This window comes from Cynocephalus volans, chromosome 11 (assembly GCF_027409185.1).
Source record: "Cynocephalus volans isolate mCynVol1 chromosome 11, mCynVol1.pri, whole genome shotgun sequence".
Classification (NCBI taxonomy): domain Eukaryota; kingdom Metazoa; phylum Chordata; class Mammalia; order Dermoptera; family Cynocephalidae; genus Cynocephalus; species Cynocephalus volans.
The window spans coordinates 97,302,664-97,446,842 of record NC_084470.1 but is presented as its reverse complement, the minus strand read 5'-3'; the positions used below and the strand labels follow the sequence as shown (position 1 = coordinate 97,446,842).

The window sequence follows — 144,179 nt, the reverse complement described above, 5'->3', positions numbered from 1 at the left end:
GGAGACAGAGGCTGCTGTGGCCATGATGGGACCGCAGGTGCTCTTGGGAGCGCTGTGGGCCTCAGCAGGTGGAGCGGGCAGGTGAGCGTGGGGCAGGTGAGCTCCTAGGATTTCCCTCAGCTCCAGGAGGCCTGAACAACCCTTCTGACCCCTGGGCTACTTCTAATTGTTCTGGGACTCCTACGGCTCTGGAAGCAGCTCCTCTGTGGCCCCTCGGCACACAGCATATCTGTATCCTGACATGTGTGTTCATGACCTGCCCCCTCGGACCAGGAGACCCTCTGAGGACAGTGGACACGTCTACGCCATTTCTATATCCCCAAGGTATCTGGCACAGGGCTTGGTCCGTGCAAAGTACTTAGAAATTGTTGTGGAATGGATAAATGAATGGCTCCGATTGCTTAAATATTTACTGCATGTTCTTTTAGGCTGCTGGTCAAGATGGTGGATTGAGATGCTGTGGGAGCTCCCTTTCCATCTACAAATACACGGAAATGCTGGATAAAATACAACCATGTAAAAGAATACAGAGTCAAGGTCAAATGCAAGAGGGGGAGACCTCCAGCTCACGTGGGGAGCAGGAGACGGAGCTGAAAGGCCCGTGGAGCGGTCAAGTACTGAAGGCCTTGCACGGTAGTTTGGTAGAAGGAGGCTCCACACATCAAGCCAGGGGCCATCATGCGGCCATCTCATCCAGAAACAAAGATAGGAACAATTCTACCTATTGGCCTTAGGATTTTGTTCCCAGGTATGGAACTCAATTTCTCATGACCTGCAAAGTTAGGGACCTCCAAGCTAAGAAACTAATATAAAAACTGATCCAGAAACAGTCCACATGGAGGCAGATGGGAACTGCTCTGAAGGGAACTCCACAAGCCTGGTTCTGTGGGGGCCTCTCAAGGTTCCTGGCTCTGCCGAAGATGGGCTCACAGTCAAGACTGACAAAGCACACCAGGGACTCAACATCACGACAGAGACAGCAGATGTAAAACACCTCAGCAAGCTCAGATATTATAGCAAACCCAAAGACTGTAAAATAGGTATGTTTAAATGTTAAAGAAATAAAGGGTTGGATAGAACACATAACACAAGGACTGAAGAGGATGAAAAAGAACTCAAAGAAGTCCTAGAAATGACATGTTGAGTTGTTGGGATCCCATGGTAGGGAAGCGGCAGAGTTTGATTCAGAGCTGGGAAGTGCAACTCAGAGTTCTAGTTCAGCTGAGTTTTGGGTATGTGATTTTAGCAAAACCACCCCCGCCCCAGAGGCTCTAGTTCCTCATTTGAAAAAATGGCGACAATATCAACCTTAGAGGATAATTAGAACATCAGAGTGAGCCAGTGTTTGTGAAAGTGCTTTGAAAACTGGAAGATGCTGAAAAAGTGAGTCAGGTCATTCATTCTAACCAAATGTCTTCAAGCTGTCTTTCCCAGGGGGAATTCAGTCATCGTACTTTCTTCCTCAAAGACACATCTGCGGAGCACCTGGAGGCATTCCAGAGCAATGTCACATAAGAGGACATGATGGGGTTCTAGCTTTTGGGGTGTGGGCCTCTTCCTCCCAGTAATTCCTCCTGACCACAGGCCCTCTGGTCCAGCCACAGACGGGGTGGTTCAGGTCACTTGAAATGCAAAAGAAGAGGTGGCCTCATAGCCTACAGGCCCTCTCAGCCTGTAAAGCATCTTACTGGTGTTTCCAGGGTGGGAGAATCCAGAAGGACTTGGTGCAGGTTCCCAACCTGCAGTATGTGGCTTTGGGCTCTTCAGGCTGGAGTTTAAATCCTGCCCTTGTCACTTCCTTGCTGTGCTATACTGACAAGTGGCTTCCTTTCTGGCTTCAGTTTTCTCATCTGTAAAATACAGGATAATACTTCTCTCTTAGGCAGGTTTAGAGGCTCCCATGAGCTGGCATGGGAAGAGCCTGGCATCGTGGGCTCAGCAAACGTCAGTGGCTGCTCTGTCTCCTCCCTTTCCTTTCTTCAGAGTGAGAGCTTTGCGGCAGGTCAGTCCACAAACCCACAAGCACTGGCCATAGAAAATGGGCAGAGGAGGGGCTGGCTGGTTAGAGCACAGTGCTGATAACCGCAAGGTCAAGGGTTTGGATCCACATACCGGCCAGCTACCAAAATAGAAAAGAAAAAAGAAAAGAAAATGGGTAGGGGACGTCTGCTTTCTGGGCTGGGCAAGGTTTAGGGGGTGTATTTTATAGGGGCAGAGAAACAAGTGACAGAGTCATCCACCTACTCACTGTGACCTTCACATGGTGTCACTCACTCTCTGGTCCTCAGTTTACCCATTCACTAGGAGTCTCCTTCAGAGCCTCCCCTATAACTGCTTCTCCTCTTCCTTCCTAACAGAACCCCAGCATTGTTTGGGACTGACCAACATGACCAGACTCCTTCTCAGGGGGAGCAGTCACGGGACACTGCTGTGGCCAGCGAGACGCAGGTGTGAGCTCTGGTGGGGAGGTGGAGGCACAGCCTCCTGGGAGAACATCCCCCTGGTGCTGCACTCCCTTCCTGTGCCTGAACAGCACACGCAAGGCCTGGGGTGCAGCCACAGGCTCGTATCCAGGAATCACCCTCAGAAAAGGTAGTGTGGAAAGCAAGAAAGAACGCAGGCTGCGGGGCAGGAGACTGCACTTTTCCCCTTTCTGGCTGTGTGGCCTCAGGTAGGTTACTAAACTTCTGAGAACCTCACTTCCCACAACCTATAAAACGGGGATAAAACTTTTACCTTGCCAAGTCTTATGACGATCAGATGGTGTGATGGATAGGAATCCACTCTTTCTACTATGACGGGCTGTCCCAGTGTTTGTAGTTGCTCTTACAATCATGCTGTAAATGATTAATTGTGACTTCGGGGCAAAACAAAGAAGAGACCCTTTGTTTTTCCTCTTGGAGAGAGTTCCAAGGCTGGACACAGGCCTCAAGCCAACCAGCCCTGCTCTTGGGCTGATCAGTTATGCAAACAGGAAGTGACCATCCAAACATTGGGAGCTGCAGGACGCTGGCTCAGAGTCAACAGGTCCCTCCTCTGAGGAGCCAAGTTCAAAGCCACCCCTTCTGGCTGACCCAGCCTGGCCAGACCACCTTCCTCTCAGGCTGGATGATGACAAGAGCCCCTCACTGGGCTCCCAGCTGTCCCCTACTCTCCCCACCCCGTCACAGCTGTAGCCAGGGTAATTTTTATTGAAATGCAAATCTGCTTCTGTCACCCCTTTCCTTAAAACTTTTCCATGGCTTCAAGGGAGAGACTAAAGTCCTTTCTGCCACCTTCCAGGCCCTAAATACCCTGGCTTTTGCTTCCTCTCCAACTTTACCCCTCCAGCCACTGTGGCCTCCTTTCAGTTTCTGGAACGTGCCAAAGTCCCTCCTTGGCCCATCTTTCCAGGTAACATCCCATCTTCAGCTCTCAGCTCGAGTCACTTCAGGGGCCGGCTGAGCCTGCAGCAGGCATTTGAGGGCCCCCTCCGCCCCCACCACTCATCCAGCCCCTGCTGCCATACATCTTTTCCTGTCTCACATGCTCACCGGTGGCTGCTCGGGGCAGGGATTTTGGCCGGTCTTGTTCATGGTCACAGCCTGGTGCCTGACACAGCCCTGGCACAGAGAAGGTGCTCAGTCAATGTGGTTGGCAGGCATGGTGATTTGAAAGGGACAGAAGCTCTGTTTTCCAAGCACCTACCATGTGCTAGGCAGGACCCCACGGCCTCTCCACAGCCACTCTGGCAGGTAGGGATCCAATCTGTGTCCACCCAAGAGGAAACAGGCTCTGAGAGGGGCAGTGACTAGCCCAAAGTCCCACATCTGTCAGAAGCCCTGCCAGGGCTTGAACCTTGGTCCTAAGTCCAGTTTCCTGCTCTGGTCAACCTTGCACAGGGGTTGTTATAGACCTGTTTCCTCACCTGTGGAATGGAGACATTACAGTCCCTACCTTACAGGGCAGTCACGAGGATTAGATGAGTTAAGCCATGTAGAGCACTGAGCTCAGAGCTGGCACACAGTCAGTGCTCCGTAACACTACTGTCATTATGATCAAATCAAAGAATGAATACGAATGAATACATGCAATTGCAATCTATGAATGAACAAACAGAGAGAACAGGAGGACGGATGGATAGATGGATGGATGGATGGATGGATGGATGGACAGAGAGCAAGCAGCAGAGTCGAAGAAAGGCTTTAGAGATGGAGGAACCGATGAATGAGAGGAGTACATGGATGAATGCGTGAACAAACAGGATGGCCACCACAGTGTGGGTGAGGGAGCCACACCTGAGGCTCGGGAGACCAGGAGCTGGCTGGGCCACCCAGCCCGCCTACCCCTGGGCCAGCCTGTGGTGCAGGCTGCGCTGCACAGCCTCCAGGCCTCCTGGGTGCCTGCCCGGCTCTTCCAGAGGCCGACCTGCGGGAACACGGCAGCTGGGGCAGGTAGTGACACCTTGTGCCAGATGCACGACAGGAACGCCGACCACGACCGCGGCCACCATTCCCACGCACCCAGAAGCGCCTTAGCAAAGCAATGGAGCATGTTTGTTGCACTCACTGCTCACCAGTGGCGGGTGTGGCTTTCAGGGCCCAGTGTGTCTGAACTCATTTAATGCTCAACATATCCCTGATCAGGCAGGAGCTCCATTTATCCCCACTTTCTATGGATGGGGAAATGGAGACACGAAGCCCGTATTGTGTTCTGTGCATGGTACCAATGATTCTCAAACTCTAGGGCTCTTCTTCTGGGCCCACCTCCTGTCTTGGTGGCATTCAACCCACACAGGCCCCTCATCCCCTAGACTCAAGCAACGCTCTAAGCACCTCCAGCTGGCATCTGCAGCCCACCCCAGGCTCTGCTCAGGAGGTGGTTCACTCTTTGAGGTGAGGTCTTTGTCTAGTTTACTGTTGTCTTCCCAAGCCTACCACAGGCCTAGCACACAGTAGGTGCTCAATAAATACCTGAAAATGTGATCCTGGATGATATTTTCAGCCCACGTCCCAGGACTCCCTGTTCACTCCTGGTGATTCCACATCATGCGAGCACTTTCCCGCCTCCACCGTTGGCTAGGCGGGTGCCCCTTGCCCATACACGGCCATTGAAAACCACACCCTGCCATTCTGCACTCTGCAGCACTTTCTCTCCTGCTGGGAGTGAAGTGACTGGACTGAATGTCAGCTTCCCTTGTGGTGGGGGCTCCTCCTTTCCTCCTCTAATCCCTGGCACCTGCTACTCAGCTGAGCAGTCTGAAATGTTTGTTGACTGACCCCAGATGCTGGAGCTGGGTCTGTAACTCACCCGTGGTTCCGTCCCAATAGTCCAGAGTAGGTCTGGCCCCTGCAGGAACATGGTGGCCAGTGACGGTCTGATCCACTCTATTTCTCCCTTGGGCTCTAGGTCTGGCCCTGAGAGAGCCCCGTAAGTAGTTGCTGAATGACTGAAGGAGCTGTCCCTCTACTCCACTAGGCAGTGAGCAGGAGGGTGGAGACAGGGTCGTCACACCTCCATCACCTAAACCTCCCAGAAGCCTGGCACGAAGGAGAACGAAACTACCCAGGCAGGTTTAATTCCTGAGTTAGAAGGGGCAAGACGAGATAGGGATGGGGGGGAGAGAACGGTTGTGTTGCGACTGGGGTTTTGGGGGGTGGAATGGGTGATAAGAGTAGAGGTGAGGGCTGGAGTGATGGCGTGGGAGAGGCACAGGATGCCAGCAGGCTGAAGGGTGGCGTGGGATAGGGCCGCCCTCTATCTCCCTTTCCTCTTCCTCTGCCCAGTCGGGCTCCACCGCCAGCCCGCTGTTCAGACGGCCCCTCTCAGGGTCGTCCACCAGGTGGCGCCGGCGGCCGCTCTCCTCCTCCAGCCGGGCCACGCGCCCGCCGTCAGCGCTGCAGTCTGGGCCGCGGTCGGGGCGGGGCTCGCGGCGCAGGCGGCACCGATGTGCTCGCTGGGAGCGCCCGGGGAAGCCGGGCCGCGCGGGTGCCGAAGTAGCCGACGAGGCACGCGGAGCTGGCGGGAGGGGAGCTCCGGGGGCTCTGCGCGCAGCGCCAGGCGCGCCTCCTCCTCGACATCCGCGTCCCGGTCAGTGGTCGCCCCAGCGGCCGCGTCCCGGGCAGTCACACCCCGTGAGTTCGTCTCTTCGTTGGCCGCATCCCCGGCGGCGACGGCCCCCTCGGCACAGCCCCAGCACATCTCAGAGCGCGCGGAAGTCGGCGCGGGGCCGGCGGCCGGCGCCCCGGCAGTCCAGGAGGTGGAAGACCTCCTGCAGGTGCTGGTCCAGGCCGGTGGCCGGCACCACGACCTCGTTCTCCACGCCGCGGTCCGGCCCGTAGTCGTGCCCCAGGGCGCTCAGGAGCCACCGGGCCCGCCGCGCCGGCAGCCGGTGCGGGTGCCCCCCAGCGCCCTCTCCGCGCGCCCCCGCGCCCTTGTCCCCGGCTCCATCGCTGCGCTCCGCGTCTCTCCTCCGGTCCCTCCGCCCCGCCACTTCCAGGGGCTGCCCCAGAGTTTCTGGAAAGGAGGAGCTTAGCGGCCGCCGTCTTCTTGGAGCGGCGCCGGGGCCCGTGTTCAGCGCTGCGCGGGCCGCGCAGGACGCCCGTGCTCAACCGAGTTGCTTTGGAGGGCGCAGGAGTCGGGGGCCCAGGAGCCCCCGAGACCTCCGCGGTGCGCCGCTATCCTGTCTCGCCTCCCGGTGATCCCCGCGCTCTCCGTCCTTCGTCACTCCTGGGGTGTCCCCTCGTGGCCTTATTCTCCCCCACTCCCGCCCGGCCGCTTTCACCTCCCCCCACCGCCCGCCTGGCGATGGCGAGGAGAGGGCACGGGACAGAGGCTGGGGAGGGACTGGGGTGTGCCCCCCACGCCCACGCGTCACTCCTCCCCTTCTCTCCGGGAAGCCTTTCGAGGGTGGCCCCCGAGCATGTCCTGGCTGCGCTCCACGGCCGGGAAAGGCCTCCTCTTGCGCTTAAAGCCCGGTGTGAGGACGAGAACAGGGGAGGGGATCAGGGTAGGGACATCCCGCTCTTGAGATGCCGTTTTGAGAGGGACCCTCTGCTCTCTAAGCTCTGCGTGTGTGTGCGAGAGTGTTGGGGGGTGGGGATAGGACTCCCCGGAAAGCGGTGGTCTTCCAGCCCCCCACCTTTGTGCCAGGGATCGTGAGTCTGCAATGGGACCTGACTTTCATGTCTGAGCTGGGATTAGGCTAGCAGGATGCTGTTTGGCCAACATTTTCTCTGGTGCCTTGGAACACATTTCTGGAAGGTGAAAGAAAAACCTGCTTCTCAGGGGAGTGCTAGACGATTTTCCCTTTCTTTTTCACAAGAGAGGCGTGGTGACGTGGCCCACCTGTTACCTGCGCTGGGAACAGTTATCCAGCTGCGTTGGAGCAAGAGGCAGACTGTTCCCCGGTCCTCTTGCTTCCTGCACGGCCGTGTGCATGCAGGCGCACAGAAGACTGCGGATTCACGGGTGGACTCAGTGGTGATGTCCGGGGAGGGGAGACCTTTAGCTTTCACTGCAGTGTTTCCCTTCTGAATAAAGGTGGTGTTTCCATTTATTTCTTTCTCTTTTCTTTCTTTTTTTAGGGGACAATGCATTTTATTTATAATTAATGTAACGTAAAGTTAACCTACTTAAGGTGTACAAATCAATGGTTTTTAGTATATTTATACAGTTGTAGAACCATCACCACAACCTAATTTTTGGACATTTTCATCACTCCCCCCCAAAGTAAAGCCTGTACTAATTAGCCCATCGCCCTCTACCTCACCCCCTCAGCCCTAGGTGACCACTATTTCTGTCTTAGGGATTTGCCTATTCTGGACATTTCATATAAATAGTATTGTGAAATAGGTGGCCTTTTTGTGACTCGCTTCTTTTTGAAAACATTAACATAATGTTTTCAAGGTTTATCCATGCTGTAGCATGTACCAATATTTCATTTCCTTTCAGTGCTGAATAATAGTCCATTGCATGGATAGGCTGCATTTTGCTTATTCATTGATCAGCTGGTGAGCATTTGGGTTGTTTCCACTGTTTGGCTATTGTGAATGATGCTGTTGAGGACATTTGTGTATAGGTTTTTGTGTGTTCATATAATTACATTTCTCTTGGGAGTGGGATGGCTGGGTCCTATGGTGGTTTTAACGTTTTGAGGAATGGCCAAACTGTTTTCTAAAGTGGCTGCACCATTTTTGTTCCCACTGGCAGTGTATTTCATGTGTTTCTCGGTGTGTGAAGTGACACAGAGGTTCTCAGTCCTGGAATCCTGCTCTTCCCACCCCCCCTTTCTCCACCCCAGTTCATGGTGCGTCCTGCCTTCCCCAGCAACACCCTGCTGCCTCTGTTTCTTCTCTCGCTTTTACTTCCACATCCACTGGTCAGGCTGTCCTGGCTGTCCCTTCAAAACATACCTGGACCTGACTCCTGCTCCCCGCTCCACTGTCACCACCCTGGACCAAGGCCCCCAAGTCTTTCACCTGTATCACTGCAACACCCTCCCCCCAAGAACTGCCGTTGAACTCCTGTGACCTGTTCTCAATAGCCAGAGGATCCTGTTAAAACTTAAGGCAGACTATGCCCCTCCTCTGCTCAGGACCCACCAATTATTCCCCTCTCATAGGGACTAAGGGCACAGTCCTCACTGTGGCCCCAAGGCCCGCCACGGTCAGCACCAACAGTCCCCTCATAACCTCTGCGACCTCCTCGACTACCACTCCCTCCCTCCCTGACCTCCTTGCTGGCTCCAGATATTTACAGCCCCCAATTCATCCCGCCTTTCACCTCCTGCGAGTCCTCCCATTTCATTTCCGTGGTGGCCTCCAGCACTCAGCACCTCGAACAGATGACCTCTTGCCTGCAGTGTATTGTCTGTCTCCCTGAATTAAACTGTCAGCCCATGAGCGTAGGGGTACTGGCTGTTTTGTTCACCAGGAGCAGCGTCTGGCACACTGAAGGAAGATCTCTGGTCCCATCTTAGCTGCTCCCCATGCGTACCAGGTTGCCTTCCATGTTTTCCTTACTTTTGAACAATACGTATCTTTTGGGGGACATATGAAACATATCTTTTTTTAAAAGCACCCATCGCACCACATTTATTTGTGGGCCTTCCATGAGGTCTGAGCTTGATACGGCCAGGGAGCTGGTGGCCTCCAGTGCCCAGCAGGGAGCCCGGCACAAAGTTGGTACTGCTAGTTGTGGTTTGTATGAAGGTGCCTTTGTAGAAGTGAACTCCAGCATCCAAAGGGCAAACTACCCCCAGGGGGCATCCGTGGGATTTGAGTGATGTTCTGAATGTTGGGAGTTGATCATACCCCCAACTGGGCAGTAGAATTTTCTAGCTGGGAGTCCCATGGCCTGTGGATTTGATGAAAGCACTTGGAACAGGGCTCTGGATGTCGGAGTCCCGTCTGCAGATGAATCAAATTTTATTTCATGTTAGTGCTGAGAGCTGGTGGCCCAGGCAAGAGGGTGACACTCACCCCACCCTGTCACTGCAGCTGGTAACCGCATTTGGTGATGGAACCCTTTGAACAGTAACTTCCCTGGCCTAGTCACTATGAAAAGAAAGCTTTGAAATCTCTTGCCTTGGGGCCAATGCCCGGCCTCCGCTCCTCTGAAGCTTGGGGCGGTGAGGGTGAATAATGGTGGCTGTCAGGCCTGTCTCTCTGCCCGGCGGTGTCACCAGATGCCTCTGGAATAATTTCAGTTAGACCCACAAGGTTTTGGTTTAAGGTTCAAAGTGAGGAAACTCCGAGGTCTCTTTGTGTTCTTTTGTAGGAGCTGGGGGGATTGGCGTGTGTCTGTGTGGTGGAGAGAGTCGAGGTCCCAGCAAAGAAATTATTTTCTGCAGTCAGTTCACTATTGTTTGGGCCATTTAAAATAGTATGTTTTTCAAAGTGTCTTTAAAAAGCCAAGATAAATGCTAAAAAGCAAAAATTATCCACCATCCAGCCACCAAGAGGGGACCACAGTGCACTTCTGATGTATTTATTTCCAGGCTTCTCCATGCACTTTGGAATGAAAGAACTTTCTGGGGTGATGGATATACTTTTGTCTTTCTGGGTTGGTGGTTCCATGACTGTTTACATCTGTTGAAATGCTTTAAAAGGGTGAATTTTACAGTATATACATTGTATCTCATTAACCCCACTTAAATACACAGAGGAAACGCTGCCATTGGGACCCTTCTCTGCTTGTGTGCAGTGTTTCATGGACGGCTTTGCCGTCATTAATGTTTCCTCAGGCACACTGCACCTGAGGCCACCTGCACCCTCTGCACACTGGACTGCGGTGCTTAGTTATCCCCCATAGACACACATTGGGGTGGTTTTCAGCTTTTCCCCATTAAAATAATACTGTGAACAGTGTGCTTTACATTCTGAGTGATTTATTACTAGGTCAAGGAGAATGAACTTTTTATAATTTTATATTGTCAAACTGTCTTTCAGAAAGCTGTGTCATTCTGTGCAGTCCCCAGAAGTGTCTGGGAATGTCCTTGAGCCATTATTTTCAGGGTCAGAAAGCTTTTGAGGCCCGGCCTGTGACTCACTCAGGAGAGTGCGGTGCTGGTAACACCAAGGCCACGGGTTCGGATCCTATATAGGGATGACCGGTTCGCTCACTGGCTGAGTGTGGTGCCGACAACACCAAGCCAAGGGTTAAGATCCCCTTACCGGTCATCTTTTTAAAAAAAAAAAAAAAAGAAAGCTTTTGAAATTTTAGGAGTTGTGGTTAATGGATTTGCTTAGTGTTCAGACACCAAGTTTTACTTCTTTCTATTAAAAATGTGCCTGCTAGTAGGCAAAGATTTCTTAGATATAATATCAAGTGCATGGTCCAAAAAAGAAAAAATTGTTAAATTGGACCTCATCAAAATTCAAAACTTTTGCACTTCAAAATACACTATTAAGAACATGAAAAAACAAACAAGAGACTGGGAGAAAATATTTGCAAGACATATGCTTGATAAAGGTTTGTATTCAGAGTTAACCAAGATGTATTACAACTCAATAATAAGACAAGCAGTTCAATCAAACATCAGGTGAAAGAACAGTCATTTCACCAAAGAAGTGTATGGATGGCCGCCAACAAGCACATGAAAAGAGCTCAATATCATTGGTCATTAGGGAAATACAAATTAAAACCACAGTGAGATTCTGTACCACTCCCATGAGAATGGCTGTGATAAAGAAGGCACGGTAAATCTCATCAAGGATGTGGAGAAGCAGGAGCCCTCACATGTTGCTATGGCAATGTAAAATGGTGCAGCCGCTTTGCAAAACAGTTTGGCAGTTCCTCAAACAGTTAATCCTAAAACTACCATATGATGTAGCAATTCCACTCCTAGGTATCTGCCCAGGATAAATGAAAACACGTGGCTAGACAAAAACTTCCATGTGAATGTTTATAGAAGTATTCCTTATAAATGTCTAAAAGTCCATTAAGTGATGAACAGATAGACAAACTGGATGTATCCCTACAATGAAATATTACTCAGCCATAAAAAGGAATGAAGCACTGACACAAACTACAACACGAATGAACCTCAAAATACATAATGCTGAGTGAAAGAAGCCAGTCACAAGGCCAGACCACATGTTGCATGACTCCACGGCTAGTTTTTAGAGACAGAAAGTAGACTAGTGATTGCCTGGGGCTGGGAGTGGAAACAGAAATTAATTGTAAATGTGCATGAAGGATGTTATTAGGGGGATAAAAATGTTCTAAAACTCACTTATGGTGATGATTGCACCACTTGATAAAGTTACTAAAAATAGTTGAATTCTACACTTGGATGGATTTTATGAAATAAAACATACTTCAATAAAGCTGTTAAAAACGGGGCGGGGGTGGCACTGCTTTGGCTAGAATAAGGTGTCAAGAAGAAGGTGGGTGTAGCTGTTTCCTGACATGCTTCCAATGCAGAGTCCTGGGATAACTTCAGGAAGCCCTGCGTGCCAGGGAGTGCAGGGGCTCCCCCTCCCGGGAAGAAGGGGGAAGAAAGAGCTCAGTGGTCTCAAGCCCCCCCATCCCTGGGTGCTGCCTCTTTGCAATGTGACTTTGACCTTCTTGCCATCCAGAGGTAAAGACTCATTCTTCATCACCTTGAATCTGGGCTGGCCATGTGACTTGCTTTGGTCAGTGAGTGCTGCAGAAGTGACGTTGTGCCAGTTCCAAGCCCGGCTCTCCAGCAACTTGGTGGCGCTCCTTTGCCCTCTTGGAGCTCTTCTCTGAGAACACTCTGAGGAAGCCGGTCCAGCCACAGGAAGATGAGGCGCCACATGGAGGGACCGAGGCCACCACCACATAAGGAAGCTGGTCTACCATCAGGGGTGGGGACCTGTGGAGGGGAACTGAGGTGCCCCAGCCCAGAGCCACCATCAGCTCCCAGACATGTGAGTGATGCTTTCTTGAAGCTTCCGGCATTCTTCCCCCCATCCAAGTACAGCCCAGTGAGCGCACCTAGGTGAGACCAGCGAAGAGCCACCCAGCTGATGCAGAGTGTGAGAAATAACCAGTGGTGGCTATCTCAGGCCCCCAGGTTGGGGACAGTTTGTCATGCAGCAATAGACAACTGCAATAGAAGCCCCTCCTTTTCTCCTGACCTTGCCAGTCCTGAAGCCATCTTTGCTGAGGTGAAGTCATGGACCCACCACTCACTCATGCATGAGTACCGGGTGGCACGTCTCCATCCACCCCATGGTGCCCCGGCTGCTGACCTGGACACCCTCTCTCTCAGGACAGCTGTTCTGTATTTTGGCTTTGCAACAGCATCTCAGAGGTGGTGAGAATGAAAACATGTGAGTCTGTTTCAGTTGTTTATTGTTGTGCAACGTCACCCCAAAACTTAGTGGCTTAAGAGAACAATAATTTACTTTGCTAATAAGTCTGCAACTTGGGGAGGGTTTTGGTGGAGACAGCGTGTTTTTGCTCCACACGGTGTCAGCCGGGGTGGTTCAAAGGCTGGGGGCTGGAATCGTTTGAAGTCTTGACTCTCACATGTCTGGGGGTTGAGGCTGGCAGTCATTTGGGAACTGTAAGCACAGCTACAGGGGGCCTTTCCATGCAGCTGCTGGGCTTCCTTACAACATGGCAGCTGGATTCCTAGAGTGAGTGCCCCAAGAGAACAAGGCAGAAGTACATGGAATTTGTATGACCCGGCCTCAGAAGTCACATGGTGTCACTTACTCTGTACTCTGTTGGCTGATGCAGCCACTGAGGTCTGCCCAGGTTTGAGGCGAAGGAACTAGACCTACCACTGGGTGGGAGTAGTGTTGGCATCACATTGTAAAAAGAGTAAGTGGGAGGGGATATATAGAGATGCCTGTCTGGAAAATACCACCTGCTACCGGACCTAAGCCTCATGCCTGGAGAATTGATTCTGCAAGCCTAGAGTGAAACCTCAGAATTTTATCTTGACACGTTCCTGGGTGAATCTGATGCACATCCAGGACCTGGCATTGACCCTTTGCCCAAGACCTATGGCCTGTCACCCCTGGGCCTGGGGTGGGGGATTGGCTGCTGCCCTTGCTCATTTGATCCAGGACGCTTTGGAGGGAAACCAGCCTCAGGACAGCCAGTGGGGCCTGAGAAGTAGGAGCCTGGTATCTGTCCGAGGCAGGTGGTGACCTGCCCTGCCCTCATTAAAGGGGCCTTTGGGGAGCTGGTGTATCCTAGTAGCCTTTTGTTCTTCCATCCCCGCGTGTCTGTTTAGCACTTTCTGCTTTTCAGGTAGCTGTCCCCAGGCTGCTGCAGGTGGGGTGTGAGCAGGGTGGTTATTGCTCTCTGTGGTGAGACTTTGAGCCCCTTCCCGGGGAGCTCACTGCCATTTGGTGTCTTCCCCTCACAGCTATTGTGAAGGCTCAGTTTTTTTGACTGACTGAACCGGAGGAGCACTGGAGGGCTCATTAGTGTGCCGTATTCTGGAAGGGGCTGCCCCACCCCCTGGGAGTGGTCTAGGGAGGCCTGCACTGGGAGGGGACAGCTCTGCCACAGTTTTGCTCTTTAACCCAAAGGTCACGTCTCAACTCAGAGCTTGTTTTCTCAGCAGTCAAGTGTGTGTGAAGCCTCAGCTCCTGTTCTCTTGAACAAGCTGAGTGGGGCTCCTCTCCCTTAACAGAAAACCTGCCATGGCTCCCCATTATCCTTGGTCTTAGCCTGCCTGCCCTTTGGGGCTGTGACCCGACCCCTGCTCCAGTGTCAGCATCCCTCGCCTGAACTTGCCACGCTCTCCCACCCTGTGGGCCTTTGGGCAAACCCTCAAATTTGGCTTTTGTCACCTCTTCCATGAAGCCTACCCCCGAACCTCCCAGCCAGTCTCCTCTGCATGTGGCCCTCTGCTCTGGCCCCTTTGGTGTATTGTGGTTCTCTTAGGAGCAGCAGCCAGGGCTCTCAGCTCAGGTGGCTCTTGCAGACAGCCCAGGCTTCGGAGTCAGTTTGGATTTCAACCCAGTGCTGCTGCTACATACCTGCTGTGTAACTTGGTAAATCGCTTCACCTCTCTAAGCCTGTTTCCTCATCTCTGAGTTGGGGCACAATCACTAAATAGAATTCACTTGATATTTTAAGGATGTCAGTGACAGAAGCAGGAAGTCTAATGAGAAATTGGGGGGAGGTCTGAGCTCACAGAGCCCAGTTTCCTTCATCTTCATTAAAGAACAGGAGGTGGGAGCTGATGCAGGTGTAGGGAGGAGCCAGCGACCCTCTCCCCCATGCCATAAGTAAGGGTCAGGTGCATAATAGGAGCTGACGTTAGAGTAGAAGCTCTTTGAAGACTGAACAAATGGATGAATGAATGAAGGCAACTGGTTTCTAAATTTCAATTCACCCAGGCGGCCGGTTAGCTCAGTTGGTTAGAGCGTGGTGCTAATAAATTTCAATTCACCCATGTGACAGGCCTTGTCTGTGCACAGCGGCTGAGGCTTCCTGCCCATCTGCTAGCAGCCGGCCAACACAGTGGCATTGCCAGTGTGGGGCTCTGTGCATGTGGTCAGAAAAGAAATAGCAATTTTAGAGGGCCCAACTGTGGGCCAGGCATGTAAGTGGTCACTTGGGTTTCACATTCTTAATCCTCTCAACAACCATAAGAAGCAGGTGATATTCTCTCTGCTTTGTACGGATGAAAACCATGGAGAGGTTAAGGCATTGGTTCCCATAAGCTGGTTGTGCATCACCTAATACCTTGCCTAAAATACATTTTCTCAGCTCTATTGAGCCAAAGTCTCTGAATGTAAAGGTGTATCGATTAGTTATTACCACAAAAATGCTGTGTAATAAACCTGACAACCTCCAAGCTCAGTGACTGCAAACAGGGATCAGTTGTTCTCTGGGATGTGCAGGTTGCTGACTGAGGATGGGCTCTGTGACAGCAGCTCTGCTCTGCCTCATGTGTCTTTCATCTTCCTCCCTGGCAAGTGGGCTCACCCAATGCTATGGATTGAATGTCCCCCCAAAACTCACTGAAGCTTGACCCTGGTTGTAACAGTGTTGAGAGTGGGAAATCAGATTATGGCAGTGATGGAAGGTTGGTCTTTAAGAGGTGATTGGATAGTGAAGACAGTACCCTTGTCAATGGATTAATCCATTCACAGAGTAATGGGCTGATGGTTTAATTGGCTGTCATGGGCGTAGACTGGTGGCTTTATAAGGAGAGCACATGATAGAGCTCACTTGCCATCCTCACCGTGTGATTCCCTGCATCACCACGGAACCCTGTAGAGTTCCCACCTGGAAGAAGACCCTCAACAGATGTGTCCCCTGGACTGTGGACTTCCCAGCCTCCAAACTGTAACAAATAAATTTCATTTCTTTACCCCGTTTCAGGTATTGTGTTATAAATGACAGAAAATGGACTAATACACACAGATACCTTCTTTCCAGAGAAAGGCAGATACATACAGAGGACATGTGTGGTCCCACAAGCACTCTGCAGGTCTCTGGGCACTGCCTACCTGCTAACACTTTATTGGCCAAAGCAAGTCACGTGGTTCAACTCCGACATGAGGAGCAGAATACTTCACCTCTTGACAGACTAGACTTTTTTTTTGTCTACTTGCTTGAACTATCCCACCGTGATGCTTGATTTCAGCTTCTCCTTGTTCTGTCCGTTGTTGCTTCAGATATTTTGGGAACTATCTGGTTAGATGTGTACCATGTTTAGAATTGCTCCATCTTCTTGGTGAGTTGAAGTTTTCATTATTATGTGGTGACCTCCTCTGTCTATAATGATGCTTTTTATCTTTGATCTATTAATATCAAGCAAAAGGGCCTGGAAAAAGACATTTGGCAAACACTAATCAAAAAGGAAATTGGTGCTGACTTGGCCACCTTTGGCCCTCATGTCTCTTGCAGCATCTCCTAGACTTGCTTTTCTTGTTTGGCATTTACAAAGTAGATCTCTGTGAAGCAAAGCTTCATGAGACCTTTGAATGACATACCCTTTGGCTGGATAAGTTCATTGTTTTTTCCTTCATTACTAGAGTATTTATGGAGTAAGTACATAAATGTTTATTTACACAAATTGTTTATTTAGGAGAAATAAGATCCTACACATTCTATCTACACTTTTTTAAAATTTTGACATCTTAGATACTTGTTTTTATTTTGTGTTTTAAACACTATATAGTATTCCATTGTTTGTCTCTAATTTATCCTACCCCTCTTGTGGACGTTTAAGTTGTTTCCAGTTTTGTCTGTTACCCTTTTGCAATAGATGTCATTGTACATGCATTTTTGTGCATACGTGTGCGCTTTTCTGTAGCCTGTATTCCAAGAAGTGGAATTACAGGCTTGTGTTTAAGATTTTTTGATGCATATTGTCAAACTGTCCTCCAAAAGTGTTATAACAATTTGTCCTCCGATCAACAGAAAATGAGGGCCTCTGCCTCTCTACTTACAGGCCCACCTTGGATTGAATCAGAACACAGATCCATGGACAGCAACAAGCTTCCTGGGCAGTTGTATCTTGATGAAAAGTTCTAACGCCTACCAAGGACTGGCAGGAGAAGCTTTATTCCAAACTGCACAAATGCTAACTCTTCTGGTAGCACAAAATTAATGCAACAGCAGCCTCCTGGGCGTTAAAAACTTGAACTTTAAAAACTATAGCTTTAAAGATAGTCATATTTTTATAGAATAAAATTTGGATTAAATACTTATGGAGCTCCTAAAGCATCTTATGGTATGAAAAGCCCCAACCTGGAGAGTTCAGTTTAGCTCTATGGCAGGCCCTGGAGGCTCGTCGGGCCCTGTGCTCTGGGCTCTGGCTGAAGCCCCATCTACCCCATTGGGCAGCTTCACTCAGCAGGGTTTTGCTGCGCTGTTCCCTCTGCCTGGAATGTCTGCCAGCTTGGCTCCTAGGAGACTCTGCTAAGGTGCCCCTGGGAGGCCACTCCCCACCATCCCCAGGAGAGTTTACTGCTGCCACCTCAGAACCTTGTTCATGCTGCTATTATTACATAAATCACATTGTGTTGTATTTTTTCTTTTGGTTTTGGGGGTTTTTTTTGCCTGATGTTTAGGGCCAGGACTAAGGTAAGGCAAGCAAGGCACCTAAGGTGAAAAATTTAAGGAGACACTCACTCTCAGAGCCATGCACTTAACTTTTGCACACTGGTGCCTAGTCCATGTCCTGCTACTCTGCTGGCTAGGAGGACTGGTCCTGCATCTCCTCTCTCAAGCTGGGCAAGTAATGAGGGGGGTACGCAGCCCCAGCATCTGCTCTTTCTCAGCTCCAGGGAACTGTGGAGAAAGGTTAAAACAAGACTTGTTAAATCTGCATCTTCTAGGTCATAAAGGAAAAAATATGGTTGATTGAAAAATACAGAAAACAGGGCCGGCCCATGGCTCACTTGGGAGAGTGTGGTGCTAATACCAAGGCCAGGGGTTCAGATCCCTATATAGGGATGTCCGGTTTGCTCACTTGGGAGAGCGTGGTGCTGACAACGCCAAGTCAAGGGTTAAGATCCCCTTAAAAAAAAAAAAAAATACAGGAAACACCCTAAAATGGACAACTCTTTGGCAAAGGCTCGTTTCTACCACGTTGAGTATTTCCTTCTGCCGGATGATGACGAACCTAAAAGAGTTGACTTGATATTTCCAAAGGTGGCCAAAGTGTTCCTGGATAAGGACTGAAGGTACGTGTGCATGCGTGAGGCCTTGTATACAGTCTAATACTCGCTACGCAAAGTGTGCTCCATAGACCTACATCAATAGCTTCACTTCGAGTTTGCTAGACGTGCAGGATCTTGGGCCCTACCACAGACCTCCTGAATGAGAATCTGCACTGACCTAATAATACCAATTATATGACTGTTTATTTAGATATATTTACCCAGTAATTTCCTGGGAGTTTCAAAGGTTTTTGCAGCTCTTGAGATTTCTTTCTCTCTGTGTGTGCATGCATATATATGTGTGTACATGCATGCACATGTGCTACCTGCACCCACACCCACACCCCTGCCAGTGCTTTGGCTGTGGGTCATTGCTTGGAAATAATCAGAGAGAGCACTAGTTTGCAGGCAATTGCTTTGATTTTGTTTTTTCCAAGGAACCCAGAGGTCTGACAGGGCACAGTTCATGAAGCCCTATTTCCCACTGTGCTACTGGAACTGGACAGATGGAGGGCGGAGCATGGGCTCCAGCGCTGAGGAGGCTGGCATGCAGGGGTTCAGCTCCGCACACCGCTGCCTCCTCCCATCTTCCCGCAGGTAAAGTCTCTCGATGCCGTTTTACACAGAACATGAGGCCATGGTGTGAAGGTAGTAAAATTTGGTTATCACCGACCCAAACTTTTAACATCGTGTGACAAAGGAATTATTAAAGAAAATAAATTTTCACAAAATATACTGTGGAACACTGAGGACAAGCTTCTAAAAAAAAAGTCAGGTGTTATTATTGATTAAAGACCACTGGTTACTTGGATAATGTAGGATCTTTTGGTAAGTCAGGTATTCTGATTTTACTTGAAATGTTTCTGGAGCCTTGTGGCTTCTCACTAGTAACAGAATAAAAGCCAGTGTCCCCTCATTACCTTCACCTGATTTTCATAGTGCAGACACTGGTTCCTGTGTGAGTGGCATGTCATCCTTCCAGGAGGTGCTCACAGTCGTAGGAGGTGCTGCAGGTGGAGCTATGGCCAGAGGCGGGTAGTGTCTGTGTGCCTCCACCGCCTTTCGGGACCTTCTGTCCCGGGGCAGTGCTGACAGGCGTGCCCACCGCAGGCCTGTTTCCCTGGACTAGTATTGTGTGTTCGCTGAAAAAAATTTAGAGGATACCGAGAAACAAAAGCGAAAATTTTAAAATCCTATCCCAGATAGACAAAAACTATGGGAATTCAGTGCCACACGACCAGCCCTATAAGAAACCCTCCAGGGAATCCTTCACCTGGAATCCAAAAAAAAAAAAAAAAAACCAAAAAACAAAACATCACCACCATGAATACATGAGAAAGAACAAACCCCACTGGTAGAGCACATAGGCAAATGAGAAAGAGAAAAAATGTTACTGTACCACCTCAAAAAACCAATAAACTCCAAAGTCAAACAACAACAGGGAAAGAAAGGAACAAAAAATATTTAAAACAACCACACAAAAGCAGTTAAATGACAGTAGTTAAGACAATACCTTTCAATAGCAACACTAAATGTTTATGGATTGAACTTCACACTCAAAAGACAGCAAGCGGCCGGATGGACTAAAAAATCAGACCCAACTATATGCTACCTACAAGAAACTCACCTCACCTCACACAGACTAATAGTGAAAGGATAGAAAAAGATGTACCATGCAAATGGAAACCAAAAATGAGCAGAAGTAGCTGTTCTTAAATCAGATAAAATAAATCTTAAACCAAAAACTATAGAAAGAGACAAGGCCATTATGTAATGATAAAGGAATCTATCACCAAGAAGACATAACAATTATAAATATACATGCTCCCAACATTGGTGCACCCAGATATGTAAAGCAAACATTATCACACCTAAAGAGAGGGACAGACCTCAATACAGTAATAGTTGGGAACCTGAACACCATCTTCTCGGCATTGGACAGATCATCTAGGCAACAAATCAACAGAGAAACACCAGATTTAAACTATACTTTAGACCAACTGGACTTGATGGATATATATAGAACATTTCACCCAACAACTAGAGAATATCCATTCTTCTCATCAGCACATGTAACATTCTCCAAGATAGACCATATGTTAAGTCACAAATCAAGTATCAACAAATTTTAAAAAATTGTAATCATCTCATGAATCTTCTCAGACCACAATGGTTAAAACTAGAAATCAATAACAAATGAAACTTTGGAAACCATATGAATACATGGAAATTAGACAACATGCTCCTGACTGACATATGGGTTAAAGAAGAAATTATAAACAGGAAAGTAAAAATTTCTTGAAACTAATGATAATAATGACACATCATACCAAAACCTGTGGGATACTGCAAAAGCAGTACTAAGAGGAAAGTTTATTGCAGCAAATGCTTACATCAAAAGAACAGAAAAACTTCAAACAACATAACATTACACCTCAAAGAACTAGAAAAACAAGAATAATCCAATCCCAAAGTTAACAGACAGAAAGATAATTAAAATCAGAACAGAACTAAATGAAGTAGAGACCAAAAAATACGATACAAAAGATCAATGAAGCAAAAAAATTGGTTTTATTTATTTATTTGTTTGTTTGTTCATTTATTTAAAAGATGACCAGTGGGCCGAGCCCGTGGCGCACTTGGTAGAGTGCTGCGCTGGCAGCGCGGCAACGCTCCCGCCGCGGGTTCGGATCCTATATAGGACTGACCGGTGTACTCACTGGCTGAGTGCCGGTCACGAAAAAACGACAAAAAAAAAAAAAAAAAAGATGACCAGTAAGGGGATCTTAACCTTTGACTTGGTATTGTCAGCACCATGCTCTCCGAAGTGAGCTAACTGGCCATCCCTATATAGGGATCTGAACCCATGGCCTTGGTGTTATCAGCACCACACTCTCCCAAGTGAGCCACAGGCCAGCCCTAAAAAGTTGGTTTTTTGAGAAGATAAACAAAATAGACAAACCATTAGCCAGACTAACTAAAAAAAGAAGAGAGAAGACCCAAATAACAAAAGTCAGAAATGAAAAAGGAGACATCACAACTGATATCATAGAAATACAAAGAATCATTACAGATTATTATGAACAACTATATGCCACAAATTTGATAACCTGGAGGAAATGGATAAATTTCTGGACATATACAAACTACCAAGACTCAACCAAGAAGACATAGAAAAACTGAACAAACCAATAATGAGCAATGAGACTGAAGCAGTAATCAGAAATCTTCCAACAAAGAAAAGCCTAGGATTGAATGACTTCACTGCTGAATGCTACCAAACCTTTAAAGAGGAATTAATACCAATTCTTTCCAAACTATTCAAAACTTGAAACAGAGGCCATTCTCCCAAACTCATTCTATGAGGCCAGCATCATCCTGATACCAAAGACAAAGACACAACAACAAAAAAGAAAACTATAGGCCAAAATCCTTGACGAATGAGGAATTGGCCAATGGACACAAAGAATGATTTTGTATTGTAATGATGAATAAGTTAACTATCCTGATCTAACCATCACACATTGTACACAATTAGTGAAGATCGACATTGTACCCCATATGTGTGTATAATAATTTATCTTTTAAAAAAAATCCTTAACAAAATACTAGTAAACAGAATACAGCAACACATCAAAAAGATGACACATCATGATCAAGTGGGATTCATCCCAGGGATGCAAGGATTGTTCAACATACGCAAGTCAATAAATGTGATACATCACATCAACAAAATCAAGAACAAAAACCATTTGATCTGAACATTGAGAGATGGCCAAGGTGAGCAGAGGCCCAGACAGGATAAGGGCAGCTGGCTAATCCAATGAGCTTTCCTCTCTGAGCACACCTGCCTGGAAGTCAGCAGGGCACTTCAGGTGTGCAGGGGAAGTTGACAAGGGATCCCCTGCTGGGAGGAGTGTTCTGTTCCACACTAAATGTGAATCCTTCACACATGAGTGTGAGCCAGAGATCCTCAATGTGCACCCAGGTATACATGGATGAAAATGACGGCAGGTCCTTACCTCCAGGGAGCACCTTGCTGCTGCTTAGGGAAGGCAGCTGGCACCCCAAGGGAAAAGGCTTAGTTTAGGCTTCTAGCACACATTAACTTTAGAAAACTGCTGCTTCTGTTGGACAGGGTGATAACATGGCCCTCACAGGGCCATTTTACAGTTCAGTTGGTCTGAACGCACCTCCAGCTGTTTCTGATACCTGCTTGGAAACCTGATAGCCACTCAAGCCTATCTAAGACTGCTACCAGCCCTTCTATCCAGATCTGTTTGCCCCCTCATTTCTAGGAGCCAAGAAAGAGATTCACATACTCACAGAATTAACTCTCAGCCACGGTGGAGCCACAAGACACAGAGGAGGAGGAGAAGAAAGCCCAGAAGAAACCCTGCCAGGCCTGGCTCACAGCCAGTAGATTCCAAGTGACAGGTCTTTGGAGCAGCACCGAAAGAAACTATCAGGATCTCAGGCTACCACCCATCCAAGAGGTGAATGAGGTCCACAGGGAGGCGCAGGGACTCAGGTGGGGTGTCTACAGAGACCCCTCCTCCTAACTTACTTCCTCCTCTGATTTAGGCACGGAAGGAAAAGCACTGTTTGCTGACATGCTGGAGACTGTGTTGGATCGAGAGAGGTGGAGCTGGGATAGGCGTTACCTGGACATGGATCTGTACAGGAAGCCACCACCTTTCTTTGAGCTGCCCCTTCTCCAGCACTGAAGCCCGTAACAGGTAACAGACAAGACCTTTGCCAAGCTGAGCCTCCTGTTGCCACTGGCAGATAGGAGCTCTGTGCCACTTTGCAGTATCCGTTGTGCTTTAGATATCTGTCCAAACTTCCTATGCTAGGAAATCAAGATTCAGAATGGGTCTCATATAACAGATTGAACACTGGGTTGGAACCCAGATTCTAGCCTGGATTCTAGCCTCATAGTGATGCTAGTTGTGAGACAGGGCAAATCCCTTCACTACTCTGGGCCTGGTTTCTTAGCTGTGAAGAGGGGGAGTTGGAAGACAGGTCACAGGGCCTCCTGAGCTTCCTCAGTTACCTGTGGCTGATCTCTGGACGCCTGGCCAACAGGTGGGGGCCAGAGGTTCTAGGCTTCACTGAGGCCTTCCAATCCCTCTGAATCCTCTTTCCTTCTTCTTCAGTCCTGTTTATGAAAACTGACCTCAAGATTATTTACAGATTGATCTAGAACCCAAATTTGTTAACAGAGACAGAACCTTCGTTCAGGGAGAGAGACCAGCTTATCTAGCAACAAGGTTTGCCTGAGAAACCTTTCCCAGAAAGCTAGGTGAGATAAACAAGATGGGTTTCTTTCCTCTCCCAGCTCCTGAGAGAGGCCACTAACAGCTCCATGAAGCCACCCAGCTTGCTGAAATGTCACTGTCTCCACTTGCCTGGACTCTTTTCCCAGTAGGCCCAAGGCCTTCTGGGGCTTCGTGAGGAAGAGAACCTGCTGCATGCTGGCAGTCCCAGGCTTAGAGTTACTGCTGGAGCTCTTGAGGAAGCTCCCATTGAAAGAACTGTCTAGCCCAGGAATGCAAGGGTCGCCTCCTTGGCAAGAATGCTTTCTAGTTGGTTCCACTTCCCAGCAAATGTTCCCTAGGGGTTTCACTGGTGAAAGCATATAAGAAATTGATGCTGGAGCCTCGCTTCCCCCCACCATATGTTTAAGAAAAACTAGAAACTGCAGGTGAGATGGGGAGACCTGGACCATTAAAACCTAGCTGGATGAAAGGAGAACCTACTGCTGACAGGAGCCTAACGTGCCACCAGGCCTAGAGTGAAGCCCCTCTCCAGAGGGCTACTCAGAGGGGATGGGGTCTGACGGCCCCTTCCCAAGCTCCACCTGTGCAAATGAACTCCATGCAGCCTCCCAATCCCAGCATTGTCCAGAGGAGGTATGTACTACTTACTTTATGCAAAATGCCTCCTTGCCATCATTAATCACCAGCCCACAAAGCAGGAACTTTGGGTTCATTGGAAAGTTACTCCAAAGTCACAATATTTGTAAATTTTCCCCTTTTTAAGATTAGTTACCAAAACTCTGGCAGAATGCTCCACCACACTAGCTCAGCTCTCAGTGATCCCAATCTCCTCTATGTCTACTTTCGGCACCACAGCAAATTAGGACTTATGTTTGAAGGAAAAAGAGAGCTGGCCATTTCCTCCCCACTCAGGGCAACATCTACAATAGGCTTTTTGGAGCCCCAAACCACCCAGGGACCAGAGCAAAGCCGGAAGCCTGCCACAGGGGGCACAATGGGACCCAGTGTGCTCACGAGCACCAGCAGAAAGAAGCCTGGAGAAATGCAAAGGCCTAGTAGCATGACCCAAGGATACCTTCTTGGCCTCTCTTCAAGAGGGGACGCCAGTCCTTGCAGAGAAACACAAAGAAGAGCCCTACGCAGGTACACAAAGACTGTGTGCTGTTGTGTACCAGGCAGCACAGTTCCCCATCTCCTGAGAAGGACCAGAGACAAGGGCTCACAACACCTGAGGCCCTGTGGCACCTGCCCCTCAGTGCTCAGGTCCCTCTTCCCGAGGGTGAGGACAAAGGGGACAGAAGCCATCACCCCAGGGTGGTTCTCAGGGTTGTGCTGTCATCTATTAAAGGCTGGTTCTGAGGAATAATGTGACTGGCAGAGCAAAGGCTAGAAGAATGCACACAAATTGTGACATTTTATTCTTTTTTGCTCAGTGGTTCCTGGTACATGTTTTCAGCGCATTTTGCTTCTGGATTAAATGAGTGACATGTACATGGCTTTCAAGCTGTTTCTTAGGGATGTGGTCTAGTAGAAATGACCATCCACACCTGAAACAGGTCTCTGCCAGCCTCATGCCACAGAGGCAGCAGCACAAGCCCCAGTCTCCACCACAGTGTCTCCTCAAGTGCCAGAATCCCTGCACATTCCAGGCACCAGCAATTCCACTCTGTCTCAGTGCCTGCAGGGCACACCCTAGAAAAGGCTCCCTCAGGCGAGGAGAAAGCCCTTGAGTACAGGCTGGGAAGAAATGGCTCAACTGATAACCCCAAGTTCTCCACCTCTGAAAGAAGAGTAAGAGTTGTGTACCAATGGGCTGTGGCCTGGGGGCAGGTGGCAGCAGAGAACACTGTCCCCTGCCTTAGGACGTCCTGTCCAGAGGGTGGGCACAGACGTAAGCTCGCTTCTCAAGGATCTGTTGGGACACTTTCTTAATCTGCTCATCTAGGTTTTCTGGAGCATCTGGGAGGAAAAAAAAGAGAGTAGACAAGCGATCTCTCTGCACTGTGATGATACAAATACAGCTAAAGCGGGCATTTTTCCACAAAGTCAGCCCCACCCACTGCGAAGCAGTCCTGAAGGTGACCCCCTCCCCCATCCCCCAGGAAGTGACTCTGGGCTGCAGGTAGAGACAGGGATATTCATTCTGAATAACAAAGGGCTCATCTTGTTTCTCTCTAAAAACCCCAGACCTTGTGGGGTAGCAGTGGGGAGAAGGCACTTGCTCAGTAAATGGCTTATTTGCGATTCCAGCCTCCTTGTGGAAAAACCATTTCATCACCCTGCTCAGCATATAATAGTCCTGTCAGCACCGCGGGGGGTGCCTGGACCAGCCCCCAGAACCAGCAGCCACACAAAATCAGATGCCACTCTCCTTGGCAAATGCCATGGGGCTATGGCCTCTTCACCACTGGTGGGTGACAGGACTGGGCTCTGCAGGGGACACTGAGCCAGAGCCTCCAGTCCAACAGGACTGAAGGGTCAGAAGAAGTAGACTCTGAGCTGGGAGTTCCAGGATGTGGTCACATAGCCATGGGAGAGGGAACACACTGGCCAGCTGAGCACACGAGCAAAGTGCCCATGTCCTCTAGGGCCCAGGACACCTGCAGAACACAGCACACCATTCTGGCTGGGTGCAGAGGCATGAGAGGTGGGTACAGGTATGATGTCACCCTCCTCGGTGAGCTCTCCCCAGGCAGCCTCAAGAACGTGGCCAGACACGGGGCAGACACCAGCAGGGCCTGGCATGAGGGGACGAGGGCTGTGCTTGCTCCACCTGCGGCGGCCGTGGCGGGTCTCTGCCTGCAAGTGTCCTGCCTGCCAGGCACGGCTGTGGGTAAGCCCAGGCCCTCACTCACAGTGGAGGTCTGTGAGCGGCCGCGGGCTCCGGGAGCCTGGGATTGGGCCATTCCCCTCCCCCAGCTGTCCCACTTACACTTGTCCAGCTGAGCTAGGCTGAAGAGGTTCTGGAAATAAGCTTCCACGCAGAACATGTTGGCCAACAGAACCTGCCAGACCCAAGGTCAGAAAGGAAAACTTGAGAGCCCTTGAGACTGACCTCTGAGCTTCAAGGATCGCTCTCTGTCAGCCAAGCTGGGTAGCCTGGCAAGGGTCAGAAGGCCTGGCTCAGAAGTCACACAGTCTTGGGTTCTAATTCCAGCCCTGACCCAAACAAGGTCTGTCCCCAAGGCCAAGGGCATCAGCATCTGAGCCTCAGTTTCCTGCCCTGTGAGGCGGACATCATAACCCTAGTGTCCACAGGTTACTTTGGGACAGTGCATGTGAAAAGCCAGCGCTCAGCAAGTGCTCATGACTGCACCCGCCTCCCTCCAGCAGGGTGAGTCATGTGTGAGGCCTCCCCTCAGTGGGGGAAGGCAGGCAGGGTGATGGCACTAGGTCAGGACCCCTGTCTCTCACCACCCCTTGTCCTCCTAGGAAAAAGACAAAAGGGAGTGGGCCCTGCCTCCTGAGCAGCACGGACACCCTTGCAGCCATGGCATGGGACCCCCACCAGCCTGTCCGGACAGTGGCTGCTTGCACCCCCGAGACCCAGCCTCTCAGTGACCACTGCAGACGTCGATTCACCCAGCCCCTCCCTTCTGGGACTCCTGACAGGGCAACACCAACCTGTCCCCAACCATCGGCTTCATCAAAGAGCCATGGGACAGAAGCAGGCAAGGCAGCTGTATGCGGCGGCAGGCTCACCTCGTGGTCGTGGTTCTGCAGCCCAGTGCGGATGGAGCGGCTGGCCCGTGAAAGCACGGCCGTCATGCCATACAGGTTGATGAGGATGTTGGCCACACGCTTCATCACCAGCTGCTCTTCCACGATGGTCTGGGGACACAGGCTCAGAGTGGAGACTGGCTACCTAGGGCCACCCCACTTCTCCCCTACCCTGGGCCATGTCGCCTGTCTCAGTCCCCCTTTGTTCCTCGGTAAAGTGGTGTCAAGAAGGCCCGTCCATCTGAGCTGAGAGGCCAGCTCAGCTGCTGGCGGCTTCCCTTCCCTCTATTCCCTACAGGCAGGCATTGAGACACCACCAGGTCCCAGAAACTCAGCCAAGGCCAGAGGCTGGTACTTAGCCACTTAAAGTCACCTTCAGCTAAAAGGGCCCTGCCCCACAGATCAGATCCCTAGATTCTAGCCCCAGTCAGGGACACCTCTCCTGATTCCAGGGAGCCTCTCTTCACCCAGAAGGTGCGTGGGAGAACATCGTAAGCAACTCACGCAGCAGGGCTCCCCACTCGAGTAACTGAGTGGCCCCAGGACAGGCAGACAGCCAGCCTGAACTCCCTGCCCCATCCCTCCATGGTGGTCAAGATTTCTGAAAGTTCTAGACCAAGTTCCAAAAATGGATGCTTGGAAGAAAATGGTCTCATGGATGTTATGGCCCCAGACCTGGCAGGGCCCGGTTACCTTGCCAAAGCGGAGCAGCAGCATCTCGACAGTCTGGCCAAAGGAATACACGTTTTCCTCGAGCTTGTTGGCACTGTCCTAGTTGGGCCAGAAAACAGGACTCACTCAGCACCTCACCCCTACAGTGCTTCGTCGTGTCCCACCTAGACAGTGCATCCCCTGAGGCTCGGGGCACAGATGAGGTGGGGGCGTCTGGGGTGCCTCAGACTAGCTAGTGCTCCCCAACTTTTCCTGGCGAAGCCTAGACCCCTAGTCCTATCCCTTCTGGGATGGGGATATCTGGCAGGAGGGCCCCCAAAAAGGGGGGTACACCTGCTGGGCCCACTCACCTTAAGACTGGGGTGTACAACTCCAAGATTGCCTGTCAGCCCTAGGTCCACAGTTCGGCCCAGGGAATCCCGAATCCTCTGGCTGACAGCCTCCATGACTGTGATCACTCTGCCCCGTTTAAGCTCACTGCAGGAAGTCCATGGTCCTGTGACCCAGGGCCCTGCTACTGGCTCCCACTGCCCAGCAGCATGGCCCCCTGAGCTCTGCACCCCTCCCTCAGTGTGGGCACCCTGGGCTCCTGGCTGCAGGCTGAGCCAGCCCTTAGTCACAGCCAGCTTCCCAGTGGCTGTCTCCTGTTAAGGAATCTGCAAAGAAATCTGTCCTTGGGCTCTAGCAATGATTTCTGACTGCTCTGCCCCAAGGTGGAGGGAGCAGGAAAGGAATGAAGGTAGAGAAGAGAGAAACTAGTCTTGTGGTGGCCTCAGAGCCTGGCTCAGAGCTTGAGGGTCATCACTCATTCCTCAGGTTCTGAAAATCCAGCCACCCGCAGTGTGGGAGCTCCCAGAGAAGGAGACAGAGTTCCGAGTCGAGGCAGGAGGGCAGCGTGACTGTGAGGCCAAGCAGTGAGGCCTTCCCCGGGCATCCGTCCCCTCCCGTGCCCCACAGGTGGGGTCCCGCCCCGATGCCTGGCCTTCCGTGCCCTGCGCTGGCCAGCCTGCCCTCACACTTGGGCCCCGGCCTGGACTGCCCTTTCCTCCTGCCGGAAAGGCCTCTGCTGGGGGGTGGGGGCCTCTGAGCAGATGGAGGGAAGGCACCTACCGGATCCTTTCAGTCAGGATGCGGCCGGCATGCTGCAGACCTGTCAGGGCGATGTACATGCGGAGGATCTCGTTTGTCCCCTGTGGCAGGCAGTGCAGTAGTCAGAGGCTGCCCCACTGGCAGCGCCAGCTGTGTGCTGGGCAGGCCGAGCCACAGCTCGCTCACACACCTGCATGGAGCAGGGCTGTAACTAGGGTCAGGGAATGTAGAGGGACAAGTGGGGGCTGAGCAGCCAGCTGTGGACCTCCTGCTGGGAACTCCCACTGGGACCACCCCAATGGGTGTCATTCCTTTCCCCAAGCCATGACTCCTGGCTCCTCTTTAAAATGGAAACCGGCTGGTGAGGGATCCTGATGCCCGAGGCACAGCAAGTGCCAGACAGACATCCACTGGCTCTGGGCTGAGGCCAGCTTCCTCAGGGAAGCTGCGCACAGCTCCTCACCACCCATGATTCTGCCCCATTGTTGAGAGGCCCAGTGGGCTTCTGCACCTGGTCAGCAAAGAGAGGAAGGGGGCGTGTGGAGGCCTCCTGGCAGAACCACCCCCAGCTCTGAGCACAGTCCCCACACAGGAGCATCTGCCGCACCCCCAAGGCTCTGTATCCTTCTGAGCACGCCCTTAAGGGCTTCCCAAACACCTGCTGACCACCCCACCCAGCCATAGAGGAGCCACCTCCTCTTCCCTGGCTGAAGGAAAGGCCTTTGGAGAAGCAGTCCTGGGCCAGCAGGGCAGTGAAAGGCTCTGTCCTCTCAAGCTGGCCCTCACCTGTCCATGCACCGAGGGAGAGGAGGACATGTGGAGCAGGCTTGAGGACAAAAGCAGCCACAGAGTCCTCCCACTGGGCAGGACAGCCCAGGAGCCAAGACCCAGCTGCCAGAGCCTGAGGGTGCCCCTGTGACTTGCACCAGCTGCTTAGTCTCAAGCCCTCCTCCATCTAGGGTCTGTCTCTTGCACACCCCATACCCATCGTCAAATACTGTCCATCTTCTCGCCACAGGCTCAAGTCTATCCCCTTGCTCCCACTGGGAGCGCCCTGGCCTCTGGTCTCGTCCCTGCAACCCACCCTTCCCAGAACACAAATACAGCCAAATCACTCTTGCTCAAAAACCCCATGGCTTACAAAATTCCTCTGCTTGTCCGGCAGGGCCCTCCAGAGTCTTGGCTACTTTTCTGGTCTTCCCATCCCACGCCACACCCCCTCCCCTCTTCTCCTTCATGACCTGCATGGCCCACCTAGCAGGACCGACTGCTGCTCCCCAAAGACTTACTCTCTGCACTCCTGTACTGCTGGCAGTTATGTCCCTGCCCCTCGGCCCAAACCGCCCTATCCTCACACAGATCAAAGTCTTTTCTGTCCCTGATGGCCAAGAACACGTGCTTCACGAGACTCCAGCTCTCTCCAGGAGGACACTCACCTCTTTGTCTTGCGTGTACTTGCGTGTCAGCGTCCTCCCGGGTCAGTCATGCCATACAATCGGAACACAGCATCCCAAAGTTGTCTCTGGGGCCCCAGCATCCCCATCCCCCAACCCCTTCTGGCATACGCTAACTGAACTGACCCTTTAGACTTATGAATTCACTGAGGGCAGCAGTTAGAGGATGAGAAACATCCCGGGCACAGATAGCCCCCAGAAATGACCCTGCTGAACTGCCTCAAGTTACTGAGAAGGAAAACAAGACCCAGAGGGTGTGCATTTGAAGCAGAGGCAGAGCTGGGACTGGAAGCTGGGTCTCCTACAAGACCGTGTATCCCACTACACCCAGCCATAAGCAAAGACAACTAGCAGTGGGTTACCAGGAGGCAGTGGGCCAGTGGAAAGGGTCCTCCAGAGTGGGACCCTGAGTGAGCTGCTTGGCCTCTCAGCCTCAATTTCTCCCTCTGCAAAATGGGCTCATGTAGGATTATGAAGAGGATCCAGGGAGGGAAACCATAAGCCAGCCCCAGGCCATGGTGGGCCTCCGCTGGGCCCTCAGCAGCACTTCCCAGGACCAGGAGGGTGAGAGGTGAGGACGGGGACACCAGCAGGGCCACAGCAGAAAGCAGCATGGCTGGCACAGGGCCACTCACCTCGAAGATGAGGAGGATGCGGCTGTCGCGCAGCATGCGTTCGTACGGGTAGTCCCTCATGTAGCCTGAGCCCCCGAGGATCTGCAGCGCCTCGCTCACGCACTGCCAGGCGCCCTCGGAGCTGAACACCTGCCATGGGCCCAGGGCAAGATCAGACAGAGCGTTGCTGCCAAATCCGTCCTGAAAGGAGGGCCTATGCCTGGGAGCTTGTGGCTGGGATGGAGCAGGGGCTCTGAGTAGGAGCCCAGGCCTTGGGATGGGACTGCCCCAGGGAGAGACCTGCCAGGCTGCCGCAGGCAAGGGCTTTGCCTTCCTCTACCACACCGCCCCGGCTCCCCCGCCCAGCCTCTAACCCCTGTGGGCCTTCCTCCACCCCTCCTCTACACAAGGGTCAATTCCTGTTCTTTGAATCCACTTAAGATCTCACCTTCTCCAAGAAGCCAACCCACTCCCAGCCAGCCCCCTTGGCCTGTGACTCCCTCTCTGTACTGAACAGACACCCGGACACCTGGCCCAGCATGACCATGACCCATCTCTGTCTGTCCACTCTACTGTCTTGGGGACAGAGACGCTGTCACATCTGAAAAAGGGTTGGCTCAGACACCAGTTAACGTCTGTGGTTACTGCTGAGGGGTGATGAGAGGACGAGATGATAAAGGGGTGCAGTTGCACCCAGGACACAAGCCACACCTAAAGACCTGCTCAAATGCTGCATGGCATTCCCAGCCCTCAAGGCAGGTTTCCTGCCAACACTAGAACGTCCACCTCTATAAGCTGTCACACCTCTCATCTTCTCTCTCAAGAGCTCCATTTCAGAGACCAGTTTAAAAACAACTGTAGGGAACCAAAGCGAGGTTGCCATCTTTTTTATCATAGCTAAAAAATGACAGCCCCCAAAACAAAACAAAAGCAAGAGAAAGCTCTACTATCTACCTCAAACAAACACCTGATAGGAGGTTTTGATACCAAAAAGTGGAGAGGCTGTAAACTCAGAAAGACACAGTCCTTCCCAAGAATGCCCAGCTGCTGTTTTATGCTGATAAGAGGTGATGATAATGGTCTATATTTTCTCCTTTTGCTATAAACCAGTGATCAACTGGTGGAAACTCAGCACAAACCCCACCGGGGAAGCACTGCACGGTCCTACAAGCCAACGCTCAGCCAGGCCCTGTTCTTTGCTGCTGCGTCCTGGGGCTGCCCAGCCAAAACACTGCACTCAGAGAGTGTGCCATGAACATAGGGTTGGTGACAAACTGACCCATAAACTACTGAGACAAGGAAAATAGCAGGTGACACTGTGGATCTGAAAGGAGCTTTTATGTCTCCCTCCAGTGCCAGCTCTCCGGTTATGCTGGGATTACCTTCACCATTGCCGCCTCGATGGAGCAGTCAGGAAACCCCGGTCGGTCCAGCATCCCTGCAGTAAGGTAGGCCATACTTTCCATTACATAAGCCTTCTGAGCCATCAGCGCAAACTTCTCCTGGAGGGTTCAGGAAAAACACAGTCAAAAAGCAATTTGCAGGTGGCCAGTTAGCTCAGTTGGTCAGAGCGTGGTGTTATAACACCAAGGTTAAGGGTTTGGATCCTCATACTGGCCAGCCACCAAAAAACCCCCCCAAAATAAAAAAACAATAAAGCAATTGGCATGGGCTGAGACCTGAACCTGCTAACTAGCAAAGAAGGTAATTAAGTCAGAAGCCTCATTGCCCAAGAGAACCAAGCCCAGGCTTTAATAAAAGGGACCTATGTCAATAAAGCTTTCCAAGTCTGCTTCCCAAATCTCCACGAGTCTCCAGCAGACACCAAACAAGCCCACGTTTCATGTCCACACAGCAAAATCAACACACACAGTGCTCATACCCGCTAGTACCTGAATTAATCCAAATTCACTGAGATTTTTGTTGAACTGTCTCCTTGTGCAGGCATATTCAGCGGTCATTTCTGAAGAAGAGCAGAGTTGTTAAAAAGAACCAGATGTTTCTGGCTGCCCAAAAATGATGTCTGAAGGCTGTCATCATCACCCTTCAAACGTTCAGGCAGGAACTAGGAGAAATGTGTCTGCTGAGACCAAATGCCCTGAAAGACAGAGCTCCACTTTCCGGGCTTATGTGGCTCAGAGACAGGACTGTCCACTCCTCGTGGTGCCTGCATGTGGAGTTCAGTCAGACGTGGATCTGAATCCTGGTGGCCCAGGTCAAGCACTTCACCTCCCTGAACACCACCGTCCGCCTCACAGAGTCGCTGTGAAGATGAAATCAGACAGAAGGTGGAGGTGCCGAGCACAAAGCCGGGTGCACAGAGCACCCAGACAAAGGTGGGGGCAGGCCCACACCTGTCACAGGTGTCCATGACCAAAGCAGGAGAGGCAGCCTGGTTTGAAAACTCAGGCCCAGGGCTTCAAGATGAATAGCTGTGAATATGGGCTGAGCTCTGAAAGCCCTGTGACAGGGCCTCCCGCTCAGGCATTAGCATCCCCAGCCCTGGCTATAGCCCATGATTTCCAAATGCTTAGAAGTCGACAGGCCCCCACGTGCATGTGTTTCTGCACTGTGGGATCTCATCAGGGGTCCTGCATCCTTTGGGGGCCAGGCTGACCCTAAGAGCCCCAGTGAAGCTCTTGCATGGGGGAGTCCTTCAGACAGGGAATCAGAGGCCTTGCAAGGAGCACGGCAAAGTGAGAGGAGCCCTGAGTTTAGAGCCTGACAGGGTGAGTTTCAGGTCCAGGTGCAGGGCCTTGGGCAAATCCCTCACCCTCTCTGAGCCTCAGTCTCCTCACCTAGAAAATGGAGAGAAGAACCCAAAACAAAGCCATCGTGTGCCCACCCTACCCTGAACTCTGAGAGGCCATGCCAGAGCCTGGTACCAAAGAGGGACTTCACCAAGCACTCAGGAGTGTGCTGTCCTTAGCACCCCCACTTCCCTGCCATCACTTCCACACAGCTAAGGTAGTTATAGGGCCAAGTTCACTGGCAAAGGAAAAGTTACATTTCAGGTGTCCTGACAGAAAAGAGCAAAGGGAAGATTCAGAGGCCGAGGGATGAGTTCCAAACCCGACCCCACTCCTCACTCGTGGTAGAGAGGCACCTAGAAGACGGGGACACTGTGAGGAGCAGAGCTGATGTCTCTTTGGTGCGGGGCTCATGGCCTGATGTCCACTAAGCAGCTCTGTTCTCACTGGTCAGGGCTGCAACCCCTTTCTACCTCTGACAGAAAGTGCTCCCCCTGCCCCCATCCTTTGTGTGCAGGTAAAACAGAGGAATGTTGAAATATAAAGCCTGATGCTGACCCTGAGCTGGACCATCTGTCCAGGGGGCCTAGTGTGGCCTGACCTGCCCTGGTGAAACAGCAGAGCATCCGGGCTGCAGTGGGGGTAGTGGGGGCAAGACTGCTGCGAAGGGCTCCGGTGCCCGACTCACCTACCAATCAATTTCTTGAGCATCCCAGCCACAGCACTGCCCATGCTGAATCGCCCGCTGTTGAGGATGTTCATGGCCACCTGCAGGGATGGGGAGAGCCCAGGGTGCTGAAGGATGCAGAGGCACAAACCACACAGCGCCAGTCTATGTTCTCCAGAGGCTTTCTCAAAAACAAAAGGCAAGTCTCTGGAAAATTCTATGCCAGCATCCTGGTCAGGTTAACCATCCTGCCTTCCTTTGGGCTGGGAGAAAGCACAGTCATCACACTTCAAAGCAAGGTGATTTGGTCACGGCTACAGCTCCCACAAACATCCTTGCAGCCACCTCCCTGCACCCACAAAAAGCCACCGCACACATCATTCCAAAGGAGCATGCAATTCTCTTGGTCCTCAGGGGAAGGAAGTAGAAATGAAGATATGTGGGGTACACGCTGCAAGCTACCTGCATTTTCCCAACAATGTTTCAGGGACAAAGAACCTGAGGCGTAGAGTGGAGAAGAGCCCCTCCCGAGAGCCCACACCGAGGGTCCACCTGCATCCACGCCCATGCGCTTGCCCCTGAACCAGCCCCTCAGGCTGAGAAGACCCCCATGAGCTGGCCACATTCCTTTAGTAATGCCACGATGGCTCTGTCGGCTTCTCTATCTTCCCACTTAACACCAGGAGTGAGCAGCTTGAATGAGGGGCAGACACACACCCCTGGCAGCCACACTGCACTAGATTTTCTAGATTCATGGACGCTTCCCCTGACAGGCCAGAAAGGGCTCAGAGACAAAGAGCCAGTTCAGCAGCAGGTGGTCAGTGGTGTGACAGGGGCTGAAGGGACGGTGTGGGTCCAGGGGCAACTTGTGATGTGGGGAAAGCAGATTCTGGGCAGCAAAGCCTTTGCCCAGGACACACCGAGTTGGGTTTGCCAGGCCAGCCAGGGAGGAAGTCACCCCAGGCAGAGGATGGACATGTGCAAAGCCCTGGGGCCACCTAAAGGGCAGTTCTGGCCCCAAACCCTAGATAGCCCATCAGGAGTCTCCAAAGGCAGGGTGGGGGCCCGTGGGCAGCGAAGAAGGCTGTGAACTCTACACCTAAAAGCTCGACTTCAATCGTATTTTTACTAAATGCTTGATTGTGTGTGACTTGGATTAATAAAACATGCAACAGAATTTGAATTGATGATTGTTAAATAACCCAAATGGGAGAATCTCAGAGCAGACCCTGTGGTGAAACAGCAAGTCCTTTGGGTTTAGAGCGGCTGGAAACAACTGCTCCAGATGACTGGGAGGGGCCAGCGCTGATACCCGCTCTCATCTGAGACAGCTGGGAAACTCAGAGACAAGGTCCCTAGTGTCGGCCTAGCCCCCAGCACTGGTTGGGGAAGGGGGCTTGGTTAAGTCCCGCCACAGTGTGAGACTCAAATCCCACCTCTAGAAATGGGTCCTTCCCTGCCTCCTCCTCAGGGCCTGAGGAGCAATGAGGGCCTCATTCCCTCTAACCTCTCCAGCTCCAGACTTCCTGGGTCTTGGGACACTCAATGACACTGGCCTCTTTCGACCTGCCAGAGGACCGAATTCTCCTACATTTATTCCCTCTCCCTCTTTCAAAAGCCAGCCCATAGTTTATGAATAAAACTCAGTTCATGGCCCCTTCATAGTTTGTTAACTTCATTTAAATAAAAAAAGGGTTTGACAGTAGGCTTATTACTCAAAGGATCAAAGACCTGATAGGTTTTGCCCTATCTGAAGAAGGTCTTGTGCCCAAACATTAGTCCTCTCCTTAGCCCTGGGGCCTCTCCCCCAGCCTGCTCGGCACCTGAGTGGTGTGTCACCTTCTCTACCACAACATGGTTTCTTTCTCCAGTACCCACAACTACATTCCAGATCTCAGTTTTCCCACCAGCAACATTCAACTCCCTACCTGTCAGCCTCTCCATCTTAAGAGGTCTGACTTTTCATGACATCTTTTGACCACCCCAAAGGGAAAAGTCCTTACTTTCATCCTTCATCAGCCCACTCAGTTTTCACTGGGCCTCTCACCGTTGTGTGATCTCTGGGATCACTCCAGTGTATTAGACTTTTTAGTATCCAGGCTACCTGGCAAACAATCCCACTAGAACCAAAAAAAAAAAAAAGAACTTTGGAAATCTATTTTCCTTTGCATGTTAAAACAACTATCATTTTTCACCCATCACAATGGCAAAAATTTTTTTAAAAAAACAGTGTTGAGAAGGATAGGGAAAGAGGCATTCTCAGCTCTGCTGGAGGGCGCAGACGCTGGCCCAACTTCCCAACAGGCAACTCGGCAGCATAGATTAAGAACCAAATGGTCACGCCCTCTGATCCAATAATTTTACCGGTGGTATTTAAACTCAGAAAATAGACAAATGTGCAAGGCTACATACATGGATACATGCCATGCAACATGGCTCTGAACAGGAAAGAAGTGAAGACATTTTAAATGCCCAGTACCAGTGATCTGATGACACTAAATACGGTACAAAGTGCAAAGAAATACTGTACCACATCAGACATCATTAATACGTATTTACTAGCACAAACAGATTGCCATGATTTACTGATGAGTGAAAAACGCAGGCTATAGGCTATAATAAATAGCACACACAAAATATTTAAGTGGTGTATATTTAAAAGATCGAGAAAAATAAGCACCAAAAATGTGAACCCTGGCAACTCTCTTGGGATGGGCTTCAGGTGATTTAATTTTTTCCTCTGTCTACATTTTCCAATTTGTATATAACAGCTGGGTTACACATATAATAAACAAACTGTGAATAGACACAGCTTGCTATGTGTCTGCCCTTCCGCCCCTCCAGCCCTCTGTTCTACTTCCACTGAGCAGTCTCAGGTGACAAGAGCTTTGGCCAATGTCTTTTCTGATTCTCTTAACACCCCAGGAGGGAAGGGAGAGATTACTCTGATCCCTGCTTCACAGCCAAGGGGGGTGGGGCTCCCCTGGGCGAAGATTCTTGTAAATTAGGGCAGGGCAACAATAAAAGGAAGAATAGCCCAATTTAAAAATGGGCAAAGGATATGAAAAGATACTTCTTCAAAGAAGATATACAAACAGCCAATAAGCACATGGAAAGACACTGAACATACGTCATTACAGAAATGCAAATTAAATCCACACAGTAAGATACCACTTCACACCCAGTAGGATGACTGTAATTTTAAAAATGGACAATAACAAGTGTTGTCAAGGATGTGGAGAAAATGGAACCTCACATGCTGCTGGTCGGAATATGAAACAGTGCAGCCATTGGCAGATTTTCTGAAAGATAAACATGCGGTCGCCACATGACCCAGCAATTCTAAGTATTTACCCAAGAACTGAGAATATTTGTCCATGCAAACCTTAAACATGAATGGTCATAGAAGCTTTACTGATGACAGCCAAAAAGTGGAAACCACCCAAATGTCCATCAACTGACGGATGGATAAACAAAATGTGGTCTCTGCATACAATGGAATATTATTTGGCCACAAAAAGGAATGAAGTACTCTACATGCTACAACGCCGATGAACCCTGAAAACGTTAAGTACATGAAAGAAGACAGCCAAAAAAGATTTCACACTGTCTACGACTGCATTTATGTGAAATATTCAGAACAGGCACATCCACAGAGACACAAAGTGAAACTGTGGCTACGAGGGGATGGGGCCAGTGGGAACTGGAAGGTACAACATGTCTTTTTAGGGTGATGGAAATGTTCTGGAATTAGACAGGTAATAGCTGCACAACATAGTGAACAGACTAAAAACCACTGATGTGCACATTTTAAAATGGTGAATTTTACACTATGAATTATAGAGCAGGGACTCAAGGCCATGGCTGTGCATTCACAGAACCTGAGCTTCTCCAGAGCCCACTGGCCCGCTTGCTTCCACCTGCTGGGGAGAGAACCTGTCTCTTATCAAGGCTTCGGAGATGAAGGAAGATTCCCAATCCTAACCATAAACTCCCTCTTCTAGGAGTGAGCCAATTTCCCAACCAAGAACTTCGCACAGTCACCAGCCAAGCACAGGCTGGTCTGCTACGTGCAGGGATGGGACAGAAAGCTGGGGTTAACCAGCCACACTGAAACTGCACACCACGCACAGGGGCTGTGGCTGGCAACTCACCTTAAACCCACCTCCGACTTCTCCAAGGACGTTCTCAATGGGCACCCTGGTGTTTTCAAAATGGACTTCACAAGCTGAAACAAATGACATTTAAGACCTTGTGTGACAAATGCAAACGACTCTACACTGACCCACTGGCATGCAACTCACTCATCCAACATGTGGTCAGATAGTTCAGAAAGACAAAGTTCCTATCTTTGTGGATCTTGTACTTTGGTTAGGGAGACCAACTATAAACAAGGTGAAACAATATTGTGGTCAGTGCTACAGATGACATAAATAGGGAACAGTGATGGAGAGAGATGGGTTGGAATGGACAGATAATAATATTTTTATTAAGGGCTAAGTCAGACTTTTTTTTTTTTTTAAAGCAGCTGGCTGGCACAGGGATCTGAACCTTTGACCTTGGTGTCATCAACACTGTGCTCTAAACAACTGAGCTAACCAGCCAGCCCCTAAGACAGACTTTTCTTTTTTTTTTTTTTGTGACCAGTAAGGGGATCGTAACCCTTGGCGTGGTGTTGCCCGCACCGCACTCAGCCAGTGAGCGCACCGGCCATCCCTATATAGGATCCGAACCTGCGGCTTCGGCGCTCCCAGCGCCGCTGCGCTCCCAGTGTCGCGCTCTCCCGAGTGAGCCATGGGTTCGGCCCAGTCAGACTTTTCTAATGTGACATTTGGTAGAAGTTTAAAGATGAGAAAGAGCCAGTCATATAAAATGCCAAAGACAGAACAATCAAGGTAGATGTACCAGCATTTCCTACGGTCTCAGGGCAGATGGGATTATTGGTTCCAATTCTTAACTCTAACACAACCACACCCCTGGAGCACCTGCTGCCCATCCTGTCCCTACCTGCGGATGCTGGGTATGACCATGTGACTTGCAGTGGCCAGTGGAATGCAGCTGGCCCTACCTGAGCAGAGGCCTTAAATTTGCTTATAGGGTCTGACTTGGCCCCTTGGTGCTTGTGATCTGCTACAAGGAGAATATGCCCCAGGATGGTAAAGAAAACACAGGGCAGACCCAAACCCCACCCACATCCTGGAGCAGACTGCTCGGGCCCCCACGGACTGAGAGAAAACAAGACGCTTGCTGCTGTGAGCCTCAGCATGCTGGAGGAACAGAGATGAGGTCGGTGTGAATGAGATGCAGCCAGGAAGCAGTAAGAGCGGCACGGTGACAGCAGAGGCTGGGAAGGAACAGGGGCTTCTGTACCGTATTTTCTGTAACAATGTGGCATACAATGTAACAATTTTCATACAATTTCTGTATGTTATGTTACATAAATTCACAACTCCTGGCAATTTACAGTAGAGCAAGGGGAGGCTCAGGATAGAGATGGTAATGGTTCCAGAATAGCCAAGCCAGGTGTGGGTGACCTGGGTCTGCCGATCTTTCACTCTACTATTACAGCCATGCTCCAACAGCTTGAAAGTGATGAAATCACTGTCTCTCTGGCTGCTGGGTTGTATTGAAGGCTCATAGCACATGGGCTGCAGGACCAGGCCCTCCTCCCAAAGGCTCCTGTTCCTTTACAGGCTGCTAGGCATGAGGAGGACCCTGCCTGCCTCTCTGGTCTCCCTTTGAGCTATCTGGCCCTCTCTCATGGGGCTGCTGCACGACACCAGTGGGTACCCCCCACCCAGGCTTCAGTGTGGACCAGACCCCTGCAGTGATGCTTGGTGGTGGCCACCCAGCTCCGTCCTTCCACCTCTCTCCCCATCAACTTGCCAAGCACTTCAGCATCTTAAAGATACAGCGCATGCTCTGTGCCCTCACTGCACAGCAGAGTCGCACTGGTGATACTAAGAGCAGCAGTTAATACTGCTGTGTTTTCACAATACTGCTGTTATCCCCTTTCCTTCAGCTGAAGAAACTGAAGTACAGAAAAGTAAACCAGCTCGTTCAAGGCCACACACTTCTAAGTGGTGGGGCTCAGGTTATAGCCCGGGCCCTTTGATCCCCTGGCCCGAGCAGTTGGCATGGCAAATGCCACCAACCAGAATGTGGGGTCCCCAAAGATGAGGTGGCACATAGAAGTCGGCCCGGAGGTGCCAACGGTGGCCTACAGTCCCAATATGGTCACTCTGAGATCTGAACCAGGAGACCTAAAAGGCAGAGCATTGTGGGGACTCATGGCAGCAGTGGGCAGGTTGAGGACAACATCTGACAGGACACCAGCCTCAAGTGAACTGAGCACCGACCAGGGACTACAGGTGGGCCTGGGCGGGTAGGCGGAGGTTCCAGGAAGGAAAGACATGGTGTCCTGTCACAGAATGTTCACCTAGGACACCCCACAACCCTCCCCTTCTTGGAGCCTCCCCACAAGGCTGAGCGTGCCAATGGTGTCCTCACCTTGAAATTACCAGCGCTCACTGCACTGAAAGGAGCACAGTCGCTGTCTGTGGAACTCATGAATTAATTTCAAGGCACTCAACTGCATCACCACAGAAGGGTCTTTTATGGCATTCTTAATTTGATTTTGCTTAAATGTTTAAGTGCAATCAAAACTATATAAATTTCATTTTATCTTGATATTTGGATGGAGCAGAGGGTCTAATCTCTCTCTCTCTCTCTCTCTCTCTCACACACACACACACACACACACACACACACACACACACGTGCTACTTACTGTTGGAGCCCCGAATGCCTAACTTATCTTCAGGTTTCCCATTAGTGACTCCACCAAAGTCTCTTTCTACTATGAATGCTGTGATTTTGTCTTTTACCGAGCCGTCGGAATCAACAACCTCAGTCTTTGCAAACACGGTAAAAATATTGGCCAGTCCTCCATTGGTGATCCAGACCTGAGGAGAACAAGAAAGGACTTTGCAGAAAATCAAACTCCTAAGCAACACCCCTCAGCTCTATCTTTGCCCGTCAAACTTCAGGCCAGACATACAAAGTACTTGGTTCTGCAGGAGCCCAGTCTGCACGAACAGAGGATGGGACTCAACCCAGTGTCCCCAGAGCAAGAATATTCCCAAGAGACACAGGGGGCTGGGCCCAGGGGGTGGAGGAGGAGAGCGGTCACCAGTGCCAGGACAGCACAGGCTCTACTGCCAGGTGACTGGGTTTCTTCAAGAAAGAAGGGATTTAATCATTTCACAAGGTATGCATCTATCAAAACATCACATTGTACACGTACATTAAATATGTACACTATTTTCTTTGTCAGTTAAAACAAGAAATAAAAAAAAAAGAAGGGGGAAGGAGGAAAGGAAAGAGGAAGAGGTGAGGGAAAATTAAAGGGACTGCTCAACAGACTGTAGGGAACTTATCTGCATTTTCAATCAAGCAAAAAAACTTAAAAAGGCAGGAGACAACCAGAGGAATCTGCTGACCAGATAGTAAGAAACTAAGGCATTATCAACTCATTCCATGCAATAATGGTATCATGGCTTTGTCTGTGTAAAAAATAGTCCTGTCTTTTAGAGACATGTGCTGAAACTGTTGTGGATGCAGTCCAGAGGTGGTGGCGCCGATGGAAGGCACATGGCCGCTGTGAGTGAGTGACCGTTGACGCTGGGTGCCAGGCCCAGGCAAGCTTCTGAATATGTCTGAAATTCTGGGTAACAAAAAAACCCTCAGAAACAAACACATAAAAGCAGCTCAAGGAGGTAGTTGGTACTACTTAAGGACACTGCCTGGGAGCTAGACACCTTGGTTCCAATCCTGGCTCTGCCACTGAAGGGATGCAGGACCCAGGCAAATCTCTGAACCTGAACAATTCTCTGAACCAGGCAAGTCTTTGAGCCTGTTTCTTCTTCTGAAAAAGAAGAGTGGCATCTACCCAGTGGGTGGAGAGAGATGACATGTGCCCCCTTTACAATTCCTGGTGTGTGGAAAGCCTCCCTCAGGGGGCTGAAGGCTGGGCAGGGAGGGCATGGCCATACCTTGGAGCCGCTGAGGACAAAGTGCTTCCCATCTGCACTCGGCGTGGCTCTGGTCCGGATGGAGGCTGCATCACTCCCACTGCAGACACAGAAAGATGTGATCAAGGGAGAATAACACTGTGAACAAACAAGACTGGTTTGGGGGCCTGAAAATGGAGGTGTTTAATACTTTGATTCAGTGGTTGGCAAACTTCTTAAATAAAGGGTCAGACAGTAAATATATCCAGCTTTCCAAGCTACAGGATGTCTGAGTCACCTTGTAACTTTGCTGCTGAAACATGGAAGCAGCCGTAGATAACCTGTAAAGACATGGGTATGTTCCAATAAAATTTCATTTACAAAAACAGATCGGGGGCCGGATTTGGCTGACCCCTGCTTCGATGCAGTAGGTAAAAAAGCGTCTGTGAAAACAACCTGAGCATGGTTTAAGCATGGAAATATGTATTCCAAATGGGCTCATCTGAGCTACTGTAGGGATTAGTTCGGGGCACCCCAGGAGGGATGACCGTTCCCAGGCTCCTGGACAATGGGAAGCAGGATGGAGCGTGGTCCAAGTGACAGACCTGCCATAAAAAGTTCCAAGTTCTACCCTAGCCCTACTCCATCCTAGCTGTGTGACCTCAGGCTAATCACACAACCTCACTGAACCTCAGTTCCTAATCTGTACCTGGGAATAGTACCACCCGCCCCACATACCCTGAAAGGTGCTTTGAAGCCTGAGTGCATTCTTGTTTGTCAAGGTGTGTTATAAACCACAAAATTTATTTAATAGGGGCTGTCAGGTACGTTATCTCATTTGTAAGTCTCACTGGGACAGAGAGATAAGGTCAAGGTAAGAGAACCTCCAAGAACAGCTGCTGAGTTGATTCTTTGGCAGATTTCAGGTAAGCTGAAAGATTACTAAGCTGAAATTTGAAAGGTTTCAGGTAATAAAAGTCATCTACTCAACAAAAACAACAGCCCTGTCCTAGTGAACCTTCAAAAATGCCACCTGGCACGGGGGCAGACCTGGCTGGCTCCGTAAGGCAGAAGGCTGCAATGTGCTCTCCCGACGCCAGCCTGGGCAAGTACTTGGCCTTCTGCTCCTCACTGCCGGCCAAGATGATCCCCTAAACCAAACACAGACCAATTTCAGCTGTGGGGGAAAAGAGAGTGTGAGATGCGCTTGTGCAACAGTCTCCTACTGAGGAAGACATTTACTCCACACAAGAGAAGACAGCACAAGCTCAGAGAGGGCAGCCTCAGGCAGTACATGGGAGCCAGGCTGCAGAGGGACCACCTTAGGGCACAACTGCCAGGACAGTAGCCTGCAGAGCTTTAGAGTCAGAGCTGAGATTTTCATCACAGCTCCTCTGTTTCCTGGCCTGGTGGTCTAGGGCAAGGAATGTCCCTTGTCCGAGCCTCCATCTTGTCATCTATGGGCTGGGGACACTCCCACCCACTGGCAGGGTGGTCTGGATGTGAAATGTGAAGACACAGGGGGGCAAGAGCCACACCTTGCACAAAGAAGATGCGCATCAATGTCAGAGCCATCCGCCCCCTCCTCAGTCAGTGCCAAGGGGATAAGCCTGTCTTTACTAAATGACTGCAGTGAATGCATGTGCTCTCTGGGAGTGGTGCTAAGCACGGCACTCACTCAGCTCTCTTTGATGTCTGTGTTGAGCAGAAATAAGCCAAGTATTGTCACTAATAGCTGTGTGACTGTGGACCTACTCTAAGATGCTCCAAGCCCAGTGGGTGAAGAAGGCAGGTGCACAAACAGCAGGGGACACGCTCGGGGCCAAGTGACATGGGAGCTCGGGAGGGAGGCTCACTTCCTGCCCGAGGGAAAGGCATCTGACCTGGGCCTTGAAGGATGAATCAAAGGTGATGGGGATAGGAGGATTCACAGGGAAGGAATAGCGTGACCCCAGGGCCACTGCATGTGTGGACCAAGTGGAGCCATCGTGTGCAAGGACTGAGCGCTGTAGGCGTGGCAGAGTGAGGGAACTGCAGGTAGGACTGCAAGTGCAGCCTGGGCTCGCTCTCCTCTAAGACCCTGAGATAGTGGGTCTGATTCACTTCTCATGAAAGTGAGCAAACCTCCTGCTTCCATGCCACCGTGTGACTCCAGAAGACCTTCAGAAGGCACCAAACAGAAACAGGAAACACTTGACCTTGAGGCCAATAGCCTGGTGTGCTGCCAGGGTCACAGCGATTGATGCGTCCAGGCCGATGATCTCCCCTAGTCGTGCGTACATGGTGTTGGAGAGGCCCAGGCCGCCTAGGAGAGACGGACCAGCATTAACCCCAGTCCAGCCTCAGATTCCTCCCACTAAGGCAAACAGCCTCATTGTTTTTGTTTTCTTTTTTATTATAAAGTAACACTAGATCACCTTTTAAAAAAAGAAATCACAGTATAGAAAGGTACAAAGAAAACAAATATCACCCATACTCTTACCAATCAGAGAGAGCATTTTGGGGTGCACCCTTTCAGACTTTTTCTAGGCATACAAGCATATATAGATATATATTTTTAAGATAAAGATACCTATAGACACATTGAATCATGTAATACGTTGCGAATATCTCCTATCACAGATGTAGATCTCTATAAACTCAACAGCTATAGATTTTCCCATTGCCCAGTAGCTACTGGACTCTAGGACAGGGCTTCTCTACCTCGGCACTCTTTAACATTTTGGGATGAATCATTCTCTGTCGTGGGGTCTGTCCTGTGCACTGTAGGATGTCTGGCAGCATCCTTGGCCTTTACCTACTACATGACAGTAGCAACCCCATCCCCACCATTTTGACAACCAAAAATGTCTCCACTGTCAAAGGTTCCCTTGTGGGAATCGATGCTCTAGGAATAAAAAGACAAAAGGATTAAAAAACCAAAAATCCCACTGAACTTATGTACAGCCCAACAAAGAGCAGAGCCGGGCCCTGAACTCAGAGGTGTAGGTGCACAGCCCGCCAGCAGAGGGCATCATTCACAGACACACAAAGAAAAGGCATTCCTGCCTGGCCATGCAGTCCCCTGAGCTTGGTGTAGGGGCCTCAGGGAAGGCCAGGGCTCTGCACCAAGCAACCCGTTACCCCCTTTTCACACCCAATCTGACTCTGTTTCTACCAAAACACTTTTGCTTTTACTCCTTTCTAACACTGAGGTCAGTTTTGCTTGTTTAAAAAAAAAAAAAAAATCAAACACCCCCCCCCCCCGCCCCCCAGTATCACTAACATGGCAGGGAAGGTGGCAATGACGTGAGGGCAGGGGACAGGTGGACAGAGACTGCAGGTGGGGGAGGAGTTGCGAGCCAGAGGGAACTGTGCACTGCAGGCCCTGGGTGGCAGGCTGGGCACTGGGGGAAGGAAGTGCAGCTTGATCAGCAGAGAGGCCCTGGTTTGCCAGCATAGGAGATTCTAACCAGTCTTCAGCATGCTCCAGACTGGGAAAATTTGGGGGGCATAAACCTAAGGTTGGTGTTGCCTTAATTTCCCAAGGCAACATGACCATTATTATCTCATGAAAGCAACATGACCATTATTATCTCATGAAAGAAAGAGCATTTTCAAATCAGAGTAAGATATAAAGCCAAAATCAGGGACAGAGAGTTGCAGTCTCACACCAGCACCCCCCACCACACACACACCCTGAGCCAGCTGCAAGAAATGCAAAAGCAGGAAGGAGGCTGTACCTCCATTTCTCCCAGAAACTGCTCAAGGGAACGAGGACTTTCCATCAATCAAGAAGGGATTTAAAAAAGTGATTTTAAAATGTTTTTGAAGGGGAAACATATACTACTCATATTACCAACCTGGCTATGTCTAGCAGCTTTCTTCTGCTATTTCTGTTTTCTCCAAACATTTATTTTTTCAACAAGCTGATGACAAACAGATCAGGCCATCCACTGCTCCAGGACCCACCTGCCTTCTTTCTACACTGTGGCCCACATGTGACAGTGACAGTGCCCTGCTGCCTGTCAGGTACAAGGAGGGCAAATCTCAGATGACTGGGACAAGCTCACATGCGGGCTGCAGATGGCCATTTGTGTAAAGAAGCACAGGAGGCATAACTCCCCCACAGAGGCCTGTGTGGCCGCTTCCCACTACTAGAGGTAGCAGCATCATGAATTATTTCAGGTCTTCTGCAGAGATAGGGAAATTCTTACATGCTTAGAAATGTGGTGGGAGTTTATTTCATAGGATGGCAATTGAGAGATATCATTTAACAGCTTACAACACTGCAAGAAACACACATATGAGACTCAATGGCTTAAAATATGCCTCAGAATCAAGGAAATCAGGCATCACTAATTTGTCCTTCATTTTCACAGGTTGTCTCAGACTGGACCAGCTGCAGGCAGAACACTGGCAGGAACTCATTCTACAGACTTCACGGCCACCCCCCTTTGCCAAGGGGATGGTAGGTCCAACTTTAGTCTCTGGAGACAAACCTGGCAGAGAGACAGAACACCAAGAGAAGCTCCTGGTTTCCATGGCTTGCTATGCAAAACCTAACTCATGGCATGGCTGGAAAAATGCCCAAAACACTGAATCTCCAAGAGACCAGCTCACAGCCACAAAATACAGCCAACCATTAAAGCACTACCAACTGCCATCTCCCCTAAACCTCAAGACCCTGAGCTGATCAAACATGCAGGCAGCACCAGCAGAGGCTCAGAGGACATGCAGGTTAAGAACTGTGGAGCCTAGAGTCACAATCAAATGTCAAAGTGCCCAAGAGTAAAATAATCAGCGTGCATGTGTATATGTGCATACACGACTGTCCAATCCCTGTGAAACATTTTCTACCCCACCCCCGCTCCCTTCCCCACCTTCTTGCCTGTCCCCATAAATCTCTACAGAATTTATTTATTTATTGGTGGCTGGCCAATAAGAAATCTCTACAGAATTTTTTTTTTTTTTTTTTTTTTGGCAGCTGGCCAGTAAGGAGACCAGAACTCTTGACCTTGCTGTTATCAACACCACGCTCTAACCAAGTGAGCTAACTGGCTGGCCCTCTACAAAATTTAGATGACCAACTCTAGATTAGGCAAAAGAGGAAAGCTGTAGTGACTGGCCAACTCCAACGAGGCGGAATGACACTGGGATCCTGAGGAGGCCTTTCACTGGGAGCTAAATACATCACTGCAATGCTCAAAGAATTAATTATGGGGGCTGTCCAAAGGACAAAGGACCCTGCTCGAAGGTTCCCACTGTCAAATCTCCAACCTCGGTGTGCCCTGTGCCCTCCAGCAGCCAGCCCGCCTGCCTTATCCCTTTGTGTGAGGACGAGAAGCCGGACCTGGTAGGCCCTGAAGCCTGAGCTCACCCCAGACTGTGGTCCTGCCAACATCAACTGCTCGCTGCTCTAGGAGCAGTTCCTTTGCCCAGGAGACTAAGGGCTTCCCAGGGAGATGACAGCATACTTGATCTGACTCTGATGATACCCTCCCCTCAACTGCCCATAGGAACCCGGAGAGCACACACACAGTGCAGTGGTCCTTTTCCATTTCAGGAAAGACAGCTCTTCCTCCCACAGTTCCCTCAGTCAGTCCACACCCCCACCCCATCCCAAACCAGCCACCCCATGTTTAGCCCACAATGGATGCCGTCACTCATTCCAGTGGTTTTTCAACTAAACCTTATATATACTGCATTTAAAGTTCACCCTTTTTATGCACAAATATAGAGTGCTTTCTTAAGAGCCAAACCAGGTGGGTGGTTGTTACCTCAACTTACCATATTCTTCTGGAACCTGCATACCAAAAAGCCCCAGGCTCTTCAACTTCTCTAAAGTTTCCTCTGGGATTTTTCCCTCCTGGTCAATTTTTCGAGAGTCCACTGTCAAGAAGAAATATTTTGATTAAACAAAATCTAAACTATGTTTGTATAATATAAGTAAACAGAAAAATTTTTGTATAGTATATAATCCCAGTGTCAGAAATTTTTCAACACTGAATGTCTACTCATGGTCATTCAGCATGTGTTTGATTTTATGTAATCAGTCCAGCAAGAATTGTATTTTCAAAGAAACCAGTGCTGGGTGGTATTCTGTTTCCTCATCCGGGTACCAGGCACACACATGCTTGTTGTGTAAAAAGACAGCAGATTACACACTGATGAGATATAAATTTTTCTGTAGGTACACTAAACTTGATTTTTTAAATTACCAGTGCTTTCCAGAAAATGAAAGCGTATGCATGCAATTCCCAGCATTGCAATGACATGTCAGGCTAGACAGCCACCTCTAGGCGGCACCTGAGCCTAGATCTCCCTCGCTTTCAGAAACTATGGCTTTCACCACAGCCCACAGGTTCTGATGACAACTGACACTATGTAACAGCAATTCATTCACTCACTCCACACTCGCATGTACTGGAGCAAGAGTCAATGATCACTGACGTCAGGTCTGCAATTGTGCACTTCATATGCATCAAGTCAAAGTTCTCTTCTGAAGTGCTGCAGAGTAAACGTTATCACTACGACAAACTGTTAAAATCACCGTAACCTGCACTTATAAATGTCTGCAAACACGGTTCACTCAGAAGAACTAGGAATTCCCCAAATGCAGTCCAAACCCCTCATTTTAATCTGTTTACATCTTTATTGATGTAATTTGTATTTCATAACCTGCACATATTTAAAGCGTGTAATTTGTTGAATTCTGACATGTGTTTATCCATGAAAATATCATGACAATCAATAAGAAAACATTTCCTTTTCTGCCAAAGGTCTCTTGGATCCCCTAAGTGATCAATCTTTCTATCCACCTCTATCTCTGGGCACCCACAAAGCTCCTTTTTAATTTAATTTTTTTAAAAAGATGACTGGTAAGGGGATCTTAACCCTTGACTTGGTGTTGTCACCACCACACTCTCCCAAGAGAGCTAACCAGCCATCCCTATATAGGGATCCAAACCCTTGGCCTTGGTGCCATCAGCACCACACTCTCGCAAGTGAGCCACGGACTGGCCCTAAGTCTCCTTTGTATCTATAGATTAGTTTGCATTTTTAAGTTTTATATAAATGTATTCATGCAGCATGTAGATTTTGGTCTGGCTTCTTTCACCCAGCATGATTTCCAGATTCATCTGTGTCGTTGCACGTATTAAACTCTTCATGAATTTCTGTTGTTCAATATTCTGTCGTATGGGGGCACAAATCTTTATCCAAATTCAATAAATAACATAAACACATAGAGTCAAGAAGCTCAAAGAACTCCAAGGAAAAGAAATTTGCAGAAAACTATACTGCATGATAATCAATTTCCCTGAAACCACTTAAGAACAGTCAGAGATGAAAGAAACACTGTGTGCTGAGGAACAAAGATAAAAAGGCAGCAGACGTCTTGTCACAAACGATGCAAAGTCAGGAGGAGCAGCCCATTGAAGGGCTGAAAGGAAGATATTGTCCACACAGAATCTTTTAGATGAAATGGACTTTCTCAGACAAGCAGACGGTGGGAATGTTCATCCCCTGTAGAGCTGCACGGCAGCAAATGTGGAATAAGTCTTTCCCACAGACCAGGGATGGCACAAAAAGGAAACCTGGTTCTAACCAAAAAGCGTGGAAATCATTAATGTCAGCAAGTAGATAGGTGACCGCAAAATCATTGTTCCTGTTTCTACTGTGACTAAATGATAAATCAACAGTCTAAAGAAAAATAATTGCATGATGAGCAAGTTCTGGAAACATCGGTGATGGCCACACAACACAATGAATGGATTCGATGCCATGAATTGTACACTTAGCAGGATTATAACGGTAAGTTCTATGTTATGCATATTTTACTACATTAAAGAAAAGAAAAATAACAAGGTACAGCAGGATTTATAATAAATGTAGAAATAAAATAGTACGAAACAGAAGCACACAGGACAGGAAAGCAAAAACATTGTAGGTTCTTATCCTATACATGACATGATATAGTATTACCTGAAGATAGACTTTGATAAGACATATATTGTAAACTCTAAAACAGCCACTTAAAAACAAAAGAGGTACAACTAATCAGTCAACAAATGAGATAAAATGGAATAATAAAAAATATTCCATTAATATAAAAGGAAAAAAAGAGAAAAAAGGAAATAAAGGATAGGACAAATAAAACAGCTAGAGGATAGATTTAAACCCAACTAAATCAACAATAATATTAAAATAATCATATATTGATAATTAATTAAAAGGCACAGATGGTGAGAATATATTTTTTTAAAAAATTCAATTACAAGAAACCCAGTTAGTTTTATACTTTTTATTTTGAAATAATCTTAGATTTAAAGAAAAGCTGCAAAAATAGTATAAAGTTCTTATAAACCCTTCACCTAAGAGAACATTATAGAACCATGGTAAGATTGCCAAAATTAGGAAATTGACATTCATACAATATTACTAACTAAATTACAGACTTTGACTGAATTTCACCTGTTCATTAATGTCCTTCTGCTGTTCCAGGATCCAATCCAGGGCCCCACATTACATTTAGCTATCACATCTCCATCTCCTCCACTCTGTGACTGTTCTTCAGCCATTTCTTGTCTTTCATGAACTTGGTCCTTTCAGAGCTCTGGCCAGCTACTTTGCAGAATGTCTCTCAATGCTGGCTCTCTGATGTTCTCTCATGTTGAGATTGAGGTTTTGCATTTTTGGCAAGAATATCACAGAGGTAACAAGCATCACATCAGGAGGTGCACAATGTCAGTAAGCCTGATTACTGGTGATGCCATCCTTGGATCACTTGTTTATGGTGGTGTTTGCCAGGACTCTCCACATAAAGTTACTATTTTCACCTTTGTAATTAATAAATATCATAGGAGAGCTACTCTAAGACTACCTAAATAACGATTTTTCCTCAGACTTTCACCCACTGATTTTAGCATCCATTAGTGTAATTTTCTTGCAACAAATTCTACTGTAGTGTTTGCTTAGTGGTAATTTTGTATTTCTATAATTCCATCTATATTTATTAAGTGGGAGAGAAATCCACTTTGAATATAAATAAAAGCACAAATTAGTCAAAAGAGAAAAAAAAACATGTTTCATTCTAATACTAATCAAAATATGCATATAGCAGGAGTGGCAATGTTAATATCAGGTAAAGTAGATTTCTGAGCAAAGACTACATTATCAGGGATAAAAAAGGTTATTTCATAATGAGAAAGGGATAGATTCATCATTAGCATGTAACAATCCTGAACATTTGTGCCCCTAATAACAAGCTTCAAAATACATGAAGAAAAAAACTGATAGAAATGAAAAGGTAAAATAAATATACAACTATGCTTGGAGAATTTCAATGTCCCTCTCTCAGTAATTGACAGAAAATGTAGACAGAAAATTTGTAAGGATACAGAAGATTTGAACCACACTATCGATTTCTCCTAATTGACATTTACAGAATGCTACACCAAACAACAAGAGAATATTCATTGGTTTCAAGTGCACATGGAAAACATTTTCAAGGGCCAGCCCGTGGCTCACTTGGGAGAGTGTGGTGCTGATAACACCAAGGCCAAGGGTTCGGATCCCTATGTAGGGATGGCTGGTTAGCTCACTTGGGAGAGAGAGGTGGAGACAACACCAAGTCAAGGGTTAAGATCCTCTTACCAATCATCTTTCAAAAAAAAAAAGAAAGAAAACATTTTCAAAGATATGCCAGGGTCTGAGCCACAAATCTCAATAAACTGAAAAGGATTCAAATTATACAAAGAGTGTTCTCTAACCATGATGGGATTCCTTCAGAAATTGACATGGGATGTCACTACAGATCCTACAGACTTTAAAAGGATAAGGAAATAATAAGGGAAGATTATAAACAACTTTAAGAAAATAAATTCAAGAACTTTGATAAGATGGACACATTCCTCGAAAGATAAGAACTATCAAAATTTACCTAAGACAAAATAGGTAACCTGAACAGCTCTATATCTATCAAACAAATTGAACTGCAATCATGTGCTGCAAAATGACCTGCACACATGATGATGACAGTCCCATTAAGATCACAATAGAGCTGAAAAATTTCTATTTCCTTGTGATGTCGTAGCCACTGTGATGTCATAATGCAAGGCGTTACTCACATAGGAGTAATAGGCTACACCATACAGCCCAGGTGTGTAGTAGGCTAAACCACTTGGGTTTGTATAAGTACACTCTATAATGTTTACACAACAATGAAATTGCCTAATGACATACTTTTCGGAACGCTAAGCAATACATGACTGTAGTTAAAACCTTCTTGCTACAAAACCTCCAGACTTAAATGCCTTCACTGGTGAAATTTACCAAACGTTTAAGGAAAAAATAGTACCAATTTTACACAAAGTCTTAAAGAAACTTGAAGAAGAAGAAATACTTCCCAACTCATACTATAAGGCCAGCATTATTGATTTAAATAAAAAAAGAAAAATAACACAGAAAATTAAACTACAGACCAATATACATCAGGAACACAGATACAAAAATTCTTAAAATTTTAACAAATCGAATCCAATAACATAAAAAAGAATACATCATGACCAAGTGGGAATTATCATGGGAATGTAAGGGTGGTTCAGCACTGGAAAACCAACCAATGTAATATACCATGTCAACAGACTAAAGAAACAGGTAATCCTCAATAGATGCAGAAAAAGCATTAGACAAATTTCAACACCATTTGTGATGAAAACTCTCAGCAAACTAGAAGTAAAAGGGAAATTCCTCAACCTGATAAAGGGCACCTACAAAAAACCTAGATCTAATGTACTTAATGGTAAAAGACTGAATCCTCTCCCTAAGATAAGAAATGAGGAGGGCTGGCCAGTTAGCTCAGCTTGTTAGAGGGTGGTGTTGAGAACAACAAGGTCCAGGATGTGAGTCCTGTACCAGCCAACTGCAAAAAAAAAAAAAAAAAAAAAAGGAATGAGGACAGGAAACCTGCTCTTACTACTGCTACTCAACAATTTAACATCATACTGGAGGGTTCAGCCAGTGCAATAAAGCAAAGAAAAGAAAGGGAAACCAGACTGAAAGGAAGGAAAAAAACTGTGCCTGTCACTGACAATGTGACTGTCTATGTGTAACACCCCTCAGGATATACAAAAAAAAAAAAGCTCCTAGAACTAATATATGAGTTTAATTAGGTTGCAGGATACGAGACCTATCTACAAACTCAATTGTATTCACTGAGGAGGACATAAAGAGGGCAACTGAACACATGAAAGTGTGTTCAACATCATTAGCTATTAGGGAAATTACCACAATGAGATATCCCTGCACAGCTGCCAGAATGGCTAGAATAAAAAGTGACAACATCAAATACTGGCATAACGGCAGAGAAACTAGTGGGAATGTAAAATGACACAGAACTTTGAAAACAGTCTGGCAGTTTCTTAAAAAACTAAACACGCAACTGTCATATGACCTAGCAACTGCTATTCTGGACATTTACCCAGAGAAATGAAAACACAGTAAAGGGAGATGAAAAAGGGAGATGTATTGTATACTGATAAACTTAAAAAAATAAAAAAATAAAAAAAGAAGAAAAGAAATGAAAACACAGGTTCATGCAAAAACCTGTACATGAATGTTTTTAAACAGCAGTTTTATTCATAAGAGCCTCCAAACTGGAAACAACTCAGATATACTTCAGCGCACAATCAGTCAACAAACTGGAACACCTGCACCACAGAAAACTACTGGGCATTAAGAAGGAACAAGCTACTGAGACATGCAGCAACTCATACAGAGAATTACAGAGTGAGAAGAGGCAACCCAATTTATCCGTGGTTCCATTAAGATGACATTCTGAAAATGACAAAAGTGTAAAAATTGAGAACAAATTAGTGATTGCCAGGAGTTGGGAAGGAGGGCAAGAGGTAGTTCTGGCTATAAAAGGACAGCATCAGGGATCCTATGGTGTGACTATTTTGTATCTTGCCTGTGGTGGTTTTCATGAGTCTACTCATGATATAACTGTGTAAGTACCTACATGTATGTATATACACACCCACATCACCCCACTACATGTAAAAACTGGTTGTTTTTCAGGTACCAGGTGCTGTACTCCCTTGAGAATTTCTCGTAAGGCTGGTGGTGTGGTGGTGAACTCCTGAAGTTTTTGTTTGTCTGGGAAATATACAATTTGTCCTTCATTTCCAAAGGACGGCCTTACTGGGTAATGTATTCTTGGCTGGCAATTTTTGTCTTTTAATAATTTGAATATATCATCCTATTCTCTTCTGGCTTTTAGGGTTTCTGATGAAAAGTCTTTTTTTTAAAGATGACCGGTAAGGGGATCTGAACCCTTGGCTTGATGTTGTCAGCACCAGGCTCACCCAGTGAGCTAACTGGCCATCCCTATATAGGATCTGAACCTGTGGCCTTGGTGTTATCAGCACCGAACTCTCCCCAGTGAGCCATGGGCCGGCCCGTGAAAAGTCTGCTGTTAGTCTGGTAGGGGCTCCCTTACAGGTGATTTGATGTTTTTCTCTTGCAGCTTTTAAGATTCTCTCTTTGTCTTTGAATTTGCCAATTTGACTATAACACGTCTTAGAGAGGACCTTTTTGGATTGAATTTCTTTGGGGATCTTTGAGCCTCCTGGATCTGACGATCTGTATCTCTCCCTATACCTGGGAAGTTTTCTGCTATGATTTCATTGAATATGTTTTCAGCAAAATTGCAGGATAAAAATCAACATGCAAAAATAAGTAGCATTTTAATACTCCAGCAATGAACTACCAGAAAAAGAAATCAAGAAAGCTAGTCCATTTACAATGGTCACCAAAAAAATAAAATACCTAGGAATAAAGTTAACCAAGGATGTGAAAAATCTCAACGATGAGAACTACAAATCACCATTCAGAGAAATTAAAGAGGACACAAGAAGTTGGAAAGATATCCCATGCTCTTGGAAGAATTAACATTGTGAAAATGTCCATACTACCCAAAGTGATCTACTGATTCAATGCAATCCCCATCAAAATACCAATGACATTCTGCACAGAAATGGAAAAAACAATATAGCATTCATATGGAACAAAACCCTGAGTAGTCAAAGTAATCCTGAGCAAAAAAAATAAAGCTGGAAGCATAACGCCATCTAACTTTAGAGAACCCAGAAATCAGCCCATACACCTACAGCCATCTGATTTTTGTCAAAGGCACTAAGACTACACACTGGGGAAGAGACTGCCTCTTCAATAAATGGTGCTGGGAAAATTGGACATACATATGTAGATGAATGAAACTAGACCTGTACCTCTCGCCATATACCAAAATCAACTCAAAATGGATTAAAGAATTAAATATACATCCTGAAACTATAAAACTCCTAAAAGAAAACATAGGGGAAACACTTCAGGAAGTAGGATTGGGCCTAGACTTTATGAATATGACCCCAAAAGCATAGGAAACCAAAGGAAAAATAAACAAATGGGATTATATAAAACTAAAAAGCTTCTGCAGAGCAAAAGAAACAATTAGCAAAGCAGAAAGACAACCAACGGAGTGGGAGAAAATATTTGCAAAATATGCACCTAACAAAGGATTAATATCCAGAATATACAGGGGACTCAAACAATTTAACAACAAAATACAAGTAACCTGATTAAAAAATTGGCAAAGGAGCTGAACAGGAATTTCTCGAAGGAAGATATACAAATGGCTAACAGACACATGAAAAATGCTCAACATCACTCAGCATCAGGGAAATGGAAATCAAAACCACACTGAGCATCATCTCACTCCAGTTAGGCTGGCTAATACCCAAAAGACTGAGAATAATAAATGCTGGCGAGGATGTGGAGAAAAAGGAACCCTCCTACACTGTTGGTGGGACTGCAAAATGGTGCAGCCATAGGGCCAACCCCTGGCTCACTTGGGAGAGTATGGTGCTGATAACACCAAGGCCACAGTTTTGGGTCCTATATAGGGATGGCCGGTTCTCTCACTTGGGAGAGTGTGATGCTGACAACACCAAATCAAGGGTTAAGATCCCCTTACCCGTCATCTTTAAAAAAAAAAAAAAATGGTGCAGCCTTTATGGAAAATGGTATGGAGGTTCCTCAAACAACTACAGATAAAACTGCTGTATGACCCAGTTATCCCACTGCTGGGTATATAACCAAAGGAATGGAAATCAATGGAAATCATCATATCAAAGGAATACCTTCACTCCTGTGTTTATTGCAGCACTATTTACAATACCCAAGAGCTGGAACCAGCCTAAATGCCCATCATCGGAAGAGTGGATAAGGAAAATGTGGTATATATATACAATGGAATATTAATCAGCTATAAAAAAGAGTGAAATATTGCCTTTCACAGCAACATGGATGAACGTAGAGAAAATCATATTAAGTGAAATAAGCCAGGCACAGAAAGAGAAATACCATACATTCTCACTCATAAGTGGGAGCTAAAATAATAAACATATAAATAAAATAAAGAAAAATACAACATTCTCAATAATACACTGATCTCTCAAAAGGACAACGGAGGTTACTAGAAGCAGGAAGGGAGGGGAGAAGGAGGAATGGGTAAAGGGCCATGAATAGCAGTGATAGTGTATATTAGTGGATATAATTATTCTGATGTGAGCATCACATATTGCACGAGTATTGATGTTCAACTCTGTACCCAACAGGAATGTACAATCAAGTTTGTTACAATAAAAATAAATAATAAGTTGAAAAAAAAACTAACCAAAAGGATAGCCAAAACAGATCTCTTGATTTTCCTTACAAACCTGTTTCAACGCTATCATTCCCGTCTTAATAAATGAAAGCACTGAGACTTCTGGTCAAGATGGCGGAATAGACAGTCCCTAGCGTCACTCTCTCCCACAAATCAACCGATTTAAACTATAACAACATAACATAAAGTGCATATGGAATGGGGAGACGTCCAGTGGGGGAGGCAGAAGCTCCGCAGAGACCACATGCCCTGCAGGGCCGCCGTCGCACGATCCGGCAGATAGGCTTCACTGCCGCCACCCGGCTCCATTCCCAGCCCAGGCCAGTGCACACAGAGTGGGGAGACGTCTGGCAGGGGAGGCGGAGGCTCTGCAGAAACCACAAACCCTGTAGGGCTGCCACTGCATGATCCAGCAGGTAGGCTTCACTGCAGGCACCCGGCTCCATTCCCAGCCTGGCATAGTGCACTCGGAACAGGGAGACATCTGGCAAGGGAGGTGGGAACTCCACGGGGACAACACTGCTGCCGCGCGATCCAGCAGCCTGGCCCAATGGGTACGGAGCACAGAGACATCCAGCAGGAGAGACAGAAGCTCCGTAGAGTCCACAACCCTGTGCGGGGGCCGCTGCGGTGTGATCCAGCAGCAGGTAGGGTTCACCACTGCCACCCGGCTCCATCCCAAGCCCGGCCTAGCGCACACGGAGCAGGGAGACATCCTGCAAGGGAAGGGGAAGCTCCGCAGAGACCACACGCTCTGCGGTGCCTCTGCGCATCAAAGCAGCCCGGCCCAGAGCGCACAGAAGAGGGAGAAGTCCAGCACAGGAGGTGGAATCTCAGCAGAGACCACACACCCTGCGGTACAACCCCATGATCCAGCAGACCGGCTGAGTCCAAGCTCCCCAGAGAGGTGGCTCCTTGTAGAGGCCCAAGACCCAAGGCAACCACACACGCAAGGCACTAGTGGCCAACTTAGCAGTCACTGAGGTAGCCATACCAAATTGGCAACCACAGCAACATCTTAGTCAGTCAATAGTGTCAAAGCGGTAGACTGTGAAACCCCCTGCCACAATGAATAAACATCAAAAAAAAGATACCAGAAATACGAAAAATAAAGAAAGTACACTACCAAACGATAATAACTCTCAAGCTCTAGATCCTATAGAACAAGAAGCCCTTGAAATGACTGATAAGGAATTTCGAGTGATAACGCTAAGGAAACTGAATGAGATACAAGAAAACTCAGCTAGACATCATGATGAAACAAGGAAAAGTATACAGGACCTGAAAGAAGAAATGTACAAGGAAATCAATGCCCTGGAAAAAAATGTAGCAGAACTTGCCAAACTGAAGAAGGTATTGAGTGAAATAAAAAACACAATGGAGAGTTTAACCAGCAGGCTTGCGGAAGTTGAAGAGAGAACCTCGGAACTTGAAGATGGGCTGTATGAAATAACACAGGCAGACAAATAAAAAGAAAAAAGAATCAAAGGCATTGAAGAAAATCTGAGAGAGATATCAGACAACCTTAAGCGCTCAAATATCCGAGTCACAGGTAATCCAGAAGGGGAGGAAAAAGGAGATTGCATTGAAAACATATTCAACAAAATAGTGGCAGAAAACTTTCCAGGTATAGGAAAAATCACAGATCTTCAGATCCAGGAAGCTCAACGATCTCCAAACGTATTCAACCCAAAAAGGTCTTCTCCAAGACATGTTATAGTCAAATTGGCAAAACTCAAAGACAAAGAGAGAATCTTAAAAGCTGCAAGAGAGAAGCATCAAATCACCTATAAGGGAGCCCCAATCAGACTAACATCAGACTTTTCATCACAAACCCTAAAAGCTAGAAAGGAATGGGATGATATATTCAAAATACTAAAAGACAGAGATTGTCAGCCAAGAATACTCTACCCTACAAGGCTATCCTTCCAAAATGAAGGGCAAACAGTATATTTCTCAGACAAACAAAAATTGCGGGAGTTCACCACCACAGGACCACCCTTACAAGAAATTCTCAAGGGAGTACTGGGTTTGGTTCCTGAAAAATAACTACCACTGCCAGAAAAACTCAAGAAAAATCTAAACCCACTAGTATAATAAAAATGGCATTCATGAAGAGAGAACAAGCAAACAAAAAGGTTATCTAAAACCTAAGGAACCAACAAACACAGAAAACAAACAGTAAATCAGAAAGCAAGGAACAAAAGACACCTAAGAAAACCAAACGATAATCAATAAAATGCTAGGAATAAATCAACACCTTTCAATAACAACTCTTAATGTAAAAGGCTTAAATTCCCCAATCAAAAGACACAGACTGGCTGACTGGATCAAAAAGGAGGACCCAACTATATACTGCCTTCAAGAGACCCACCTCACCCATAAAGACTCACATAAACTAAGAGTGAAAGGATGGAAAAAGATTTACCATGCAAACAGAAAAGAAAAACGAGCTGGAGTAGCTATTCTTATATCTGACAAAATAGACTTTAAACTAAAAACCATAAAAAGAGACAATGAGGGACACTACGTAATGATAAAAGGACTGATCCATCAAGAAGACATAACAATCATAAATATGTATGCACCTAATGTTGGAGCAGCCAGATTTATAAAACAAACTCTATTAGACCTAAAGAAGGAAATAGACACTAATACTATAATAGCAGGGGACCTGAACACCCCACTGTCAATATTGGACAGATCATCTAGGCAAAGAATCAGCAGAGAAACACAAGATCTAAACAATACTCTGGACCGATTGGACTTGGCAGATATCTACAGAACATTCCATCCAATAACCTCAGAATATTCATTCTTCTCATCAACACATGGATCATTCTCCAGGATAGATCACATATTAGGTCACAAATCAAGTCTCAATAAATTCAAAAAAACTGGAATTATCACATGTATTATCTCAGACCACAATGGATTAAAACTAGAAATCAATAACAAATGAAATTCTGGAAAGTATACAAACACATGGAAATTAAACAGCATCCTACTTAATGACATATAGGTCCAAGAAGAAATCAAGCAGGAAATCAAAAAATTTATTGAAACTAATGGAAATAATGATACATCATACCAAAACCTGTGGGATACTGCAAATGCAGTATTAAGGGGGAAATTTATTGCATTAAATGCTCACTTCAGAAGAATGGAAAGATGGCAAGTGAACAGCCTAACACTTCACCTTAAAGAACTAGAAAAACAAGAACAATCCAAACCTAAAGTTAGCAGATGGAAAGATATCATAAAGATCAGAGCAGAACTTAATGAAACTGAAACCCAAAAAACAATACAAAAGACCAATGAATCAAATGGTTGGTTTTTTGAAAAGATAAATAAAATTGACAAACCATTAGCATGGCTAACAAAAAAAGAAGAGAGAAGATTCAAATAACAAAAATTAGAAATGAAAAAGGCGATATTACAACTGATTCATCTGAAATACAAGGAATCATTCAAGACTACTGTAAACTATACGCCAACAAATTTGAAAATCTGGAGGAAATGGATAAATTTCTGGACACACACAAGCTCCCGAAACTGAGCCATGAAGATGTAGAAAATCTGAACAGACCAATAACAATAAAGGAGATTGAAGCTGTTATCAGAAAGCTCCCAACAAAGAAAAGCCCAGGACCAGACGGATTCACAGCAGAATTTTACCAGACATTCAAAGAGGAATTGACACCGATTCTTTACAAACTATTCCAAAAGATTGAAACAGACGCAAATCTCCCAAACTCTTTCTATGAAGCAAACATCATCCTGATTCCAAAACCAGGTAAAGATATAACCAAAAAAGAAAACTACAGGCCGATATCCTTGATGAATATAGATGCAAAAATCCTCACTAAAATACTAGTAAACAGAATACAGCAACACATACATAAAATTATTCACCACGATCAAGTAGGATTCATCCCAAGGATGCAAGGTTGGTTCAATATATGCAAATAAATAAATGTGATACACCATATTAATAAAGTCAAACACAAGGACCATATGATCATCTCTATAGATACTGAAAAAGCATTTGATAAAATTCAGCACTCATTCATGACAAAGACCCTCTATAAGTTAGGTATAGACGGAAAGTATCTCAACATAATTAAAGCCATATATGATAAACTCACTGCCAATATCATCCTGAATGGGGAAAAGCTGAAAGCTTTTCCTTTAAGAACAGGAACTAGACAAGGATGCCCACTCTCACCACTCCTATTCATCATAGTGTTGGAAGTACTAGCCAGAGCAATCAGAGAAGAGAAGGAAATAAAGGGCATCCAGATTGGAAAAGATGAAGTCAAACTGTCCCTGTTTGCCGATGACATGATCCTATACATTGAACAGCCTAAAACCTCTACAAAAAAACTCTTGGAATTGATAAATGATTTCAGCACAGTAGCAGGATACAAAATCAACACACAAAAATCAGTAGCATTTCTTTTCTCCAATAGTGAACATGCAGAAAGAGAAATCAAGAAAGCCTGCCCATTTACAATAGCCACCAAAAAAAATAAAATACTTAGGAATTGAGTTAACCAAGGATGTGAAAAATCTCTTTAATGAGAACTACAAGCCACTGCTGAGAGAAATTAGAGACGATACAAGAAGATGGAAAGATATCCCATGCTCTTGGATTGGAAGAATCAACATAGTGAAAATGTCCATACTACCCAAAGTGATATACAAATTCAATGCAATCCCCATCAAAACTCCAATGACATTTTTCTCAGAAATGGAAAGAACTATCCAGACATTTATATGGAATAACAAGGGCCGAGCCCGTGGCGCAGTTGGTAGAGTGCTGCGCTGGCAGCGCGGCGACGCTCCCGCCGCCGCGGGTTCGGATCCTATATAGGACTGACCGGTGCACTCACTGGCTGAGTACCGGTCACGAAAAAACGACAAAAAAAATAAAATAAAATATATGGAATAACAAAAGACCATGCATAGCCAAAGCAATGCTGAGCAAAAAAAAATAATAAAGCTGGAGGCATAACACTACCTGACTTTAAACTATACTACAAAGCTATAATAACCAAAACAGTATGGTACTGACATAAAAACAGACACACTGATCAATGGAATAGAATAGAGAATTCAGAAATCAACCCACTCACCTACAGCCATCTGATCTTTGACAAAGGCACCAAGCCTATACACTGGGGAAGAGAGTGCCTCTTTAGCAAATGGTGCTGGGAGAACTGGATATCAATATGCAGGAGAATGAAACTAGACCCATACCTTTCACCATACACTAAAGTCAACTCAAAATGGATTAGAGAATTAAATATACACCCTGAAACAATAAAACTTCTTAAAGAAAACATAGGAGAAACACTTCAGGAAGTAGGACTGGACACAGACTTCATGAATATGACCCCAAAAGGGCAACCAAAGGAAAAATAAACAAATGGGATTATATCAAACTACAGAGCTTCTGCACAGCAAAAGAAACAATTAACAGAGTTAAAAGACAACCAACAGAGTGGGAGAAAATATTTGCAAAATATACATCTGACAAAGGATTAATATCCAGAATATACAAGGAACTCAAACAACTTTACAAGAAAAACACAAGCAACCCAATTAAAAAATGGGCAAAAGAGCTAAGTAGGCATTTCTCTAAGGAAGATATACAAATGGCCAACAGACAAATGAAAAGATGCTCAACATCACTCAGCATCCAGGAAATGCAAATCAAAACTACACTGAGATACCATCTCACCCAGTTAGGATGGCTAAAATCCAAGACTCTGAATGATAAATGCTGGCGAGGTTGCAGAGAAAAAGGAACTCTCATACATTGTTGGTGGGACTGCAAAATGGTGCAGCCTCTACTGAAAATGGTATGGAGGTTCCTCAAACAATTATAGATAGGTCTACCATATGACCCAGCTATCCCACTGCGGGGAATATACTCAGAGAAATGGAATCATGAAATCGAAGGTATACCTATTCCCCAATGTTCATTGCAGCACTCTTTACAATAGCCAAGAGTTGGAACCACCCAAATGTCCATCATCGGATGAGTGGATATGGAAAATGTGGTATATCTACACAATGGAATACTACTCAGCTATAAAAAAGAATGAAATACTGCCATTTGCAACAACACGGATGGACCTTGAGAGAATTATATTAAGTGAAACAAGTCAGGCACAGAAAGAGAAATACCACATGTTCTCACTGATTGGTGGGAGATAAAAATACATAAATAAATTCTCACACACACACACACACACACACACACACACACACACACACACACACACACACACACAAAAGCCGGGGGGAGGAAAGAAGACCTAACAATTACAATTCCTTGAAGTTGACACGACAAACAAACAGAAAGGACATTGTTGGGTGGGAGTGGGGAGAGGGAGGAGGGAGGGAGGTTTCGGTAATGGGCCACAATAATCAACCACATTGTATATCAACAAAATAAAATTTTAAAAAAAAATAAATAATTGAAAGCACTATTCTCCCAGTTGATCAAGGTGCAGACCTAGATTCCTCCCTCTTCCTAGTCTGCCCATCCCCCAACACACCCCTCACACCCCCCTGGAATACACCTGCACCGCTGCTGCCTTTGCCCAGTGGCCGTCCCCTGAAATCATTCAGAAGCTTCTTAATCCTTCTCCTTCCCTTCTACTCTTTCCTGTTTCCAATCAATTCTTCACCCAACAGCTGTTGATTTTCTTAAAATACAAATCAGATTTGATCATCCCTATCTAAAATCATCAATGGCTTTTTCTTTATCTTAAGTAAAAGTAGCAAAAGTTTCAATAAAAGAACAGAAACAAAAGAACTAAAAAAGGATAAGAATAGGAAGATACCACCAGAACAAAACCAGAAACAAGTATTTCTTTTTTTTTTTTTAAAAGATGACCGGCAAGGGGATCTTAACCCTTGACTTGGTGTTGTCAGCACCACGCTCACCCAGTGAGCCAACCGGCCATCCCTACTTGGGATCCGAACCCGTGGCCTTGCTGTTATCAGCACCGCACTCTCCCGAGTGAGCCACAGGCCGGTCCAGAAACAAGTATTTCTAAATAACAAATGATATTTATACACAACTAAGCAACTTTTAAAACTCGTCACATAATAACAGTTAGTGCTGTAGGGCAGTACTTCTCAAAGTGTGTCCTGGGGACCTGAGATGCTTCCACAGGGTCCATGGGGTCAAAACTATTTGAAAATTTGATTTGCCTTTTTAATCCTAATTCTCTCAAGAATGTACAGTGGACTTTCCCAGAGGCTATAAAATATACATCACAGATTAAACGCAGAAGCAGATACGAGAATTCAGCTGTTTTTTAATAAGCCAAACATTAAAGATTAACTTGTAAAACAATGCCACTCTTTCCATTAATTTTATTTTTGTTTTGTAAATACTGTTTATGTTAACATGTAATGGGCTTATCATTATATTTAAATGAACTCATAGGGCCGGCCTGTGGCTCACTCGGGAGAGTGTGGTGCTGATGACACCAAGGCCACGGGTTCGGATCCCACATAGGGCTGGCCGGTTGCTCACTGGCTGAGCGTGGTGCTGACAACACCAAGTCAAGGGTTAAGATCCCCTTACCGGTCATCTTTAAAAATAAATAAATAAATAAATAAATAAATAAATGAACTCATACATGAACACAGTATTTTTAAAATTTCTCAAGTTCATTTTCTAACAGGGCAAATATTGACAGATAGAACCCACATAAACAAAAGCTCTTGGGATGCTCAGTGTTGGGGAAGCTGCTGTCATTCTACCATCACTGACTGACCTCTCCAGAGGTCCCTCAGAAGGGGCAGCTGCCCCCACTAAGGGTTGACCAACCTCTCCGAGCAAGGGACCCTGTGGGCTACAGGCTGCAGCTGCTCCACAAACCACTACTGGTTCATGATAAGCTAAGTACAGAAATTGAGACTCAACCTTTAGAAATATTTACAGCAATCTTCTACTGCCACAACCACCAACATATGATCCATGTGCTTGTACTGGTGTACATCCTTGGCTTTGTTTCATCTCATTTTTCTGCTTATTCATTTTTACTGTATCTCGCACAGTGGTAATCTGCAACAGTTTGAAAATGTTTAAAAGTGGTCCTTCACCATGAATACAAAAAGCAGCACTGAACTACATGTCTTTTAATTAAATAGCAATTAGGGTGATCCCTAAAGGAAAATATTATGAGTAGCAACTATTTCTCCCTCATTAATGACACTCATGACAGCTTCCCCTACATATACCAACTCTAATACGAATATCAACACTATACCCCTTAAAATGGAAATCGGCAATGATTAATAAAACCATACATACCCTCTTCAGTGAAGAATTTTTCCACGGGTCCCACAAACTGATTGATTTCATTAAGTTCTTCCTGGCTAACTTCTGGAAATGGGAAAACTTCTTTCTAAAAATGATAAACATTTACTAAAAATTTAATTTGCAGCAATCCCCCAGGACAGAAATACCAGGTAAAAGAAAAGGAAAAAGATGTGCTAGATTCCACATCTGGCCAGCAGGACATCACTCACTGGTGGAATCAGAAACCAAACCTCAGGGGAATACTTATTCTATTCTATGGAATAAGATGTTGACTGATTCTAGAATTGCAGTAAAGCTAATTGACAGCTTTAAAAAACAACAACAAAAAAAAAAACATAAAACAAAGCAAGCAAGGAGGCAAACCTCAGAAGGTGCTTCTGACATAGGAACTGTGTGTTAGAATCCACGACCTAGGTTTGTCTTCATCCCGAGCTCGCCAAGTTCGTTCCTGATTTTGCTCAGCTTTCCTTGTCAATGACAAGCAATGACGACTGTTTCACAAAACAAGCAGCCATGGACTGACATTTAGAAGCCCTGGGTCTGGTGCTTCATTTCCTCTCACTAATTGTGTGGCCTTCGCCACCCCAAGCTTCCACTTTCTCACCCATCACATGGAGGTCATCCCTCACTTTCATGACTGTCAGCGACAGGCCTGAGTGATGGGGGTTCTAGATCCAGTAGAGAGTGAACAACTGATGGCGTTGAGGAGAAAGGAGAGAACTACCCCTGAACAGGCCTTGGGTCCAAGGACGTGGTTAGCCTTTGCTAGGAGTAGACAGTTCATCCACAGCAACAGAGAGTGTAGATGATCTGGGCATGCATGGGGAGAGGAGAGTAGATGTGGCAGTGGAAGTTCTCCTCTGACTGCAAGGATTTTCTCAGTGAAATGGGAAGCAAAGCTGAGAGTGAGGGCAGGGCGGGTGGTGCCAGAAATTTAGATTGAAAACAGTATGAAAGATTTGAGCTCTTTCTTCACCACACTGCGAGGAGGCATGAGGTCCCAGGACAGAGCACCACACAGCCCCAGGTTCCGGCAAAAATGGCTTCCCACACTCTAAGACCTAGCTCTGCACTTCCTAACAGGGCAAACTACGCTTACTCTGAGTCTCAGCTTCTGCATCTGTAATGCTGCTTAAAGGGTCAGATGACAACCTAAAAAGAGTGTTCTAAAGAGAAGCCAGGGAATAACTCCTTCTGTGATATAGAATCAGCCAACATTTCTGCGAAGTTCAAAGCACAGAACCTCTAGGAGGAGGTGAGTACAGGGAGGTGAAGTGACTACCCAAGGTCACAAGGCTACGAAGTGTTCTACTGCATAGTATTTTAGTTTAAAAAGAATTCGCGCACACTATGTATCTCATTGGGGCTCTACATCACTAGCTCCATATTAAAGCTGAAAAAACTGAGAGTCAAAGTCACAGAGCCAAGGTCAAATCCAAGTCTTCCAACTCAAAGAAGGTGATGAGTACTTAACAATCTGGCTGTAAGACGCCCAGAAGGAATGAGGTAGGGAAGGCACCTTGGAGCCAGATTCCTGAGGAGCCTGAATGGCAGGGCGAGGCGCTAGGGCTCAGCTGCGGAAAGAAGAAGGTGACAGAAGAGCGGCACGGTGTGAGTTGCGTTTAGGAATCACAGAGGAAGCCCCGTACATTTCGGGGCCAGGATCGCTGCGGGTTGCTTAGGGATCACCTCGCATAGGCTTTCCTAAACTGCCCTGACAAGAATGACCTGCAACACCACATTTCCCAGGGCCCCGTGCCCTGGAAAGGCTCCAGTGGGACTCAGGAATCTGCAGTTTTAGCATGCACCAGACCTCGGGAGTTTGGGGCCTCTGACAAAGCTCGACCTCGGCCTTGCCTGCTAAGGACGAAAAGCCGGAGGCAGAAAGCAAGGGTCGGCGCAGGGCTCGCGTTACCGTCTCTATTTTGCCCAGGAAGAGTTCCTTGGCGAAAGCTCGGCTCCGCGGACTGGTGCGCAGCGGGCGCCGGCTCGCGGGAAAAGCCACCAGGGACCGGAGGGCACGCGCCCCCACCGCCATGCGCAGGAAGAGTCCGACGCCGTTCATGCTGCCGGAGCGGCTCAAGAGACTGCCACCACCTCCGACTCGGCGCCTCAGTGCGCCTGCTCGACGCCTCCAGATGACACCACCGGCCGACACCGTCCGCCGGCCCCATTGCGCTTGCGCGGCCTCCGGCCATGCCAAAGCCGGACTAATGGGGTAGCCGCCCCCACCTCCTGCTCGGCGCCTCAGCACGTGTAACAGTGCGCGCCGCCTGATGACGCCACGGGCCTTTACCGGCCCCATTGCGCTCGCGCGGCCTCCCGCCCGGGAGGTTGGTGGGATTGGGCCGCTGATGTTTTGGGTCGTTGGTGCTGCTGTAAAAGAGGTGTTTTTTTGTTGTTGCTTTTTTCCCTCCAAATACCAGCGGTTGTTTCCATAAATGCTAGCTCTAAAGAGTTTCCTAGATGCATGGGGACGTAAAGCGGCGACCCAGCTGCCTCCACTCGGCTCCCTCCTGACACATGCAACAACGAGAAAGTGAGAAAACTAAAGAAAAGCAAAGGAATGGGGGGAAATTCACGGTGTTGGTTATCTCCGGAGGGCAGCTCACAGTAATGTTCCATTTAGTAAATGGACGGTGGGTCTCGTAGCTTACATGCACATTGCATATTTTTTTTTTGGAAGAGGAAAAGAAAAGGGATGTTCTACCAGGGAGAGGGCTGGATAAAACTCCGTCACCGCTATTTCTGGGAAACACAACATTAGAAGGCAGGTGGAGGAAGAGAAGCTGCTCAGGGAGCTGAGGTGTGGGGACTGTTAGGTGGGATGAGTCGGGAGAGGCGATAGTGGCCCGGGGAGGAGGGCCCTGCATCCCCTGGCACCACACAGCCCAGCCATGCCCTGAACGTAACAGGTCGGGGTTCTCTAACGGTCTTCAGCCAGCCTCCTCCAGGAAGAATGCTCTCCTATCCTTACCCCCTCGTTGTCCTTTTACCCTGTCTATAGTATTTACCGCAGCGTTGGAAAATGTTCCCTGTCTCCATCGTGTGAACTCTTTGAAAACAATAAGAGATCGCATTCATTTCAGCATGCTAAGCCTAGCCCTATAAAGAGTTGAATTGCTGACACAACATTAGGAAAAAAAGAGCTCAAAAGCTTTCTTGGGGGGCCGACCCTTGGCTCACTCGGGAGAGTGTGGTGCTGATAACACCAAGGCCACGGGTTTGGATCCCATATAGGGATGGCCGGTTAGCTCATTGGGTGAGCATGGTGCTGACAACACCAAGTCAAGGTTTAAGATCCCCTTACCGGTCATCTTTAAAAAAAAAAAAAAGTTTTCTTGGTTGCAAAATATTTGCAATCATCTTCTGCAGTTCATGCTATCTATTTTAATCTTGTCCTCACTATTAAAGGTTTGTCACCTGGTTTCTTCATCAGTGTTTAATATGTGCCTATTTCAGCGCTCTGCTTCGCAAGAAGGCATTTGGAAATAACTGCCTTTGTGAATTAACCCCACTGGTGAAACAAAGAAAAAGTGGTGTTGCAAAATCAATGTTTCTAGTTTGAGCTGCTGTACGTTGTTGCTGAAACAAATGTAGTCACATCAGTCAAGTAATCTGATAACATGTCAGATCCTGTTTGGTGTACAGAGGTCTCCCTAAATCAAGCAAGTGAGAAATCCAGTGGCACATATTTTCAAAACAAAAATTAGTAAAAGTTTAATGCATAATTTCAAAGTACTCCAACAGAGTATAGTGGAAAAAGCGTTTTGGAGTTCCACTACTTTGCCAGTTTCTAAATTCAGTTTTCTCATCTGTAATCATGAGTACAATGTCATTTATCTCACAGGACTTTTTCGAGTATTACAAAATAATCCATATGAAAGCATCTAGCACAGTAAATGGTCAATGCTTTTTTCTGCAATACTATAAAAATGAAAAATATTTACATTCAAGTGAGAGAAATATGCTATTTTAAAGTTTGTTTTTTTTTTAACAGTTTGCTTTAAACATAGTTTCGCATATTTAGTGTTTAAAGCATCCTCACGGTATTTCTGACTGTCCTTCCTGTATGATCACATCAAATACAACTGACTCCCACAATAACTTAACAAATAGATTAATTTTCGTCCTTGACCATAATATTAGGATACCAGAATGGCTTGACTTTGTTTCTCAGGCACATTGATTGAGGAGAAAACTACTCCTTGATCACTAACTGTTAAAGCTGAGATGGAGACTGGAGTAATGCTTCCACAAGCCAAGGGATGCCAGAGACTGCCAGCACACCACCACCAGAAGGTAGGGAGAGGCATGGAACAGATCTCACATCCCTCAGAAGGAACCAGTTCTGCTGACACTTGATCTTGACTTCTAGCCTCCAGACCTGTGAGACAAGAAACTTGTTGAAGCCACCCAGTCTGTGGTACTTTGTTACAGCAGTGCTAGCAAACTAATACATGAGATCTTAAAGATATTATGATTCTTGGCACATAGTGTTTTCAGAGATAAACAGGGCCTGATAGTGACCACAGAATTAGAGCTGTCTTCGAACCCATAAACTCACTGCTCTTGCTATGATTTGGATTCAATAGTCTTCCTGATGATGGAACCCTGGCACAGTTAAACATTTTGGGAAAGCCCCTTAGACATGACAGCACAGACTGTAGCATAAATAGGAGAGAAGCAAGACAGAGGAATGAAGCCAGGGCTAGGAGTCATGAGAAGAGAGATTTAGTCCCAATTCTGCCACCTGTCAGGTGTGTGACTGGGCCAGTGCCCTCACCTCTGAGCCTCAACTTTATTTTCTATGACTTGGAGGCAGTGCTAGTAGCCAATGAATCCATGTCACCACTTCCATAGTGTGTAGTTGTTAGCACAAGCTGTCAGACAGGAGTTGCCTTCCCAGATCCCTGCATCCGGATGCCGTTCTCACCAATGGAATGTGAGAAGTAATACATGACTTCTGTCCAGTTCTTAAAAGATGAGGATCATTCTTTGATGCTTCTTCTTCCACCACCTGGAAGCAGAGGACCCCTCGGGGTGGAAGCACAAGGTGGAAGGAGTCTAGGTGTTTGCATCAATCATCTGGAGGAAAATCAGCTTCCAAATAGGGACACCCACGTTGAACTGTTACATGAGCAAGAAATATGTATTAAGTCACTGACATTTTGGGGTTTAATTGTTCCAGCAGTCAGTGTTTTTTTTGTTTTTGTTTTTTTAAAGATGACCGGTAAGGGGATCTTAACCCTTAACTTGGTGTTGTCAGCACCATGCTCACCCAATGAGCTAACCGGCCATCCCTATATGGGATCCGAACCCGGGGCCTTGGTGTTATCAGCACCTCACTCTCCCGAGTGAGCCACGGGCCGGCCCCAGTCAGTGTTAACTAATGAAAAACCTTCAAGTTTCAATGAAAACACTAGGTAACATACAGTAAAAATATAATCATTACTAGTCATAATTCATATCTATCAGGCAGATAATAATTAATAATTGAGTTTCAAGCTCCCACATTTTTATTACTGAGTCCTATCTATTATTGAGTCCATTCTATTGGAGATAGTGACCTTAAAGTGTGACAATAGCAGCTAATATTTGACAAGTGCTTTCTATGCCAGGCACTGTTTTATGTAGTTAAATGTGTTGAATCTTTTAATTCTCCAAACAGGCCTTTGCTTCAGTGTTGTTGCTTTATGCTCATTTTACTAGTGAGAAAACCGAGGTACCAAGAGGTCACACTGCCATAAATGGCAAATCCAGGCTCTGAACCCCCCACCCCCACCCAGGCCTGTCTCCTGAGCCCAAGTGTTCTTATTTCCCACACTGTACTGCTTTCCTGAAAGCAGAAGACAAGACTATGGTGAATAAAGACTTGGACACCTAGCCTCTCTTTCTCTGTTCTCATCTCTCTTATTGTCTGACCTGAAACATGGCCAAATGGCTATGAAAAAAGTCAGAAGCCCCATCAGACCTTGCTTTCACTTGCCACCTTTCCCAACTCATTTGCAAAACAGGGATGATAATACCTTGTCGGTAAGGGTTACATTAAGCACCAAGCGAAGCACTTAGCACACAGGCACTGATCTCATGTTTGTTGTGTCCCTACTTTGGAAAGTGTGTCAGTCTGGATGTTTTGAAGAAGTCTAACCAGTTTTCCTACCTAGCCTTGTATTTTCAGATAAGACACGTTAATCTTGTCTACCTACTCCACTCCACCACCACCACCCCTTGGGTGATCCCTGAGTCTGTTTCCTCACCTATAAAATGATGAAATCAATATAAAATATGGGTTTATTATGAGGATGAAGTGAACTAACATTGAATTCTCCCACTTGACCCACCCAAAGTATCAGAGTCTAGCCATCTAAATATATAGCAGGAAAAATGTCTAAAAATAGGGATTTTCTAGCTTAGACTTGGTCCTGACGATGACAGTCTTTCAAAACCTCAGGAGAGCTGATATATTAACATTTACAACAGCAAAGATGAAATAACTTTGATTTCTTCCTATGTTTCTGTGGCAACATTTTGCCTTAGAGTCCTTTTTATCTAATATTCTCATAGCCACAAGAAACTTTGTATGCTCACTCTGGTTTCTTTCTTTAACTCCATGTTTAAAGTGTTCCATTTAAGGCAACAAACAGTAGGGTCATGGTCTTATATCCACTTTGTTAATTTTGCCTTTTAATTGTTTATGCAATTAACATTTATGTAAATATTGACATGGTTGGATTGAAATCTACCATTTTATTGTTTGTTTTCTTGTTTGTACCCTGTTTCTGTGTTCCTCTCCTGCCTTCTTTGGAGTTATTCCAGTGCTATATTTTAATTTATCAATTGGTAATTTGACAATATCTCTTTGAACTATTCTTTGTGTTTGTCATATGGATTACAATGTACATAGCTAATTTTTCTCAATCTACTTAGAATTAATACAGTACTACTTTTTTTTTTTTTTTAAGTTGACCGGTGAGGGGGTCTTAACCCTTGACTTGGTGTTGTCTGCACCACACTCTCCCAAGTGAGCTAACCGGCCATCCCTATATGGGATCCGAACCCGTGGCCTTAGTGTTATCAGCACCACACTCTCCTGAGTAAGCCACGGGCCAGCCTTTAGTACTACTTTTAAAGAAATACCATGATTTATAAAAATGAATGTGTTAGTAACAAAAAAATAAAAATATGGTACCACTTTGTGTAAATTGTTGCCACAGTGGTGGCAGTGGTGGCCCTGCAGGGTGGCTGAGGGACTCACCAGGGACCCCTCTGAACATGAATTATTACCTGTGGGAGCACTGCCAGGAGGCAAAGAGAAGCACAGGCGAATTGGTTCCTTCAATTATGAGCAACTTATGGAATCCAGATGTCATTTTCTCAAAAAGTAAAATGAGCCTGGCAGACATTCATTCAACTCTATGGCTTTATTATGATCATATCTTGGTGTTTTATTCAAAGCACCAATCATACACTGGTATTTAATGTGGCGTGGGACCTTCCTGTCAATGAACACTGGGTAATGTCGCAGGGACATTTCAGTCTTCCTCTTCTTTTCCCCTTAGATATCTGTAATGGATTGAATTATGTCCCCCACAAACTCACTGAAGCTTGAATTATGTCTCACAAGTGTTATGTACTAGAAGTTTAGCCCCCACTGTGACTGTTAAGAGGGTGGGAAATCCTATTATGGCTATTGAAAGGTGGAGCCTTGAAGAGGTGATTGGATTGTAGGACCATGCATTAGTGAATAGATTAAAAATGGTGGTCAAGGTGTGGTTCTGAGGGCTTTAAAAGAAGAGGAGAGTCTGTCTGTCTGTCTCTCTCTCTGCTTCCACCATCTTGCAATGTGAGACCCCTGGGTCACTGTTGCCACCACCAAATGGACTTCAGACCTCCCAGCATCAGAAACTGTAAGCCAACAAGTTTCATTTTCTTTATAAATCACCCTGTTCTGTGTATTCTGTTATAAGCAACATAAATGGACTAATACATCTGAAGGACAGCTGTGAGCTGATGTGGCCCATGACTGGCACACAGAAGTCATTTAGTAAACTGTTGAATGAGTGAGTAGACTTTATTCTATTTCAAAGGACTCTACATGGAATATGCTGTTGTGGATTGAATGATGTGTCCCCCACAAATTCATATGTTGAACCCTAACCCCCAATGTTATAGTATAAGGAGGTGAGGCCTTTGAGAGGCAATTAGGTTTAGATGAGGTCATGAGGGTGGGGTGGCCAAAATGAGATTAGTGTCCTTATAAGAAGAGAAAGAGTCCACAGTGCTCCTCTCTCCCCTTCCCCCACCGTGTGAAGATACAACAAGAAGGCAGCTGTCTACAAACCAGGAGGACCTTCGCCAGAAACCGAATCTGCCGGCACCTTGATCTATATCTTTCCAGTCTCTAGAAATGTGAGAAATAAATGCTTCTTGTTTAAGCCACCCAGTCTATGGTATTTTGTTATAGTAACCCAAACTATGTTTTTTGTTTTTGTTTTTGTTTTTACTCTTTAGATGTCCCTTTGATAAAAGGCTGCCCAAGTTATGCATTAGTGGAGATTCAACTACAGAAGTTTGGGCTCTCATTTCTCAGAGCAGTGATAGTTTCTCCCACAGCCTGATGAAGTGAGTCTGTTGAGCTCTGTGCTTTAGCCTCAGCACTAATTTTAATTGCTTTATTATATAAGGAATATTTTAATATCTTCTGATGCATAGGATTGTTGAGAGGTTATAATGAGAAAAGAAAAAAACACCCAACACCTAACATTCTTTTTTCTTTTTTTTTTGTTTAAAGGGTAAGGGGATCTTAACCCTTGACTTGGTGTTGTCAGCACCACACTCTCCCAAGTGAGTCACGGGCCGGCCCTCTAACATTCTTTTACTAGTTTGAGCCCACATTTTAGGAGTCAGGAGGAGAAGCACCCTCATAGATCATCTGAACTACTGCCCTTTGGAATCCACCACAGTAATAGAACAGTAAAATTGCAATTTAGTATTTTTCCAAGAAGCTAATGTAAAAGTTCCAGCACTTTTGTAATTACCATTTTCATACAAAGACAAATATTTACAAAAATAGATACAAAAAATATAAGGTCAGACAAACTTATTCATCAATAAATAATTAAACCTTTACTGTCCTTCCTCCTACGGATGGTAAAAACTTGATCATTAGTTTTTCGGTACTGATGAGCACCAAAGGACTGATGGTGATGTAGATATTGCCCACAAGCATCTGGACACACAGGCGAACTGGATCTTTGTTCCACAACATTCCTGAGTAGGAGGAGACAACACAGTCCAAAAAGTACATGACCACAAAGAAACTCATGAGCAGCAGAATGGTCTGGGTGTCTCTTTTTCCTGGGAATGCTTTTGGAGAAAGGATGGTGCTGTGGAGATGCTGGAACTGCCGCTTGTGCCTGTTCAGGAGAACCACCATGTATCCACTGGAGAGGGCCATGAGCCCCACAAAGGAAATATCCCGGAAGGTCACCAGTGTGGAAAATACTTACCTGAGCAAGTAACTTAGGGGCCAAAAAGAGCAGGATTCAGTGACAAGCATTAGATAGCCTGAGGTCACATTGGGAGTAGAAATAGTGGAAATTATGAAGCGACCACTAATGGACATATTGAAGACCCACAGGAAGAAAAAGACACAAAGGTTGTGATGTGAGGATTTATGTTTGAACTTTGCCAAACAGGAGTTCCTGGGGCTGAGGGCGATGGCCTGGAGGACACTCAGCAGGCAGGTGGTGCAGATGGAGGGCCCCGCATCAACCTGTACAAGTACAGAACTGCCTTACAGCATCTCAGTGCTCTCATTATTGTGGCTTATTTAATGCCAGACCAAATATTCAGAATGTATTAACAGACAAAGTTCTGATAAGTGGGAGCTCTGAAGTCAGACTGCTTGAACTTAAATCAATGTTCTGCTATTTACAAGTGTGAGCTGGAGAAGTCACTTATGCAGTGAGCCCCAGTTACCTCTTATGTAAAATATGGTCATCTTACCTACATCATAGAGATTTATGAGTGCAAAATATTAAGTCTACATATCAGACATGGAAGTGTTTCTGGAACGTAATAAGCTCTATAATAACATTAGCTATAATTTTTAATATTATATAATTCCTGATACATGGAACTTTGGAAAATTAATAAATTCTCTTAATAATCTCCTAGGATATCCCTGCCTAAAATATAGAAGAGAAATGACTGCCAAAATAGTAGGCTCTTTTTAACGACCTCTATTCATAGGACAGTTTGTATTTTTTGCTGGTATGGTTAGCATAGTCAGTATTGTTAGTATTCTTAGTCAGCATTTCTAGTTAGGATTTGTAGTTAGTGTAGCTAGGAGGTCACCATGCAGCAAGGCCTCGCGGCCACCTCTGCTGATGAGGAGGCCTCTCATGAGAGTTACAGGCTCCTCAAGACCACTGGCCAGGGCAGCTTTGCCAAGGTGAAGTTGGCCCAGCATGTTTTGAGTGGGACAGTGGTGGTCGTGAAGGTCATCCCCACAGGTCAGCAGAGCAACTCCAGCCTCAAGATTGTTCTACGAGGTGAACGCAATGAAGGCCCTGAAACACCGAAACATCGTACAACTGTACGACGTCGTCAGCACCCCATAGAGACTCTACTCAATAGTGGAATGTGCCAGCCGGGGAGACCTGTGTGCCCACTTACAAGAGCACAGCCACATGGAGGAGGAAGAGGCCTGGGGAAAGTTCTGCCAAATTCTGTCCGCCATTCAGTACTGTCACTAGAGGGGCCTGGTCCACAGGGACCTGAAGCCATGAAACATCCTCGTAGATGGTGCCTTTAACTTAAAAATAGCAGACTTTGGCATCAGCAGATGGGTCCCCATGGGCGAGAAGCTGGGCAACTTCTGTCACACTCCCCAGTACACTGCCCCGGAGCGCTTCCGGGGCCTGAAGTACAGTGGCCTCGCCGCAGACGTGTGGAGCCTGGGGGTTACTCTGTACACCATGGTCACCGGGGCTGAGCCATTTGTTGGGAACAAGTTTGGGGAGGTGAAGAAGGAGGTCCTTCGAGGAAGAATCAAAGTGCCGTTGTACTTTTCGTCATCTGTGGGAAACTTCCTGAAGAGGTTCTTGACCCTCGACCCCAGGAAGAGGCCCACCCTTGAGCACCTCATGGGCCACCCATGGGTCACCTTGGGCTGGGAGAAGAGACTAAGGTGGTACGTGGAGCCACTCCCGGCTCCCCAGGACCCGCAGCGAGCGGAGGTCATGGGGAGTGAGAAAGACTGAATCCCAGAATCGGTGTTAGCAGAGGAGAAGCCCGGGGTGAAGGGCTCCTGCGACCCTGGGAAGCCCCTGCCCCCGACACATGCCCCCGACACCGTGCACTCCAGTCCCGGCACAGCCCCCCAGCATGGCCCTGTGGCCTCCTCCTGCACGCCCAGCACTGGCAGCAGGGTGGGGACCCAGATGGAGCCCTTGGACCCCAGGGACCATCCTCCTCGGGACACTTCCTCCACACTTGGCAGCCCCATGGTGCAACCTCAGCATCTCCCCATGGCAGGGGCCAGGGACTGCAGGGGCCACAAGGACATTTGTCAACCTTCTCCTGAGAACCTTCTGCTTCTTGCCAGCCCAGAAGACCTGCTGTGGAGCGAGACAGCAAATGATTCACTGAGACCTGTGGACAACTGAGGCAGGGACTTACACCAGGTATGTGGGACAGTCAAGCAGCACTCCCTGCCTTTTATTTTATTATTACTATTATTATTATTATATATTTTTTTAAAGATGACTGGTAAGGGGATCTTAATCCTTGACTTGGTGTTGTCAGCACCACGCTCATCTGGTGAGCTAACCGGTCATCCCTATATGGGATCCGAACCCATGGCCTTGGTATTATCAGCACCACACTCTCCCAAGTGAGCCACGGGCCGGCCCCCTTATTACTATTATTTTTAACTGGCACATCATAACTGTACACATGTAGGGTACAGTGTGATGTTTCAGTGCGTGTATATGATGTGGGATGGTTAAATCAGCTAATTGATACGTCCATCACCTCAGAAAGACAAACACCAGGTGGCCTCATTTATCTGTGGAATCTGATTAAGCTGAACTCTTGGAAGCAGAGAGTAAGAGATGGTCACTGAAGCTGGGGGTGGAGGTGTGAGGCAGGGATGGGGAACTGTTGGTCAGAGCACCGCAAGTGATGACAGTCAATGATGATGGATTGCATATTTCGAAACTAAGACAGTCAATTCCAGATGTCTTCCTGCATTTTCATGGAGAGCAAGAAGACGCTGAGCTCCACGGGTCCTGACTCTGTGGTGTGGGACATCGGCCAGGGTGTGGGCTCCACCGGCCACAGTGGGAGCCAGGCAGGAAGTCCACACTGCAGGGTGCCTGGCACACCCGGCCCAGAGGCCTTTGTCCCGTGCCAGGAAGGTGCGCAAACTGCTGAGGTCCTCTGCACAGGACTCAGGTCCAGAGCGGATCCAGCACCAACGTGGAGTCCTATGCAGAGTAAGAGGCGAGGTGAAGGGATGGCCTGCAGCTGCCTGGAGACAGGAGGGGCCCTCTGCCCCTGCCTGGGGAGATGTCAGAGACTGGACTGGGGTCCTGGGCACTTCTCCCCTCCCCCACTCTTCTCTGCCTTTTCTTCCTAGTGAGGGGGGTGGGGGAGGGGAGAGAGTTCTTAGTAAGTTACTCTTTCTTCCAAATTTCATAATAAAACTGATGCTCCAGGAAGATGGATCTGAGATATTTTGCTGTTTTGCATTCTGCCTGAATGGAATTGGGGCTCTGTATAGTTTGAGCAGCTTGTGGCAATGTAGCACTTGGAGTTAATCAGAAACACTAAATGGAAAAGTGACTTCAGAGAATAACAAGGTAACCTCCAACAGCAAGAAATTAAAGTGGTTTCTAAGGGGTGCTGGCTGGTTAGCTTGATTAGAGTGCAGTGTGGTTAACACCAAAGTCAAGGGTTTGGATCCCTCTACCAGCCAGCCACCAAAAAAAAAAGAAAGAAAGAAAAAAAAGTGTTTCTTAAGAGCGAAGGCTCTGAGTCGTGTGCTGGGCAGAAACACAGGCATCGCATCCGCCCTCACCACACTGACATTCCCTGGCTAACATGTTCACAAGGAGCAATGGGAATATTAGGTTCTGCTGGCCTGTGTTAATTGTCGCCAAGAGGTCCCCAATGGGATAATGAAGTCCTGTGAATCAGGCTGTGTTGGGAGTCAGAGAAGTAGCATGGATGATGTCCCCAAAGTGGGTTACGGGTCACTGGAGTTCTGCTGAGTTTCCTGACTGTACAATGCAGGAATGTGGACTTTCTGCTGTGACGTTTCTCCTGTTTATAACAGTGGTGTGGAGCCATCCCTTTGGGAAGCTCGACCGAGCTGTGGGCCCTTCAGCCAGCCCAAATTTCCAAGGGGTGCTCCTGGGCAAGCCAGATGTCCTGGGGGTCAGGGGAGGATTTATGGCAAAAGACAGCCTGGAGGAATGGAGGGGTGACAGGAAAGTGGCTTTCATGGGGCAAGTCCCAGTCTCCAAGTACCCAGCATTTCCATGTTAGGCAGTGAATTTGTCTTTCAGAAACTCACCAGGGACCTTCCTTGTGGGCTCCTAAGGAGCCTAAGGAACATCCAGAAGGTCCCCTGGCCCTTATGTGTGGCCCAGCCGCACCATGTGCTCAGTCTTTAACCTGCGGTGACCCTGCACTGATAGTTGTGACCAGGGATCGTCCTGGATTCTGAGCAGTCAGATAAGTTTGTCCTTCTCTCCATGACAGCAGGGACAGAGGAAGCAAGAATAGGACTGGGGACATGGTGGGAGGCTTGTCATCCCCCTTCATTCCCCAGTGTTGATTTCTTTATGCTCAACAGCCCAACATGTGGTCACCCAGTGTTGCTCTCCTTAAAATGCATCCCTGGCTCTGTTCCCCTTCAGGGCAAGGCCCAGTTCCTCAGTCAACTTTCAGGACCTTCCGTAACCTGTCCCCTGCAGACCTGTTCACCACCCACACACCTTGCCCTTTAGACAACACATACTGAACTGCTCAGTCTGCCACAGACACTATTGCACCTCCGTGCCTGTGCATGTGCTGTTTCCTCTCTGGGAAGCCCACGTGCTGAGGACCCGGCCAAGCTCCACTGGGCTCCCCGAGAGGGATCAGACAAAGATCCCAACATGTAGACCTCATGGGAAGATGAGACAGGGACCTGGCTATCTATAGAAGTGTTCCCAGCTCACAGGTACAAAAGGACAGGCACTGCTGGAGGTATTGAGGCAGCTTCTGAAGGAGGTGGCTCCAGTGGGGTGCATGCGTGGGTGTGACCACAGGAGACAGAAAGGAGGCATCCCAGGATGAAGGAGGCTGGAGTCACAGGAGCACACTGGACAGAGGTGAGGCATGAGGCTGGGGAGTGGGGAGTGCATCAGCCCCCTTGTCCCAGGACAAGCCCCACTGGTGCCTTTTGCTCTGAGTCCAAACTTAAATGCTCACAGCTCAGTTCCCATGACTGAACATAGTGCTAATGAGACTTTCTCTTTCACTTATTTAGGCTCTGCCAACTGGGCATGTCACTGCCTTTTATCTCTCTCACTGTCCAAGCTCAGTTCCATGGACAGCACATGTTTGCAATGAGCATTGCTAATTTATTAGATGATTTGGCTTCTGGGCCTTGTGCGTAAAAAGTCCAGAGAGAACACCCTCTCTGGAGGCATTTAGGGTGGGACTTGGAGAGGCACTACCTGTGCAGGTCCACGCACTGAATGAAGGGATTTGGAATGTTGGCTTCACCAAGCGTGTCAGAGACGTCAGAGCTCCAGTCCAAATGGTCAGGTTTCCCCTCAGACCCTGAGATATTCCCAAGGTCACCAAAATCAAGATGCTTTTCCATGTTCCTGAGTAATAATTAACCAGTGTGCAGATGCAGTGTGTCAGAGCAGGGTACTGGATGGGCGTATCCCTGCTCCCAGGGCTCACTCTGCCCTTGGGGACATCGACATGCTTCTTCAGCTCCCCTTGTTTCGCTGGGAGCTCTGGCTCTGCCAGTTGCTGGCTGTGTGTCCTCAGGGCAGTCTCTTCACCTCTCTGTGCCTCACTTTCCAAATCTGCAAAATGATGGTAGTAATAGATATAACAGTGCCTGGCATCTAGTGTTTTTTCAATAAATACTAGCTGTTACTAGTATTCCTACCACCCATCCAGAGATCTAAGCCTCTTCTCAGATCTTTCCTGGTGGCTCTTAAGATATACTCATATATACATTTTCCAGTTATGAAAGTGATGCACGCGTATCATGAAAGCTTGAAGAGAGACAGTAATAACAAGAGCCACTACTCACCGAGTGCTGTGTGCAGCCTGGGGCTTCTGCACATATCGATTCTCACAACAATCCCAGCAGCCAGGCACGATTGCTATTCCCACTCTACAGAGGTGGAAACCAAGGCACAGAGAGGTAAGTCGTGTGCCTAAGGTAACACAGCTGGCACACAGCAGGGCTGGGGCTTGCACATATGGTCTGGTTTCAGAGCCCACGTCCTTCACCCCTGTGTTACCCCACAGTCCGCATCACACAATTGCTGTTCACATTTTCACATTTCTTTATCGCCATTTTCCTGTTGTGCGCATATAACACACAAATAGAAAAAGACATGTGTATTAGTCCATTTCTGTTGCTTATAACCAAATACCTGGAACTGGGTATTTGTAAAGAAACAATGTTTATTGCGTACTGTTAGGTCCCTGGAACTGAGAACCTGACTTTTAGAAAGCCCCCATCCTTGGGTTTTGTTTCTCTAAGTTTTGTTCCTCTAAGTTTCTATATTCCTAAGTTTCTGTTCCCATAAGCAGGCTGTACCCAGAATGGAACCATTGTAAACATCTTCCTAGGCTAGGCCAGATGCCAATCTTAACTCTATAAAAGAAGACACCCAACTGCCTCTTGGCACCAATGCCATTTTTCGGCTCAGCCTGGCAGGTCCACTTGCCACTTGCTAATAAAATCTTCTTTTCTTTCTTTACCTGGCTAGAATCTCCTTCCTCGGCGACCTTACACGTACTGTTTCAGAGGCTGGAAATCGAAGTCCAGGGGACACATCTGGTGAGGACCTTCTTTGATGGTGGCTTTACAGCAATTCAGGGTGTCACGTGGCAAGAATGGAGGAACAGAGAGAGACTGTCACGTGCTCTCCTTTTAAAGCCAAGAGAACCATGCCCATGACCACCATTAAACTATCAATGGGTGAATCCATTTACCTGGGCACAGTCCTCACAATCTAATCACCTCTTCATGGCCCCACCTTTCACTTACCACTATAGAATTTCCCTCTTAACATGTCACAGTGGGGACCGAGCCTCAGTGAGTTTGGGGGGACGTCCAATCCACAGCATCACATATGTGTGCATAAACATACATGTTACTTTACATTATATACATAAGCAATGTGTGTATAGGTTCAGTTTATCTACTGCTGAGTAGCAGAGTGTCCCAAAATGCAGCAGCCCTAACTATGCAGAGACCACTTGCCACTTGCTCCTGGTCCTGCAGTGTGTCAGCATGTGGGAACTTGCAGCGATGCAGCAGCCCACGCTCCCAGGTGTGCGCTTTGGGTGCCTTCCAGTTAGGGACTCTGATCCACTGTGCTGCTAGAAGCATCTGTGAGCCTTGCTTTTGCTGGGCATACTTCAGCATTTCTGTTGGGTGTGTCCCTAGGAGTGGGGTTGCTGGGCTGCAGGGCATGCATCTGTTCAGATTTAGTCATTATTGCCAAATATCTCTCCCCAAACGGTTGTGGCAATTTACACTGTTACCGGTAGATGCTCTACATCTCTGCCCATACGTCCTTGGGAGTTTCCTTCTTTTCTAGAAGAGCCATTCTGGTGGGCATGCAGTGGCATCACGTTTGCTTTCATCACATTTTATTATGAAAGTCCTCAAACACACAGGAAAGTTGGAACAACTGTATGGTGAGAACCACTTACCCATCACCTGGATGCCACAGTGACCCTTTGCTTGTTTCTCTCATTGCACACCATCCTCTATGCTCCACCAACCGATTTTATTTTCTATGCAATTACAAGTGAGATGTAGACATTGGGTCCCTTCATTCTAAATGCTTTAGTATTCATGTGATCGCCTACAGTTCAAGGTCCAGTTTACACCCCCTGAAACGCACACGTCTCAGAGAACCCCTCCCCATGCTCTGACACACATACACCCCTGCCGAGTCGCAGAACACGCCTTTACCCCGATGTGTCCTCCTGCTCCCTCTGGGTCTCAGTGGAGCTAAGACTTCCCTCAGCACCTTCCCAAACATCCCCCCAACCAGCTGAGCCACCCGTCTTCTGGGTATCTCTCCTGGGGAACTTGCTGAGGCACTTCTGTCAGGTGATGCCTAGGAGTGGGATGGCGCTCATGGCCCCTGTGCTTACTTGCCCACGCGTGCATTTATCACAGGCGCTGAACAGCCGGGTAAACTCTGTCTGGCCAGCCCAGAAGCACCATGAAGGGAGTATCCATGTCCATCTGTCTATCTCCCTCTCTAGTTTTCCAGGGAACCCCCAGAGCAAGGCACTTAGTAGGTGCTCAGTAAACAGGGAGCTCAAAAGCAGCCAATGAAGTCAGCGAGCAGAGAAAGGACCGGGACGGAGCAAGAGCAGAGGTAGTCTGCCCCCCTGGGGTTGGGGCTCCATGGAGAGGTTCACAGTGGTGCCCACAGCCAAGGGGCTTTCAAGGAGATGTCAACCATGAGGACAAGGCAGAAATGGGATCCCCGAGTACAAATCCAGTAGGAAAGGAATAGAAAATTTTTTCCACAAAAATTGCATTTTACACACTGGAAAAAGCAAACTGCCCTCAGAGAGATTTGAAATCTAAATATAAGAACATAAGACACAGGGAAAGTAACATGAAAAAGAAAGTCTGAAACTGGTTACATTCAGAGATGCCACATTGTGTAAGAGGAAGAAAAGCTGTGTGGGCAGATTAGGGAAAAACAAACCAAACGTGGGGTAAAAAGCATCAAATAGAAATCTGGGCCCTCATTTTGAAAAGTCACTACCAGGAGCTCTTAGCGCTGATGGTGAAGGCTGGGGGGCCATCAGGATGAAGGTAACACAGTTACGATGCCCCTCACTACCCTGACTGAGGAAGCGATAGCTTTAGATGTTGTGTCCTCCTGCCATACTGAATCATGGACACTCCTGTGATACATGCTGTCATCAAATGGGCCACAAACTAGTGAAGAATGCTCAGGTCATTGCACCCGAGCCAGTGGTCAGGAGAGCAGTGGAGACTGGAACAGAAGGAGGAGACCCCTCAGCAGTCCCCAGGGCAAGTCTGGGTGCCTATGTTCTTGTGGTGGACAGGTTCCAGGGTGAAGGAAGGAAAGGAGGACACGTGTTCCCTAATCCATGTGAGCATCGTTGTGCATACAGGGTTGAGGTGATGTGTCAATAGTATGGTTGGTGTCCAGCACTCAGCCACGTGCCTGAGGAACATGAAAAGTTCCTCTGGTTTGTCATCACCGTGCAGAGCAACTCAGCATTACTGCCATCACTAGCATCTTCTACAAGTTACGGTGAAAAGAAGTAAACGGGATCTGCGCAGTGAGACTGACAGTGCACAGGTGACTCCCAGCACAATTGTATCTGGAAAACTAGGAAGAGCATGATGGGAAACACGTGGCTGTGTCAGGGAAGACAAAATCATCCCCCTCTAGAGCGTGTCACTAGTCAGGGCTTGGCACACAGTGCTGAGAATATTGGGACGCAAGTGAACAACAGGATGACAAAGGAGAAACTGTGAGGAACATTTGGGTAAATGAATGGCAAGTAGGTCCGAGAAACAAAGGTGAGACTTTTCACTGTGTCATGTTTTCAGATTGAAGGGATTGTAAAGTACAGATGAGGGCACCCTGGCAGCTACGCTACTTACAGTGTTTTTAAATCTCTCTTGAGAAAAGTCAGGGGAAAAGAAAGTTTTACTCCAAGGCAGAGAATCAGAAGCACCAGAGATGCTTCACCATGAACACTAAGTGTCACCACTGGGCAACCCAACAGTCCTGCAGGAGAACGGGTTTCCACCATAAATCCAAAAATGCAATAAGAGGCATGCCTGGCTTTCTTGCTAAACAGCTTTGCTTTCTTTTATCAGCACTTTCTTGTATCTCAGTAACAAGCACAGGAGATCAGTTCACATTACCTGTTCACAGTAAGTGCAGGAAAAGACACAGTTTGGGGGGTGAAAACAAACAGCTAAAACCCAAGCACAGAGATCAAGGCTAGAGGGGTTCATCTTGTCCTCAACTTTCCTTGAAACTAGATGGGTTTGGGTATGTCCATTGTCGGTGTGAGAGGAAGTGGTGTTTCCAAATGAATGATGTCGGGCCTTAAAAACTAACGCCACCTTAAGTGACATTACAAGTGGCGCCATTATGGGCCCACAAGGGCATATTAACGTGGCAGCCTAAGACAGCGCCGGGAGGAAGTAGGGTGGGAGTGTCTGCGGGAACCTTGCCTTAGCCCTTATTGGCCAAATGCGTGCTTCTGCACTCGTGAACACTGCGTGGTTGCAATAGCTAGGCATTGAGACAGGATGCATGCCCTTGACCTTTAAGCTGATAGGATTATGTAAAAAACCTCCCTTCCCCATTTGCCTTTAAAAGCAAGTGCTTGTGTGATAATAAACGGAACTGCTCAACAGAACCCCTGCCGCGCCTGAGTGTCCTTTATTTTTTATTTATTTATTTATTTTTTTTTGTCTTTTTCGTGACCAGCACTCAGCCAGTGAGCGAACTGGCCGTTCTTATATGGGATCCGAACCCACGGCGGGAGAGTCGCCATGCTCCCAGCACAGCACTCTACCAAGTGCGCCACGGGCTCGGCCCCTGAGTGTCCTTTAAATGGGCTGGTTGGGGCCGGCGGCTGTGCTCACCTCTCTTCATGGCTCTCTTCCCCCATCTCCTTCCAAAGGGGACCGGAAGGAAAGAGTAATCCAGGCCATTTGCTCGCCCACCAAAAGGAACGAGGCTAGGGCTGTTCGGGTCGGAGGACCCGACAGAATGACACACGGAGAAAAGGCAATGAACGGAAATCCTCTTGCTCCTCCTTGAGTTCCAGAAGATTCCATTCCTAGGTCTTTTGTAGCCAGGCAGGGAAACCACCATCTATCTCTCTGTTTCATTATTTTAATGTCATTGCATCCTCCTTGTCATCATCCTCTAGTTTGAAATTTCCTACCTGCTACAGCTCAGGCTTAGATGCTGACACTATTAACTTGAAATATGTGAAATAAAAACTGGCAAGAAAGGTCTTTATGAGAAAACCATGATAGATGCTTTATAGGAATGAGAAGTTAACGCTATAGTATGAAGTTTTGAGCAAAGAACTCATTTCCTTCCTAAAATTAAAATTACTAAATTATCAAAAGCATCAGAAGGCTCTCATTAAATAATAGCTCTAAATGATGAATGAAAATGATAGGAGATAAACTATGTATATTTAATGAAAATCTAGACTTAAAACTTATCCCTTCCCTGATGAATATGAATCAGTAAAGTTTTAGTAAATGACTAGATGAACTTGAGAACTGATATACCAAGTACATGAAAGTTATTTCATCAGAGAAAAGAGAGGCAACCTAAAATGAGTTAATTATTTCATGTAATAGACTAGTTCTCACAAGTCACCAAATAAATGTCTAAATATGAGAAGTTATCTGCGTTGCGTTATATCCTCTGAGCTGTGCAGGGTTGTCAGGGCTAACGTCTACTCTGAGCCTCCCCAAGCCTCACTATTAGGCCCAATCTGGCCCTGTCCATGACCTGCCTAAGGCCTGCCCATGGCCTGATTCTACATCTGTGGGATAAAGAGGCTTTACCCAGAGGAACGTGCAGGGTACCCAGTGCACCTAAGAAGAACCTGCACAGTGTTAAGGAGAGGATGGTGTTGGCTTGTCTCTGTGCAGGCCTGTAATTCTGGTGTCTGTAGAAAGTGACGAGCTCCCGCTGGGGAGCACAGAACCATGGAGTCCCCAGTGGAACACTGTACCTGCCTCTTAATTTCACTTTATTCTCTCCTGGATAATAACGATTGGGGAGGGCTCTGCTCAAAACTTGTCTCTAAGTTCCCTTGCTACATCTGCGTGAGGGATCAAGAGTGTCACAGTCATGAGACAGCACCAAGTCTAAGACTGCTACTCCCTGCCAAGTGCTTCCTGGGTGGATGTGAAGGTCGGCAGAAGCAACACCGGGGTCTTGGCCCCCAGTGGCCAGCCAGGCCTCGGGTGTAGCGCTTGCTTCTGGGTGAGGCACTAGACTTGTCGGAAGTCCACAGTGCACGAACGGGGAGTATGGAGCCCAGAAGGGCAGAGGGATGAGCCAGGATGCCAGAGCGAGTCGGGCAGAGGCCAACCTGATCTGACTCCTACTGCCCAGCCTGCGGGTGAGCACCTTCTGGGTCTATAAGCCTGGCCACCAGCATCCCCTGGAAACTTGGCAGGAACGCACTCTCTTGGGCCCCACCCCCACCCCACATGGCCTGAATCTGAAGCTGGGGGTGGGCAGCCCTCTGAGTGTTCACCGGTCCTCCCCCAGGGGACTCTGACACCAGCAAACCCCAAAGTCCACACACAGACGCACACACGGCAGTTATTTGGTGTCAAACAGTCTTAACCTCGACTACGATAGGAAATCCCATTCACCTGATGGCCCCTCTGCGGACTCACAAACCACGAGAGTGCACAGGCCCTTGGAAGTCACAAACTTGAGGAATGCGCAGTCTCCTATAAGGGGGACAGCTGCGTGTGCGCTACTCTCCCCACACAAAGTGGTGCTTTAGCTGATTTTTATCATACCGTTGCTTTCATATGTACTGTCATAAAACTAAGTGGTTCTTATGCTATTCTAAAATCAGCAAGCGCCAGGTTAAATGTAACTACCATCCACACCGCAAAACCTAACTTTTCATGCATGATAGTGACGCATGTCAGAGAATGCTGATTTGCTTGAAGCCAAACCACACAAGCCCTTCAAGGTCGGCCCCATGTGTCCCCCTGTGTGGAGAAGGGAGTCAGCCTCCCACCCCTCTCCTCTAGTCCGGCCTCTCCACCCCCTTCCTTCCCACAGTGCCCGCAGGGCTCCGATGCTTTACTCACATGTCATCAACCTCTGCTTGCTTCTCGCCAGCTCCACATCGTGAACGTGGTTTAGCTGGCAACCCCATGGCTGTCAGCACCAATGCAAACTAAAGCAGAGAAATAAACTAGAGGAGAGTTCTCAGTTATAAAGTTGTCATCCTGGTGGTTCAAAATATGTGGATGTTGGAGTCATGTTAAAATGGAAACAAGATGATTTAAAAATCCTCTCTCTTGGAGCCTTGAGCACACCTCTCTGGGGGCCTAGGGATCCACAGACCCTTCTGCGAGAGGCAGACTTAGAGCCAGCATGCCTGGCCCCATTTCTGAGCTGGAGACATAGAGGCCCAGAGAACAGCAGGGAACTGCTCCTCCCTGCTTTGGTCCCTCTGACCTCCATCCACTGATTTCCCACTGGCATGAGAAAGAACTGTGTCCCAGCCACAGTTGTCAAGTGCAAGGGGTTCCCCTGGAGTGAAGGGAGCTGCCCTCCCTGAGCAGTTTGAGCACAAGTGGTCACCACTGTGGGGGACAGCACAGAGGTGGGGGCCACAGCAGAGCCCAAAGGCCCGTGCTCCTCGACTGCACCTGAGGGGCTGGTTACAAGTACAGAAGCGATGCCCACCTGTGCCAGAAGTCCAGCTTTAAGATTCAGTCTCCCCGTGTGCAGAATGGGGAGTGGACAGTCTCTGTGCCCCTGCTCCACAGTCTCTGTCCCCCAATTCACAGAGAGGGCTGACGGGCAGCAGGGCAGTCGACAGGACTTTGGCGGCAGGTGGAGTGAGGTGCCACTTTTCCAGCCCTGACGCTGTGTCCAGCTCCTCCCAGGCAGCATGCTTCGGTCATGCCCGGTCCGGCCCCCATGGTGGGCACCGAATCACCAGCCTGGGTGAGGCTCGCCTCATGCACAGAGTGGGGCGCTGGGATGGAGATGGATCCATGCAGGTGGAACAGGTGCTGAGGCCCCCTTCTTGCAGGGGCGGGACACGTGGGGGAAGACAAGAAGGGAGGGGTGACAGTTAACTTACGCTCAGCACCCACTGTGCACCCCACACTCAGCTAGATGCCGGGCACACAGCTTAACCCCACAGCCTCTCAGTTTTCCCCTCTGGAAAACGCGGTTGTTAAGAGAAGTAAATGAGATTCAGTTGATTATTCATTCATCTAACAATTACCCATTGTGGGCTGCCCATGTGCCAGGCGTCGTGCCAGGAAATGCAGCGAGGAGTGACAAATATTCCCACTTTGTGAGGACACAGTGCAGTGGGAAGACACACAAAAAGAAGTCAGCAAATAAGTGTACAATGTGAAGTGGGGGGTGGTGACACATTCTAGGAAAATAAATGAAACCAGGCAAGAGGTGATCTAGAGAGTGCCGTGAAAGGCCGAGCCCATGGCGCACTCGGTAGAGTGCTGCGCTGGGAGCGTGGCGACGCTCCCGCCGCGGGTTCGGATCCTATATAGGAATGACCGGTGCACTCACTGGCTGAGTGCCGGTCACGAAAAAATGACAAAAAAAAAAAAAAAAAAAAAGAGAGTGCCGTGAAGGGGTTGGTGCTCAGGGCCACCTCCCTGGAGGTGGCGATGTGGGAGGTGATACTCTGCTTGACTGATGTGTGGGTGACCCTATAGCTATTTGGGAAAGAGTGTCACAGTCAGCAAGGAAGTATACAGGGTCCCTCAGGGAGGCCGGCACACAGTAGGTGCTCAATAAATCGTGCATGCCATTGGAGTTCAGAGGGGCCTTTTCCTTGATTAACCAGATGAACGGTCTCTGTGTTCTGCTGCTCCCCAGCTGGGGAATGGGGTCTGCAGACCCCACCTTCTTGTCCCATCTGACCCTGTCCTGACAGTTCCAAGGCAGGAGGAGCTTCCTTTGGAGAGGCTGCACAACCTCCCACCAGCCTGGCCCACAGTGGGAGCTCCCCAAGCAGACTGCAGTGCCAATCACAAGGGGGTTGATTACTGGGCAGCCCCCAAATAACAGAAGCTTAACTCCATTGTGAAAGCCCACAAGGGATGGGGTCACAACCCTGCTCAAATGCCTCAGGGGCCTTCCACCTCTGCAGAAGGAAGAGTCTACAGGCCTCCACCATCGACGCCCATCTATGCCTCCTCTTTTTGACTCTTCTGCTCTCCACAGGCTGGTCTCCCAGGGTCCTCTGAGCATCACCTGGGTGTCACCACTGAGGGCCCTCTTCTTTCTTTCTTTCATCCATTCATTCAACAAAAACGATGTGCCCAGCACAGGGCTCCCAGCAGCTAAACATTCTTTAGTAACAACAGTTTTTTCTGTGGTTTGTGTTGCTGAAGTTTTCTTATGAGCACAAATAAAGAAAACAAAGGAACCAAATACGAGTGGAAAGACTCTACAACTCCATCCCCGGGACCCGTCAGTGGGGTCCTAAACACCGAGGTCCTTTCTCTGTTGCTGGTGGCACCAAGGGGTGGCTGTGGCTCCTCCTTAACTTCATTTCGCAAATGCGTGCGTGGTACTCACTGTGTCCTGGGCAGGGTTCTAAGTGCTTTACGAGTGGCAAAGTGCTCAAACCTCACAACAGCCCTAGAGGTAGAAACTGTTTATCCCCAGTCTACCAATAAACTGAGGCAAGGAGAGAGTTAAGTGACTCCCCCAAGGTCACAGAAAGAGTAAATGGTGGAGCTGGAAACAGCCCCTCTAGAGCCCTCATTCACAGCAGTGTCTGGGATATAGCACAGCATGACACCTTTCAGTGATGATTATTATTGCAGGCTCTGGGATCTAAGCAGCCTCTTCTTCTGTCTCCAGCAGGGGGCACCAAAGCACCTGGTCCACTGTGCACCTGCCCCAGGTATGCTTGATTTGGCTGAAAGTAGAACAGCACCTGCTGAAGAGAGATGCCCTGTCTTCCCTTGATCCAGGCAGAGGAAGCCAAAAGGGGAGGAAGATTCTGGGTTAGCATAATTCTGCCAAAGAAGAACATTCTGCAATAGATCCCACTGAATTACGAAACAGTCATTCACACCTGGTTCCAGGTCTTGCAATGAATCAGGCAATGTCCTCCCCTTGGGGGAGCTCCCAGTCAAGTGAAGAATTTAATGACCCGGGGAAAACCCAACGAGTTAGAAAAACTGTCCTGGATCATGTAGGTAGTAAGTGGCAGAGCTGGGATTCAGACCCAGGCTTAATTTGCCCCCCAAGTCTATGGTCTTTTTCCCAAGCCCTGGCCCTCAGCTGATGCAAGCCCTGTGCTGGGTGTTGGGGACAAGATGGAGGGGACAGAGTCTTCTCCACCAGAGGTTCTGTTATAATGGAGGAGAGAAGGGTGAGCCCAAATGTCATTTGTGGTGGAGAGGGCTCTGCCGAGCAGATAGGGAGGAATGCATTGAAATGTACTCTCTCCACAGCCGGGGCCACGTCGTTGTGTTCACCACTGACCCAGGGCCCTGCACACCTGAATCCTCAACCAGTGCTTGATGGTGAATGAATGAGGAAGAGACCAAGTGCCTAGGACGGAAGCAGCATTGACCAAGGAGGGCTCTTCGGATGAGCTGATATTTGGGTGGGCCTTGGAGGATGGGGTAGGAGCTTACCAGGTAGAGAAGAGGGCTGGCGGCGTTCCAGGCATGCACAGAGGACTGACAGGGTGCTGCAGTGGTCTCTCCACTTTTAAAAACATCACAACCCACACACACATACTCAATACACACACATACACAGATACGTAAACAACATACTCTTAATATATCTGTACGAGTACACGCACACACGCACACGCACCCACGCACACGCGCACACACACGCGCGCACACAGCTTTTTTTTTTTTTTTTTTCTTCTTAAAAGATGACCGGTAAGGGGATCTTAACCCTTGACTTGTCAGCACCACACTCACCCAGTGAGCAACCGGCCATTCCTATATGGGATCCGAACCCGTGGCCTTGGTGTTATCAGCACCACACTCTCCCGAGTGAGCCACGGGCTGGCCCCGACCTGCAGCTTTGGAAAATACAAGCCATAAGCCTTGGTGGAGTCCATGTGGCGTTAGGTCTGCAGGCTCACAGAACGCCAGAGACTGGAAGGCTTGGGAACCTCCACCCAGATTTCAAAGGATGTATGGAAAAGTCTCGGGGCCCAAGAAGCGATCTCTCACAGGGGTGGAGTCACCAAAGACAGCCTTCACTCGATTGATGCCAAGTGGAAATGTGGGGTCAGAGTTGCAGCAGAGAAACCCCATCAGCACCTTGTCTAGTGGAGCCATGAGAGCAGGACTGCCATGGAGACCCCAGACCTATGGAGCTACAGAGTGGAACAACAGCCTGAGAGAGCTGAAATGTAGCCTACAACCAGGAAAGCCATAGGAGCAGAGCTGCCTGAGGACTTGGGGACCCAACCCCCACACCAGCATGCAGAGGATGTGGAACATGGGCGCAAAGTACATGATTCACCACCTTTGAGATTTAATGCCTGCCCTGCTGGATTTCAGACTTGCTTAGGACCTGATTCCCCTTTCTTTTGGCCTATTTCTCCCTTTTGGAATGGGAATATGTACCCTATGTTTGTCCCACCACCGTGCCTTGGCAGTAAATAACTTGTATTGATTTCACAGATGCGACTTTGAACTTTGAACTCTCAAGTTGAAAGAAATTAAGACTATGGGGATGAAATGAATGTATTTGCATGTGGAAAGGACATGAGTTTTGGAGGCCAAGGGAAGAATGTAATGGATTGAATTATGTCCCCCCTAAAACTCACTGAAGGTTGAATTGTGTCCCCCACATTTTATATATTAGAATCTTAGCCCCCACTGTGACTGTTAAGAGGGTGGAAAATCCTATTATGGCAATTGGAAGATGGAGCCTTGAAGAGGTGATTGGATTGTAGGACCATGCAGGAGTGAACAGATTCAAAATGGTGGTCAGGGGTGTGGCTCTGAGGGCTTTAAAAAAAGAGCACATGAGAGTCACTCTCTCTCTGCCCTCTCTGCTCCCACCATCTTGCAATGTGAGATCTTTGGGTCACTATTGCCAACACCAGATGGACTTTGGACTTCATAGCCTCAGAAAGTGTAAACAATAAATTTTGTTTTCCTTTATAAATTACCCAGTTCCAAGCATTGTGTTATAGTAACACAAAATGGACAAAAACAGGGGCCCTGAAGCAGGCCCGGCCAGTGGGTCTCTTGTGTAGGCCTGGCCAGGCCTGCCCTTAGTGGCAGTGGGGCCCTTAGCAGCAGTCCTGGCCAGGGCAGCCCATAGTGGCAGGCCAGGAAAGGCCAGGGACACCATTAGTGCCAGGGAAGTTTAGGCCAAGGGGTTTCTGAGGGGCAGACCAGGCCAGGCAGGACGGCCCTTAGCACCAATCAGTCTGGGGGGGCCCTAGAGGAGGGCAGTCCAGGCAGAAGAAGCACTTGGGCCAGGTATTACAGCCCTGAATAGTAGATCTGGCCATGGAGGCCCTTAGTGCCAGGCCAGGGCAGCCTTGAGGCAAATCAGGCCAGTGGGTCTCTTTGTGTAGTCCAGGCCAGGCCAGCCCTTACTGGCAGTGGGGTCCTTAGCAGCAGATCTGGCCAGCACAGCATTAAGTGGCAGGCCAGGAAAGGCCAGGAGCACTCTTTGTGGGAGGGCAGGTCATTCAAGGGAGGACTTTAGTGACAGGGCAGTCCAAGCCAGGCCAGAGGGTCTCTTAGAGGCAGGCCAGGTCAGGCCATGGAGGCCCTTAACACCAATCAGGCCAAGGGGGCCATGGAGAGGGCCATACGAGGTGGGCCATTAGTGGCAGACCATGCTGGGGGGGGTGGGGCGCCTCAGCAATGTTTTATCATTTATACTTTGCCAAAATTTTTTTTCATTAAAATATCAATCTTATTTATGAAATGTGTATTTTAATAATTATCCTTATTTTTATAGTTTCTTCAGAATCTACATTTATTTATTTTTCCACTTCCACGTTTGTGTATTTTTATTTGAGTTAAATTTATTTAATTAAAATAAGCACTGTAAGTGAATACATGGTTTTTGTTGGGTTTTTATTATTCAAATAAACAGCTCTCAGATTAGTCTGTTAATTGTGTCATTTTCCCCTCTCCTGATAACTTGATTTCATTCTTTTGTGTTTAGTATATCCATTTTCCTGTGAATCTTAGGTTTGTTATTATTTTACCTTCTGATGGTGAATAAGTTGTTTTAGAAAATTTTGATATTTATTGTTTAATAATGACATATAAGGATGTGAATTTGCTTTAGGAAAGAAATTTGACTTTATCTGCTTCGTTTTAGCAATTTAACTATGATGGAGTGAACTATGACTTTCTCCCCTTTTCTTTTTTATTCCCAGTTGGGGTTTGCCAATCTATTTGAGGTTCTTTAATCTGTGGATTGATGTACTATACCCATTTTGGAAAATTACACTTTCAGTGACGGCTTCTGCCCCCTTCTCTCTCACTCTCTCTGTCCCCCTCTGAGTCCAATTACACACAGGCAGTTGCGATGAGGCTCATCCATCTCTGCTTCTTCCCTCTTCCTCAGGGAAGGCCCTTCAGGGATTTGGATGGAAATTCTAGTAGATCACTGGTCAACCACGAAAGACTGGCAAATCCACTTGTGACCTTTGGAGGTTTCAGCTTGCTGTTTTAGCACACACGTCCTGCAGCTTTCAAATGTGGCAAAAATCTTGAGGGACCAATCAGTAGCCATGTCCTTCTGGGGAAACATCATCTCCCAAGCACTTTAAGATTCAGGCAGGTTTCACTGTGATTTTTAGGAACCCTTGACCTGGCTCCTGAATCCTCCGTGTTCATCCCCAGAACACAGAAAATGTCCTGTGGAAAACACTGATTGTGTTGGTGCTTCTGGAGTTATGTGATCTCTCACACCAGCACCAGCCTTGAGTGGCCAACCAATACTTCCCCAGTTTCTCTGTCCCCCACGTGGGCCAATGGTGATCATCAGTACCTGCTGAGAATTAGCAAAAATCCTGCCCTAGAAGTCTCCTTCTCTGAAATTCCAGTTCATGTAATTATTGTTTCGACAGCTCTATTATGCCCTCCGGTTTATGCAACAATACATGCTCTGCTTTCTTGTTCAATTAGACATCAGTCCTGAAGCTCTTTTCCTTACCAATAGGTGACTTCCTTGATTTTTATAAAAGTTAGTAATACATCTTTATGTGACTGGTTATCTTTAAATAGACACTGGCTGGTTCTCAATCTTTTGATACCCAAGCCCATGCAAAGGAATACAGAGATAACTTTAAATGGACCCAGTACAAAAGGCTTTGAGAACTCCTTCCAATCTAAGACTGATAGAAAAACCAGGGAGGTAGTCAGATAATACGGTAAAATAAACATTTTATTTATTTATTTATTTATTTTTTAAGATGACTGGTAAGGGGGTCTTAACCCTTGACTTGGTGTTGTTAGCACCACACTCAGCCTGTGAGCGAACCGGCCATCCCTATATAGGAATCCGAACCCGTGGCCCTGGTGTTATCAGCACCGCACTCACCCGAGTGAGCCACAGGCCGGCCCTAAAATAAACATTTTAAAATTGTACATTTTTTCACATGTAAATAGTTCCATAAAATTTTTTACTGAGGGATATTGTTTTAGTCCATTTTGTGTTGCTATAACAGAAATACCCGAGACTGGGTAATTTATAAGTAAAGAGGTTTATTTGGCTTACCATTCTGGGACAGCTGCATCTGGCACAGATTTTTTTTTTACTTTTAATTTTTAATTTTTATTTTTAATCGACACATAAGAATTGTACATATTTATGTGCTTTTTATTTTGAAAATAATTTCAAATTTACAGAATATTTGCAAGAATAAGCCAGAGAACTCCTGTATACCCTTACCCAGAATCAACAATTCCTAACATGTTACCATGTTTTTAGTCATTTTTGCTCTCATTTTTTTTCATAACCATTTGAGAGTACATTGCATACATCATGCCTCTTTACCCTTCACAGTTCAGTGCATTTACTAAGAGCAGGGATTTTCTCTTACATAACAACAGTATGGTCATCTTATTCAGTAAGCTTACCACTGACAACAATACTTTTTAATCAACAGTCTATATTCCAATGCTGCCAATTGTCTCAGTGTCCCTATAACTTTTTCTTCCCTTCTAGTTCTGGGTCCAGTCCAGGAATAGGGGCTGCATTGAGTTTTCAAGTCTCTTTAGACTCCTTTAGTCTGAAAGAGTTCCTTGGCCTTTCTTTGTTGTGCATAACATTGTCATTACTGAAGAATATAGGCTCATTATTTATAGAAAGGCTCTCAATGTGGATTTGTCTGATGTTTCCTCATTATTAAATTTGAGCTATGCATTCCTAACCAGCATATTATATAAGTGTTGCTGTATCCTTTTAAGGGTATCACATATGGAGGCATGTGACATCTGACCAACTCTTACTGGTGAGGTTAATTTTCATCACACAATCAATGTGTTTGGCTTCTTCATTGATCAGTTCCTATTTTTCCCTTTGTATTAAGGAAAAAGTGAGGAGACACTTTAAAAACACATCAAGGTCCTGTTTCTCCCCAAACTTTGCTCCCTAGATTCAGCATCAATTGATGACACTTGACAAATCAGTGTTTGCTGTGATTGTTGGAGAATGATTGCTTTCCTACTCCACCTCTTCTTCCGCATTTATCACTTGACATTTTTAACATAAGGAATAGCTCTCTCACCTTCTCATTTACTTATTGTCTGTTTCTTATCAGTATGGATTTGTTGCTGATTTTATTCAATGGATGATAATAGATTACTGTTTTTTTATTATGGTAAAATATACATAACATAAAATTTACCATCTTAGCCATTTGCAAGTGTATATTTCAGTGGCATTAAGTGCATTCACAGTGTTGTTCAACCACCATCACCATTCACCTCTAGAACTTTTTCATCTTCTCAAACCAAAACTCTGTCCCCATTAAACAATAACACCCCATCCCCCTCCGCCCAGCCCCTGGCAGCCACCATTCTACTTTCTCTCTTTATGAATCTGACTACACTTGGGACCTCATATAAGTAGAGTCATACAGTTTTTGTCCTTTTGTGACTGGCTTATTTCACTAAGCATAACGTCCTCAGGGTTCATCCATATTGGAGCATGGGTCAGCACTTCCTTTTAAGGCTGAATAACATTCACTTGTGTGTATACTCCACATCTTATTTGTGCATTTATCCCTCGTTGGACACAAGGGTTGTTTCCATATACTGGCTATTGCAAATAATGCTGCTATGAACATGCATGTGCAAACATCTTTTTGAGACCCTGCTTTCAATTCTTTGGGTATATACCCAGGAGGGGAATTCCTGGATCATGTGGTAATTCTATGTTTAATTTTTTGAAGAGCCACCAGACTCTTCTCCACAGCGGCTGCACCACTGCACATTTCCACCAGAAGTGCACAAAGGCTCCAGTTTCTCCACAGCCTCATCAACACTTGTCCCTTTCATCTCCCTTTCTTCCTTCCTTTCTTCTTTCCTTCTTATGACAGCCATCCTAATTGGTGTGATGTGGTATTTCACTGTGATTTTGATTTGCATTTCCCTAATGACTAGTGATGCTGCGCAGTCCTAACTGGACTCCCCGCCCCAACTCTGAGACCCTCTCCAGACCACTCTTCACACTGCTATCTGAGTAATTTAAAAACAGACATCGTGATCAAGTTACTTCTCCTGCAACCCTGCTGAAAAACACTGCAATGGCTTCCTCAAACTCTAATCTGAGAGTTAGTCTTAAATCTTTACCTGTTCTTTCCTTTCCTCTTCTCACACTCTCAGTCTACTCCACATTCAGTGGCCTTTCAGTGGCTCCTTCTGGCCAGGCCAAAACATCAGCCCTTGGGCCTAGTTAACTCCTTACAACTACCCAGCCTTCTGATTCTAGCCGCATCATCCTCGACTAAATCAATTCCCCTCCTAACACCTTGTACCTTAGCACCATGTACTGTCAGGGGAGCTACTACTAATTACAATTTTATTTATTTATTATTTGGGGGGCGTTTGGCCTACCGGTAGCAGGGATAGAACCCTGAACCTTGGTTTTATCCATGCGCTAAACAACTGAGCTAAAAGGCCAGCCCCTGAAAATTTAATTTTTCCCGATTCACCCATGAACATTTTCCTTCTCCGCTAGGTCTCAAAGTTCACGGGGCCAGGGGCTTCGTTTATCCCCACATGTTGGAGTCCTATCTCCTCCAACACGGAAAAAGCTTCAATATATAAGTGATGAACAAAAAAATGAATTGGAAAAATGGTACTAGTAGAGCGACGGACTGGTGGCTGCATGCGGTCCCTTCATGGTAAGAGCCGACTTAATAACAGCCTCTGCCCTTTCCCCAGAAGCCTGCTAGGTGGAAGGAAGGCCTTGCGACTAAGGTAGGGAGAACAAGTGTGCGACCCAGAGCGGCGGCCAGAAATCCGCTCAGATCTGCATAGCTCAGGCTCGTCGACCCCCTGAAAAGGGGCCGGGCCAGAAGAGCTCCATCGTTGGACATTTCGGCTGGGAGGAGTTCGCCTGGACAGCAATCTGCACCTGCTCAACTCACCCAGCCGGTTCCGCGTGGGCGGGCGGGCTAGGGGCGGGGCCACGCCTTCCTGGACCCGTCCCCGCCCCCTGCGGCGTGCGCGCACCCGCCCTCCCGCGCGGCGCCTCGCGCATGCGCCGGAGGAGGTTGCGGGCGAAGGCGGCGGGGACGTGCCCGCTCTGACTCCCTCGCGCCGGTTCGCGCTCCCGCGCTCGGGCTGAGGAGGCGGCGGCGGCGGCGGTGGCTGCTGAGGCGGCGCGGGGGGAGGGCCGGGAGGGGGGTGGTTGGGGGGATGGACCGGGCGCAGCGGCCGCAGCGGCAAGAGCCGGCGCTTGGGCTCGAGCGACGGCGCTGGCGGGGACGCCGGCTGCGCCTCCCCTCCCCACCGGTGAGTGAGGTACCCGCCCCGGGCTCCGGCGGCGGCCACGGATCCACACGGACCCGCCGCCACGGGAGGGAGGGTAGTGAGGGAGCGGGACCCGGCGGGGCGGCCGACGCGGCCCGGGTCGCCGCTCGCGGCCGTTGCAGCCCGGACCCTAGCTCGCCCCCGTTCGAGGCTGAAAGCCCGGGCCTAAGACTCGACCTCCGCATCCCGCCGGGCCTCTCTCCTGTCCCGGCTCATTCCGCTGTCATTTTGGCTCTTGGGTTCCCCTCCCTACCCCTATCTCGCCCCCTTCCCAGCATTCCCCCGCGGGGCCGGGGTGACGGAGGGGCGCGAGAGGCGTCGGGCCCAGGCGCGGGGACTGCTTGGGAGCTGGCTTCCTGGGGGGTCGGGGGTCTTCGGAGCCCTTGCTCTCCCTGGCGTCCCAGAAGTTGGCCCCCAGGACTCAGCCACTGCCACCTGAAACCAGTTCTGCACCTTTTGTTTTGATTCTGAACTTGTGGTTTAAGGGGAGGAGGGAGCCCGCTGTACTGGGGAGACTGGGTGGTGAGAGGTGGGCTGTGGGTCTAGGCTGGCTGGTCTTGGCCTCAGGGTGCCTTTATTAACCCCTTTAGGAAGAGGAAAGGGGCGCCATGAGTTGCTTCTTCCCTACAGGGCCAGGATCCGTTTACAGCTTGCGAATCCCTGCTTTTTCAGCCTAAGCAAAGGTGTGTACAGTGTTAGTCCCGTGGTTGGTTTGCTTCATCCTTTAACAACATTGATGGTGAGGAACCCCCAGGTGAATCTGCAGCGGAGTTTGTTGAAGCAGCCCGTTGAGCTGTTGACTAATCCCCCACCCCCCGCCCCTTTGCTTTGGTGACACATTATGCATTGGTCTTTGTAGATTCTAGCCAGTGCTGTTTGCAGGCTGCCTTTTCATCCTGGCTTGTTTGTCATAGAGAAAAGAACGGTGACCATACACCACACACACTGATCCAAAATGGTTGCTCTAAGTCTGACATACTCATCAGAGTACCTGAACCATAAGCATCTCTGTGAAAGGTTTCTATTCCTAAATTAGCTTATTCTTAAAAAAAAAATTCAGGACATAAAAAACAGCTGCTTTAAAATAAAACTTTGATTTGTTTATGCCCTCTGACCGGTATCAAATTTTGGAGATGGTTGTTTAGACCAAACCCCTGTCTTTGAAGTACCTGTGTATAGAAGTTGTTGCAAAGCCTGCAGGGAAAGAACCTTATGAAAACGTTAATGTGTTAATGACATAAAATTCCTCCAGGAGGTAGATACATTTTTTTCTCCATTCGTAGATTAGAAGATTGAGATTCAAACTGTGAGTAGGTGGTAGTTTTATTAGTCATGTAACAAACGATGCTTATAGGTGGGGTTTTAACTCAACAATACTTTGTCCTCTACCAATAGAGTTGGCTTTTATTCTTTTGAAATCACACACCCACTCTGTGGCTAGTATAGAAAGATTAAAAAGCTTCTTCGGGTCTGTGGGCAGTAACCTTTTAATTTCTCAAGAGTTTTCAGCTGCTTACGGAATAGATTGGTGATCAGCATAGGAAAAATTTAGATACTAAAAATTATTAGCACATGATCTAGAGATGTTATAATTATGAGCATTTAGTACGATGTGGCATGGTGTGGGTGCTTTTGTATTATGTATAGGAAATGAGATTTCTCAAAGTATTTGCATCTTAAGATAAACAAAAGATAGTCAGTTGACAGTGTTGTGACACCTTGCAGTAGTTGAGAGAATCTTTTATGAGCACACAAAAAAAACCCCCAAAAAACAAAACCTCTTGTTTACAATTTGAAGGACCCCACTGTCCTGGACTAGTTAGTGACCACCATTCCTTTAAGCCATTTGGTCCTTCCCTCTACTAGAATATTTCCCTTTTTCTGCAAGAGTTTTTATGTTTATCATATATGTACAAAACCCGTAATGGCTGAGGGTATAAGTTTCAACTCCTCAGAGTGACTTTTACAGATCATTTATTAATTCATTCATCAAATATTTATTGAGCCCGTACATTGTCCCAAGATTTTTTCTAAGTACACAGACAAGGCCTCTGCCCTCATTAAGCTTTATTCTGTGTGTGGGAATGAGGAATATACAACAAATGAGCAAATAGACAAGATCATTTTTAGATAATGATATAAACCAGCAGTAAGTAAACTTTTGTGAAGGACCATAAGTAAATATTTTAGTCTTATGGGCTATATAATCTCTGTTGCAAAAACTCAGTTCTGTTGTTTTAGTGCAGAAGAAGCCACAAGCCGTACATAAATGAGCATGTCTATGTTCCAGTTAAACTTTGGACATTGAAATTTGAATTTCATATAATTTTCACTTTGTGAAATATTATTCATTAAAAAAAATTTTTTTTCCCAGCCATTTAAAAATGTAAAACCATTCTTAGCTCACAGGCCATACAAAAACATGGGGCAAGGTGGATTTGGCCTATAGGCTATAGTCTGGCCTTTTATGGAAAAAGTTTGCTGACACCCAACATGAACTATGAAGAATATAAAACAAGCTGATGTGACAAGTAAGTGATGGGGGTGGGTGGGTGGAGGGTTTCTTACTGAGGGGAGGCCTCACTAAGGAGAATATATTTGAGTTGTGGCCTAAAAGAAGGAAGAGATTTCCTGGCAGATGGAACAGCAAGTGCAAAGGTGTACAGGTGGAAATGAGTCTCTCCTATGTTCCCCAGCATTGAACTTCCCCTCTTAACATGTCATTCTTGCCTTTGAGTCTTTTTTCATTTTGGTGCTCTCAGCTAGGTTGCCTTCCTTCTATCAGGTTTTAAAAGTCCACCCGTTGTAGAACCTAACACTGGTAGGACGAGATCTTAACTTCTCACCTATTTGCTCTTTCTAAAATGTTCTCAGTGATTTTTTCAGCCTCTATTTGCACACCTTTGGTGACAGAAAATTCATTAGTTTGAGGTAGTCTATTCTGTTTTTAGATAGTTCTAATTGTTAGAATATCATTCTTCATGGTGTGATAGGATTCGGCCGTTCTGCCTCTTCTCCCTGTCCTGCTTTTCAGTGCCCAAGCCTGCGATGGAATTGCACCTCATCCCAGGATTAGATTCTTAAGTTAGTGCATGAGGCAAAAATCACATAAAATGAAAACTATACTTAAAAATTCCTTAATTGCTCAAAAAGTATAGTGTGCATGGTTTTGTATATATAATTGTTTGTAATTCTTATGCACATTGAAGGCTGACAGCCATTGAGCTTCACTGAAGGAAGGAGGAAGAGGAAATAAAATTTGTAGATATCTGGACCTTCAAACTATTTTGCCTTTTGAGGTATCTATTGAATTTCTATCAGAGAGTGGAGAATGGTAGAGAATTTTGATAAGTTCCTGTTTCCATGCAGGGTGTATTTAATTCTGTTTTTACATTAAGCCTCTATTACATTAATAAATGTTTATAGATGTGTTGTGAATATTAAACAAGATCATGTATATGTAAGAACCTGACACATAGGTGGTCAGCAGATGTTTGCACGATAAATCTTTGCTGTGTTGGGCTCACATACATACTGTCCTTTGAAAAGTTGTGGAGAAGAACTTAGCCACCTGCTTCCTGTCTTTCCATATTGGCATTTCCTGTTGTGGCTCTATTGAACAGCTCTTTTTGTCCTTGAGCGTTGTTCACATTTCATCAGAGGTCAGCTTGTAAGTTAAATGGGTATGTGATGTAACTCTATTAGTTCTGCCACATGACCCTTAAAGTAGTTGAACGCTGCTATTGTGTCTCCCATTTAATTTTTGTTATTTTATTTTTTTTTTGGTGGCTGGCCAATATGAGGATCCAAACCCTTGACCTTGGTGTTATCAGCACCGCACTATAACCAGCTGAGCTAACCAGCCAGCCCTCTTTGTGTCTCCCATTTAAATCTTCCCTTTTCAGGCTAAACATTTTCATTTCTTTTAGCTTTTTCGTATTTCTTCACCCTTCTGGTTGTTCTTGTAAGTGTGCCAGTTTATCATTGTTTCTTTTTTACTTTGTTACCCTGAATTACATTTTAAGGTACAAGCTCAAGTTTTATCTCTTGGTGAAGTCTTTCCTCATAATTCTAGAATTTTCTATATTCTTAATATACTTTATCTATACTCCTCAATGTAATGTTTTGTTATTTTTGTATTTTATGCTTGTTTCATGAGCATTTGTCTTCACATTGAGAGAACAAGCTTCTTGAAGGCAAAGACCATGTTTTAAGCATCTTTTATGTCCCAGATGCACCAAGTAAAATTTCAAGCATGCAGTTGAGCATAAATATATAACAATTTTAAAAAATAACTTTAAACTTTTAATTTTAGAACACTGTTAGGTTTACAGAAATATTGTGAAGATAGTACAGAGAATTGCTGTCTACCCTACACCCAGTGTCCCCCATTAACATCTTACATTAGTTTGGTATAAATGTCACAATCATTGAACCAATATTGATACATTATTACTAAGTTCACACTTTATGCAGATTTCCACAGTTTTTTCCTTACTGTCCTTTTTCTATTGCAGGATCCCATTGAGGATGCAACATTGCATTTAGTAGTCATATGTCCTTAGCTCCTCTTGGTTGTGACAATTTCTCATAGTTTCCTTGTATTTAATGACCTTGGCAGTTTTGAAGATTACTGGTCAGATATTTTTGCAGAATGTTCTTCTGTTGGGATTTGTCTGGTGTTTCTCTCATTCTTAGACCAATGTGATGTACTTTTGGAAGAAGACCACAGAGGTAAAGTGTCCTTCTTATCACACATCAGGGGCATGTACTATCAGTATGACTTATTAGTGTTGATGTTAACCTTGGTCACCTGGCTTGAGGCAGCATTTGTTTTCTCCACTGTAAAGTTACTCTTTTTCTCCTCCTTTTTTATCTATATTCTTTGGAAGAAAGTCACTATGTTCAGCTCACAGTTAGGAGTGGTGAGTTATGTACCACCTCCTTAAGGGTGGAGTATCGACATAAATTTCGTTGCTCAAAGTGTCTCAGCTTTGACCATTGGGAGCTCTTTCAGTTGGCTCCTGTATCTCTTTTCTTTGGCATACCCCCATCACTGTGTGTGTGTTTGAGTACCTTCTTACCTTCTGGCAACATATGTCGAGGCTCATCTTGAATATTTTCTGCTCCAGTCCTATAATCAGTCATCTCTCCAAGAGCCCCAGTTCTTTTTATTGAACAATGGTATTAGATACCAAGATCTGGGTGTTAGGTGTGCTTGTTTCTACTCGATTATTGTTGCTTCTAGGCCCCACAGGTGACAGAGCAAGGAGAAATATGTGTGCATATTAACCTGTCTGTATACACATATCTATAAATATTCCTGTATGTTACCATCTGTATCTGTATTAAGCGAAATATGAGTTCATGATGTCTCCAACTCTAATTCATCACATTGATCTTCTAACCTCTCCTTGCTTATCCGTAACCTCTCAGTTCACCAGTGAGAAACCTGGCTCCTACTATCTGCCATCCATTTACTTAATTCTTTAATTCCAGTATACGTGTATAGTGGTTTTAGAACTGTTCATCTGTACACGTTTGTGAAACTACTTTATCAACTGGAGTTCAGTGCTTGTGGATAGTTCCTTTTGCCTTTAGTTTTACAGACGCCATTCATTTCCAACATTTTCTTAATGTGGGCAACTTAAAAATTTCCCTCACCCTATTCCTGAAGTTGTTTCATATATTTGTAACAGATTTAGATTATTTTGTTACATTCTGCATGCTGAGGTCTCTTTACCTCCTAACTGATTATTTAAGAATTTGCATATATTAAGTTTTATTCTCCGTGCTTTAAATCTCTACAGGTTTTGATAACTTTTATTATCTTGTATTCGCTGTTACAGTATCATATAGAATAATTACACACCTTCAAAAAATTTGTGCATCACCTGTTTACTTCCAACACAACAGCTCCTGGCAACCACTCACTGATGTTTTTACTGTCTCTATAGTTTTGCCTTTTCTAGAAGATCAATATATTACATTTTTCTTTCCATTTTGGTGGCTGGCTGGTATAGGGATCCAACCCTGGACCTTGATGTTATCAGATGTCAATAACATTACTTTTTAGAAAGTGTTTTTGGGCCGACCAGTTAGCTCAGTTGTAAGAGCATTACATCATCACGATCATAGGTTTGGATCGATCCCCTTACTGGCCAGCTGCCAAACACAAAATAAGTAAAAAGTATTTTTAAGTGATTTTTTTTATGAATATAGCATTTTGTTAAGTAGTGGGAGATACAGGTACTGGATAACTAACATTTGGAAATATTTCTTTTTTTCTATTGAGGTGAAAGTCATATAAAATTCGTTATCTGAAGTGTGTAGTTAACCATTTTAAATGTACAGTCAGTGGCTTTTAATATATTTACAGTGTTGTGCAATCACCACCATTGTCGAACTCCAGAACATTTTCATCACCCTAAACAGAAACCTGTACCCATTAAGCAGTCTCTCTCCCCTCATCTCCTGGCAGCCACCGATCTGATTTTTGTCCCTATGGATTTGCCTGTTCTGGACATTTCCTATAAATGGAATGATATGATATATGGATTTTCTTTCTGGTTTCCTTCACATTTTTATTTATCCATGTTGTAGCATGTTTCAATACTTCATTTCTTTTTTATTCCATTGGAATGGAATATTCCATTGTGTGGCTATACCACATTTTGTTTATCCATTCATCAGTTGATGGATATTTGGGTTGTTTCTGCTTTTTGGCTGTTAGGAATAATGCTGCTTTGAACATTCTTGTGTTTTTCTTTGAGCATATATTTTCATTTCTTGGGTATGTAACTGGCGTATTTCTTTTGATAAATTTATGTCATAGAAAGCGGGAAGTTAACCCAGTCGTTACTTGGTAAAGTGCTGAAAGAATGGTACTTTCTCCTGGCCTGGTATTTGTTAGTGAATACTGAAATCACATAATTTTCTTGTTGTCTCTACAGAGTAGAGAATTTTGTGGTCCAGAATTCCTCTAGAATTCTGTCAGAAGAACATCCTGAATTATGTTGTGTGCCATTCAGTTATCTGTCTGAGAGTAGCAAGTGGTCTCTCACTGTGAAGTTGGGTTGCAAGATCTGTTAGTGGTCTCAAGGAATCTCTGAGTACATGAATTGCATTTTACATTATGTGTTCAGAGGGATAGTAGGCAGGATTCCCATTCTGCAATCAATTTGGCATTCAGTGATATTAAAGAGGTTTTATTCTTACTAACCACCTTCCCCCTGAGGTTTGAACTGTTCTATAACTGTTCTATTACAGTAGCATCAGATATTGTTGTTTTCTTTTTCCTATTTCAACACCTAACCCTGAAGCTTTGCTTTGCGGCTTTTGCTTTGACAACTTTGCTTTGACAAAGTAATTTTCCTCAGGAAGACATGGAAAAAGTGTTTTTCTTTTGCCAGCTTGGGACAACCTGACCAATTCGTTGAAACCTAATGTTGTTTTTCAGACTTTGCGAAAGCAAGGAACATTCTTTGCTGTGTTAGTAGCTTATGTCTAAGTAACTTTGGGGTTCCCTGGAGACAATAGATAAATTATATATTGACCAGTGTCATACTTTATTTCAAGGAATTTCTCTGTAGGCAAGCCCTTCGAAAGAGTTAGAAAACCAGTCTGTGTAATAAAATGCTGTAGAACCAACAAGATTTTAGTTTTAATTTCTTCAAAAGTGAAGTTATCAGATAAATAGTTTTATTTATATACAGCTTATTTTTATAAAAAAGAAATAATATTGATTCTAACTTACAGGAGAATGTGACAGGAACACAGTTCTATTAATTAGGGAAGGTTGAGTTTTTTGGAAGACTGACATGTTGGAGATAGGTATATCGTGAGAAATTCTTGGTAGTGCTTTTTTCTTTATTTTAATAATGTGAGTCTGCTCTCATAATAATAAAAGTCTTTGTTAAGCATGTATGTATATTTCATTTACCCATATATTTACCATTTCCAGTGCTCTTTTCCAGATTTCTGTGTGGTATCATGTTCCTTCTGATTGAAGGACTTCTTTTAACATTTCTTACTGTACAGGTTTGCTGGTGATGCATCCTTTTAGCTTTTTCTTTTTTTTGGCAGCAAGCTGATAAGGGAATCTGAATCCTTGACCTTGGTGTTATTAACACCAAGCTCTAACCAACTGAACTAAGTGGCCAACTCTCCTTTTAGCTTTTGTATGTCTGAAGAAGTCTTTAATTTGCCTTCATTTATAGATGCTATCTTCACTGGGTGTAAAATTCTAGGTTAACAGTTTTCTTCTTTCAGTACTTTGAAGATGTTGCTTCACTGTCTTCTGGCCTGCATTGTTTCCAGTGAGAAGTCTGCTGTCATTGGATTTACCTTTATTCCTCTGTACATAATATGTGGTTGTTGTTTTCTGGTTGCTTTTATCTTTCTTTCAAAATTTAACATTTTTAAATGTACAGTCCAGTGGTACTGTTATAAACACATTGATAATGTTACACAACCATCACCACCACCCATCTTCAGAACTCTTTTCATTTAGTAAAACTGAAACTCTCTACCTATTAAACACTAACTCCCCTGTCCGCTTCCCCCCAACCCCTGGCAACCACATTTCTACTTTCTATGAATTTGACTACTGTAGATACCTCATATAAGTGGAATCATACAGGATTTGCACTTTTGTGACTGGCTAATTTCACATAGTTTGATGTCCGTAAGGTTCATCCGTGTTGTAGCGTATGTCAGAATTTTCTTCCTTTTTAATACTAAATGATATTCCACTGTATGTATGGTAGTCCTCCCTTATCCATGGGGGATACATTTGAAGACCTGCAGTCGATGCCTGAAACCACAGATAGTACCCAACCCTATATATACTATGTTTTAGGAAAAATGTACATACTTACGATAAAGCTTAATATAAATTAGGAGATGAACAACAATAACTAATAGAATAGAATGATTGTAACGATATATTTTAGTAAAAGTTATATGAGTGTGGTGTCTCTCTCTCAAAATATCTTATTGTACTGTATTCACCTATTTTTGGACTGCATTTGATGGTGGGTACCTGAAACCAGGGAAAGTGAAACCATGGATAAGGGACAACTGTACCGCATTTTGCTTATCCATTCATCTGTTGATGGACACTTGGGTCACTTATACATTTTAGCTATTGTGAATAAAGCTGCTTTGTACATGAGTGTACACATATCTCTTGGCGACACTGCTTTCAGTCTTTTGGGTATATACCAGAAGTGGAATTGCTAGATCAGACGGTAATTCTATTTTTAATTTTTGGCGAACCTCCATACTGTTTATCACCTTGGCTGTGTCATTGTCTGTCCATTCCCACCAGTAGTGCACAAAGGTTCTAGTTTCTCCACATCCTTCTCAGTACTTGTTATTTTATGTTTTTTTTTTTTTAAAGTAGCCATTCTAATGGATGTGAGGTGGTATCTCATTGCAGTTTTGATTTGTATTTCCCTAATGACTAATGGTGTTGAGTTTCTTTTCATGTGCTTATTGGCTATTTGTATAACTTCTTTGCAAAAATGTTTATTCAAGTTCTTTGTCCATTTTTGTATCAGGGTTTTCTTTTTTCTTTTCTCTTTTTTTTTTTTTTTTACTTTTAAGAAGTTCTCTGAATATTCTGGATATTAATCCCATACCAGATATATGACTTGCAAACACAAGGTATTTTCTCTCATTTTATGTTTCTCTGTCTCCTTTTAAGATTTTTTAATATCTCTGATTTTAAGCAATTTGATTTTGATGTGCCTTGGTGGAGTTTTAGCTTTCTTCATGTTTTTTTGCACTTGGGGTTTGTTGAGCTTTTCATTTTTGTTTTTTTGGTGGCTGGCTGTTTTGTGGTCTGAATCCTTGACCCTGGTGTTACCAATACCATGCTCTAACCAACTGCTAACTGGCCAGCCTGTTGAGCTTTTTGAATCTTTGAGTTTACAGTTTTTATCAATATATGAATGTGGAAAATTTTTGGTTATTTCTCTAAATATTCCACCCTCCCCGATATTCTAATTACGCATATATTATTAGGCTCCTTGAGGCTGTCCCATGGCTTATTGATGCTATGCTCTTTTTTTCCAGTCTTTTTGTATTCTGGGTTTCATTTCTATTGCTCTGTCTTTACATTTACTAGTCTTTTCTTCTGCTTTGTTTTATCTGCTGTTAGTCTCATCCAGTGTATTTCATTTCAGCCTGCTACATGTATTCTATAATTTGTAGTTTGATAGAAATCCATTGATGTAGCAGGTGTCAAGAAATACTGCCTTAATTTGCAGCCAAGATATAACAGATTTCTAGTTCTGTAAGATACCTTGCAAGGGTATACAAAACCACCCTGTGTGTCAAATTAACTTTGATGTCCCTCAGTTTCCACATTAAGTTTTAGTTTGTCTGCAAGACCTACATATGTACTTTTTTGCATGATTTTTCTATTTTGCATGATTAATCTATTTCATGATTATTGTATATGTACGTTTTTTGCTGACATAGACATCTGCATTAGTAGTTCTACAATATTTTTCTTATAAGGTGCCAGAATGTCTGGTCTGATTGGCAGACTACAGACGATTATTATTTATCTATGTTTTGTTGTATGATATGACCATCATCTTGCTATTAAAAAACTTGAAATAGATTTTTATGTTTTCTTTACTACTTATTTATTGTTAATCAGGGAGCTGGATTCCCTGTTGATGTGTACCTTTGGTCGTTGCCCTCATTGGTAATCCTAGTGCCTGCTGGGCTTGGTCACTTGTATTACTCCATGTGATCTTTTAATGTTCACTGATGTTAACTTGAAAAATTTTGCTGCCTGAGAACTGGAAATTGTTTGTCAGACAGTCATTTCCATTCAGTAGTATTTCTTTCTCCCTCTCTTGCTCCTTTGTCCCAGCAGGTATTACACTCTGAAGAAGACACACCCACAGTTAGCACTTTCTTCAGATGCTGACACTTGGCGAACAGCTGCTCTTGGTCACAAGATTTCAAGACACAGTGTCCATCCTCCCAGATTGGATCTTTTTTTTATATGGATCTTCTGTTTCTATGTCTTTTTAAAAAAGAACTCTTTGGGGAAGTTTGGATTACAGCTGTTCACCCTCATCTATGCAAAGAAAGGAAAGCTGTTGCTGGGATTTTGAGGAGGTATGTCTTTTTTCTTCCTGCAGAGTGCCATCACTTAGACATTCAGAGCAGTATAAAATAATGGTGTAACCCTGGCACTTTCCTCTCTAGAACACAATTCTCATTCATTCATCGTTCCATCTTCCTTTCTCCTATTTTCTCTTTTTTCTAGCAATTATAGTAGCCCAGCAAGAACTTTCTTAACATGAAGAAAGTGATATAATATCCTTAAGCTATACAACATAAGAGCCCATTTCTTATAGTCTTCCTGAGTGTTATTGGACATTGGGTTAGACTTACAAGTAAAGGAAGCAGCTTGAATTCCTGTTTCTCAAGTCGACGCCATGACTTTTTTGATGCACTGTTTGTTCCCATTCTGTGTAGACACTGGGTGGTTTGGGAAAGCTTAGTATCCTGGGCATAATGTATGCTCTATGATTTTATAGTCTGGTTCAGTATCATTTGCAAGAGGTATAATATTGTAGAGTTTTGAACTGAAAATCTAGAGACTTCAGTCCCTGACATTATTACTGCCATGCTTTGAGAGTTAAAGTATATGTTTGTTTTCTCACCTCTAAAATGGTCTTATTGTTACTTGCTTTTATAGCTCATGGGGTTTTTAAGAATCAAATGAGGAAATTTATGTGAAAGACTATTTTATCATTATAAAGGATGATATTGCATTGTAGAGAGCTGTAGGCGTATCTGTTCTTTCCACTCACAGACTGTTTTTCTTTCTGCAAACTTTTTGATGATAGAGCCCTGTCATGACCATAAGTCAGATTTTTAAATCTCCATACTTAATCATGGAGGAATAGTAGTTTTTACAGTACCTAAGTCTTTACTGAGTAGGTACTTAGTATATTTTATTTTTTATTTTTTAAAGATGACCAGTAAGGGGATCTTAACCCTTGACTTGGTGTTATCAGCACCACGCTCTCCCAAGTAAGCTAACTAGCCATCCCTATATAGGGATCTGAACCTGTGGCCTTGCTGTTATCAGCACCACGCTCTCCCAAGTGAGCCACGGGCTGTCCCCCTTAGTATATTTTAAAAAGTGGATTTGTTGAATGTGATGCTGAGAAAAAAGTAAGAGATCTGTTGGATAGTGTTTTTTTTTTTTTTTTTTTTTGTCGGTTTTTCGTGACCGGCACTCAGCCAGTGAGTGCACCGGTCATTCCTATATAGGATCCGAACCCGCGGCGGGAGCGTCGCCGCGCTCCCAGTGCAGCACTCTACCAAGTGCACCACGGGCTCGGCCCATTGGATAGTGTTTTGAAAATAAAACTTGTTTGTTTATTGTTTTATGCATTTAAAAAATATTTATTGAGTGGTTACTGCATTCTGGGTACAGGGGAAGAAAACTGACAAAAATCTTTGCCTTCCTAGAGCATACATTATATTTTTATGAGGAGACAGTAAATAAGATAAATAATAAATGTAAAAATGCAGTTTTTTGACTTATGATGACATGTTCTAATGAGAAAAGCGAAAGCAGGAAAGTCAGAATAGGGTTTTTTTTTTTTTTTTTTTTTTTTTGGTGACTGGCCATTAAGGAGATCCGAACCCTTGACCTTAGTGTTACCAGCACCACACTCTCCCAGGTGAGCTAACTGGCCAGCCCAGGGATAGGGTATATTGAGGAGAGGGATTGAGTGGTCACAGACTGCCTCACAGAGAAGGTGACATTTGAGTAAGGGCTTGGAAGAGGTGAGGGAGTGAGCCATGCAGATGCGTGAGAAGAACATTCCAGACATAGTGAATGGCAGTGCAAAACCCCTGAGACAAAAGCTTACCTGAGGAATGACAAGGGTGGAGATGGTGGGTGCTTATCTTGTGGTGCCTTATGGAAGTGCTTTTCAAACTTTAATGTGCTGATGAATTACTGTGGGTGTTCTTGCTAAAATTCAGATTCTAATTTTGTCGGTCTGAGGTGGGACACATTTCAAATAAACTCTGAGGTGATGCTCTTGCTGCTAGTCCTTTGTAGGACTCTTTGGCTTTTACACTTAGTGAAATGGTAAGTCTTGGGGGAGTTTTGGGCAGTGGAGTGATGTGATCTGGTTTACATTTGGACATTATCCCTCCTCTAGCTGCTGTATTGATAATAGACTGGTGGCAGATTGGGCAAGGCAAAAGCAGGAATACTAGTTAGAAGGCTGTTACTGTAATTGAAATGAGAGAAGATGGTGGTTTGCACTGGAGGGTGGCAGTGACTAGGGTGACTCATGGTCTGATTCTGGATACATTTTCCAAGTAGAGTCAACAGGTTTTGCTGACAGATTGGATACGAGGATACTTCAAAAAGTTTATGGGGCCAGCCTATGGCTCACTTGGGAGAGTGTGGTGCTGACACCACTAAGTCAAGGGTTAAGATCACCTTACCAGTCATCTTTGAAAAAAAAAAAGTTTGTTGAAAAATAGAATTAAAAGATAATACAAAACTTTTTGAAGTACCCTTATATGTGATGTGAAAGGAAGGAAAGAGTTAAGGTCAACTCTGTTGTTTGTACTGAGTTCCTATAAGGATGCATTTGCCATTTATTGAGATGGGGAAGTCTGAAAGAGGAACAAGTTTGCAAGGGAAGAACAGGAGCTCAGTTTTGCATGTAAATGAGAGATGCCAGTTAGGCTTGGAGATGTCAAGTAGGTAATTGGGTTTATGAATTGAACTCCAGAGAGAAGGATCTACTGGAGGTATACCTCTGGGTGTTGTTGACAGATTGTGTTTAAGCCAGGAAGCTGCATGAGATCATCAAGGGAGTGAATAGAGATAGGAGTAAGAAGAGGTTGAAGAGGTCAGGGAGATGAGGAAGAAACATCAAAGGACACTTTGTAGCAGCAGCCAGAGAGGCAGGAGGGAAACTAGGTTAGAGGACATCCTTAAGCCAAATGAGGAAAGTGTTTCAAGGAGTATGCAGTGATCAACTGTGTTAAATACTGCAATTAAGACAAGGGCTGAGAGGGGCCAGCCCATGGCTCACTTGGGAGAGTGTGGTGCTGATAACACCAAGGTCACGGGTTCGGATCCCATATAGGGATGGCCGGTTAGCTCCATGGGTGAGCATGGTGCTGACACCACCAAGTCAAGGATTAAGATCCCCTTACCGGTCATCTTTAAAAAAAAACAAGATGAGGGCTGAGAATTAATCATTTGATTTAGCAATGTTGAAGTTATTGGTCACCTTGATAAGAGTAGTTTTAATGAGGTAGTGGGGGAAAATCTGATTAGCGATTATGTCTTTCCATAAGCAAAGTGTTTCCTAAACCCTGGTGATGTTGGACACTTAGATAAAAATCTATAACTCTACGTAAATGTTCTTGATAGAAGATTTAAGATGTTTAAGTAATATAGTTAGCAACTGGCTGATTAATTGTTCATATAAAGTAGTATTGGAAAATTTACTCTGAGGAGCTCTTTAGATTACTCTAAACTGCTGATACTTAGTTCCTAAATTTTTGATTCATGCCTTCAGGGTTTTTAAATTGTGTTAGTAATTATTATGAAAAAAAGAAATGTGAGGATTGGCTAGGAGCCAATTGGCTGTCAGCAACTCTTCTTTCCTAGGTTATAGGGATGAAATACACTTTAAATACTAGTTTTTGGTCTGTCAAAGGGGCTTTTGAGAACTTCCTCACATTTCTATCTATTTAGTAGAAGAATCCAGTTTATGTAGTATCCGCAGCCAGATGAGCTTATGTAAATTATCAAAGTAGACAGGTTGTGGTTAGATAGAACTTAGTCTTGGTCTTTATAGAAGACCTCTTTTTCTTCATTCATTTATTTAAAAAATATTTATTGAGTACTTTCATATGTGTTAGCTCTATTATAGGTGCTGGAAATACAATTTATGTTTTAGTGGAAGTGAAGTAGCAGATTGAGGCCAAGACTTTTTAGTGGTCTCAGATTAGTACTGGTTGTCTTAATGCAGTGTGGGCATATGGAAAACCTGAAGAAGGCTGTTGTGAGATGAACTTTTCCTTTCAGTTAGGACAGTGCTCAAATATTGTGGAGAATATAGAAAACAGATTTAAGTAATTATCTGACAGACCTCGATTGTGAAGAGAGAGGTTCAAATCTATGAAGTTTATTTTTTCCTTTTTAGATTCTTTATGCTTTAAGTGGCAGTTTATAGGACTGATCTCATAACAATTCAAATCAGCAGACATTTCAGCATCTATTATAAGCAAGGCACTAACTATACCAGGTGCTAGTAGTCAAATAATTTTTAGGGATTTTGTAGAAATATCAGCTTTGACCCACTTTCAAAATTCTCTTATGCATAGTGTAAGTCTAAAAGCAGTTTTTAAAATTTTTATTTCATTTTTTTAATAGGAATACACAAATGTTGAGACAATTCAGAAGTGGGAAAAAAATCTCCCTTTAATCTCTGGTTCCCAGCCCCCAGTTCTGCTTATTCACAACCATTTTTCCTACTTTTTGTGTCTCCTACATATTTTATATACATACATTTATATATGTACACATATGTATTTATATCCTAGCCCTACCTTTAAAAAACTCAAATAGAGGCCTATTAGTCAAACAGTCATATACCTGGTTTTTCCCGTCATAAAATATATTACTATTTATAAACTTACATCTTTTTTTAAGAGCTGCATAGTGTTTCATATATGTATTAACCATGATTTTATTTCTGTTGATTTTTCCAGTGCCTGTGCTGCATTAAGACAGCTAGTAACTGAATTTGACAGTTAGTGGTCTTGAGACCACTAAGAAGTCGACCTCTGTCTGCTGTGTTATTTCTACTGGAACTTATGCTTCATTAATTTCCATTGATAGACAAAAATTATATTACTCATGATACACTCATTTGTAAATAATAGTAACAGAAAACTTAACAGTGACTCAAACAGTAAAGACTTTTAATTGTCTCAAATAAACAGAAGGAAGAAGATAGATAGTTCAGGAATAGCTCAGTAATATTTAGATCCAGATTTCCCGCTCTTTACCTGTTTTCCTCAGTATGTTGGTTTTTCAGCCTCTCTATGTCACCTAGTGGTTGCAAAGTGGCTACCTCAGCTCCAAGCAGTACAAATAACTGCATTCAAAAACAGGAAATGGAGGGCAAAATATTTTTCTACTGAGAAGGCTCTGTCATTTTAACTGGGAAGAAAAAAATTCCCAGAAGTCTTCTAAATAGTGCTTCATGAACTTCAGTGTGCATAAGAATCTCTGGGGGAGCTTGTTAAAATACAAATTTGTGGGATCTATTCCCATAGATTTTGAAATCTCTAGGTTTGGAGTGGAGCCTGAGAATTTGTATTTCTGCTGAGCTCCCATGTGATTCTGATGCTGTGGGTCAGCAAAACCATGCTTTGAGTAGTACTGCCCTGTGTGATGTTTCCTTACGTTTCATTGTGGGTGATATTGCTGATCCTGAGCCCAAGTGTGTCTGGGAAAGAGAATATGATAGCCATAGTTGACTGAAACCTGTAATTACCATACTGAACAAAATGTGAGTTCTGATTAATGAGAAAGAAGGGAGAAATGGCTGTTGTATTGACAACTAACAGTGTCTAGCACTTTTGCTATTACAAATAATGCTACAGTGAATATCCCTGCTCCAAAGAAAAGGTAGGTGTAATTAAATTTTTTGTAGATATTTAAAGAGTTGGAAGCATTTTCCAGTGAACAGTCTATGATAGTACTTATTTCCCCGTTATCCTTACAAAATGTTATCAAACGTTTTGGTCTCCCACTAAAGTGATACGTAAAAAATTGTATCATATTGTAGAATTAGTTTGCATTGCTCTTATGAGTGAGATTGAAGATCTTTTTTTTTTTGACCGGTAAGGGGATCGCAACCCTCGGCACGGTTTTGTCTGCACCATGCTCAGCCAGTGAGTGCACTGGCCATCCGTATACAAGATCCGAACCTGCGGCCTTGGCACTACCAGTGCTGCACTCTCCCAAGTGAGCCACAGGCTGGCCCAAAGATCTTTTTATCTGTGTAAAAATCATTTGTCTTTCCTTTTCTGTGAACTGACTGTTTACATTAGATTTTGATTTTTTCATTGATTAATCAATTGATTTTTTTTCTTATGAATTTGTAGGAGCCATTTATATAATGGAATTATCCTATTGCCATATGTGTTGCAAATATCTTTTCCCGGTTTGTTAGTCACTTGACTTGGTTTGCTTCTTTATTTTGATATAGAGCTTCGTTGTGATTACACAGGACTGTAAATTCTGCTGTTTTCAAGCTGTGTGGATCTAGATCTTGAATAATGGTATAACCATGCTTACCAAAAAATTTGTAAATGATGCTAAAACTGGGAAGTTTATCTAATATGTTGCATCAAAGAAAATCAAGATGATCTAAGCAGGTATTAAGTATGAAGGTGTCAAGATAGGTGTAATAGAAATGTAAGGTCCTACTCTTTAACAAAAATGATCTGGCCCAAAGTAGCTTTTTTTCATTTGAGAGTTGCCATTACATAAGTTAAGTTGTATGATGTAACTGTGAAAAAAAGACTAACATAGATAAACATTTATAGATGTACAGTGCTAGATTTAGAGAAAGAATAGTCTCTTTGTTCTTGTACTGTCAGATTATATTTGGAGTATTGTGCCCATGTATGGGTTTTTAAACTTTAATGGGACAATGGTAATTTAAATTGTCCAGATGAATGAGGCCAGAACAGCGAGAGCTTTCGCCACCAGATCTAATGAAGAAAAATTGAAGAATCAGAATTTTGCCAGTGAAGATATCACTTGGAAATTTAACTATCTAAATATGTGAGGGTACTTCAAAAGGTTCATGGAAAGATTGGTATTTTAATTCTGTTTTTCTGCGAACTTTTCAGAGTACCCTCGTACTTGAAGAGTTGTTTTAAGTGAAAGAGTAGACACCTTGTCTGTATTGCTCCAGAGAACAAACACTAGTCAGAAGCTGCTGCAGAGGTGGATGTCATCCCACTATGGGCAAGACCTTTATTCTGGTAAGATCTGTCCAACAACGAAATAGACTAAACCGTGAGGTCTCTGTTATTAGAGCTATACAAGAATAGGCTGGACGGTTGTCTTCTGGCAATATTATGGAAGGTGTGTCTGCAACAGTTTAGACTACATGATCTCTGTTGTCCCTCCTAGCTCTTAAGATTTTCTGATCTCTCGTGGCCTTTTTCCTCAGTGCTAATATTGGTAATGATGGAAAAAGTAATGAAAAGTCTTGTTGATTTTAGTTCCTTAATAACTGGGGAAGAAAAAAAATGAAATGTTTCCCAGTCAGTAACAGTACAATGCTCGAAACGGCAGTTCTTAAAAAAATATGTAATGTATAGAAGTAGAATACTTGATCTGTACATGGAATTTTATTTATTTTATTTTATTTTTTGACTGAATCTTTCAAGACTAGTCTTTCAAGGACATACTTAGGGACATGTTATCCTCAAGGATTGTTAGAGTTTATGATTTTACACTATATATTAAAAAGTAAAGGTTGCTATGATGTAGAAGGCAGTAGGGATTTTTTGGTTAAAACTAGGTTTTGGTCCCAGCTCTGCTACTTTCTGTGTGCAGTGGGAGATTCATGAGGTTTACTTTTCTCTTCTGCTATTGGGGGCAGTGTCTACCTTTCAGAGTTTTGTTCACTGCAAATAATTTATGCTAAGTTTAATGCCTGGTACATAGATGGCATAAAATTAATGCTAGTTATTTTTAGTAGCATCTAGTCCCACAGCATTGCTTACATTTTTGGGTTTTCTATTTATACATGTGCAGCAAGGTAAGCTGGGAGATTATATCAGCAAATCCATTTGTATCTTCAAGCTTTACAAATGCAGACTAGAAATTACTACTTGTGGGGGTTTTTCCACATCACAACCAGTTCTCTGTTTCTCCGACATCAACTGGCTGTCCATCAATTCCATTCAATTCTGACTCTACCTGGAGTTAGTGTCATATCCCACACATTTAAGGGCTCAGTCCCACAAGACTGCCCCTACTTTAGATGCTAGTAACAAGTCCCTGGGCCACCCACACTTCTGTCTGACTTGGCTGCAAATTCAGGGGTTCTCATGACCTCTCCTCAGGTTCATTAATTCACTGGAAGGACTCACAGAACCCAGGAAAACACTTCACTTACATTTGCCAGTTTGTTTTAAAGGTACAACTGAGGGACGGCCAAATGGAAGAGATACATAGGGCAAGGCATGGGGGAGGGGTGCGGAGCTTCCATGCACTCTCTTGGTACATCACCCTCCCAGCACATCTCCGTGTATTCACCTACTCAGAAGCTCTCCATACCCTGTCATTGAATCAGGCTCCAGCTCCTCTCCCTTTCCCAAAGGTTGGGAGAGTGGAGGACTAAAAATTCCAACCCTGTAATCACGAGGTTGGTTCCTTAGCAGCCAGCCCCCATCCTGAAGCTATCTGGACACCCACCAAGAAGTCACCTCATTAGCATAAACTCAGGTATGGTTGAAAAGGACTTCATGTGAATAACAAAACATGCTGCTGTTACTGAGGAAAATCTAAGGGTTTTAGGAACTCTGTGCCAGGAACCGGAGACAAAGACCAAACCTATGTTTCTTATTGTATTATGCTCCACTGTTAAATAAAACTGAATCTTGTTTGTAGAGCAGAGGAATGAGTTTCAGAACATCAGTATTCAATTCCTTTAGGTCATGGATATGTTTATTTGGCCTTGGTGCCGCCCTTTTGATTCTTGGTAATGTAAATAATATTTGTTTTGAGATCCTTAGATGAAAGGTGCCATTGAAACAGCTAAATGTCATATTCCTGAGTAGTCTTTATAAAATTCTGGTATAGTTTCTTTTTATTGCTTAGACTTTCTTTGTTAGATGGCTTTACTCTAATCCTGTAACAGAGCTAAGTCTGTGGTGTGATGTGACAAAAACATTTTTCTGACAGGACTAAGGCTAATTTTTCTTAAACTATTGGGTCATAAAATTTGGGAAGACATGGTTTTGGTGGTCTTAATCTCTTTAATGGTAAACAACAGCATGTGAATTTTCATAGCCAAAGGAGGAAGGGCAAATTGTTTGGAATTCCAAATTCTTTCCTACTTGTGTAGATTTTTCCCCTCTGCCTGCCTGTTTTAATGTGCTTGTTACAGATGTGGCATTTTCTCATCCTAATGCAGGAATTGCCTTAGAATGTAAGCCTTAAATTAATATTTTACTTAATATTTTAAGTGTTTTTGAACATCTATAGGAAGTAGTTTGGTGCACAAGAGTGAGCACCAGTCTAACACAGTGCCTAATAGAATTCTCTGCACATATTAGGCACTCAATAAATATCTGTTGGTCTTTTTGGACTTAGATACCTCTGCTCTAGCCTTTGCGTGTTACTAACTACCTATGTGACCTAATTAGAGTCTCATTTATCATCTTTAAAACCACTAGAATCGGGCTGGGCTGGCCAGTTAGCTCAGTTGGTTATAGTGTAGTGTTGTAACACCAAGGTCAAGGGTTTGGAGCTCCATACCGGCCAGCGGCCAAAATGAATAAATAAAATAAAATCACTAGAATCCCTTCTAGCTCTGATTCAGTGACTCGGTTCATTCTTACTCTTATTTTTAAAAATTTAGTTCCACTATGGCCTTGAAGTCAGTTTCTTGAAAACAAATGCAGAGTCACCAGATAGGCTGGGTTGGGAAGTGTTATGAAATACCCACTCTTTGTGGCTTCAGTTATTAGCTTGGCTGTATGTTCTTTCTTTGCTCTGGTAAGAGTTACCTTAGATTTTCTACTCACACCAGATTGGAGCCAGATATTTATTAAACAAGTAGAATTCTTAGCACCTGACCAAAGGTGATGAAGTGGGAGCTTCACAGAATGACTGATCTTTTTCCAGTTATCTGTATCCCTTAAATGTATAGTATGGTTCAGGTCCAGGAGAAGTCTTATTTAAGTTCTTTTTTTTAAAAATTGTTTTCTTGATAGGTTTAGACAAATCTGGCTAGTTGACGAAACCTTTTTGAAATTTTCATGTATTTTCCCCATGTTTTCAGTATGTCTTATTTTGACAGTAAATGTAAGTATGCAGAATCTGATTTTATTTAGGGTTTGCTTAATTTCTTTCTGTGCCTAGAACATTTGCGTTGCTCTTTTAAATATTCTGAAGTAACAATTGCCTCTTTATTTTCTACTTTGGCAAAATAACTTTCTTTTCCAGTGTTTTGGTAGTTAGACTTTTCTTTGTTGTAGCCTAAAATGAGATAGCAGACTTGGCCATTTAAAAATTAAAATGCATTTAGGTTTAAAATTGATGTCACTGATTACTGGCCCAAACATTAGCGTTCTTCTAGATGTAATATCTGCTAGTAAAAATAAAACAATAATATCTTTTTTTCCCAGTATTACGGCACTGTGGGGGCAAAGGAGGATTGTGGGAGCATAGTGTAAGATATAAATTTAGGGCTACTATTGAGTTAGTATTTATTGAATGCCAACTGTGTGCTCAGTATTGTTATGGAATTTGGACTGATATGGCACTTCTCTTCAAGAATTTTACTTTCCAACGAGAAAAGAGGAAAACATGAAAAGTAGTTAACTCTTAAAGTCCACGTTTGTATTATGGAAATTCAAAGAAACGAGAGAATAGGTTAGTGCTACAGTGGTTAGAGGAGCTTTGCTGTGTGTCCTCTATTGGATAAATGTTGGAGAAAAGTGTTACCATTGCAGGTATAAACAATAACATGAATGAAAGCATGAAGATAAATTAGTCTTATGTTTGTTTCTGCTTTTGAGACTAGCCTAATCCTTTTTTTGATCTTTTGGAGACATAAGCTTAATTTTAAGTAAGATCAGTTTAAGATATGATGAAAAGAAATGAGAAGGGTTTTTTTTTCCTTTTAATTCGTAGAATGAGTTGGAGGGGGAGTAGACTTGGGTAGGTGAGGACAGTTGGAAGTATCATGATGTTGTAATCTTGGAGTAAGGTGAAACAAGTCTCAAAAAATAACTTTTCCTGGAGTGGCTGGTTAGCTCAGTTGATTAAAGCACAGTCCTGATAACACCAAGGTCCAGGGTTTGATCCCCGTACTTGCCAGCCAAAAAGAAAAAACAAAACAAAAAAATCTTTTCCTGTCCTATAGTGAGAATAAATATTTGTTAAACACTGTCTCTCGATAAAGAGTCTCCTCTCAAGATATTTGTTTTTTTTCAATATTATTTCAAGTTTCAAACTGGAACTTTAAAAAATCACTAGTATGTGACAAACCATTATTTGTTTTGTGACAGTTTGCCAGTTTATAGTGAATAAAACCAATATATACATTTTGTAACTTTATGATAAATAATGCCAAATGTATTGAATTTCTGATCTTCTCTGGACCTGTGAGCCAAGAATTTTGTCTGTAGCAAATAGTGAAAATATAAAATACAGCTGTGGGCTTTTGCATATGTTAGGAAGCAAGTGAGAGATGAAGACTTTAAAGCATAAAGTGTATTTATTTAATAATCTTAAGTTTAGAAATCAGTAGGGGTAAAGGTCAGGTTAGGGAGTCAGGGCAGCCAGAATGGTAGGCATATTTCATTTTGGTCTGCACAGCCTATTCTGTTGTTGATAACAGCAATCAGAGTCCATGAACTATGGTATGTGGTAGCTCTGATTTTTTATACAAGCTTCAAATGGATAATGCTTCAGCCTGTGCTCCTGCTGCCTGCTAGACACCTCCATTTTGATGTCCCACTGGTTTCTGAAACTTAATGTGGCTTCTACTAAATTCATTGGCATTTTTTTAAACGATTTCTTTGCATTCCCATATACCTATACCTCTTCTTAATTTCAATTATCTCAGTTAATGGCTCATTATTCACTTAGCCAACGAGTCCACAAAACTTGGGATTATCTTCGATTTCTTCGTTTTTTACTTCTGAAATGTTTCTTCCCACTGAGCTTTCAGAATGTTCATTTGTTCACTCATTTGCTCTTTCATTTATTCTGACAGATTGAGGACCTGTTATGTGCCAGACTCTGTGTGAAGTACTAGGGATATAGTAGGAAGAAAGTCACATCAGTGGTTTCCTGCCCATAAAGAGCTTATAATCTATGCTTCCATTGTTTTCCCCCCACTGTCTTTGGGCTATCGTATAGCCATCCTTATTTTTTCTGATTATAAACATAATACACGCTTATTTTAAGTGCAAGGATAATGGAAATATATAACACCAAAAGTAAAAGACTCTTTATATTTTCATCCCCGAGAGATAATGCTGATAAAATTTGGATATACATTTCTCTAGGTTTTTTTCAAGCATAGTCAGTGACCTTCTTCCAACACATCTCTTTGCATTTCTTCTCCTTTCCGTCTGTGTATTACAAATGCTACCAGAGATATCTTGTTAGAAAATAAAGTTGATTGTTAATCCTTAGCTGAAAACCCCTTCAGTGTTTTTCATCACTCACAGAATAAGGTACAAACACCTTAGTGTGGCAATTACAGCCTATTAGGATTTGGTCTCTGTCTGTCTTTCTTGTCTTCGCCAGAAACTTTCCCAGAATTGGCCCTTCTTATAAGCATAAATAAATGATTTCAGATATACTGTGTTAGTTTCCCCTGTGTGGTGAATAATCCTCTGAGTTGGGAAAACAGGTTTATATACATGCAATAATAATTTATTTTACTTTCTTCTATGTGCCTGCCCTGTCTCACTCGTCTTGGTTATAGGAGAATAAAAAAATTTGCAGGATTATTCTTAAGAATTAATGCAGAAAGCATAAAGAAGTTGAAACAATCTGAAATTCTATCCCATGGATGATTACTGTTAAAGTTTTTGTAAATATTCTTTCATACATGTCTCTTTGAAAACATGTACACATATAAATATATGAATTAATATAATTTTACACAAATAGGATCATACTGTAATGCTGGGTTTTTTGTTTGTTTTTTTTGCTTCAGAAATAGGTTTTGGAGATTTTTATTTCAAGAATGATGAGAAGCCTGAGCTTTCTGGAGCAAATATTGTTTGGGAGAGTAGGAAGCTGGTGTGGCTTCCCTGACCCTCCAGATTAGGGTACATGTTGTTTCTTTGGGCTTCTGTGCCACCCCAGGTGTCCAGGTGTCCCATCATGGCCCTTACTATCTTGTGTTATTTTTTTTTCTCTCTACCTAACTAGACCAAAGTCCCTTGTATCTATCTGTTTCTATTCCTTGGGCCTAATACAGTGCCTGACACCTAGTAGGCATTTCAGTGTTGGTCAAATAAATAAGTGACTGTATGAATGTCTTTGGTGAAGTAAGATGGTTTGCCATGAAAAACTTCCTGCACATACAAGTACTCTTTAAAACCATTCACCTCTGTTTGCATTGATTTTTTTTTAAACAAATAAACTTTTGCTATTAATTCAGTTTACCAAGGGGATTTTACTGCTGAGAAGAGATGGTACTGACTATAACTTGGTTAACAGTTATAATTCTGATTATAAACCTATTAAAATATTAGTGCTGTGGAATAGATGTGCATGAGAATTTGGATATACTCATATGAACTATTTTTTCCCAGAGTGTAATTATCACTTTAGATAAGGTAGTGTCCAGTTTCTAGCTGGGCACAGGTATAGGTATGGTATGGTGAATAGAAGGCTAGATTCAACTTTGACTCTGCCACTTCTTAGCTGTGAGTCCCTTAACCATTTTAGGATTCATTTCTTTATTCATTAAGTGAATAATTGATTGCTCAGATCTAGTTCACCTCTAAAATTTTGTGACCGTGAAATAAGAGCCAAACCTTATATCCATTTATTGATGCCTATGTAAACTTCTCTCCTTTTTATAGATCTGTAAATGGCCAAAAGTAAAGGGAGAGTAAAGAGTAAAAGTAAAGAATAAAAGTAAAAGTGCAATTAGAGTAAAAGTGTATTTCCAGTGCTTTAGAACTCTTAGGAAAACTGCAGAAGGAAGCAAGAGGTGGTAGCACTGTGACAGTTTCAGAGGGAATGTGGACCTGAGAGCTTCTTTTGCATTCTTTGCATTATTTCACAGCCTGTTCTAGATAAAAATAATTTTCTCTTCTGAGAAAAAGGACATGGCATTTGGGGGTGCATTGAGGATGGAGAAGATGTTGATTTGATTTCTGTTTTTTTAGATTTGTTCTGGTGATTTGTTGAATGGGGATTGGTTCTGTCCTTGCCCCTTATTCTTTTATTCTATCCTTTTCTCCTTTTCCATTTCTCCTTCGCAGTAGAAGAATCTCAAGATTAATCTCTGTCTGTGAGACACAAAGGTTAGATTATAGAACAGAGTTGGGAGGCCTGTTTTTCTTCCTGATTTTGAGATACCAGAGCAAATTGCTTTACTTCTCCATGCTTGATTCTTTTGACTAAAAGAAGACAAAATCTGACTCCTGCATCCCATGCTTTGGTATAATGAGATAATTCTTTGGAACACTTTAAAACAAAACAAAACATTTCATTTTGTAAAATCAAGGTGTAATTTCAAGTAAATGCACAGATCTAAGATTTATACAGCTGTCCCTAAGTACCCATAGGAGATTGGTTCCAGGAACCCCCATGGACATGAAAATCCAGGGATTCTCAAGTTCCTTATATAAAAGGGCATAGTATTTGCATATTGCCTGCATAGCTCTCCCATGTACTTTAGACCATCTCTAGATAATTTATAATACCTGATACGATGTAAATATTGTGTAAATAATTGTTATACTGTATCTTTATTTGTATTTTTTCTTCTCTTTTTCTTTATCTTTCTTTACTTTTTTTTCTTTTTTGGTTTTTTGGCAGTTGTCCGGTAAGGGGATCTGAACCCTTTTTTGTGTTTTTTTTTTTTATCATTGTGTTGTTGTTATTTATTTATTTGAATATTTCGATCCCTGATTGGTTGAATCTGCAAATGCTGAACCCTAGGATACAGAGGGCTGACTGTGTAGCTCAATGAATTTTTACATATGCATGCAGCACTATATGTATATATTATAATTATGACTTTAGCTATTTATTATAAATGTTTTGTTTCCTTTTATTTTAGAAGATTAGGAGGTACAAGTAGTTCAGAATTCCTGTATACTAAGCTGCCATTTTTGCTATTGTTAACTTCTTGTTTTACAGCTTTTTTGAGATATATTTCACATACCTTAAAATTCATCCATTTTTAGTGTATATTTCAGTGGTTTTTAGTATATTCACAGAGTGGTACAACCATCACCATAATCTAATTCCAGAATACTTTAATCACTCTCCAAAGAAACCCTGTACCCATTTAGTAGTCTTTCCCCATTTCTGCTCCTCCCCCCCAGCCCTAGCCCTAGGTAACCACTAATCTATTTTCTGTTTCTATGGATTTGCCTATTTTGGACATTTCATATAAATGGAATGAATCATACAGTATGTGGTCTTATGTGACTAGCTTCTCTCACTTAGAATGTTTTCACAGTTTATCTGTTTTGTATCATGTATCAGTACTTTTTTTTTTGTTGCAAATAACATTCTAGTGTATGGATATACCACATTTTCTTTATCCATTCATCAGTTGATGGACATTTAGGTTGATTCCACTTCTGGCTTTTATGAATAATGCTGCTGTGAACATTTGTGTACAAGTTTTTGTGTGGACTTAATGTATACATGCTGAGAAATGGAATTGCTAGGTCATATGGTAACTCTTATGTTTAGCATTTTGAAGAACTGCCAGATTGTTTTTAAGAGTGCCTGGGCCATCTTACATTTTCACCAGCAATGTGTGAGGGTTCCAGTTTTTCCACATTCTCTTTATTTAAAAAAAAATTTTTTTTTTTTTTTTAAACAGTACTTAGCTTTTTTTTTTTTTTTTTTTTTTTTTGTCTTTTCGTGACCAGCCGTACAGCGCTCAGCCAGTGAGCACACCGGCCGTCCTTGTATAGGATCCAAACCCGCGGCGGGAGCACTGCTGCGATCCCAGCTCCGCACTCTCCCGAGTGCGCCACGGGGTCGGCCCAAACAGTACTTAGCTTTTAAAAAAAATTTATTTTTATTTTTATTATTTTTTTTAATTTTATTTTTTATATTGTTTATTTTTATTTTTATTTTTAATTTTCTTTCTTAATTTTATTTTGTCGATATACAATGGGGTTGATTATTGAGGCCCATTACCGAAACCTCCCTCCCTGCTCCCTCTCCCCCTTCCCTCCCAACAATGTCCTTTCTGTTTGCTTGTCGTATCAACTTCAAGGAATTGTAGTTGTTATGTCTTCTTCCCCCACCCCCCCGGGTTTTTTTATTGTGTGTGTGTGTCTGTGTGAATTTATTTATTTATTTTTAGCTCCCACCAATAAGTGAGAACATGTGGTATTTCTCTTTCTATGCCTGACTTGTTTCACTTAATATAATTCTCTCAAGGTCCATCCATGTTGTGGCAAATGGCAGTATTTCATTCATTTTTATAGCTGAGTAGTATTCCATTGTGTAGATACACCACATTTTCCATATCCACTCATCCGATGATGGACATTTGGGCTGGTTCCAACTCTTGGCTATTGTAAAGAGTGCTGCAATGAACATTGGGGAACAGGTATACCTTTGACTTGATGATTTCCATTCCTCTGGGTATACTCCCAGCAGTGGGATAGCTGGGTCATATGGCAGATCTATCTGCATTTGTTTGAGGAACCTCCATACCATTTTCCATAGAGGCTGCACCATTTTGCAGTCCCACCAACAATGTTTGAGAGTTCCTTTTTCTCTGCAACCTCGCCAGCATTTATCATTCAGAGTCTTTTGGATTTTAGCCATCCTCACTGGGGTGAGATGGTATCTCAGTGTGGTTTTGATTTGCATTTCCCGGATGCTGAGTGATGTTGAGCATCTTTTCATATGTCTGTTGGCCATTTGTATATCTTCCTTAGAGAAATGCCTACTTAGCTCTTTTGTCCATTTTTTAATTGGGTTGCTTGTTTTTTTCTTGTAAAGTTGTTTGAGTTCCTTGTATATTCTGGATATTAATCCTTTGTCAGATGTATATTTTGCAAATATTTTCTCCCACTCTGTTGGTTGTCTTTTAACTCTGTTAATTGTTTCTTTTGCTGTGCAGAAGCTCTGTAGTTTGATATAATCCCATTTGTTTATTTTTCCTTTGGTTGCCCGTGCTTTTGGGGTCATATTCATGAAGTCTGTGTCCAGTCCTATTTCCAGAAGTGTCTCTCCTATGTTTTCTTTAAGAAGTTTTATTGTTTCAGGGTGTATATTTAATTCTTTAATCCACTTTGAGTTGACTTTAGTGTATGGTGAAAGGTATGGGTCTAATTTCATTCTCCTGTATATTGATATCCAGTTCTCCCAGCACCATTTGCTGAAGAGGCAGTCTCTTCCCCAGTGTGTAGGCTTGGTGCCTTTGTCAAAGATCAGATGGCTGTAGGTGAGTGGGTTGATTTCTGAATTCTCTATTCTATTCCATTGATCAGTGTGTCTGTTTTTATGCCAGTACCATGCTGTTTTGGTTATTATAGCTTTGTAGTATAGTTTAAAGTCAGGTAGTGTTATGCCTCCAGCTTTATTTTTTTTGCTCAGCATTGCTTTGGCTATGTGTGGTCGTTTGTTATTCCATATAAATGTCTGGATAGTTCTTTCCATTTCTGAGAAAAATGTCATTGGAATTTTGATGGGGATTGCATTAAATTTGTATATCACTTTGGGTAGTATGGACATTTTCACTATGTTGATTCTTCCAATCCAAGAGCATGGGATATCTTTCCATCTTCTTGTATCGTCTCTAATTTCTCTCAGCAGTGGCTTGTAGTTCTCATTAAAGAGATTTTTCACATCCTTGGTTAACTCAATTCCTAAGTATTTTATTATTTTGGTGGCTATTGTAAATGGGCCGACTTTCTTGATTTCTCTTTCTGCATGTTCGCTATTGGAGAATAGACATGCTACTGATTTTTGTGTGTTGATTTTGTATCCTGCTACTGTGCTGAAATCATTTATCACCTCCAAGAGTTTTTTTGTAGAGGCTTTAGGCCGTTCGATATATAGGATCATGTCATCTGCAACAGGGACAGTTTGACTTCATCTTTTCCAATCTGGATGCCCTTTATTTCCTTCTCTTCTCTGATTGCTCTGGCTAGTACTTCCAACACTATGTTGAATAGGAGTGGTGAGAGTGGGCATCTTTGTCTAGTTCCTGTTCTTAAAGGAAAAGCTTTCAGCTTTTCCCCATTCAGGATGATATTGGTAGTGGGTTTATCATATATGGCTTTAATTATGTTGAGATACTTTCCGTATATACCTAACTTATAGAGGGTCTTTGTCATGAATGAGTGCTGAATTTTATCAAATGCTTTTTCAGTATCTATAGAGATTATCATATGGTCCTTGTGTTTGACTTTATTAATATGGTGTATCACGTTTATTGGTTTGAGTATGTTGAACCAACTTGCATCCCTCGGATGAATCCCACTTGATCGTGGTGAATAATTTTACGTATGTGTTGCTGTATTCTGTTTGCTAGTATTTTAGTGAGGATTTTTGCATCTATATTCATCAAGGATATCGGCCTGTAGTTTTCTTTTTCGGTTATATCTTTACCTGGTTTTGGTATCAGGAAGATGTTTGCTTCTTAGAAAGAGTTCGGGAGATTTGTGTCTGTTTCAATCTTTTGGAATAGTTTGTAAAGAATCGGTGTCAATTCCTCTTTGAATGTTTGGTAAAATTCTGCTGTGAATCCATCTGGTCCTGGGCTTTTCTTTGTTGGGAGCTTTCTGATAATAGCTTCAATATCCTTTATTGTTATTGGTCTGTTCAGATTTTCTACATCTTCATGGTTCAGTTTTGGGAGCTGTGTGTGTCCAGAAATTTATCCATTTCCTCCAGATTTTCAAACTTGTTGGCGTATAGTTGTTTATAGTAGTCTCGAATGATTCCTTGTATTTCAGATGAATCAGTTATAATATCACCTTTTTCTTTTCTAAGTTTTGTTATTTGAATCTTCTCTCTTCTTTTTTTTGTTAGCCATGCTAATGGTTTGTCAATTTTATTTATCTTTTCAAAAAACCAACCTTTTGATTCATTGGTCTTTTGTATTGTTTTTTGGTTTTCAATTTCATTAAGTTCTGCTCTGATCTTTATGATTTCTTTCCATCTGCTAACTTTAGGTTTGGATTGTTCTTGTTTTTCTAGATCTATAAGGTGAAGTGTTAGGTTGTTCACTTGCCATCTTTCCATTCTTCTGAGGTGAGCATTTAATGCAATAAATTTCCCCCTTAATACTGCTTTTGCAGTATCCCACAGGTTTTGGTATGATGTATCATTATTTACATTAGTTTCAATAAATTTTTTGATTTCCTGCTTGATTTCTTCTTGGACCCATATGTCATTAAGTAGAATGCTGTTTAATTTCCATGTGTTTGTATAGTTTCCAGAGTTTTGTTTGTTATTGATTTCTAATTTTAATCCATTGTGGTCTGAGAAAATACATGGGATAATTCCAATTGTTTTGAATTTGTTGAGACTTGATTTGTGACCTAATATGTGATCTATCCTGGAGAATGATCCATGTGCTGATGAGAAGAATGAATATTCTTAGGTTGTTGGATGGAATGTTCTGTAGATATCTGCCAAGTCCAATTGGTCCAGAGTATTGTTTAGATCTTGTGTTTCTCTGCTGATTCTTTGACTAGATGATCTGTCTAATATTGACAGTGGGGTGTTCAGGTCCCCTGCTATTATGGTATTAGTGTCTATTTCCTTCTTTAGGTCTAATAGAGTTTGTTTTATAAATCTGGCTGTTCCAACATTGGGTGCGTACATATTTATGATTGTTATGTCTTCTTGATGGATCAGTCCTTTTATCATTACGTAGTGTCCCTCATTGTCTCTTTTTATGGTTTTTAGTTTAAAGTCTATTTTGTCAGATATAAGAATAGCTACTCCAGCTCGTTTTTCTTTTCTGTTTGCATGGTAAATCTTTTTCCATCCTTTCACTCTTAGTTTATGTGAGTCTTTATGGGTGAGGTGGGTCTCTTGAAGGCAGCATATAGTTGGGCCCTCCTTTTTAATCCAGTCAGCCAGTCTGTGTCTTTTGATTGGGGAATTTAAGCCTTTTACATTAAGAGTTGTTATTGAAAGGTGTTGATTTATTCCTAGCATTTTGTTGATTGTTGTTTGGTTGTCTTAGGTGTCTTTTGTTCCTTGTTTTCTGATTTACTGTTTGTTTTCTGTGTTTGTTGGTTCCTTAGGTTGTAGATAACCTTTTTGTTTGTTTTCTCTTCATGAATGCCATTTTTATTATACTAGTGGGTTTAGATTTTTCTTGGGTTTTTATGGCAGTGGTAGTTATTTTTCAGGAACCAAACCCAGTACTCCCTTGAGAATTTCTTGTAAGGGTGGTCGTGTGGTGGTGAATTCCCGCAGTTTTTGTTTGTCTGAGAAATATACTATTTGCCCTTCATTTTGGAAGGATAGCCTTGCAGGGTAGAGTATTCTTGGCTGGCAATCTTTGTCTTTTTGTATTTTGAATATATCATCCCATTCCTTTCTGGCTTTTAGGGTTTGTGTTGAAAAGTCTGATGTTAGCCTGATTGGGGCTCCCTTATAGGTGATTTGACGCTTCTCTCTTGCAGCTCTTAAGATTCTCTCTCTGTCTTTGAGTTTTGCCAATTTGACTATAACATGTCTTGGAGAAGACCTTTTTGGGTTGAATACGTTTGGATTCGGTTCTCCATTAGCTGCCTCTTTAGACCGGATTTTTGGTTACAGATGAAAAGATGCAGGTGGTTACACCACCATGAACAGTGTTAGAATCAAGGCAGAATGACCCAGCACCTTTCTTATGGATACCCTTGGGGAATGGTGAGGGGAGAGGGGAGAGGCAGGGCAGACAAGGCAAAAACTGCCAGTGCAAACCCTGGATTTAATTTGTAGGTTCCTCAAAATGAATATTAAAAGCAAATAAACGAACAAAAAACTAATGTTGGGTATTGTTGGAATTTTTTAGATAAAATTTTATTTATTTTTTGGTGGCTGGCCAATATGAGTATCTGAACCCCTTACCTTGGTGTTCTGTTGAAAGAAAGTGAGCCGAGATGCCGGGTCCCGTTCAAGCTTTGTTAAAGGAAGAAAATCTGCTGGGGCTGCCCTGAAAATGGGGGACAGCAGTGATAATGGGATTATGAGAGTTTGTATTAGCTGTTGGGTGCGAAATGTACTGGGGGGACGGACCATTTGGTTCATGTAACTGGGTAGAGAACTGCGCACTGATGCGGAAGCTGGAAAGTTGTTTCTTTTTAAGTCAGGAGGCTTCTCGTAAAGGGAAGGGGGTAGGGGCTTGGTGCTGGAGTGGAAGATGAAGCTGGCAGCTCTTTTGTGCTGGTGCTTATTGTGTGCACAATGGCGACAGTCATGTCCAGAATCCATCATTCCTGCCTTTTAAGTATAGGAAAAAGGGAAAAAGGGCGGAGGTCTCATTCTTCTGAAGCTACTTCCTACTGGAGATGGGCGAAGATATGGAAAAAATAAAAGATTTATGTTCGTTGGCAAAACAATTAGGTGGCAGGGTATTGGTTTTGTTTGGGGAGGCTGTATTTTTCCAGGGATGGGTCACTGATTCTGAGGGGCTGATATCCTTTTGCAGGGACAATTTAGCGACCTTTTGGTTCGTTAAAGCCTGCATACGTTTCTGCAAAATATTAGAGAAACACCAAAAGAGACAGGGGCCAAAAAGTAGGATGAGGCACACTTTGGTGTCTTAGTAGGCGCATAAGCCAGGGTATCCAAGGGTTTAGTGACTGGGGCCACCCCCCAGGTGTGTTGTCCTTTGGAATTGTCTGGTTGTAATCTTTTATTGTGAGGTTGTCCACTTTTATGTTGTCAGTAAGATTTGTTGGACAATACCCTACTGGCCGAGTTCAAGTGATGTGGGTGGCCTCCACACCCAGGAGGACTGAGGTATGGTTGTTTGTAGGCTAATTAGACACGTTGAAGTAGCCTGATAGTGGGGGAGGGTTGATTGTAGGCAAAGCCAACATCTTCCTGTTAACGAGGAGGGTGTATAATTAAGTAAATAGCATTGAGGAGCTGTATAACTTTGGGGTCTATTTAGGATGGGCGTACGGGTCGAGGTAGCTGGAGAGGACATCTGCCTGGCTGGGTGGGAGTAAGGCTTTTTTTTTTTTTTTTTTTTTTTTTTTTTTTTGTCTTTTTCGTGACCGGCACTCAGCCAGTGAGTGCACCGGCCATTCCTATATAGGATCCGAACCCGCGGCGGGAGCGTCGCCGCGCTGCCAGCGCAGCACGCTACCGAGTGCGCCACAGGCTCGGCCCGGGAGTAAGGCTTTTAATGATATGTTTAATTTGTTTTTGACGTGTTTCGTCCTAGAGGCCTCCCCCATCACTATAACCTAGGTGTGTGGTCTTGGCGAAGCACACGTATTTGCCTCTTGGAGGGCACTGGGCTCCAGCAGAATCCCCCTTGGAAAGAACCATCCAGTAGTCCCTTTTTTCATGGGAACATGATATGGCTTTGGACCTATCATAGCAGGGAGCTGGAAGATGTGTAATAACTGAAACTAGTTTGGATAGTCCCATACCCAAGTCTAGCCAGTGCCTGTGCACCGATTGTCCATCCCAACCCAAAGATTCTGACTTGGGAAATGCACTGTGTGCATGGTGAAGCAGAAACCTGTGTTAATGGTGAGAACCACAGAAAGAGGAGGAGGAAAAATGTAATAGCAGAGGGGCTAAGAGAACACATAGTAGGAAAAAGGGGTAGAGGGTGAATTCGTAAGGGGTGTATTTGCAAAGGACGCCCTGCCAGGCTAGCTCAGTCACCCACTCAAGGATGTTGTCCACATCAAAGGAGGCAGGCTGGGATCCGTCTCAGATTAGATCCTGAATAAACAAAGTGAGGTGGGCAGTAGCAGGTTAGGATCAGTCTTGCAGTAGCTCTTGTATGAGCACTGTGAGGCAGGCCTGTAAAAACAACAGGATGATTGCCAGGAGGGAAGATTATTTTTCTTCTGGAATTGAAGGAAGAGTGGAGGTCCTGGAAAATTTTAATTTTGTAGGTCCTAAGATAGATGAAGTGTAAGGAGATGTTGGGGTGGGGGTTGAGCACAGGAACCCCTCTGGTTTGGTGTTAACAGACTTTTTGGGTAAAGTCTCAGGTACTCGTTTTACCAAGGATAAGTGATACCAAGGGGCCTTTCTTAGTACTTTTACTGTTGTGGGGGTGGTGAGAAGGACTGTATAAAGCCCTTCCCAGCATGGTGAGAGGGGATTTGGGATTCGGGTTTTAGTATATACTTGCTCTCCCAGGCTCAGTTTAAAGTCTGAGAGGGTGGTGGGGAAAGGATGAGGTAATAGAAGTTTGGCCTCATCCCTAAGAAGATCCCTGATGAATGAAAGAGTAGGGAGATACTGGCCTAAAGGCAACGAGCTGGAAGGGAGAGGTGTGAGAGTGAAGGGTCTGCCATACATAAGCTCAAAGGGGATGAGGCCTGTGGGCTTGCAGGGGGCAGCCTGTAGGTGAGTGAGTGACTGGTGGGGAGGCCAAAACGAGGGATGATTTCTGAGGTGAGAGCATGCATTACTGCTGTAGCATCCTCTGAAGTGCAAGGAAACGCCTCAATCCAACCTGGTAAGGTATCTACTAAGGTTAGAAGATAGCGTGTCCTTTTGTGGGGAGAGTAATATAAGGGCTTAAGAAGGCGTAGTAGGGGTCATAGCCTATATGAACTGAATTATGGAGATCTAAAAGGATTTGTGCAGGTTGTGTGGTAGGGAGGACATAGCAACTGGAGAGAATATACCAGTTGTCCTTCCTCTGTGTCCCCAACTTTTGGAGGTGCTGTATTTTTTGGAGTGAGTATTGCGGTAAGGGCATAGGGGCCATGAGAAGGACCTGAACAGAAGAGGAAGAGTGGGGGCCTGGTGATTGAGCGGCCTGGTTTGTGGTTAGATCCGCCAGTTTGTTTCCTGGGGCTGTGGGGTCATTGGAGGTTTGGTGTCCTCTGCAGTGTATAACCCCAACCTCCTTTGGGAGTTGTGCAGCCTCAAGAAGTATCTTGATAAAGATGTCCGTTTTTTATGGGCCCTCCCTGAGTGGTCATGCATTCTCTCTCCTTCCATATGTCCGCGCAGAAGTAGTGTATACTTAGAGGCATACTTAGGGTCAGTGTATAATGTTGATTCGTTTGTTACTTGCTAGAGTGAGAGGGCGGGTGAGGGCAATGAGTTCTGCCTGTTGGGAAGTGGTGTTAGGGGGAAGCGGGGCAGCCTCAATAGTTTTTGTTAGATTTACTATGGCATAACGTGCCCGGGGGGGCGGGCATGGAGGTGGTGCCCCCATCTATGAACCATGTATGTTGGGGCTGCGAGGTGGGATGAAGGGAGATGCGTGGAAAGGGATTGAGGAAGAGATCTAAAGCCTCCGTGCAATTATGTTTTAAGGGTCGTGAGTGTTTTGGGATGAGAGTGGCTGGATTTAAGGAAGGGCAAGGTTTGAAGGAGAACTGGGGGTTTTTAATGAAAGTAAGGTAAATAAGTTGTAGGTGGGAAGGGGAGAGAATTGACTTGGCCTTATAGCTGAGGAAAGTAAGGTGAATAAGTTGTAGGCGGGAAGGGGAGAGAATTGACTTGGCCTTATGGCTGAGGAGGTCTTGACTGTTTGTTGTCCAAAAGTTATTTTAGAGCTTTCTTGTGTTAAAAGGGTGGCTGCTGCCCAGGCCTGTAAACAGGAGCCCATTCTCAAGCTGTGGTGTCTAGTTGTTTTGACAGGTATGTAACCAGGGAGAAAATATCTCCTGCCTTTTGTTCCAAAACTTCGACTGCCAATCCTTGGGTTTTGGTGATGTATAGAATAAAAGGATGAGATAGGTTTGGGAGAGATAGAGCTGGGGCTGTGAGGAGAGCAGCATTTAATCTCTGGAAGGGAGAATGAATGGGTTTTGTGGGATCTAAGGGAATGGCAAGATCCCCTTTGGCTGCTTCATAAAGTGGCTTTGCTAGCATGCCAAAATTGGGAATCCATAGGTGAAGATACCCTGCAAGTCCCAAGAAAGAAAGTATTTCACCCTTTGTGGTGGGGGTAGGGAGTTCAGAAATTAGACTTGTGATCTACTCTTATCTCTCTGGTGTTGGGAGTAAGGTGGACTCCCAAATAGGTGACTGAAGGGGAGGAAATTTGGGCCTTGCTGGGGGACACTTGATATTCCCTGGAGGCCAGGAAATTAAGGAGAGCAACAGTGTGAGCCTGTTAGTCCTCATATGAGGAGCTACATAGGAGAAGGTCATCTACATGTTGTAGTATAGTGCTAGAAGTGGGCGAACGTTCGGATAAGCCCTGAGCTAAGGCTTGGCCAAAGAAGTGGGGGCTATCCCGAAACCCCTAGGGCAGTACTGTTCAGGTGAGTTGTTGGGAACAATGAGTGTTAGGATTAGTCCTGTATTAAATGGTATGATCCATTAGGCTTTATAACTTGAAGGATACGTGTATTGATAGGTGAGTGGGTAGGCCGTGAGAGATGAGAAGAAAGGAGTTTGTGTATGACGGGTTTTAAGCCTATTAGGTGTTTGTTAGTGATGGGGTATTGTGGGACAGGAGGGAACAAAGGGGTTTTGCAGTTTAACAAGGATAGGGGAATGGTGCATAGCAATGGAGGGAGAAGTGTCTCCTATTACGGGATTAGCCTTGTTTGACAGGGAGGGGAAGGTGGAAGCCTCAGGGGCCAGGTTTGGGTGCGGCCTGTAACGGGAGTATTGTACCTGGAGTTAAAGTGTTTAGGGTAAGAGTAGCTTTGAATTTAAAAAGAATGTCCCATCCCAGTAAGGGGGCCGGGCATTGAGGCATTATTAAGAATTTGTGTGTGAATTGGGTGTGTTGTAGGGTGTAGGAAAGGGCTTGAGTGATCTGTGGGTGGTATTCTGATCCCATGACCCCTACTATTGTGATAGAGGATGGGGTTGTTGGTCCTACATATTCAGGAACGGTAGAGTAAATGGCCCCTGTATCGATGACAAAAGAGATCAAGAGATCGCCTTACCTGTCTGGTAGAGATGGCCATGAAGCCAAAGCCTATAGGTTGGGGACGGGGCCACTCCCTCTCTGGCAAGTGGCACAGTCAATCCCCCAGTGACCTGGCCGTTTGCAGTGAGGACAGGTTATGACAGGCCCGTGTTGAGTGGCCTGGTTGACTGCATTTGAAGCAGTTCTCGGGTGGCTTGCCCCTAGAGGCAGCCAACTTTGGAGTATGTGAGCCATGGATGGCATTAGCCAGGAGCTGGTATTTGGCCTGATCTCTTTTATAGTTTTTTGAATATCAGTGGCTGATTGGGTAATGAAATGAGATTGTAAGAGGGCTATGCCTGCAGGGGAGTTTGGATCTATACATGTGTATTCATGTAAAGCCTTAGAGTGGTGGGTTAGGAACTCGCTGGGATTTTCAGTGGATCTCTGTGATTTCTCTAAGCTTGTCATAATTGACTGACTTGTGAGTAGCCTTTTGGAGGCTGTGAAGTACGTGTGTGATCATATTATCCTGGAGATCCCGATCTCCATGGCCAGCCTGGTGGTTCCAATTTGGGTCCGTGCAAGGAACAGCAATGGCTCCCACAGGCTGCCTATTATTTTGAGCATGTACCTGAGCCGCCATCCAGACCTGCTCCCTGTACATGGACTTGGACAATTCCTTCCGTCCCAGCCACTTCACAGAAGGGTTATAAAAAAGGCGAAGCTGAGGCAGGGTTGTTACCTGAGAAGAGGGAGAAGGGGAGGAGTTGGGCTGAGAATGAGCATTGGAGGCCAGGTGTGGGGAAGAGAGAGAAAAGGTGGAGGGGCTGGTGAAGGATTTGGAGCATATGGAGGTAGTTGAGGTGGCCCTTATGGGTAGCAGAGTAGCCTGACAGATCAGAGGACTGATCCGAGTCCAGAAAGGGAGGTTCGGCATGAGCTATGAGAATTTGAGACATAGGACAGTTTTGACAGAGAGAAGAATGTGTTCAGAGATAGGAGAAGGCCTGAACAAGGAATCTGTACAGCTTTTGCCATTTCAGTGAGTGTCTAAACCAAGTGCCATCTTGTGGCCACTGGGATCCATTGTAACGAGGTGTTTGAGTTTTAATATCTCCCTGGAGGCCAAGAAATTGGTCGGGAGATGGCCCAGAGGCGTAAAGCACAGAGTACAGTAGAAAATGAGACGTTTAGGTTTAAAGTCTCCCTGGAGGTCTCCCTGGAGGCCAAGAAATTGGCCAGGAGACAGCCCAAGGGCGTAGAGCATGGAGGTTTGTATCGTGAGGATCCCATGTAGAGAGTGAGAAAGGGCAATCAGTCTTGGTAGAAGAAGAATGCCATCAAAGGGCGTCCCCTTTGGTGCCCACCTTCTTTTTGAGAGAAAAGCCACCGACTGGCTAGAGGAGCATCCTCCAATAGCTAGGGGGCACGAGAAGAGTTCCCTCAGCCAGGTGCCTGGGCTTCGTAGAGAGTAGTTGGGAGAACCCATAGAAGTAGGCAGGACAGACCCACTGACTCACCCTGAATTGAGGCCGGTGTTGGATGCGTTGGTCTGAAATGGCAAAAGTAGAGAGTCCTGGAATCATCCGGTTTCGACAGGTCCGGGAAGGGCGGCCGAGGGCCAATCACCCCAAGCGAGAGGGGATCGTCCAACGGTCCGGCCAAGACCCTTCCCGGGTTTCGGCACCATAATGAAAGAAAGTGAGCTGAGATGCCAGGTCACATTCAAGCTTTATTAAAGAAAGAAATCTGCAGGGCTGTACTCAAAATGGAGGACAGCCTGGGGCTGCCCTGAAAATGGGGGACAGCAGCAACAATGGGATTGTGAGAGTTTATATTAGCTGTTGGGCGTGAAATGTAATGGGGGAGGGACCATTAGGTTGATGTAACTGGGTGGAGCACTGAGGGCTGATGCGGAAGCCAGAAAGTTGTTTCTAAGTCAGGAGGCTTCTTGTAAAGGGAAGGGCGAAGGGGCTTGGTGCTGGAGTGGAAGATGAGGCAGGTGGCTATTTTGTGCTGGTGCTTATTGTGTGCACAATGGCGCCAGTCACGTCCAAAATCCATCATCTGTGTTGTAACTAGCTGAGCTAACTGGCCAACCCTATTGGAATTTATTCCTACATCTGTATCATATGCATAGAATTTGTAGGTTTGAAACATTTTATTATTTTTCATAGTTGGTCTAATATAAACCCTGTCTATGTGGATGCCAGATGAAGAGTAGTCCACACTCTGTATGTTTATTTCTGTATCTCCATTCATTCCTAAAATCGTGGCTCTGGGTTTTTCTTTGTGCTTCTTCTCAGAGATTCTGTCTTGTGAGTCTCCTAGCTGTATTCCATTGTTATTTTTACTCAAAACTCTTTAGTGTGGTAGTGGAGGTTGAGGGAAATTTTGTGATATTCTGACTCAGCCTCAGATTTACGCAAGTATTAGAACCTGGGTCTCAGAGGCATGGGCTTCACAAGACTTTATACCCTTCATCTTCTTTTCTTTTTCCCCAACTGCAGTGGGATATTCAGCAGTATCCTCAGGCTAAGGTTTTGTAAGCCCTCTCCTCTCCTGCATTTTAAGGCTATTGTTACTTAAGAGAGATAGTGGTGATGGGTCTAGGTAAAGGTTGGTTGTCAGCCTCCTTTCCCTTCTCCCAGCCTGTAGTAGGATTCTGCTAGTGTTCTCAGGTTACAGGCATTGATGAATTTCTCTCTGCAGATTAAGCCTAATGTTCCACAGGGAGGTAAAGGACATGGGTCTGGGCTGGTTTGGCCTTGGCTACTATTCCCCTCCTCCCCCCATCTCCCCAAGCTCCACAGGGGTGGTGATGAGGAGTCTTCTCTGTTTTCTCCCTGATTCCTCCCTTCATTAGAGAGCCTTTTGAGGTTCCTGGAAGAAAAGGCCACAAGAGGATGGGAACTATCCTATGATTGCAGTCCTCAAGAATTTCACACTCTCAAGTGTGAAATTTTAAGTTTTAGCCCACATTGTCTTCAGCAATTTGTCAGTTTGTCGCTAGCCTCAGCTCTTGTTCCAGCCCTGCTGTGTTGCTTAGAGACTGAGGCAGGAGAAAATGGGGGGAAAAAGGATTAAAAAAAGAAAAAGTATGATTTCCCCCACTTTCTCTGAACCTTAGAAATCCACATTGTGGTTAGAGAATATACTCTGTAAAATTTCAGCTTTTTAAAATTTGTGAAACTTGCCTTAAGGTTCAGCATATGGTCAATTTTTGTAAATTATCTCTTTGTGCTTGAAAGTACTTATTCTGCAGTTGTTGGGTGCTGTGTTATGTCTGTTTAGGTTCTGTTTTTTAATCATGCTATTCAAATCTGTATTTCTAATTCCTTCGTTTTGGGTCATTGTTCTATCAACTACTGAGAGAGATATTAAAAATTTCCCTAGTATAATTATGGATTTTTTTTTAAAAATTTCACTTTATAATTCTGCTAAGTTTTCCTTTACATGTTTGGAGGCTTTGTTGTTACAGGCATACAAATTTAAAATTGTTATATCTTCCTGATAAATTATACCTTTAATTCTATGAATTATGCCTTTATTAATGCTTTTTTGCTTTACCAGTCTACTTGGAGTACTATTAATATAGCTGGAGGAACTTTCTTTTTAGTTTATATGACCTTTTCCCATACTTTTTACTTTTAACTATTTTCTGTCATTATATTTTAAGTGTGATTCTTGTAAATACCACAATAATTAAGTTTTGATTTTTATCTAATATAGTAATTTTTGTGTTTTGGTTCAATTACATTTAACATAATTACTGATATTTTTGGATTTACATTTGACATCCTACATTTTGCTTTTTATGTGTTTTACTTGTTCTGTGATCTTGCTTTCTCTCCTTATTTGGATTTATTTGAGTATTTTAATTCTATTTTTCTTTTCTATTAACGTAGTAGTTCTTCCCCTGGGGTAACGTAGTTACCAATCACCTATCATTCTGGAATGAAATAGTCTGTGCATATACAATATGTACTCACTCTTTTTAAAATAGTAGCATAATATACATACATGGCACTAAACTTTGCATTTTTATTTAAATCAGTACAATTTTAAAAAATTTATCATTGCAGGTTACTTGGTGCTTTTACCTTCTTTTTGGAGAGTATAAGAACATTGGAAATTCATAACTCAGAATATATGCTCTTATTATGTATTTTCATTCTCTATACATTACATCTCCACAATACATTATTATTTCTTTATTATTTCAGTCTTCTTTTATTTTTTATTGTTTGTTTTTTTGGAGGTTGGCTAATATAGGGATTGAACCCTGGACCTTGGTTTTATCAGCACTGCACTCTAACCAACTGAGGTAACTGGCCAGCATCAGTCTTTTTTTATGTAGCTCTCTTTCTTGACTCTAAAGGAAATAATATCTGTCTCCCTGTTGGTGGGCTGTGGGACTGATTTGGCTAGATAATTATTTAGGGAAAACAAAGTGTATGCTAGCAGATGGAAAAAGCCTCTGTCATCTAAGAAACTATAAGAAGGAGTGAGAGAAACTGTGACTGAATTTTTTTTTTTTTCATGTGTGAAAGGAGGAGCTGTTCACAGCCGTGGATAGAGAACATGGGTCATAAGATCTTTACTAAGGATTGAGGAAAAGGGATTTCAGAGGAAGCAAAGGAAAGATAGATAAACTTTCTTGGGTAGTTAAATTTTTTCATTTTACCATGGCTCAGATGAGATGTGAGAAAAAGGAAAAATGAAATTTCATAGTTGTAAAATTTTGGGCCAGGGTGGGAAAAGGATAGAGAAATATTTAAACAAACAAGTGAAAAAAACAACAGTATGATCAGCTGAGCTGTGGACATCTCATCAAGGTTGGATACAAGGAAGTATCTCTCACACAGAGTCTGGAGGGAGCCCGTGAGATTTTCCAAAGGCAACAGAGATCTTTTGAGCTAAATGAAGCCTGCATGACACTTTATTGTTGAAATAAGGTGCAGAAGGGGCTGGCCGGTTAGCTCAGTTAGAGCACCACCTTACCCATTCCCCCCAAAAAAAGGAAAAGAAAAAGAAAAAAGATGCAGAAGGACAAACTGGATGATTATACTCTTAAGTAAATTTGAAGCTAACTATAAATATTGATGCCTATACCAAGATTGTTTTTATCAGATGCTTTTGTAGCATCTGTCACAATGATATGGGAATTTCTGTTGACTCTTAAGTACCTTTTTGTGTGTTCACTCCTTTCTATTTACCTTTTTAAGCTTATTCTCAGCCATACCTCTGGGCTCAGCTTTTCTGTACTACCTTTTTCTAAATTATTACAAGTCTCTTACCTAATTTTTCAGCTTATAGTCTTTCCCTCTCCTAATGCATTTTACATGCCACTGGATTATTAGTCCCAGAACACCCCTTATATCCTCAAGTTTCTATAGTGGCTCTTTTTTGTCTACTATATCAAGAAAAAATTTTAGTCACTAGACCTCTTTTGGTCTTAGTTTTTCCAGCTGTAAATTTGGGTAACAATTTTTACCTTGCAGAGTAGCTGTGAGGATTAGAGATAATACACCACCCAAGTGTAGTTTAATGCCTGACGTACATAAATACTCAATAATAATTATCCCAGCATTTGAAGCCCTCTTTGTCCCACATCCTTCTGTTTATTTATCCATCTTCGCATCCTTCAGAGCTCAACTGAAGCCTCTGCTTTTTTCATCAGGTTTTCCCAGACAAATCTAATCCTATCTGATCTTTCTGACTTCTAATGGTAGTTGATCTTACCATCTTAAAATGCACACTGTAGCACTTAATTCTGTTGTTTTATGCTGTTTTCCTTATGTTTCAAGTCTGTAAATCTTATTTTCTGTTCTAGATCATGAGTTCTTGAGGGTAGGATCATATGCTTTATTTTGTATGGTGCTGGGTTCATAGTAGATGTCCCCAAAATATTTGTCTAATTATTATTATTTTTTGAAAATTAATTTTCATTTATATTTATTTATTTTTAAAAAATTTTTATTGAATAATTGATTATACGTATTTTGGAGGTTCGACATTGACATATGTTGATCAAATCAATATTACTAGCACATATATTGTTACAAATTGCACTTATTTTTTATGCCCCTTATTCAGTCTCTTCCTATCTCCCTCCCCCTCCCCCCTCTAATAATCCTAGATTTCTTCTCTCCTTCTGAAAGAGTAATGGTTACTCTGTTGATTTGTTGCCTAGATGATCTGTCCATTGCTGAGAGGTGCATTCAGGTCCCCTAATATTATCATAGAGCAGATGCTTCTTCTGTCACTCTGGAATGGACTTTGTGGAGAGAGACATCCTCTTCTTTTCTTTGGTCTCTGCTGGTGACTCTCCTTCTGTCTTTGCACTCCAGTGGCTGGCGGACCATCTGCGTGGTAGTTGTGGTGTCTAGCCGCTTTCACAGCAGCCGTGGTTATTGTGGTGGCTGTGGTAGGCCACCCACATGGAGGTGATGTTTTTGGCATGCTTCTTGGTGCTGGCAGTGTGCCTGGTTGTGTGTGGGGGGTCCGGTCCCCGACTCCATACCTCAGGACCCCGTGTAGGCCCCGAGGTGCTGGTGGTGTGCCTGGGCTGGATCTAATTTTTCGTTCTTTGCTCACTTCTAAAATGGGGGAACTTCCTTTGGGGACCAGTACTTGAGCTGTGTGGTTTAGCTAAATTGCTGCTTTCCTGCTGATTCTGTAGAGAAGGCTTTTTGTGCAGCTCAGGTTTTAATGGTTGACCTTATAGGTACTTGCGGCTCTCCAGAGACCTGGTGCACCTGGGTTGTGTAGATACTCTGGTCTGAGTCTGAGTCTTTTCACAAACTGCACACCATGCAATTCTATATTCCTGACCAGTCTCCCCTGAGTGTTCCTTCGCTGATTGGGGTGCCGGTCAGCTGTCCTTGCTGTGCTCCAGTGTTCCCCCCATCAGGCCCATCTCCCCCACCACCCATGCTGTAAACACTTCCCATGGGATGGGCTGTGTGCCAGTCCCTTGTGATGACTCACTGGCCTCTGAGTGGCTCCTTTTTTTCAGTTGTTGTGGCTCCTTACTACTATGTGGGTCCACGGGAACCCTACTAGTGGTCTTGCTGGCCTGGGGGCCACCAAGGCCCTCTTCTTCCCTGCCACCACCATGCAACTTCATCTGAAGGACACAGTTGTGATGCTGGCTCCTGCTCCTTGAGCTCAGCAGCTCCAGCCTTAAAGCGGCCATGGCACAAAATAGTTGGAGTGGTTTTTTCTTTCTCTTATCATGGCTTCTCCCACCTCCATGTGCTCCATAGGTCTCTCCTCCTCTTCCCCTGAGCTCTAATGGCCCCAGCTTGGCTGTTGTTGCTTTTATATAGTTGTAAATTGGTTGATTTGTGGGAGAGAGTGAAGCTGGGGACCATCTGTTCTGCTATCTTGATTGGAAGCCTACTTGTCTAATTAAGTTGATTCTCTAGTTATGGCTGTTAGTAGCTAGTTTTCCAGGAAAATTTCAATTTTGGATTTTGGAGCATCTTGATTCTTTTTTTTTTTTTTTTTAGTGGTTGGCTGGTGCAGGGATTGGAACCTTTGACCTTGGTGTTGGTGTTATTAGCATGATGTCGTACTGAAGTGATCTAACCGGCTAGCCCCTTGATTCTTAATTGTATATGGTAGATAAGATTTTTAGAGTTGCCTTTGAATAGAAAATTGAAGATACAGAATTGGAAGCTACTTGAAAAAATATTTGCTTATAAAATTGTAGTGTTTTCATGTACTTGTTTTACATTTCATGTTACTTTAAGATTAGAATTAATGGAACATTCATTCCTTATTCAATATAATAGCATTAAAATATTCACTGCTACCTATGACACTTGCCATTTTCTCTTTTTTAAGGGCTGACAAGTTAAATTTTTTTCCCAAAATATCCTCTTTCTTGATTATAATTTTTCTTGATTATGTTTTTGAAAAATTAGAAAATACAGAAAAGTACTGGAGAAAAGTTACTCTACTTCTAACGGTGAGAGATAAGGACTAACATTTTATTGTATATACTTTGTTTTTTTCTGTATATCTATAATAAGTCTCCCCCTCTGAGTTTCTCACTTTATAATTCTTAATATTTGCTTTTTAGCTTTTCCTAAAAGGATTCCTGTACACCTCAGAAGTGCTTGAGGAAGAGTGATGAAGGCAAGTATCTTAACTTTTTTTTTTTTTGTTTTTTAAAGATGACCGGTAAGGGGATCTTAACCCTTGACTTGGTGTTGTCAGCACCACACTCAGCCAGTGAGCGAACTGGCCATCCGTATATGGGATACGAACCCGGGGCCTTGGTGTTATCAGCACCGCACTCCCGAGTGAGCCACGGGCCGGCCCAGTATCTAACTTTTTGTATAAAGTCAGTGAAATTAACTTGGTTCATGGCCAAACCAAAAAGCTTTGGTCACCACATCTGTCAAAAAAACAAAAAAAATTGGAAAGAAAAACATAAAGGAAAAAAAGACAAAGATAATTTATATATAATTTGGCATGGTTTTGTAAAGCACCTTCCTAAATATTTGATGAATTTTTAAAACTTAATTTTCTCACTTATTTTGTATATTAATTCAGAACAACTTGTTTCCTAAGTGTGAACTAATGGTGTATTATGTCATTAGCAAAGCTGTGGTAGAAAAATTAATTGTTGAAAATTCTGAGAATTTAACAAGATTATC

General features: G+C 44.7%; 1 protein-coding gene, 1 long non-coding RNA gene and 1 pseudogene across 3 annotated transcripts; 1 reads left to right on the top strand and 2 right to left on the bottom strand.

Moving 5' to 3' along the window:
• Positions 1 to 24,775: 24,775 nt before the first annotated feature.
• Positions 24,776 to 67,511, bottom strand: ACAD9 (acyl-CoA dehydrogenase family member 9). Of its 2 annotated transcripts, XM_063114390.1 has the most exons (18): positions 67,325 to 67,511; positions 65,401 to 65,494; positions 48,122 to 48,223; positions 44,551 to 44,657; positions 43,403 to 43,503; positions 42,395 to 42,473; positions 41,131 to 41,305; positions 38,495 to 38,568; positions 34,366 to 34,441; positions 32,816 to 32,886; positions 32,306 to 32,425; positions 30,945 to 31,073; positions 28,877 to 28,956; positions 28,117 to 28,243; positions 27,788 to 27,865; positions 27,077 to 27,205; positions 26,307 to 26,379; positions 24,776 to 25,333 (listed from the first exon to the last, which is right to left on the bottom strand). In XM_063114390.1, the coding sequence occupies exons 1-18, from the start codon at positions 67,472 to 67,474 to the stop codon at positions 25,233 to 25,235; spliced, it is 1,866 nt and encodes a 621-aa protein (XP_062970460.1). In that variant the 5' UTR covers positions 67,475 to 67,511; the 3' UTR covers positions 24,776 to 25,232. The 2 variants fall into 2 exon arrangements, with proteins under 2 accessions (XP_062970460.1, XP_062970462.1); XM_063114392.1 differs by lacking the exon at positions 65,401 to 65,494.
• A 7,019-nt stretch (positions 67,512 to 74,530) lies between these two features.
• LOC134390154 (vomeronasal type-1 receptor 90-like) lies at positions 74,531 to 75,231 on the bottom strand (annotated as a pseudogene).
• A 23,120-nt stretch (positions 75,232 to 98,351) lies between these two features.
• Positions 98,352 to 143,655, top strand: LOC134390429 (uncharacterized). The gene is made up of 3 exons (XR_010024866.1): positions 98,352 to 98,440; positions 109,353 to 109,600; positions 143,600 to 143,655. It is a non-coding gene; the product is annotated as an uncharacterized LOC134390429 (long non-coding RNA).
• Positions 143,656 to 144,179: the final 524 nt, after the last annotated feature.

Bases quoted from the DNA above. Each gene is read 5' to 3' on its own strand.
- ACAD9 (XM_063114390.1), bottom strand. From the start codon at position 67,474: ATGAACGGCGTCGGACTCTTCCTGCGCATGGCGGTGGGGGCGCGTGCC. The intron at 41,306-42,394 runs GTATGGCCATGC...TGTTCTCCTCAG, and splicing joins TTGTCCTCAGCGGCTCCAAG to GTCTGGATCACCAATGGAGG. The intron at 28,957-30,944 runs GTGAGTGGCCCT...TGCCTGCCACAG, and splicing joins GCATCCTCCTCATCTTCGAG to GGGACAAACGAGATCCTCCG.